Genomic DNA, 144,179 nt, shown 5'->3' on the forward strand with positions numbered 1-144,179 from the left:
GGCCTGCATTAAATCCGGAACCGCGTCGTTCGCCGTACATCCATCGCTTCCGTGCATTGATCTGCATCATACATGAATAGTGAAATGACCACCGTACATGAACACATGCAATATTTTTGTATCAATTACAGATGAAAAGGATAAGGTTGCTAAGTTCGGTCGAGGATACCATTTTGTGTCAACTTAAGTGTGTCTCAAGCATTAGTCCCGGTCCGTAATGTACTCTGAAGTGTGTTGGTCACCGTACATCCATTGGTGGTTCATCTGTATTATGAAATTAAGTATATCAAAAAACCTTTGCAGAACATCATGAATAGAGAAATGACCAAATTAATACAAGTTCATCATCACATTAAAACCAAAGTAAAGACGTGATGAAATGTTATTATTGCAAAAAATAAATACATAAATTTCTCTCATAAAACAACATACAACTATGTAAAACATTTAAATGCAACAACATATGCGATCAAAATCGCAACTAAGGTAACAATTGACCCAACATCATAATGATACCAAGCCTCTTTATCAATCGCATATTTTCTAATATTCCTAATCTTCAAGCGCATTGCATCCATCTTCAAGCGCATCGCATCCTTCTTCAACCGCATTACATCCATCTTCATCTTGTGATCATCGACGACATCGGCAACATGCAACCCTAGTTCCATATTCTTCTCCTCAATCATTTTCATTTTTTTATTCAAGTAATTGTTTTTTGTTTCAACCAAATTTAACTTCTCCACAAGAATTCCTATGTCAATTGGAATTTCAGGTTCACATACCTCCTAGATAAAAAAATCCATTTCACGTTGGTCGACATAATTGTCATAAACACTAAATAAAACAAATAGTTATAAAAGATAATATATACCACATCCGAATCATAGACAGGACGAGGGCAGACGGAGGCGGATACCAAAACCATCACACTATATAATAACAAAAAGTAATAAAAGTAAGTAATTTATACAAGTATCTATCTAAATCATACAAGTAAGAATTTTTTTCTTTTAAAAATAAGATAAGAACAAGAGGCTCACCACGGTGGTGCTCGCGACGAGATCGGCGCGGGCGATCAACAACGGTGAGGACGGGCACGGGACGACACCCTACACATGTGCAAACTCTAAGAAGTTAATTAGAGCTCAAATTTTGCATCTAAATCAAAAGAACTCCCACATACACTCCTACACTAAAACCCACAAACCAGTCTACTTCTAGAGCATTTTAAATGAGCTAAACTAGTAGTGAGAGATGAAAGGAGGAAGTAGCTAAGCTTTAGAACACTTGTATAGTTGGTGCACGTCAAACCTAGACAAATCTTAAGGAAAAAGGATCTTGGATATGTCGAGCTTGGAGAGGAGAAAGCTTAACTGTGGTTCGGGCATTTCATCGAGCACTTCAGGTGCAAGCATAGAAGGGTGGCAAGAGCATGTCATGCACCTCACACAACCAAAAAACAGTGGAGACGGTGGGCAGGGGCGATGGTATATATAGGCATCTCTTTGGTCCTGGTTTTAGAGAAAAACCGGGTCTAGTAGCCTACCATTAGTCCCAGTTCCACCCCCAACCGAGACTAATGCTCCGCGGCACGCCAGGTGTCGGTCGTTGGATCTTTAGTCCCGGTTTTTTGCACGAACTGGGACTATTGCCCCACGAGGCTGTGGCAGCTCGAACCGGGACCAGTGCCTGGCATTGGTATCGGTTTTAATTTGACCCGGGGCTAATACGATTTTCTGCTCCGGCCGAAAGCCTCATTTTCTACTAGTGGATATGTTACTTGCGTGAGATTTGATCGTCGGTATCTCGATACCTAGTTCAATCTTGTTAACAACAAGTCTCTTTACACGTTCCGTAATACAAGGTCCCATGTATAACTCTGCAGTTAAATTTCCCTCAAGCATTTTGTGATGTTTTTTTATCGAGTGGGCCGAGAGATACCTCTCCATCATACGAAGGCACAAATCCGAGTCTCGATCCATGCCAACTCAAAATACACCCTCAGAGATACCTATAGTGCTTCTTTATAATCACCCAGTTATGTTGTGACATTTGATACACACACGACATTCCTCTGGTGTGAGGGACTTTCATGATCTCATGGTCTTAGGAACAAATACATTGACATTTAGAAAGGAATAGCAATAAATTCAGTGATACGATCAAATGTTATGCTTACATTTGGGTCTAGTCCATCACATCAATCTCCTAATGACGTGATCCCATTATAAAATGACAACTCATGTCTATGGCTAGCAAACGTTGACCATCTTTGATCAATGATCTAGTGTAGTAGAGGCTTACTAGGGACATTGTGTTGTATATGTATCCACACATGTATATGAGTTTCTAATCAATATAACTATAGCATGGATAATAAACGATTATCAATAACAAGGAAATATAATAATAACCACTTTATTATTGCCTCTAGGGCATATTTCCAAAAGTCTCCCACTTGCACTAGAGTCAATAATCTAGTATTACATGGTAATGAATATAGCATCCATAGAGTCCTGGTGCTTATCATGTTTTGCGCGTGGAAGAGGTTTAGTAAACGGATCTGCAACATTCAAATTTGTATATACTTTGCAAATGATTATGTACCAGCTTACAATTCCCCCATTCAAAATAAATACATATCCGGATCTATGTCAAAGCTAGCATCAACGTAACCCTTTACAACGATCTCCTGATCAACTCCATAAATGAGAACATCTGCTTAGTCCTTTTCAGGTACTTGAGGATATTCTTGACCGTTGTCCAGTGTTTCAATCCTGAACCACTTTGAAACCTTCCGGCCATACTTATGGCAAGGCTGACATCTTGTCTTGTGCACAACATCGCATACATGATATAGCTTATGGCTGAGGCATAGGGGGTGACACTCATCTTCTCTCTATCCTTTGTAGTCGCTACGCATTGAGTCGTACTCAACTTCACACCTTGCAGGACAGGCAAGAACCCCTTCTTGGACTGATCCATTTTGAACTTTTTCAAAACCTTATCAAGGTATCTGCTTTGTGGAAGTCCTATTAAGCGTGTCCAACTATCTCTACAGATCTTGATGCCTAATATGTAAGCAGCTTCTCCGAGGTCTTCCATTGAAAAACTCTCGTTCAAATATATATTCACGCTTTCCCAAAGTTCTATATTGTTTCCAGTGAGAAATATGTCATCCACATGTAATATTAAAAAAGATTTAGAGCTCCCAATCACTTTATTGTAAATGCAAGCTTCTCCATAAACTTGTATAAACCCAAACTCCGAGATGTTTGCACTAGTCCATAAATGGATCGACGTAGTTTGCACACTTTGTGAGCATTTACTGGATCGACAAAACCTTCTGGTTGCATCATATACAACTCTTCCTTGAGGAAACCACTAAGGAACGTTGTTTTGACATCCATGTGCAAAATTTCATATTTGAAAAATGTAGCTATTGCTAACATGATTCTGACGGACATAAGCATCGCTACAGGTGAGAAAGTATCATCATAGTCAACTCCTTGAACTTGTGAAAACCCCTTTGCAACAAGTCGAGCTTCATAGCCGGTGACATTAATGTTAATGTTCTTCTTCCTCTTAAAGATCCATTTGTTCTTAATACCCTTTCGACCATTAGGTAATAATTCCAAAGTCCACACTTTGTTTTCATACATGGATCCTATCTCGGATTTCATGGCTTCCGATCATTTGTTGGAATCCGGGCCCACCATCACTTTTCCATAGCTCGTAGGTCCATTGTTATCTTAAATCATGACCTCTAAGATAGGATTACCATACCACTCAGTAGAAGTACATGTCCTTGTCGACCTGCGAGGTTCGGTAGTAACTTGATGTGAAGCTTCAAGATCATCATCATTAGCTTCCTATTCAACTAGTGTAGGTGTTATAGAAACATGTTCTTGTGATGTGCTACTCTCCCGTTGAAGTGATGGTTCAATAACCTCATCACGTTCTACCTTCCTCCCACTATTTAATTTCAAGAGAAACTCTTTCTCTACAAAGGAACCCATTTTAGCAACAAACACTTTGCCTTCGGATGTGAGATAGAAGGTATAACCAACTATTTCCTTTGGGTATCCTATGAAGACACACTTATCCGCCCTCGGTTCAAGCTTATCAGGGTGAATCCTTTTGAAATAAGCGTTTGTCGGATCCGGGGCTCCGCAAAACCATAAGGATTCGAACACTGGGGCGTGTACAAAGATCTCCCCTGCTTCGCCTCAGCAAACATACTACTCGATGGAAACGATGAAAGACTCACTCGATGGCGAGGGGAATACACAACACAATAGTTTACCCAGTTTCGGGCCGCTGCGAAGCATAAAACCCTACTCCTTCTATTGGTGGATTGCCTCTCATGGAGGTGGTGGATGAGTTAGTATAGTGTCCTTTGGCCACCGGAAGCTGAGCGACTAAGTGTCTTGTTCTATCATCTGAATGAACTCCCCTCTCTCAAGTACCCTACCTTATCTATTTATAGCCGAGGCCTGGGTCCTCTTCCTCATAGCCTTGGCGGGAAGGGATCCCAAGCGGCCAATTTTGAAGGGGAACACTCGAACATGCTCCCCTGTCCAAAGGTTGTCTTCACCTGCAAAGCAGCTGTCCGTGCCGTAGTGACGGGTCGTGGATGACGTTTGACCTACTGGTGGGGGGTTGCGGCTTTGTTGCACCAGAAGGGAAACCTTTGGAATATGCCTTTGGAAAACCTGTACGCTCCCACCTCCTTTGCACCAAAGGGAACTGTCGCGTTTTGCCATCTGCTGCTCGCATGTCCTTCCCTTGCATCACCCTTGACTCATGAGGTCCCGCCCTGCCTCGGAATATCCGCCGCTCCGGAGGGGGCCTGAGGAGGCCCCCGCGGGAATGGACGCTATTCCTTCTCGTGAGGCTTGGCCCCTCACGAGGGCCTTTCCTTGAGATGTGATGGGCCCGTTGGTTGTCTCTGGTGAGGCGGGTCCGCCACGGGCCACATGCAGTCAGGTCTGAGTACCCCCAATCCTAGAACACCAATAGTAGCCCCCGGGCTCGCGGTGTGCTCGGGTTGATTTCAGGGTGGAACCTTGGAGGGTAGCATGAGATGCCTGTGGGGTAGGCTGGCGCGCATCACGCTGCTGGTGTCTGGTTCTCCTTGTCCTCTATCTGTGCCCCCTTTATTAGGTGCCCTCCTTGTAGCTTCAGTGCCTTATTGCTTTCCTCCTTCTACAGTCGCCTTCCTCCTTAAGTCTCCACCTCGAACCTACGCCTCCCAGATCTAGCGCCACATAGTTACTTGCCAGTATAGTAATGGCGCTCGCCGGCAAGCAGAAACCAGAGGGCATGGTCAGACCCCGGCTTCCCCATTCCTGGACTGCGCCCTCTCCAAGGACCCGGATCTCATCCCAGTGCTCACATGGACTACGGCCGAGTCCAGTGAGAATGGGCGAACCCTGATTTCGCCCGGCACCGTAGAGGAGAGGCCCGCACCTAGGGCGGTATAACCCTTCTTCCTTCACAGCGTTTATGCTCGGCCAGTGCCGCCTTTCTCTCGATTCTTCTCCGCTATGTTGGACCACTATGGTATCCAAGCCCTTCATCTCCAGCCCAACTCCATCTTGCTTCTGTCCATCTTCGCCTTCTACTTTGAGGCTCTCGTTGGCGTGCAGCATTCAGTTACCCTTCTCCGCCACTTCTTTAGCGTGCGCCTGCATGACGGTGCTCACTTGTCGTTGTGCGTTTCCTTCGTGGCGGCCCAGAGCGGTAACATGCTCCTGAAGGCTGGGGAGAAAGTGGAGAACTTTAGGCACCGTTGGGTCCTCATGTGTCTCAAGGATGCCAACCCCCGGCTGGAAGAGCCGAAGGGGTTGCCAGAGAAGACCTTCACATGGAGCTCGGCGAAGCTCTTCGACCCTCATGTTGTGCCCGTGCTGGAGCGCTTTTCCCGTGACATCAGCGCCAAGAAGCTGACCGGGGAAATGATAGTGAAGGAGTTCCTGGAGCAGTGCTTGGCGCCTCTCTAGGCACATTCCACGCCCTTGTGGGACTACCGTGCTGGCGGCAACAAACTCCGGCTTCGGTCCCGGGACCTTCCCGTGGAGGATCTGAGCAGGGTCTTGGCGATTTTGCTGGGTGGTGACCCAGGAGACCTTACTGACGCCCTCGGTCCGCTATATTGTCGCGACGACAAGCCCGAACTGGTCGCCGCGATGCCCATCTTCAACGAGCAGGGGCTCCTTCCGGCTGAAGGCTCTGGCCCGGTAGAGGTGTCATCCGGTGACACTTCGGGGGAGGGGGGCTCGGAAAAGACCGTCGAGGACCTCGTGGTGACCGTGCGCTTCCCATCACAGTTCGTCCTCCTTCGCGAGCTCGAGGATAATGGCGCCACTGGTGACACCTCCGTCGTGACCCCCTGGCGCCGGGCCAGGGCCTCCAGAGGACCTGTGCCGACTCCGCGCGATACACGGTCTGCATGCGTGCATGCTTCCCAGAAGCTAAGGCTCGGGCCGTCCCCGACGCACCCCGCCTCCCTCGGCGGGGGGTCCAAGGTGCCGAGCTCGCCTCCGTCTGCGGGGGGCCTGCTTCCGTAGTTGGCGTTGGGGTAGAGAGGAGGAAGAGTTGGCGCGACGTCGAAGAGTAAGTCACCTTCTTCGGCGCACTTTGAGCATTTACGTCCGAGCTTGGCTGATTTACCCCCTTTGCTTGACGTCGAGGGATGTCGTCTCGCCGGGGCCAAAGGAGTAGAAGAAGAAGACGGTTGCCAAGCCGAAGTTGTTTCTCGATGCCCCGCCTGCCCTTGTCGACATGTCGCCATCTACGAATGAGGAGGAGGAGGAGGAGGCTCAAGGGGCGGCCTCCCTGGCCTTGGTCATCAAGCCCCCCGATCCCCCGAAGCATCCTGGGGCGAGCGTGTGTGTGCCGCTACATGGGGAATAGGCCTCCAAGGATCTCCACGCTCCGGAGGTGCTAACTTTTGAGCAACCTTCGGGGTCTATTGTTCTTCGTGGCGCTACTCTTTCAGTAGCGCCGCCTGCGCCAGTGTTGGAGGCTCCTCAGCAGGGGCACAAAAGGCCTCGGGGCTCCCCCGGGGCATAATGCACGCGGCCTTCACCTCCCAGAATGGTGTCACAGTCGAGATGAGGAAGGTCGAGGAAGAGGCCATGGCCGCCCGGGCCACGTGTGAGAGGGGGCGCTAAAGGAGGCCAAGGCGGCCGTCGAGCGGTGCGAAGAGGTGGAATCCCACCTGAGTGCCCTCCAACGGGAACATGCCAAGCTTGTCGAGAAACACCGCTCGCGGGAGGAGGAACTCAAGTCCCGTGAGGCCAAGATCGTGCCCGGGAGGCGGAGCTGTCCCTGGAGGCGAACTGCCTGGGCGCAAAACATGAGCGCTTGGTTGAGCGAGAGAAGGATGCCACCACGAAGGAGGCTCTCCTTGAGGCCCCGGAAAAATCTCTCGCCGCGGCTAAGGAAAAGAAGGCCTCCAAGCTGCCTTGATTCCCTGACATCGAGCTTGGGCTTCACAAGGCGCTCCGCTACCTCTGTCGGGACGGGTTTGACGACCCTCGGGCCACCCCGGAGGAAGGCTTCGCCGTGCTTGCGAATGGGCTCGTTGGGGCGCTAGAGGCTGCCGTCACCCAGATGGACAAAATCTTGGACAACAAGTGCCGCGACCTCTTCTTCGCGGCCGCGACTCGTGTATTCATTCACCTTCATCTTTGCGACCTCGGGATCGATCTGAGCTCCGTGATCGTGTCGGTCCCTGTCGGGGCCCGCGACCGCGCCACGGAGGCGGTAAAGGGTCCTGTGGAGGCGCTGGTGAGGAGGCTTGCCCGCGTCGCACATCCCTTGTCTCCAAGTACCACTGGAGACGATGACGGGGAAGACAATGCCTCCGATGTCAACGACCAGGCCCCTACGGAGGAGGTGACCAGCGGTGGCTCCTCCTGATCTATTGCACCTGTTATCTTCCTGCAATGCACGTCGTGCCTCGTGGAGGCGTTAAACTCATTTGCGTTTTTATGAACTGGGTCACTGATGTTAACTATTGTTTCCCTTTGCAACGGCACCAGAAGAATGCTGTTAGCACTCTCCGGCAATCGAAACTAGAAGAATGTTGTTGATGCCCACCAGCGCGTGGGATCGTAGCAGTTTTCGAGGGTAGAGTATTCGACCCAAATTTGTTGATTCGCACGACGGGAGGTGAGAGAATACTGAATTTATTGATTCGCACGACGGGAGAGTAGAGTATTAGCAGCTGAATTTATCAAGTTCAAACACACCTGAAAGATTAGTATCTGCAAGCAAAGTAGTAACAACAAAGTAGCGAGTAACGGCAGTGGCAAGGAACAGCGGTAGTAACATCAGTAGCAAGAGTAGTAGCAGCAACATAGCAAGACAAGAAACGGCAGTAGCAACTGTAGTAGCAGTTATAACACGGAGAGATATGTGGCTATCTCCCGTTCGTCAATGTGATGTAGGCATGCATTCCATCTGTCGTCATACGTGCCTAGGGAAAAGAACTTGCATGACATCTATTGTCCATCCCTCCCGTGGCAGCGGGGTCCAAAAGGAAACTACGGGATATTAAGGTTCTCCTTTTAATAAAGAACTGGACCAACGCATTAGGACTTGGTGAACACATGAACTCCTCAAACTATGGTCATCACCGGGAGTTGTTCCGGTTATTGTCACTCCGGGGTTGCCGGATCATAACACATAGTAGGTAACTACAACTTGCAAGATCGGATCTAAAACACAGATATATTGGTGACAACATAATAATTTCAGATCTGAAATCATGGCACTCGGGCCCTAGTGACAAGCATTAAGCATGGCAAAATAGTAGCAACATCAATCTCAGAACATAGTGGATACTAGGGATCAATCCCCATCAAAACTAACTCGATTACATGATAGATCTCATCCTAGTCATCACCGCCCAGCGAGCATACGAATAGATTACTCACGAACGACGAAGAGCTTTATGGAATTGGAGAGGGAAGAAAGTTGATGATGACGATGGTGAGGATTTCCCCTCTCCGGAGCCGAAGACGGACTCCAGATCTGCCCTCCAGATGAAGAACAGGTGGTGGCGGCAGCTCCGTATCGCAAACGCGACGAAAACTTCTCTTTTTATTTTTTCTGGGACGAAAGTGAACTTATAGACCCGATGTTGGGGGCGGTAGAGCCGTGTGGGCCCCACAAGCCTGCCCACCGCCACCAGGGGGTGGTGGCGGAGCCAGGGCTTGTGGCCGACTGGCCCACCCCCTCAGGTGGAACTTGGCGTAGATATTTTTTATATTTTCCAAAACTGCTCCCCGTAGATTTTCAGGACGTTTGGAGAACTTTGATTTCTGCACAAAAATAACACCAAGGCAATTCTGCTGAAAACAGCGTCAGTCCAGGTTAGTTCCATTCAAATCATGCAAATTAGAGTCCAAAACAAGGGCAAAAGAGTTTGGAAAAGTAGATACGACGGAGACGTATCAACTCCCCCAAGCTTAAAACCTTGCTTGTCCTCAAGCAACTCAGTTGACGAACTGAGAGAGAAAGAAAAACTTTGACAAACTCTGTTTGATCTTGTTGTTGCAACTATGTCTAACTCATAACCAAAATTTCAGCAAGATCACAAGTTAACCACATAAGCAAATGACACAAAGGTCTCACGGTTAACTAATAACAATGGCATAATCAGCTAACGAGCAAATAATAATGAGTTTCAAATACCAACACTTCAATCAAAACAAGCATGAAGCAATATGAATAGGTGGTATCTCGCTAGCTCTTTCTGAGACCGCAAAACATAAATGCAGAGCACTTTCAAAGATCAAGGGCTGACTAAACATTGTAATTCATAGCAACGAAGATCCAGTCATAGTCATACTCAATATCAATCAAAAGCAAACATAAAAATAACAGAGGTGCTCTCTAATTGGTGCTTATATAAGAGTAGGTTGACTCAACAGGAAAATAAATAGACAGGCCCTTTGCAGAGGGAGGCATTGATTTGCAGAGGTGCTAGAGCTCAAGCTTTGAAAACAGAGATAATAATTTTGGGTGGCATGCTTTCGTTGTCAACGCAATGACCAGGAGTTCTCAATATCTTCCATGCTACTCATGTTATAGGCGGTTCCCAAACAGAAAAGTAAAGTTGTAACTCCCCCACCACCAATCAATCACACTCCACGGCTAGCCGAATCCTCGGGTACCGTCCATACTAACATCAATCCGGGGGGAGTCTTGTTTTACAGTTATGTTTTCGATTTAAGCATGGAACTGGGCATTCCAATTACCGGCCCCTTCCTCGTGGATGACTGTGAATAAACACATGTCGAGGATAACACTCCTAGCATGGAAGATACCAATAGCCCCCTGTCACCACATGAGCGGTTCGGGCATGCAAAACAGATTATTTCTTTAAGGTTTAGAGAATGGCACATGCAAATATACTTGGAACGGCAGGTAGATACCGCAAATAGGTATGTATGGTGGACTCTCATGGAAAAAAAATTGGGTTTATGAAAGTGAATGCACAAGCAGTATTCCGCTTAGTACAAGTGAAGGCTAGCAAAAGACTGGGAAGCGACCAACTAGAGAGCGACAACAATCATCAAGATGGAATGAGTTTGACTAACATTAAATGCAAGCAAGAACAAGATATAAATCACCATGAACACAAACATCATAGAGGCTAAGTTGATTTTGTTTCAACTACATGCATGAACATGCGGCAAGTCAAGCCACTTGAAACATTCAAAGGAGAATACCATCCTATCATACAACATCTTAGTCATCTCAAAATCTATGTTGGCATTCAAGACAAACCATTATAAGCTCTCAGCAAATAAGCAAGGCATCAGAAACTAGGTTCTCTAAGTTGTCATTGCAAACATGGTTCTCTCACAACAAAGCTAAATCTGGGTCGACAAGCTAGTCATATTTACAAAAACAAAATAGATGGAGTTCATACCAGCTTTTCAGTCTCAGTCACGTCATCATATATCATCATTGTTGCCTTTCATTTGCACGATCGAACGATGTGAACAATAATAAGCGCATTGGACTAAGCTGAATCCGCAAGCAAACAAAAAGGAGAAGACAAAGTAATATGGCTCTTTGAAAGCTAAATAGGTAAGCATGTAAGAACCAATAAACATTGTAACCAATGTCTTCTACCTTGACCCAAAGAAAAAGAAAACTATTTAAACGGGAAAGCTCCCAACAAGAAAAAGAAGAAAGAAAAATCTTTTTGGGTTTTCTCAAAAGGACACAGAACAAGAAAACAAGAAAACGAAAATAAATTAGCATGGATAATACAGTGGCAAAGTGTAAACAGCGGCTGATAAAGTGAAAGCATAAGCATGAATGTAAAGTCGGTGAGAACACGTACTCCCCCAAGTTTAGGCTTTTGGCCTAGCTTGGTCTACTCCCAAGGTGGGAAATAACCAGCTCCAGGATACTCCGGAGCAGACTGCGGATGCCACTGCTATGTGAGCTCCTCTGGCTCCCACTGATAAACTGGCGTCTGGTACTCGACTGGCAGCTCGGGCACGGGCGCCTGTGGTTGGGCCAAGCACCAATATGCGTAGATGTCCGAGGGCATAATAGTGTACCTGCCTGTATGAAGATCGAACAAAGAAGGAGCAGGCAAAGTAATAGTCTCTGGAGTACCCTGACTAAATACCAGGTTATAAATCATCCGTCTACTAGCATCTCTATCCAGAAAATCATGGCGAACCATGCTGTCATAATCCAGATATTTCTCAGGGAGAAGCATCTCTCCTTCCTCTCCCAGTCTAATGGGTATCTCAAAGTGTCTGGCAAGACGGGTAGCATAGATACCTCCATAGACAACACCTTTAGAACGGTTCAGGTTCAACCTTGAGCTACTATAGTGCCCAAGCTATAAGTCTTATCGTTATAAAGGCCTTCGTGCAAAACCGCAAGGTCTCGAGAACTAAGTGATCCAGCCTCCCCACGGCCAATCAAACATTTTCCCACAAATAGTGAGAAGTACCGAAGCACAGGAAAATGTATGCTAGCAATTCTAGAGCGAGACACTCCTCTCTCCTCTCCAACAACAATATAACCAATGAAATCCTCCAAGTCCCGTGGACGAGGGTCACGGATATCCCCAGCATAAGGTAACTTGCATACATTGCAATCCTACAGCGTCATGCATTGGGGGACATCGTATATCATGAACTCAACCTTGGGAGGATTTTTCCTCTGATAAAAGTTGAAGCTTTGAACGAAAATATTGGTGAGGAGGAGGTATTGTGAGCACTTATCTTCAACGAACGCAGTAAGACCTGCGTTCTCCACCAAGTAATAAAAGTCTTCATAAAGTCCGGCGGCGCGCAAAAATTTATCACTTGGCCACTTGCACGCTCGAACTTCTGTGACTCGAGGGACTACGTACTTGGGGTGGTTCTTCTCATCCTCCTTGGGGTTACGGCTTGAAGAGCCTCTCAAGAACCTCCTCATCTTTTCCTTTTTCTAGCTGTGAAAAATTCTGAAATTTTTAGAGACTTTGAAAGAAAAGTGAATAAAGATTAACCCAACTTGTAGCAACTACTCATGCTAGTGCCTAGAGACCGTATCCCGCGGTAAAACTACTTGGGACCAGCTAAAATCAACCTTTCTAGCTCAAGAACAGGGTCACCAAGGTAGCAAGAATTCGCGAAGTATAAAGCACTAGAGCAAAAACTAATTGGACCAATGGAGGAGTCACTTACCAAGGAGTATTTTCCCCAAAACAGTTCGGAGAATGTTGCTTTGAGCAAGGAGATCGAAAATCACAGCCAAATGAGCAGGAACACGGGTTTGAGCTGCGAAACAATTTTTTCTGGAGGTGGAAGAAGGGGCTGGGAGCTAGAATGAGTGGAGGGGGTGCTTGTGGGCCCCACAAGCTTGCACCCGCCACCAGGGGGTAGGTGGCGGTGGCAAGGCTTGTGGCCCAATGGTATGGCCCCCAGGCCAGCTCTCAGGCCCAGAATTTTTCGAAAATTCCAGAAAAAATCATACTAAATGATCAGCACCATCGGAGAACTTTTATTTTCGAGGTATTTTTCTCCGGGACGGTAAAACAGAAAATAGGAAAAGCTAAAATAATTCCATCATTTTTCTTCTAAGCAACAGAAAATGAAAGATTAAAATAGAGGTATGTGTCTCCTTGATTCATCCGTTTCATGGTCATCGAAAGAAATCCGTCAATGGGGTTGATCAAATCCTTATAACAAAAAATTTCTCGAATCGCAAGAGAGAACGGAGAATTTTCGAATAGCCACTAAGTCACCTCAATGGGGATATGTATCTCCCCATCAAGCAAATCATACTTCATCTTAACACGAGGAATAGGGCATTCAAAGCTCCCAATAAGAATCGATGAAGTCTTTTCGATAGCATTGATGCAATGTACTTGATATCGTTTCTTCGGAAAGTGCATTGTGTGCTCATTACCTATGACATGGAAAGTGACATTGCCTTTGTTGCAATCTATAACAGCCCCTACAGTGTTTAAAAAGGGTCTTCCGAGGATGATAGCCATGGCACCGTCCTGGGGAATATCCAAGATAACAAAGTCTGTTAAGATAGTTGTATTAGCAACCACAACAGGCACATCCTCGCAAATGCCGATAGGGAAAGCAGTTGATTTGTCGGCCATTTGTAGAGAAATTTCAGTGGGTGTCAACTTATCCAATTCAAGTCTACGATAAAGAGAGAGCGACATAACACTAACACCGGCTCCAAGGTCACATAAGGCAGTTCTTACGTAGTTTCCTTTAATGGAGCAGGGCATAATCACCAAGTTTCTTAGGAGTTCCACCTTTGAAAGTGTAATTGGGAAGCATGGTGGAGATCTCAAGATACGGTATCTTCCATTTATTAGTCACGATATCTTTCAAGTATTTGGCATACGGAGACATCTTGAGCATATCAGTTAACCGCATCTGCAGAAAGATGGGTCTTATCATCTCAACGTAGCGCTCAAAATCCTCATCATCCTTTTTCTTGGATGGCTTAGGAGGGAAGGACATAGGTCTGTGAACCCATGGCTCCCTTTCTTTACCATGCTTCCTAGCAGTGAAGTCATTCTTATCGTATTTCTTAGGTTGTGGGTTATGAGGATTAACCGTAGGTTGAATCTCCACATCCTCATCATTGCTAGGTTGAGCATTATTATGGACATCACTGTCCATATTGTCACCAGGTTCATGTTCATCACCAGATTGTGTTTCTGCATCAGACGCAGAAATATCATTAGGTTCTTCAGGTGTGACCGTATTTGGTGAACTGGCGTGTAGGTTTCTTTCATCCTTCTTCTTCTCCTTAGGATGACTGGGTGTATTAGCATTGATTCCTTGAGAATCTTGATCAATTCTCTTAGGATGACCTTCAGGATACAAAGGTTCCTGAGTCATTTTGCCTCCTCTAGTAATGACTCTGACAGAGTTGTCATTTAATTCATTGAGCAGGTCATTCTGAGCCTTAAGTACTTGTTCTAACTAAGTAGTAATCATAGAGGCATGTTTACTCAGGAGCTTTAGAACGTTGACATTTCTGTCTACAAAAGCACTTAAATGGCTAAGCATACGAGTACTTTGTTCCAAATGTCTGCTAACATAATCATTGAAACTCTGTTGTTTGGCAACAAAGTTGTCAAATTCATCAAAGCATAGGCTAGCAGGTTTATCAAAAGGAATATCAATCTCATCAAACCTACACATAGAATTCACTTCTACTACCTGTATCGGGTTATCGAGACCATGGATCTCTTCGATAGGTGGTAGATTTTTGACATCTTCAGATCTAATGCCTTTCTCTTGCATAGATTTCTTGGCTTCTTGCATATCTTCGGGACTGAGGAACAGAATACCTGTTTTCTTAGGAGTTGGCTTCGGAGGTGGTTCGAGAATAGTCCAAGCATTATCGTTGATCAAGATGTTATTCAGTAGAGTCTCAACTTGTTCTACAGTTCGTTCCCTAAAAACACAACCGTCACAACTATCTAGGTGGTCTCTAGAGGCATCGATAAGTCCGTTATAGAGGATATCAAGTATCTCGTTCTTCTTAAGAGGGTGATCAGGCAAAGCATTTTGTATCTGGACGAGCCTCCCCCAAGCTTGTGGAAGACTGTCTTCTTGGAGTTGAGGAAAGTTGTATATTTCCTGCAAGGCAGCTTGCTTCTTATGGGCAGGGAAATATTTCTCATAGAAGTAATAGACCATCTCCTGGGACTACTCACATATCCAGGAGCAAGAGAGGTGAACCAGGCTTTAGCGTCATCCTTTAGAGAGAAAGGAAACAACTTAAGGATATAGTAGTGACATATCTTCTCCTCATTAGTGAAAAGGGTGGCTATATCATGTAGTTTGGCAAGATGGGCTACGACCGTCTCAGACTCATAACCGTGAAAAGGATCAGATTCGACTAGAGAGATTATCTCAGGATCGACAGAGAATTCATAATCCTTATCGGTGATAAAGATAGGTGAAGTGGCAAACTTCGGGTCATATTTCATCTTAGCTTCCCGAGATTTTTCCTTCCACTTGAGAAGTAATTTCTCAGCGTCATAGGCATCCTTACACGCAATAAAATCCTCACCTATCTCTCCCTCCATAACGTAACCCTCAGGTATATTAGGCAATTCATATCTAGGAGAGCTAGATCTAGCAGGAGCAAAAGCAGGTTCTATCTCAATAGTATCGGCAGTATTAGAAGCATCACGAGCATTGACAGTAACTCTAGCAATATGAGCATCAAGGAATACCCCTAGTGGAACATTAGGCAAGGTAGTATCTCTAGCAGTATCAAGCATAGCATCATCAGGCAATATAGCATCTCTAGCATCATCAGGAAAAGCAGTATCAAGCATAGCATCCTTAGCAGTATCAGGCATAGTATCAAGCATAGTATCATCAGGCATAATATCAGCAGGCATAGTATCAAGCATAGAATCTCTAGCAGTAGCATCATAAGCATCATCAAGCATAGGCGACATATCAAGATTTCTAGCATGAGGTGATGTCGCAAACTTACTCATAACTCAAGGTCAATCAAGTGCAGAGCTAGATGGCAATTCCTTACCTCCCCTCGTAGTTGAGGGCAAGACTTTGGTCTTCGGATCCTTCAGATTCTTCATAGTGATCAGCAGATCTAAATCCCAAGTGACTCAGAGAATATAGCAATACCTCCCCGGCAACGGCGCCAGAAAAATGCTTGATGTCAACTGTTCTTCCCCTTTGCAACGGCACCAGAAGAATGCTGTTAGCACTCTCCGACAATCGAAACTAGAAGAATGTTGTTGACGTCCACCAGCGCGTGGGATCGTAACAATTTTCGAGGGTAGAGTATTCGACTCAAATTTGTTGATTCGCACGACGGGAGGTGAGAGAATACTCTCAAGTATTAGCAGCTGAATTTATCAGGTTCAACCACACGTGAAAGATTAGTATCTGCAAACAAAGTAGTAACAGCAAATTAGCGAGTAACGGCAGTGGCAAGGAACAGCGGTAGTAACAGCAGGAGCAAGAGTAGTAGTAGCAGCAGAGCAAGACAAGTAATAGCAGTAGCAACAGTAGTAGAAGCAGCAGAGCAAGACAAGTAACAGCAGTAGCAACAGTAGTAGCAGCAGCAGAGCAAGACAAGTAACAACAGTAGGACAAACTCGTAGGCAATGGGTCGGTGATTTGTTTGGATGATATTCATCATGCAACAGTTATAACACGGAGAGATATGTGGCTAGCTCCCGTTCGTCAACGTGATGTAGGCATGCATTCCGTCTGTCGTCATACGTGCTTAGGGAAAAGAACTTGCATGACATCTATTGTCCATCCCTCCCGTGACAGCGGGGTCCAAACGGAAACTACGGGATATTAAGGTTGTCCTTTTAATAAAGAACTAGACCAACGCATTAGGACTTGGTGAACACATGAACTCCTCAAACTATGGTCATCACCGGGAGTTATTCCGGTTATTGTCACTCCGGGGTTGCCGGATCATAACACATAGTAGGTAACTACGACTTGCAAGATCGGATCTAAAATACAGATATATTGGTGACAACATAATAATTTCAGACCTGAAATCATGGCACTCGGGCCCTAGTGACAAGCATTAAGCATGGCAAAATAGTAGCAACATCAATCTCAGAACATAGTGGATACTAGGGATCAATCCCCATCAAAACTAACTCGATTACATGATAGATCTCATCCTACTCATCACCGCCCAGCGAGCATACGAATAGATTATTAACGAACGACGAAGAGCTTCATGGAATTGGAGAGGGAAGAAGGTTGATGATGACAATGGCGACGATTTCCCCTCTCCGGAGCCGAAGACGGACTCCAGATCTGCACTCCAGATGAAGAACAGGTGGTGGCAGCGGCTCCGTATCGCAAACGCGATGAAAACTTCTCTTTTTATTTTTTCTGGGACGAAAGTGAACTTATAGACCTGAGGTTGGGGGCGGCAGAGCCTTGTGGGCCCCACAAGCCTGCCCACCGCCATCAGGGGGGTGGTGACGGAGCCAGGGCTTGTGGCCCACTGGCCCACCCCTCTGGTGGAACTTGGCGCAGATATTTTTTATATTTTCCAAAACTGCTCCCCGTAGATGTTCAGGACGTTTGGAGAACTTTGATTTCTGCACAAAAATAACACCAAGGCAATTCTGCTGAAAACAACGTCAGTCCAGGTTAGCTCCATTCAAATCATGCAAATTAGAGTCCAAAACAAGGGGAAAAGAGTTTGGAAAAGTAGATACGATGGAGACGTATCAGTCACGGTCTCTAATAATTGAATGCTCGAGTGTTTTCCTTACTTTTATCCCTGTCATGTTTGCGGTGTTACTCTACGTTGGTAGGGCCCGCGCCGCACGTACCTTCCCGTGATTATATTGACCCGAAGGGGGAAGGGCGACGAGCGCAGTTAGGCTCGTGAGTCACGATGCTGAGGAGTCCCTCTTGACGCGCGAGCTGCCCTCATGATGTGAACGTGGCGAAGATTCCGAAACTTAGAACACCTTCAGCACTTCGCGTCGGCAGGGCCCGACCCGCGTGTACCTCCCCGCGATTGAACCGACCGGAAACCAAGGACGGCCCAAAGGGGGAGGGGTTACGAGCGCAGTTAGACCCCTGAGTCGCGATGCTCAGGGGTCCCCCTTGACGTGCGAGCGACTCCGATGCTCCTCCTAAGAAACCGATGGTGTACGACTCTCGAACTCCTTCAACACTCTGCGTCTGCAGGGCCCGCCCCGCGCGTACCTCCCTTCGGTTGATCCGACCAAAAAGGGCTGGCTCAAAAGGGAAAGGGGCTACGGGCGCAGTTCAGGCTCCTGAGTCGTGATGCTCATGAGTCCCCCTTGACATACGAGTGACTCCGACATTCTTCCTAAAGGATCCAAAGAGATTTATCGAGAGATCTGGGCTCTGCGTCGGCAGGGCCAGCCCCACGCGTACCTCCCCACGATTGAACCGTCCAAGGACGGCTCAAAGGGTGAAAGGGCTACGGGCACAGTTAGGCCCTGGAGTCACGATGCTCAGGGGTCCCCCTTGACGTACGAGCGGCTCCGTACCTTCAGCTGTTTGCCCCACGCACTGGGCATGGGTGAAGTTGTGGGTGGACGACGTTGATCTCCTTGCCGGTCGAAGGTGTAGCCATTGATGGGCTGTGTTGGTGCCTGCTGGGGGAGTAGTCATTGGCAGACTATATTGGTTGCCCATGTGTGTACCCAGCGCGGAGCATCAGTCTTCAACTAGGCGTAGGATGGACCCCTCCGCATCCTCGGGGGTCCTTGAGCGTATAGAGACCTAGCTCGTTATTACGTGAGAGTGTCACGGTGGGGGTGTATATGGGAGGTCGCGAGGACGCAATGGCCTCGCGAGTGTCCCTACCCCCGAGGCATTGGGGCCAGATCTTCTCCCCAGCGTGGAGCGTAGGGATGCCACTAGGCGTGGGATGGACCCCTCCGCGTCCTCGGGGGGCCCTGGGCGTATACAACCTCGGCTCGTTATTACGTGAGAGTGTCACGGTGGGGGTGTATATGGGAGGTCGCGGGGACGCTATGGCCTCGCGAGTGTCCCTACCGCCGAGTCATTGGTGTACTGAAGTGACTTGGTTTGGGTCATTGGCAAACCATGCTGACTTCTTCTTCTTTGGGAGCGAGGATGCACATCTGCATGGACAAACTTTGACCGGAGCCCCTGAGCGGGGGGTCGACTGCCCGACAATATAACCAAGGCAGAAAGTTAGGATGCCAAACATGTGAAATTGAACAACCAAACAATGCATAAACGAAAGTAGTAGCCGGGGAAGGTCCGGAGCTAGGGGAGGCCGCATGCCCCAGGGTTGCCCACGGATGGGGTGAACCGAAAAGTTACCTGTAGTGGCCAGCAAAAAGTTACCTGGCGGCCGAGCTGCTGAAGCACTTGAGGCTCCGTTGTCGATTGATTTCTTGCCTCCGCGATCGCGACCCTCACGGGCCCGCCGCCTCCCAAGGCTCGGAACCTTCGCTTGGCGCGAGCATCTCCTCCTTCTCCTCACGGTGCCCCAGCAGGCGGGGTACGAGCATGCCCTGCTCGAGCCTCTGGTAAGTAGTAGCTGCGTTCCTTAGCCCAAAGGGCATCAAGGCGTAGGCGCCCGGGTACTCCTACCGGTAGCCAGTCTGCGTAGGCCAGAATGGGCCATGCGCCGCGGCTGTGTTGGTTGCACACGCGTTAATGCAGATGCAGGGTCGGTCAACCGTGTCGTACTGCGATAGGTGGTGCAGGGTAGTCATAGCGTCGCACGGTCTGGGCCTCGCGAAGTTCATAGATTGCTCTGATGACGGACTCGCGAGAGCAGGTCGGACGTGCCCTAGAATGCGCCCTCGGGATGTGCTCGGACGCTGTCTCGACCTCACCGATGAGGCTAGGGGCCTCCTCGGTGGGAGCCCCCAGTCCTGACCCAAATGGGCACCGAGCGCGCATCCCTATGTGATGAGGGGCAGGGCTCTGTCCCCGGGCACGGAGCTCAAAGCCCCGGGGAACTCCGTGGGGAGGAGCTCCTTCTTCTTCTTGAGCGGGTCCTCATGAGGCAGCTCGTCATCTTCATCGTGTGAGCGTTCTGTCACCGCAGCATGGTAGGCTCGCTCCAATGCACAGACGGCATCCTTCTCGTGACAGGGGATGGTGATGATCCCGCCGCTCCCCGGCATCTTCAGGACATTGTATCCATGGTGGACCACTGACATGAACTTGGCAAGTGTTGGGTACCCAAGGATAGCGTTGTATGGGAGGTGGATGTGCGCGACGTCGAAGATGATGACCTCAGTATGGTAGTTCTGGTGCTTGCCAAAGGTGATGGGCAGATGCACTTGCCCAATGGGTACGGTGGGTCCCTGTGTTTCCCCTGAGAAGGGCTTGGTCGACATGAGGTGCTCATACGGAAGTTGGAGATTCTCAATGGTCTCGACTGAGAGGACGTTGAGCCAGCTCCATTGTCAATGAGGGTCTTGGTGACGAGGACGTTGCTAATAGTTAGGGTGCACATCGTTGGGAGCTTGTCTACCATGAACGAGCACCTGAGCTGGTCGCTTGGGTCGAAAGCAATGGTGGTCTGGGACCAGTTGAGGGGACGCATCGCTTCAGGCCTCGGGAGGGCGGCATTCACCTCCCGGGCAAACTGCTTGAAGGCGCGCTTGGAGGCTTGGGTCCGGGCACCGCCCAGGATGGAAGCCACAGTCCTGGCCTCCTCGAAGCCCCTAACCCCGTCATCTTTCCTGTCTTCATCCCTCCTCCTGGGATGCGGAGGCAGCGGGGGCAGCCCGACCTCCCAAGGGCGGGCCTCACGAGGTTGGCCGCGTCGCTACCCCTCATGAGGAATATCACGCCAGCGGTCCTACTGAGGCTGTCCATGCCAGGAGTGTTCCTGAGGCTGGTCGCGCCACCCCTGACGCGGCTCCCGATCATCCCAGCAGCCCCCATTGCAGCCTCCTCCATGCGCAGGGATTCTGTCGAACCGTCTGGGGCGCCTGTTGAAGTGTTCGGTACGAACCGAACATAGTTCTTGACATTCAGAGGTGTCATGGCCACTAGTGCCATGGAAGATGCATGTCGGCCCTCCTTCGGATGGGCGCTCCCCCCACTCGGGTATGCTTCACCTCAGGATCAACGGGAAGCACCGTCGGGGCCTTCGCTTCACCTCCTTCGCTTTGGCTTTCTTCTCTTCTCGGTCCGCCGCCTAGGGCCCGAGGAGCGACATGCGTCCTTCTTCCGGCTTGGCGCACTTGCTTGCCAAGTTGAACATCTCTAGTGCGGTGCTCATTTCATCGTTCATGGCGAGCACTTCCTTCATCTTGAGGTCGGTGACTCCGTCGAAGAAAGCCGAGATGATGGTCTCGTCCGACGCCTTGGGGATCTTGAGGCGCATGACAGTGAAACGTTGTATGAACTTGTGCATGGTCTCTCTATCCTGCTGCTTGGCATGCCGCATGTCGTTCACGGTGGAGGCACGATCATGGGTGCCCTGGATCTTGGCGATGAAGCGCTCACGCAGGCCATCCAAGGAGGTGATGGACGCCTTCGAGAGGTCGAGGTGCCATGAGAGTGCGTCGCCCTTGAGCGCCACCGGGAACCAGCACGCCATGATCTTGTCACCTCCTCGTGTCGCCTTGATGCTCAGCGTGTAGAGTTGCAGGAACTCAGCCGGGTCTCGGGTGCCATCGTAACGTGGGGGCAGGTCAGGCTTTAACTTGCAGGGCCACGCAACGGGCTAGAGCTCAGGGGCGATGGCGAAGCACCCCACCGGTCCAATGGGCACGGTACGTGCGGGGGCTACCGGGTCTTGTTGCTCCACAGGGTCTGGCTTGAGCGGGGCGCTCTCCGGACGAGAGATCTACAACGCCGAGGCCACGAACGAGTTGGCGCGGGGCGAGGGGATCATCTGGCAGGTTGCTTCATCCCCGGGCTCCGCCCTCGGATCACGAGATCGAGTGCGGGATCATGCTTCCTGCCCGGGCTGGCGGTCCGCGACACGCCACGGAGACGGGGGCAGCGCGTCTGGTTCCTCGTTTTTCATCAGGGATGGTTGGGGCTAGAGCGAGCACGAGAGCGCCGCTGAGTCACCGGCGACAGGGATGAGCTCCTCGATGCGATGGAGCCAGTCGTCGTGGCGGTCGAGAACGGGCCGGTAACAAAGCACCTCGGTGTCCATGGCAAGCGCGCGATGGTCGTGGGGCATCTATGGCTGAGCACGTGATACCGACCAATAAGTCCTGGCAAGAGACGGCGTGGCGGTGCGGCCGTCGACCTGATCGGTCGGCGGCTGGGAGGAGCCATGTTGTTCTTGAGCTTCGGGGCCGGTGGCAGCGTTCACCATGGGTGACGGCGACCGGCGCGCCGGATGCATCGACGGGCGCGGTCTGGGGGATGCGGGTGGTGCGGCGTTCATCACGTACCCAGCGTGCGTCAGCCATCGGAGCCGTGGAAGTTGGTGAGGACGGAGCTTGGAGGAAATCTCAACATGCCCCTACCTGGCGCTCTACAAAACCCTAAGGATTCGAACACTTGGGCGTGTACGAAGATCTCCCCGGCTTCTCCTCGCCAAACTCACTACTCGATGGAAACGATAAAAGACTCACTCGATGGCGAGGGGAACACACAACACAACAGTTTATGCAGGTTCGGGCCACTACGAAGCGTAAAACCCTACTCCTGCTTTTTATTGGATTGCCTCTCACGGAGGCCTGGATCCTCTTCCCTCATAGCCTCGACAAGAAGGGATACCACAGCGGCCAATTTTTAAGGGGAACAGGGGAACATGCTCCCCCGCCCAAAGGTGGTCTTCGCCTGCAAAGCAACTGTCTGCGCCGCAGAGACGGGCCCGTGGATGACGTTCGCCCTACTAGTGGGGGGCTGCGGCTTTGTTTCACCAGAAGGGAAACATTTGGACAATTCCTTTGGAAAACCTGTACGCTCCCACCTCCTTGGCACCAAAGGGGGAATTGTCCGTTCTGCCATCTGCTGCTCGCTTGTCCTTCGCTGGCGTCACCCTTGACTCCTGAAGTCCTACCCTGCCTCGGAACATCTGCCGCTCCGGAGGGGACCTGAGGAGGCCCCCTTGCGGGTCTTGATGTTGTCCCTTCTCGTGAGGCTTGGCCCCTCACGAGGGCCTGTACTTGAGATGTCCTGGGCCCGTTGGTTGGCTCTGGTGAGGCGGGTCCGCCCTGGGCCACAGGCAGGCAGGTCTCGGTACCCCCAATCATAGAATAGCGACACTGTCCCAGCCCCAAGCTTTAAGAAACAACAACTTAGGTTTCTTGCCAAACCATAGTTCATACGATGTTTCCTCAATGGATTTAGATGGTGCTGTATTTAAAGTGAATGCATTTGTCTCTAATGCATAACCCCAAAACAATAGTGGCAAATCGGTAAGAGACATCATAGAACGCACCATATACAATAAGGTACGATTACGATGTTCGAACACACCATTACGCTATGGTGTTCCAATTGGCATGAGTTGTAAAACAATTCCACACTGTCGTAAGTGCATGCCAACCTCATAACTTAGATATTCTCCTCCGTGATCAGATCACAAAAACTTTATCTTCTTGTTACAATGATTCTCAACTTTACTATGAAGATGCTTGAACTTTTCAAACATTTCAGACTTGTGCTTCATCAAGTAAACATCTCCATATCTACTCAAATCCTCAGTGAAGGTGAGAAAATAGCGATATCTACTACGCGCCTAAACACTCATTGCACCACACACATCGGTATGTATAATCTCCAACAAGTCACTTGCCCGTTCCATTGTACCAGAAAAAGGGGTTTTTGTCATCTTGCCCATGAGGGATGGTTCACATATAATAAGCGATTCAAAATTGAGTGATTCCAAATGTCCATCACCATGGAGCTTCTTCAAGCGTTTTACACCAATATTTGCTAAGTTGCAGTGCCACAAGAAAGTGGTACTATCATTGTTATCTCTACATTGTTTGGCATTAATGTTATAATTATGTGTATCATCACTATCGAGATTCAACAAGAATAAACCATTCACATTGGGTCCATGACCATAAAATATAATACTCATATAAATAGAACAAGATCCAAATATAATGTTAATGCTCAACGCACGCACCGAATAACAATTATTTAGGTTGATAACTAATCCCGATGGTAGTCGAAGAGCGAGCGCACCGACGGCGATCACATCAACCTTGGAACCATTTCACACGTGCAACATCACTTCGTCCTGTGCCAGCCTGTGTTTATTCCGTAGTTCATGCTTCGAGTTACAAGTATGAGCAACCGAACCGGTATCAAATACCCAAGATCTACTATGAGAGCTAGTAAGGTACACATCAATAACATGTATATCAAATATACCTTTGTTGACATTGCCAACCTTCTTACCGGCCAGATACTTGGGGCTTCGAGTGCCCAGTTCCCTTGCAATGGAAGCACCCAGTCTCAGGCTTGTGTCAAACCTTTGGTTTCTTCATGGGAGCGACAATTGGTTTCCGTTCTTTTCGAAGTTACCCTTCTTTCCCTTGCCTTTCTTGAAACTAGTGGTTTTATTCACCATCGACATTTGATGATCCTTCTTGTTTCTACTTCCTCGGCTTTCAACATCGTGAACACCCCGGAGATGGATGTTCATCCCTTGTACATTATAGTTCAGCACGAACCTTTTGTTGTTGGTGGTAGTGACTTGAGAACTCTATGAGTGACCGTCTTGGACAGAAGCTCAACTCCCAACTAAGTCAAACGGTTGTAGTACGCAGACATTCTGAGTATGTGCTCACAAATAGAACTGTTCTCCTCCATGTTGCACGCAAAGAATTTATCGGAGGTCTCATACCTATTGATCCATGAATTTGCTTGAAACCAAAATTCAACTCCTAGAACATATCATATGATTCATGGCGTTCAAAATACCTTTTAAGTGCCGATTCTAAGCCGTACAACTTGGCGCAATAAACTATCGAGTAGTCATCACCACCGATCTCTCAAACGTGCATAACATCCACACACGACACTCGAGGGGGTGGCGCACCAAGCGGAGCATCAAGGACATAAGCCTTTTTTGAAGCCATGATGATTATCCTCAGATTACGGAACCAATCCGCAAAGTTTCTTCCATCATCTTTTAGCTTAGCTTTCTCAAGGAACACAACATAATTTACAAAGACTGTCAGAATCGGGGCTCCGCGTATGCATAAAAAGGTTCGAACTCTGTGGTGCACTTGTTCTCCAGCCCTGTTGTACCTCTCAACTTCACTGAGACTCTCCGGCAGATCGGTCTAAGGAAAATGAAAGGGAACGTGCTAGTAGTTTACCTAGGTTCGGTCCACCTTGCGATGTAAGACCCTTGTCCTGCTTGTGTGGATTGCTTGAGGTGCAAGACGAGTACAAGGGTGGGTTCTTGCCCAATCGGAAAATGATGAGCCTCTCCTCATATAGAGTTCGGGCCTCTCTTTTATACTAGCCCTGGTCCTATTCCCTCGAAAACACTTGGCAAGAAGGGTTTCCACAACGGCCATTTTGAAAGGGGGGCATGAGTATAGTCCACCGTGACGAAAGCGGTCTTCACGTGCCAATGCTCTTCCCCATGACGCATTGGTGGGATCAGGGGTGACCTCCGTCCCGCCGAGCCCCCACCTGAGACTTCTTAGAACAATCAGGAGACCTTTGGGGGTTGCTTTGGGGGGCCGCCAGCTGGCCTCGCGTCCTTAGGACGAAAGTGCAACGCTCTCCTGCCCATGCCCGCTGGCACCGCTCCTCTAATGCATGCGGAACTTGAATCACCCACGCAGGGCACATGCCCATGGGCCCTACCAGGATGCTCTTGGCGAGCCTGCCTTGCACGGGCCTCGGGGGTAGCTTTAGGGCACGCCCTCGCAGCGAGCGCATTCTCGCGGTCCTCAACGATGATCCTCAGACGCTCCCCTCGCGAGGGTGTTCCTTGTTTGCCTCTCCGATGGGCTATTCCAGGCTTGAACGGCCATGCCGCGCCTGGGGACGCATGCCGACGGGCCTGGGCAACCCCAGTAACAGGAGCCCGACAGTAGCCATCGGGCCCACATTGTGGATGACTCCTCCCGACGAGAGGGTCAAAGCGACGCGGGTCCCAACCACCTAAGGGCCAGGCGCGACGCGTGGGGCCCAACCACTTGTGGGATGCCCTTGCTTCTCGCCATGATGCCTCGTTAACTACTTTGAGCCAGCATAAAGTGTGCACGCGCCGTTGGCCCATCATTACCGTGACGCCCCGGGAGTTAGGCTACAGTAATCACACACTAATGGTGCCATGTCATCAAGATTAACTAAGCCAAATTGCCCATTGATAAAGAAACTAAATTGAAATTTAAAATAGAGTCAAATAAATTATTTCTTCAAACTATAAAATAAAAATCATGATTGGGCTAAAATTATTCCCTAAGTAATTGTCAATGTGAAACCAATATTTTATCAAGTATTGTAATGCCCTAAATTATTGAAAACACACGCCAAAACTATTATTTAAATGCCTTTTTCTTTATGAAAATTTCAAACATTTTCTAATGGTCCTCAAACTTTTTGTGGCAGTGGCTAATATTGCATTTGTAATATTGTGTCAAACTCCATAATTTACAAAAAAAATCTTTTGTTGATGAAAGTAGAATAAAACAGTAAAAAAGAAAAGAAAAGAAAATAAATAAAATGAAATCCCTTCCCCCCACTGGGCCTTGGCCAAGCGGGCCAACCGGCTAGTCGAGCATGGCGAGCCGCCACAACCGGCCCATCTCCCCCTCCCCCGGGCCTATATAAGGCCACCCACCCCTCTAAACCTAAAGCTTTGCCTCCCTTATCTCCATTTCCCCCAACCTCGGCGACGGCTCCAATGTGTGCCCGCGTGCCCGAGCGCTCTCGCGCCCGTCGTCGGACCTCGCCGTCGGGTCCTCCTCACCCTCTCCACCACCGGCGCCTCCCCGGCCTCCTCCTCGTCGCCTCCCCCGCAACTCTAGCGCCCCTGCGCCCCCCACCTCCTGCGCCTCTTCGTCCCGGCAGCCTTCTGACTATCCCCACCGGCACTGGCCGGTGCCGCCCCATCAGCGCCCCCTCACCGGCGCCTCCTCATGGATCCTCCTCGCCACCGAGCTCGCAACCCCTTCCCTCGATCGATGTGAGGCCGCCCCCGAGCTCGCAACCCCTCCCCTACATCAATGTGAGGCTGCCCCTCTCTTTCCCTTGGTTCGGCGACCGCCTTCTCCTCCCCTCACTCTAGCCACGAGCCCCCCACACTCTGACGAGTTGCACTGGCATGTTGTGCCCCTCCCCGCAGCTGCTGCTGCCGTTAGCCAACCCGCGCGGTTGCCTTGCCACCAAAGTCGCTCCCGCCTTGCAAGCCTACCACGCCCCACACACCCCTCGCTCATCGCTACGCCCCTCCACCACGGCCGTCGCCGCTCCGCATCATCCGTGCGGGGCCTCAGAACCCCCCCCCCCCCACACACACACACCAGCGACCCTCACCCCGCTGGCCGCCGAGGCCCAGGAAAGCCCCTCGGGCAGTTTTGGTCAGTGGCGATTGAACCCCCAGTAACCCCACTCACACAGGGGCCCACGCCCCCTAAATGCATAAAAATAATTAGATAAAATAAAATAAAATAAGTAGGAATAAGATAATTATTATTAGTTAATTAATTATAGCAATTAGATGAATTTAACACTTTGTTAAGTTAAGCTAAGTATGTCGTGTGGGTGCAGCCAAATTTAGAACTAATCAAATCTGTTAAACAAATCTGATAATTATTTTAGAATAGATAGACGATGACATGTGGGTCCCACCCCCTCTAATTAAATTAAATTGAACTGATTTAAACCTGGGTCAAGGACATGTAGGACCCACTGGTGAGATTGACTAGTTAATCCCCCACTTATGATTGCTGATGTAAGCATGACATCATGCTGACGTCCTAAATGCTATTTTGAATTAAATTAAAAATATTTAATTTCTTAATATAACTAAAACTTTAAAAATTAATATAAAATAATCCGCAATCCAGATGAAAATAATTTATGCATGCAAGTTGATCACAAAAACGAGACGAACCCAGATACGCTATCCGTTCATTTGTCACGCGTCTCTATCATAGAGAACACGAAACTTTTTCATATGTTTCTCCTGTACGATAATAGCAATAAACCCGGGAAATATCGTCTGATATTTTCCCGATTCGTCCATGACGGGTGATACTGCGTTAGCTCATGCCTAGCCCTGCATATTGCCATGTCATGCATCGTGTTGCATCTGTTCTATTATATTTATTGTTTCTTCCCCCTCTTCTTACTAGTAGAACCCAAGACTAACGCTGCTGTCGTGTATGATTACCCACCTAACGACCAACTCTTTGCCGCAGAGCAACAAGGCAAGCAAACCCCCTTGATCATTCCTATATCGCCTATTTCTTTCTCCCTTGTGCTTGCATTAGATTTTGCTACTACTGTAGTTAGCTCATATATCTACTGCATAGCCTGTTTTTGATGAACTGCTACTTTATTGTACCACCTTTTAAACTGCTTAGAATAGGTGGAGCAGTGGTACCCTTTTGACCCATTAGCCCATCTGCCCCCTCTTTATCGTCAAGTCTCGATCATTTGAACGACGAGCGACTATCGAGTACCGAGGGTGACTCCTCAATATGTACTCTTGATGTTAGCTCTGTCGTGTAGTTGACCGGCGGTGGTTCTCGAAGGGTGATTCCTCTTTCACCACCTCCGATAAGGACTCTGTCGTATAACCCATCAAGCATGGTCCATGGAGGGTGATTCCTTGTTGGCCACCTTGACGGTTACATCGCTCGGAATCCATCAAGGGTGATACCTCGGATTCCTCTGATGTTATAGTCGCACAGTTACTTGACTTTTTTACTGGGAACTTGATGAATGGTGTGTTCCGGATGGATTCCTCCATGGATGTGATGATGTATTAATTAAAATGCTAATGGATTTGGGTGTTTTATTTGGGTTGGTTGTGTACCTTTTCGCACTCACCATCCACGTGGGAGAAGTTATGGGTAATCGATGTCACAGTATCAGCTAGAGATCTTTAGACGTAAGGAATGGAGTGGCGTGCGCCCGAGTGGTCTGGATAAGCATCGTTCTTGTATAAGAGGTACCAGGACTGACATCGGCAACCCTCGCAACATGTACGAGCGCAATGGGTGATGGGCCCATGAACCCTGCAGGCTTGGGAGTTAGACCAGTGGGCTGGCTTCTCTATTGGGCTTAGGTAGGGCTGCGACGTGTTGATGTTCCGAGGCCGAGCATGACCCCGGAAAGTGTGTGCGGCCAGAGTTTATCAAGCATGACTGGTAAGATGGTGCACCCCTGCAGGGATGAAATTAAAGGACGATTTGTAGTTGTGCCCCGATCTTATACAACTAGAACTGTTACTTAACTGGAATGTTGCTTCGGGATTTCTTTCTCGCAAGGAGTCGAGGAAGAATTTCTCGGGGTCACCTTATTTAATATGAATGCAACAATATGATTTTATATTTGTGTTACTTTCTCTACTCTCGTCCATTGCTGCAAGACCGTTGAAGATGCTAGTCTTCGATAGTACTAGTCCCCTCTCACTATTCTCGCATTGCTGCAGTCAGTCCACATAGAACCCCATTCCTTTGATATTGATGCATACTTAGCATAGTTCTGATGTCGGTCTTGCGAGTACTTTGGATGAGTACTCACTGTTGATTCTCTCCCCCCTTTTCCCCTTGATTCGATTACTTCGACGAGATTATGGAGCCCACGAGATGGCGTATCCTGCCGATGACGACTGCTACCCCGATGGTGCCTACTGCTACGTGGATGGCGTTGACGACTGCTACCCCTTGAGCTTGCGTTGGTTTTTCCCTTGAACAGGAAAGGGTGATGCAACACAGTAGCAGTAAGTATTTCCCTTAGTTTGAGAAGCAAGATATCAATCCAGTAGGAGAATCAAGCCAAGTGTCCAGAGTACCTGCACAAACACAAACGAGCTTGCACCCAACGCTATAAAGGGGTTGTCAATCCTTCAAGATTGATTGCAAAGTGAGATCTGAAGGCGGAAAGTGCAACGAAGTAAAAGTGTAAGGCTAAAAATATGATGTGAAGTAGACCCGAGGGCTATAGTGTTCACTAGAGGCTTCTCTCAAGATAGCAAATATTACGGTGGGTGAACAAATTACTGTCGAGCAATTGATAGAACCGCGCAAAGTCATGATGATATCTAAGGCAATGATCATACATATAGGAATCACGTCCGAGACAAGTAGACCGATACTTTCTACATCTACTACTATTACTCCACACATCGACCGCTATCCAGCATGCATCTAGTGTATTGAGTTCATGACAAACACAGTAACGCCTTAAGCAAGATGACATGATGTAGAGGGATAAACTCAAACCAATGATGTAAACCTCATCTTTTTACCCTTGATGGCAACAACACGATACGTGCCTCGCTACCCCTTCTGTCACTGGGTGAGGTCACCACACGGTATTGTCGGGACCCCGATCCTAAGCCATAGGAATCCAGCCTGTAACACATCGCATCCCTTTGTGGTCTCACGCACGGTTAACTCCACGGCTGCAGCCTTATCTTAGCCGGGACCGTTTGCGTCTTTTGACTCACGTATGCGATAGTGTCGCTAGCAATCCAATGTCAAAGAACCCGGATCGACATGTCTAGTCATAAACCAAAGTGGCAGTACCGCACAGGGACAGGCATAAATGACCCAACAAAGCAGGTGTCGGTCATCAGCGAATGTAGACGAGTCGTAGCAAGCTACAAGGAGTCCATTACATCGCGTGACATTTCCCCAAAGAGGACAGACACAGCAGCTAAGAAGGACACATGCCGGTCAACCAATGTGTCCGGAGCAGTAGCGAACTACCAAGGCTCGTTGGTTCACAAAGGGGCATTTCCTTGTAAGGAATGCTACTAAAGCTCACGACTAGGTAATCGAACCCCATACATATCAAGTATGACACACGTACGCATGGCATACCGATATGTATAGATACATCGATGGCATCACAACATAACCATAAACATACAACCTTTATTTAAGAGGCTCGGAAGAGCCACACACATAATATTACACATCAAGGGTCTCACGACCCATAATAGCAGTCATTCAGTTACAAGCCAGCGGAAGAGTTTAAACTGTCTGAGTACAGACAGGACAACTAGAAGGCACATGGCCTGACTATACTACAGACCAACGTAGGGCCAGATCGTAGCTGGGACACCAGCTACTCGTCGTCGTCGATGTCTACGAAGAACCCTCCATTAGGGTCATTAGCAACCTCTGCAACATTTATTAAGCAAACATGAGTACGAAGGTACTCAGCAAGACTTTAGGACAACTAACTACTCATGCAAGGTATCAAAAGGTATTGTGGGGTTTCATGCGGAAAGCCAGCATTTGACTCGTGGCTAGACAACTTGCATTTAAAATAATTTTTACAACTTGATTTCTCGTACACGAGTCCACTAACACCACAACAATACACTATCGTGGAATCATTCCGTCTCCCTACGGAAATGCCGTCCACGACACTCACGCTTATCTTGGCAATTTTATGAGTAGCCATTGAAGTTATCTATGAACAACATATGTCTCCAAGTAGTCCATATCCGCGGACGCGGCTATTCGAATAGATCATAACCCTGCAGGGGTGTACTTCGTCACACACGCTCTCGCCACTTATCGCCATGTGCACGTCATGCACCTCGGCAACCTTCAAGCGGAAGCCCAGCAAGGGAGTCGGCCACGACCGTTAACCACACTAGTACCTAGTCCAGGTTTATCGCCTATCTGAGAGTAACCCGTACGGAAGTCCGGCCGAGGTTTCCACCACGGCCTCAAACGATGTGCGCAGGGTTCCCAAGCCCACCATCCGGGTGCCACTTGGTACACCGTGCCACTGCCTACCGCATCACGGCCCACCTCTCAGGTCAGCACCATGCACGGCCTCCAGCATTACTATAAACACCAGAAACTACTTGCAACTCCTAGACCGAGTAATACGCGATTAATAGGCCGAGCAGGGTCATATTTCAGGGCCCAGCATGTGGTAGTATCTAGTCTTGGATTACATACACGGAACACAGTTCCTATGGACGGTTCCAATGAAACAACACGCCATGTACTCCTACACAGCCTTTCACCGGTACCTTTACCAAATCAAGTTCAACACACAACCTTTGCTCACCGAACACATTCTCACAATTCTGTTCATCTCCCAGATGACAGACCATACACAACTCTAAGCATAGCATGCATAGCAGGATAAGGCACATCATAGCTCAAGCAACTACCAGGTATGCTAGGTTGCAAGGTTCGACTATTTACTGTGACAAGGTTAGGTTATGCAAAGGAAGTGGGTTCAACTAACGTGGCAAAAGCAGTTGTAGTATTTGATCCTAATGCAATAAATAAGTGCAGGAGCAAGAACATGGGAATTATCGGGATGATCAAAAGGGTTGCTTGCCTTGTTGCTCAGAGGAGGGACGATATCCGTCAGACGGATATTCGGTGGAATCCGAGGGTGCGGAGCCTACCGAAATGAAGGGCAACAATCAATAACAATCATATGCAAACAAAATGATGCATGAGTAAGGCAAATGCAAAGTGAAAAACTAATATAATCATCATGTATTGGGTTTGAGATTGATTTGAATCATATTCGGATATCAATTCAAATGGGGTATTCACGGTTACCGGTTTAATTGATTCGACCTGATGCTTAGATCAACTTGATGTTAGCTTGCATGAGATGTCATGTTATGGTACTGATTTGTAACTAAGACAGTGTGTGATCATTGCATTCATAATGAAATTTTAATAATTTTCCAAATTCCATTTAAAAAGTAATTATAAGAATTGAATTATTCCTTATTCCACATTTTAGGGTTCTGTAACTTTTTCAAACATGGTTGAAAATAGCATAATCAGAATCCTTGAATTTTTCTGATACTTTTTCATATATAAATTATTTTCATTGGAGTTACAGATTAATTTCTATGATTTTTACAAGTTTTAGCAATTTACTGGAATTATTTCTATACTGGAAATTCTATTTATTGCATCAGACTGACGTCGGCAGGTCAGCCGACCTGTTCAGGTCAAACCTGACAGGGGGGACCCACTGGTCAGTGACCCAGGGGCTAACCCCGCGCTGACCAGCCCCTAATTGGGATTTGACCAGGCGTGGGGCCCTCTGGCAGTGACTGAGGGGAGGGCAATTATGCCCTAATGGTCGGCCACGTCGACGCCCACCGGAGGGTGGTCGCCGGCGACCAAGCCCGCGGCGGAGGGCTCGCCGGAGACGACCTAAACGGTGCTGCAGAGCACCAATTCGAACGCGGTTTGCAGCTACTGGACGCTGGCGAAGTAGCCGATCTAGCAGGGGCATCAGGGGTGGCTAGGGTCGCCGGAAGAGGCGCCGGCGACGAGCCGAAGCGGCGGCCGAAGCTCGGCCTTCTACGAGCGATGGCTCTAGGGCACGGGGAGGGCAGCCGAGGGGCTCATCACGCTCCTGGAGGCTCCAGGAGCTCGATCCCTAGCTCGAGCGCGTGGATCAGACACCACAGCGACGGCGACGACATGACCGGCGGCGAGAAGCTCTCGGCCTTGGTGGGGAACGGGGCTACGATGCACGGAAGAGCGTGGGGCGAGAGGGGAAAGGACGACGAGCTCACGGCGGTTCCGATGGTGTTGATGAAGGGCTCGGGGGTGCGCCGGAGGGAGCGAATCGACGGGAGAGGTCCGGCGGCCGGAGGTGGAAGACGATGGCGTTGGGGGCGATGCAGAGCTCGGGGAGACTTCAGCTTCTGCAGGGAGGACCGGCTCGACGAGGCGGAGCTAACGGCGTGCTCAGCAAGAGGATGCTAAGGCTAGGGGCACGGGCCACTCGAGCTTGAGCTCGGCTCCAATGGCGGCAGGAGCGGGAGGAGAGATCCGAGAGGAGGGGAAGGAACCGACGCTGGGAATGGATAGCGGTGGCCTCGGGGAGCTTATCCCCGGCCTTGCCAGCGCGAGGCGGCGGCCAGGCAGGCGCACAGGTGCGTGGCCGCGCGGGAGAAGGCGGCGGCCACCTCCTGCTCCTACTGGCGCGAGGGAGGGGACGACTCAGGGAGATGGGCCGGGCCAGGCTAGGTGACAGGTAAGAGTTTCCCATTTGTTTTTCCTATTTTTGTTTCTGCTTTAGCTAACTAATGTTTTGCTATTTATTTCAGCTCCAAAAAGGTTGTAAAAACTATTTTAAACACACCTGAATATTTGTTATAATATTCCCAACCATTTCCAAAGTTTTCAACAATTTTGAAAATTTATAGTTTCTGATTTCAAATTTAAAATTTGAAATCAGTGGCTTTTTGCATTAATTTAAAATGCTTCAAGTGTCAAGAAAATAGTTTTCTCCAATGCTTATTTACTTTCATGATTTATCAGAAAGTTTGAACATTTCTTGAGGCCATTTTGGGTTCATTGATTTTAACTAGTTTGAGATTTTCTTTATTTAAAGTAGTGGCTAGGGTTTTGAGTTTTTCCTTTGCCACTTTCTTGTTCTTGTTGAAATTTATTAGATGCAAATGCAAAGAAGACATGAGCACAAGACTAACTTTCTTAAGGTGTCAGGGATGTGACAGGTATGAACCCAAAACCAAGCACTTCTCCCATTGAAGATAATTACAAGGATATGAAATCATGCACATAAGAGATCAGAAAAAACTCAAAGAAGATTCATAGATAATCTGATCATAAATCTACAATTCATCGGATCTCTACAAACACACCACAAAAGAAGATTACATCGGATAGATCTCCATGAAGATCATGGAGAACTTTGTATTGAAGATCCAAGAGAGAGAAGAAGCAATCTAACTACTAGCTATGGACCCGAAGGTCTATGGTGAACTACTCACGCATCATCGGAGAGGTAATGGTATTGATGAAGAAGCCTCCCGTATCCGAATCCCCCCTCCGGCAGGGCACTAGAACGTGCCCGAGATGGGATCTTGCGGAGACACAAGCTTGCGGCAGCGGAAAAGTATTTTCGTGGATCTCTCTCGTGGTTTTGGATTTTTCGGGGATTTATCGGCGAAAGAAGTAGGGCAGACGAGCCACAGGGGGCCCACAAGCCTACTAGGCGCGCCCCCTGGCCGCGCCTAGGGGGCTTGTGGCCTCCCCTGGTGGCCTCTGCCTTGGTTCTCATGCCCCCTGCATATCTTCTGTTCCAAAAAAAACTTTTCGGAAGTTTTATTCCGTTTGGACTCCGTTTAATATTCTCCTGTGAAAAGGGTCAAAAACACGGAAAAACTAGGACTGGCACTTGTCACTTACTTAATAAGTTAGTCCCAAAAAAGATATAAAAGGCATACAAAACATCCAATGTTTGACAAGATAATAGCATGGAACCATAAAAAATTATAGATACGTTGGAGACGTATAAACGACCAGGAGTAGTTTAGGAGGTTCCCAGGCAGGAGGCCTTGCGTCTTTCGAACATTGTCTCTTTTGTTATAGCCTTCTGTAAGGCATTATCCTTGTTTTATCTGTGCGCTCAGATATTTGTTGCTTCCGCTGACTCGTGTGTTTATCGATCTTCTGTATTCTAGCCCTTGAGGCCCCGGGCTTGTAATATGAAGCTTGTATGTTTTCATTTGTGTTTAGAGTTGTGTTGCGATTTCTTCATGTGAGTCCTTGAGTTTGGTCGTATGCATTTTTATGTATTATTAGCGTACGATCAAATCAAGGGTGTCACAATTTCTCACCCTTGCCTTCTGCCGCCTCCCTATGTCTTCCTTCTTGCATAAGATTGTTCCCATCTTCCAGCAAACCGTCACCCCTTCTCTCACAACACCGTTATAGCTCCCCCAAGTAGGAAAGTCAAGGGAATGGCGGCGGAGGAAGGGCGCAAGGCACCGAGACCCGCCCTGGGTACATCCACAATGCTGAATTGTGAAGAGCTCGATAAAATTCTCCCCATGGTCGCGTCCGGCATCAGCCCCCCTCGCCGAGCTGTCCATAACCTCCATTTCCCTTCATCTCCTGGCGCTCTTCTCTGGCTTGCTTCCCCCTTCCTCGGAGTTCTTCATTGTCGTGTTCATGCATTACCAAATCCATGCGCTTCATCTTGATCCAAGATCCGTTCTCCGCCTCTCGTCTTTCGCCTTCCTCTAGAGGCCTTTCTTGGCGTTCCTCCCACGCTGACGTTGTTCCAGCAATTCTTCTCTCTCCAACTGCAACACCCGACTAGCGCTCCAGGTGCGTGTCCTTCCAGGACATGGACGTGAAGGTGGGCGACTCCATCGATATGGATATAAATAACTTTGCCGAAGTGTTTCAGGTGACAGTGGGTGTTCGTGGATGAAGGGCAGTACAACCCCTGCTGCTGACCCCATCCTCACCAACGGCATGGAGCCCTAGGTGGGACCACGGGCGGCTCGATAACTCAAGGGTGTCACTAGTACGGGGGATATTGGAGCCCTTGAGGGAAGTGGGGGAGATCACCGCGTTGGTCGTGAGGAAGTTCCTCAGGCGGCAGATTCCCCCTTCAACGTCACTCTCTCCCGATGTGGACCTTCACTGGGCCGAATGATCCCATGTGGCTCCATTCGAAGCGCATGTCGGTCAACACACTCAATGAGGTGCTCCGGGTCATGCTTGGCAAAACCGTCGGCAACCTTTCCCATGGGGGGCGCCCCTTGTACAAGTACAAGAATGGGTGAGACCTTGCCCGGACAATGCTCCGCTTCGATTAGTGGGGGCTGCCTCCTCCAAATCCTCGACGAGCATCCTGGCCCCACGCGTCCTAACCATGATGTCGTCAACGTAGGGCTCTGTGTTCCTTCCTAGCTGGGGCCCCAACGCGATCTGCATTAGCCACTGGAAGGTGGCACTAGCGCTCTTAAGGCCGAAGGGCATGCTTACATATCAGAACACCCCGCAAGGGGCGACAAAGGCTGTTTTTTTCACATCTTCCGCTGCCATCTTTATCTGATGGTACCCCGAGAAGGCATCCAAGAAGCACAATAGATCGCAGCACGCGGTAGATTCCATGATCTGGTCGATGCGTTGGAGGAAGAAGGGGTCCAGCGGAGAGGCCTAGTTGAGGTTGGTGAAGTGGACTCACATCCACTCCTTGCCGCCTTTCTTGGGGACGATGATGGGGTTAGCGAGCCACTCCGGGTGGTGCACCTCGCGGATGACCCCGGCCTCTTGCAGCTTCTGCACTTCCTGCATGATGAAGAGTTTTTTTTCTGGTGCTTGGTACCACACCTTCTGCTTGACGAGACGTCCGTTGGGGCACGGCACCACGTGATGCTTGATGTATACTACACAACCTTCTTCTTGTAGACTCGTATTGGGCCTCCAAACATAGAGTTTTGTAGGACAGTAGCAAATTTCCCTCAAGTGGATGACCTAAGGTTTCTCAATCCATGGGAGGCATAGGATGAAGATGGTATCTCCCAAGTAACCCTGCAATCAAATAATAAAGAGTCTCTTGTGTCCCCAACACACCCAATACATTGGTAAATTGTATAGGTGCACTAGTTCAGCAAAGAGATGGTGATAGAAGTGTAATATGGATGGTAGATATAGGTTTTTGTAATTTGAAAATATAAAAACAGCAATGTAACAAATAGTAAACAACAAGCAAAACGTTGTATAAATGCTTGGAAACAAGGCCAAGGGTCCATACTTTCACTAGTGCAAGTTCTCTCAATAGTACTAACATAGTTGAATCATATATATATATCCCTCACGCGCGACAAAGAGTTCACTCCAAAGTCACAAATAGTGGAGAACAAATGAATAAATTATTGTAGGGTACGAAACCACTTCAAATTTATCTTTTCTGATCAGTCTTTTGAGCTATCCCTGTAAGTGTCACGAACAGCCCTAGAGTTCATACAAAAATGACACCTTAAGATACACATCAACCAAAACCCTAATGTCACCTAGATACTCCAATGTCACCACAAGTACCCATAGGCATGATTATACGATATGCATCACATAATTTCAGATTCATCATATTCAATCAAACACAAAGAACTTCAAAGTGTGCCCCAAAATTTCTACCGAAAAGTCAAGACAAAAAAATGTGTCAACCCCTATGCTTAGTTTCCCAAGGTAAGGGAACCCACAAGTTGATCACCAAAACATACGTCAAGTGGATCAGTAGAACATCCCCTTGACACCATAGATATCCCATCACAAGACATACATCAAGTGTTCTCAAATCCTTAAACACTCAATCCGATAAGAAATCTTCAAAGGAAAAAACTCAATTCATCACAAGAAGATAGAGAGGGAAAACTCCATATGATTCATCTATATTAATAAAGCTCGCGATACATTGAGATCGTGCCATCTCAATAACACGAGAGAGAGAGATTGAACACATAGCTACCAGTACATACCCTCAGCCCCGAGGAGGATTACTCACACATTATCATGGTGAGAAAGAGAGATTTGTTGATGGAGGGGTGCAACCCCAAAGAGATGGAGGCGATGGTGGCCACGACACCCGCGACGGGTGGCGGTGGCGACGGGCGGCGGCCCCTTGCCCCTCCTTCTTTCTTGGTCTTAGTGCTGCAATGGAGGAGCCTCTACCCTTCTTGGCAGCTGCCAAGGGAGAGGCAAATTCGTGGCTCTTGGTCGCTCTACCAAAATTAGGATTTTTCTCTCCTTATATGTGCCTCTGTGGTGCTCTATCGCCCTCCGATGGATGGACCCTTGATCCAATGGCTCTTGGGCACCTCTAGAACCTTCCTAGGGGCTCCTCACAACCCTCATGAGTCTCAAAAGTCGTGGCTTGGCCGAATATATCAGATATGTTAAGACTTGGACTGAATCACGTCAACAATTCTCGTGATCCCGTAGTCATATATTTTCCTTTAGTAAAATGGGTCTCCAGATCGCATACAAACTCCATTTTGGATGAATTTGTACTCGAGACTCATTGCAATAAAATTCCCCACACTTCCGTAATTTTATTTGTTTCCATTTGATGGCCTCTTCGGGGGTCAAACAGATGATCTCTAAAAACTGTTTGAGGATAGATTTCAAGAGAGTTAGAGTCCTCCTCCAACAAGGCTCCTTTTGCATTTGTTTCGTCAATTTCTAATTAATTCCGACAAATCAAAGTGTGAAACAAAAACTTGTAAAATTTTGCAACCATTATTAGGATAGTCCAAAAAATAATATAAAGTTCTAGCAAAATGATTGTAAAACATCCAAGAATGATTATATAACAACATGGAACAAGCAAAAATTATAGATATGTTGGAGACGTATCAATGCTCTATCCCGTGCCTCGGCACCCCAATTAGGTCGGTCGACTTTCACGCGATCACGTCTGCGTTCACCCTGAGGAAAGCGATGAGCGTGCTCTCTTGCTCTGGAGTGAGGAAAGGACCAATGGTGAAGGTGGGGCCCGAGCCGCTACCATTTAGCACCACTTTCTTTGTCTTGGTCTGATCTTGCACGAACTGTAGTTTCTTTCTCGCCGGGAACACCTCGAGTAGGCTCTTGGGAGGCACCGCCTCGCCCCCCAGGCTGCACACACAATCCACGGGGCTTTGCATCCTTGACTGAGGTAGCTTGCCGTGCCCCTCTTGTCGGATCTGATGCTCATGACACCGCTGCTACCAGGTGTCTTGACGATGTTGTACCCTGGATGTGTCGCTGCCATGAATCTGGCGAGCGCGGGGTACCCTAGGATGGCGTTATATGGGAGGCTGATGCACGCCACATCAAAGTCGATGAGCTCGATGCAGTAGTTGGAGCGGGTACTGAAGGTGACTACGGGAGGGATCTGGACGAGAGGGGCAGTCTCGCTCACCACCCAGAGAAGGGCGTGGTAGGCTTCAACGAGCCGTAAGGCTCCTAAAGCACCTCGAAAACTATGATAGAGATGATGTTGAGCCCGGCGCCCCCGTCGATGAGGATCTTGGTTAAAGAGACCCCAACGATGGTGGGCGTGCACACCATGGGGAGAGCGCCCGAGGCCACCAAACACCCGAGGTGGTCTCCCGCGCCGAAGGTGATGCGGCGCAGTGCCCCAGCAGGCTCGGGAACGGTCCCCGGGAGCCCCATGTTCACTCGCTCCTTCCAACCTGCAAAAGTAAGGCTTGGAGTGCCGGCCATCGCTCGGTGCCTCAGCCCCGCCCAGGATGCCCGCGACCTCACCGCGGTGCCCTGATCAGCCACTGGCATGTTGCATCGACGGGAGCCCGGATAATGCCTCCGGAGCTGCGCTTAATACCTCCTATGTGAAGCAATGTGGAGGAAGGTAGTGGGGGAGGCGCCCTGGCCCCTCCAGGAATGGCGGCAAGCCAAGCGCGCCAGCCTTGCCCGGTGATGGGCCCCGTGCCCACTAGTTGAGGATGAAGGGGCCCACGTACCCCGCACAACGCGGCACACAACTTTGCCTGTCCGCGGACGTAGCGATGGAGGTAGGACACGGTTTGGCCGTCATGCAGCCCCTCGGGAAAACGAAGGAACCCGATGTTGGGGAACGTAGCATGGGAAACAAAAAAATTATCGGATCCACATACCCTTGTAGATCGCTAATCGGAAGCGTTAATAAATGTGGTTGATGTAGTGGTACGTCTTCACGATTAGTCCCACGAACCGTCTCATGATCCGTCCTGATCAAGTGACGAACGGACGGCACCTCGGCGTTCCGCACACGTACAGCTCGATAACGATCACCGCCTTCTTGATCCAGCAAGAGGTGGCGGAGCGGTAGATGAGTTCTCTATCATGGCGGCGTGGTGGTGGTGGTGGTGGTCTATACCAGCAGGGCTTCGCCTAAGCACCGCTGAAACTAGACGAGAAACACATCTAGAGAGAGAGGGCAGCACGTGGTTGTTTTCTGTTGTGTCTAAAACCCTCAAAACCCTTAGCATATATAGGAGGAGAGGGGGGAGAGGGCTGCGCCCTAGCGCATCATTTTTCTTCCCTTGCACAAGGGAGAGGATGAGGAGTCCTACTCCAATCCTATTTGGAGAAGGATTCCTCCTTTCCACTTGGAAACTCTTTCCACCTTGTTTTTTCCTTCTCAAACCTTATGGGCCTTAGTGGGAACTTATTCCAGCCCACTAGGGGCTGGTTTATCTCTTCCCACAGCCCATGAGAACCCTTGTGGCGTGACACCCCTCCCGATGGTCCCCGGCACCTCTCCCGGCACTCCCGGTACACTACCGATGAGCCCGTAACTTTTCCGGTGACCAAAACAGGACTGCCTATATATCAATCTTCATTTCCGGACCATTCCAGAAACCCTCGTGACGTCCGGAATCTCATCCTGGACTCCTAACAACCTTCGGTCACCAACACATATAACTCAACTTTACAGAAACGTCACCGAACCTTAAGTGTGGAGACCCTGCGGGTTCGAGAACTATGCAAACATGACCTGAGACACTCTCCAGTCAATAACCAATCAGCGGGATTTGTATGTCCCTATTGGCTCCTACATATTCTACGAAGATCTCTATCGGTTGAACCCCTATGTCAAGGATTCATATAATCCCGTATACTATTCCCTTTGTCCTTCGGTATGTTACTTGCCCAAGATTCGATCGTCGGTATCTCCGTACCTAGTTCAATCTTGTTACCGGCAAGTCTCTTTACTCGTTCCATAATACAAGATCCCGTGACTAACTCCTTAGTCACATTTCTTGCAAGGCTTGTTGTGATGTGGTATTACTGAGTGGGCCCCGAGATACCTCTGCGTCACACGGAGTGACAAATCCCAGTCTTGATCCATGCCAACCCAACAGACACCTTTGGAGATACCTGTAGAGCACCTTTATAGTCACCCAGTTAGGTTGCGATGTTTGATAACCCACAAGCTATTTATCCGGTGTCCGGGAGTTGCATGATCTCATGGTCATAGGAACAGATACATTGACATGCAGAAAACAGTAGCAATAAACTGACACGGTCTTACGCTACATTTATAGTTTGGGTCTTGTCCATCACATCATTCTCCTAATGATGTGATCCCGTTATCAAGTGACAACACTTGTCTATGGTTAGGAAATCTTAAGCATCTTTGTTCAACGAGCTAGTCAACTAGAGGCTTACTAGGGACAATGTTTTGTCTATGTATCCACACATGTATTTGTGTTTCCAATCAATACAATTATAGCATTGATATAAACGATTATCATGAACAAAGAAATATAATAATAACTAATTTATTATTGCCTCTAGGGAATATTTCCAACAGTCTCCCACTTGCACTAGAGTCAATAATCTAGTTCACATCACTATGTGATATTAACGAATCCAACACTCATACAGTTCTGGGATTTGATCATGTCTTGCTTGTGAGAGAGGTTCTAGTCAACGAGTCTGAACCTTTCAGATATGTGTGTTCTTTACAAATCTCTATGTTATCCTATACATGCTGCTACTATGTGCCATTTGGAACTATTCCAAATCACTGCTCCACTATACGAATCCGCTTTACTCCTTAGAGTTATTCGGATTAGTGTCAAAGCTTGCATCAACATAACCCTTTACGACAAACTCTTTAATCACCTCCATAATCGAGAAAAATTCCTTAGTCCATTAGTTACTAAGGATAACTTTGACCGTTGTGCAGTGATTCAATTCTGGATCACTCTTTGTACCCCTTGACAGATTCATGGCAAGGCACACATCAGGTGCGGTACACAGTATAGCATATTATAGAGCCTATGGCTAATGCATAGGGGACAACCTTCGTCCTTTCTATTTCTTCTGCCATGGTTGGACTTTGAGTCTTACTCAAATTCACACCTTACAACACAGCCAAGAACTCCTTCTTTGCCAATCTATTTTGAACTCCTTCAAAAACTTGTCAAGGCATGCATTTCATTGAAAGTTCTGTTTAGCATTTTGATCTATCTCTATAGACCTTGATGCTCAATGGTCAAGTAGCTCTATCCAGGTTTTCCTTTGAAAAACTCCTTTCAAACAACCCTTCATGCTTTCCAGAAATTCTACATTACTTCCGATCAACAATATGTCAACCACATATACTTATCAGAAATTCTATAGTGCTCCCACTCACTTCTTTGGAAATACAAGTTTCTCATAAACTTTGTATAAACCCAAAAGCTTTGATCATCTCATCAAAGAGTATATTCCAACTCCGAGATGCTTGCACCGGTCCATAGTAGGATCGCTGGAATTGCATACTTGTTAGCATCCTTAGGATCGACAAAACCTTCTCGTTGTATCACATACAACCTTTCCTCAAGTAAACCGTCGAGGAAACAATGTTTTGACACCGTATGTGCAATATTTCATAAATAATGCAACAACTGCTAACATAATTCCAACAGACTATTAGCATCGCTACGAGTGAGAAAGTCTCATCATAGTCAACTCTTTGAACTTGTCGGAAACATCTTTGCGATAAGTCGAGCTTTTCTTAATGGCGACTTTTCACCATCATCGTCTGTCTTCCTTTTAAAGATCCATATGTACTTAATAGTCTTACGACCATCAAGTAGTTCTTCCAATGTCTATACTTTGTTTTTATACACGGATCCTCTCTCGGATTTCATGGCCTCCAGCAATTTGCCAGAATCCGGGCCCACCATCGCTTCTCCATAGCTCGTATGTTCATTGTTGTTCAACAACATGACCTCCAAGACAGGGTTACCGTACTACTCTGTAGGAGTACACGACCTTGTCGACCTACGAGGTTTGTAGTAACTTGATCCGGAGCTTAATGGTCACTATCATCAGTTTCCACTTCAATTGGCGTAGGCGCCACAGGAACAACTTCCTGCGCCCTGCTATACACTGGTTGAAGGGACAGTTCAATAACCTCATCAAGTTCCACCACCCTCCCACTCAATTCTTTCGAGAGAAACCTTTCCTCGACAAAGGACCCGTTTCTAGAAACAAACACTTTGCCTGCTATACACTGGTTGAAGGGACAGTTCAATAACCTCATCAAGTTCCACCACCCTCCCACTCAATTCTTTCGAGAGAAACCTTTCCTCGACAAAGGACTCGTTTCTAGAAACAAACACTTTGCTTCCAGATCTGAGATAGGCGGTGTACTCAACTGTTTTGGATATGCTATGAAGATGCATTTATCCGCTTTGGGTTAGAGCTTATCAGACTGAAACTTTTTCACATAAGCGTCGTAGCCCCAAACTTTCAAGAAACAACAACTTAGGTTTCTCTAAACCATAGTTCATACGGTGTCATCTCAATGGAATTATGTGGTGCCCTATTTAAACTAAATGTGGTTGTCTCTGATGCCTAACCAAAACGATAGTGGTATTTAGATAAGAGACATCATAGTATGTGCTATATCCAATAGGGCTATGGTGTTCGGACACACCCTCACACTATGGTGTTCTAGGTGGCATGAATTGCGAAACAATTTCCACATTGTCTTAACTGTGTACCAAAACTCGCAACTCAGATATTCATCTCTATGATCATATCATAGACAGTTTATCCTTTTGTCACGATGATATTCACTCTGAAATAGCTTTGAACTTTTCAATATTTCAGACTTATGATTCATCAAGTAAATACTCTTGTATCTACTCAAATTTCCAGTGAAGTAAGAACATAATGATATCCACTACGTGCCTCGGCACTCATTGGACTGCACACATCAAAAATGTATTACTTCCAACAAGTTACTTTCTTGTTCCATCTCACTGGAAAACGAGGTCTTCAGTCATCTTTCCCATGTGGTATGATTTGCATGTCTCAAGTGATTCCAAACGATCCATCTTTATGGAGTTCCTTCATGCGTTTATACCAATAGGCTTGGTCTGCAAGTCTCAAACGTTTCAAAAATGAGTGAGTACAAAGATCCATTAGCATGGAGCTTCTTCATGCATTTTATACCAACATGACTCAAGCGGCAGTGCCACAAGTAAGTGGTACTATCATTACTACTTTGTATCTTTTTGCATCGATATTATGAACATGTGTAGCACTACGATCGAGATTCAATAAACCATTGAAGGTATTTATTCAAGCAACTGGAATAACCAATATTCTCTTTAAATCAATAATCGTATTGCAAAAAACATGATCCAATCACGTTCATGATCAACGCAAACACCAAATAACAATTTTTTAATTTTAACACCAACCCCGATGGTAGAGGGAGCGTGTGATGTTTGGTCACATCAACCTTGGAAACACTTCCAACACATATCGTCACCTCGCCTTTAGCTAGTCTCCGTTTATTACGTAGCTTCTATTTCGAGTTACTAACACTGAGCAACTGAACCGGTATCTAATACCCTCGTGCTACTAGGAGTACTAGTAAAGTACACATCAATATCATGTATATCAAATATACTTATGTCGACTTCGCCAGCCTTCTCATCTACCAAGTATCTAGGGTAGCTCCTCTTCAGTGACTGTTCCCGTCATTATAGAAGCACTTAGTCTCGGGCTTGTGTCCAACCTTGGGTCTCTTCACTAGAGCAACAACTGGTTTGCCGTTCCATGAAGTATCCCTTCTTGCCCTTGCCCTTCTTGAAACTAGTGGTTTTACTAACCATCAACAATTGATGCTCCTATTTGATTTCTACTTTCGCGATGTCAAACATCGTGAATAGCTTAGGGATCATCATATGTATCCTTGATATGTTATAGTTCATCACAAAGCTCTAGTAGCTTGGTGGCAATGACTTTGGAGAACCATCACTATCTCATTTGGTAGATCAACTCCCACTCGAGTCAAGCGATTGTAGCACTCAGACAATCTGAGCACATGCTCAACGATTGAGCTTTGCTCCCTTACTTTGTAGACAAAGAATCTTGTCGGGGGTCGCATACCTCATAACAAGGGCACGAGCATGAAATCCCAATTTCATCTCTTGGAACATCTCATATGTTCCGTGACGTTTCAAAACGTCTTCGGCGCCCCAATTATAAGTTGTTCAAGCATTACGCACTGAAATATCACATAGTCATCAAAAGCGTGTATGTCAGATGTTCGCAACATCCACAGACGACGCTCGAGGTTCATCACATCGAGCGGTGCATTAAGGACATAAGCCTTCTGCGCAACAATGAGGACAATCCTCAGTTTACAGACTCAGTCCGCAAAATTGCTACTATCATCTTTCAACTAAATTTTCTCTAGGAACATATAAAAACAGTAGAGCTACAACGCAAGCTACAACATAATTTGCAAAGACCTTATGACTATGTTCATGATAATTGAGTTTAGCTAATCATATTACTAATAAATCCCACTCAAAATATACATCCCTCTAGTCATTTGAGTGGCGCATGATCCAAATCCACTAACTCAAGTCCGATCATCACGTGAGTTCAGTATGATCATATCAACTATATGATTCATGCTCGACCTTTCGATCTCTTGTGTTCCGAGGCCATGTATGTACATGCTGGGCTCATTAAGTTCAACCTGAGTGTTCTGCGTGTGCAACTGTTTTGCACCCGCTGTATGTGAACATTGAGTCTATCACGCCGATCATCACATGGTGTCTCGAAACGACGAACTGTCGCAATGGTGTACAGTCGGGGAGAACATAATTTTATCTTGAAATTTTAGTGAGGGATCACCTTATAATGCTATCATCGTTCTAATGAAAATAAGGTGCATAAAAAGGATTAACATCACATGCCATTCATAAGTGACATGATATGGCCATGATCTTGTGCTTCTTGATCTTGATCACCAAAGCACCGACATTATCTTCATCGTCACCGGTGCCACACCATGATCTCCATCATCATGATCTCCATCATCGTGCCGCCATTGAGGTTGTCATGCTATCTATGCTATTACTACTAAAGCTACAACCTAGCAATACGGTAAACGCATCTGCAAGCACAAACGATATTTTAAAGACAACCCTATGGCTCCTGCCGGTTGTCGTAGCATCAACGTGCAAGTCGATATTTAACTATTACAACATGATCATATCATACATCCAATATATCACATCTTGTCTTTGGCCAGATCACATCACATGCATACCCTGCAAAAACAAGTTAGACGTCCTCTAATTTGTTGTTGCATGTTTTACGTGGCTGCTATGGGTACCAAGTATGATCGCATCTTACTTACGCAAAACCACAACGGTGATGTGCAAATTGCTATTTAACTTCTCTCCAAGGACCGCCTCGGTCAAATCTGATTCAACTAAAGTTGAAGAAACAGACAACCGACAGTCATCCTTATGCAACAAGTTGCATGTTAGTCGATGAAACCGGTCTCTCGTAAGCGTACGAGTAAGGTTGGTCCGGGCAGCTTCAATCCAACAATACCACCGAATCGAAAAAAGAATAAGGAGGGCAGCAAATCGAACATCAACGCCCACAAATTTTTTTGTGTTCTACTCGAGATTACATCTACGCATGAACCTAGCTCATGATGCCACTGTTGGGGAACGTAGCATGGGAAACAAAAAATTTCCTACGCACACGAAGACCTATCATGGTGATGATCATCTACGAGAGGGAGATCGGATCCACATACCCTTGTAGAGCACTAAGCGGAAGCTTTAATAAACGGGGTTGATGTAGTGGTACGTCTTCACGATCCGTCCCACGAACCGTCTCACGATCCGTCCCGATCGAGTGTCGAACGGACGGCACCTCTGCGTTCCGCACACGTACAGCTCGAAGACGATCACCACCTTCTTGATCCAACAAGAGGGTGTGGAGAGGTATTTGAGTTCTCCAGCACGGTGGAGTGGTGGTGGTGTTGGTGGTGCTATTCCAACGGGGCTTCGCCTAAGCAGCAATGAAACTAGAGGAGAAACATATCTAGAGAGAGGGCAACACGTGGCTGTGTTTTGTTGTGTCTAAAACCCTCAAAACCCTTAGTATATACAGGAGGAGAGGAGGGAGAGGGCTGCGCCCTAGGGCAGCCTTTCTCTTCCCTTGCGCAAGGGAGAGGAGGAGTCCTACTCCAGTCCTATTTGGAGTAGGATTGCTCCTTCCCACTTGGAAACTCTTTCCACCTTGTTTTTTTCCTTCTCAAACCTTATGGGCCTTAGTGGGAACTTATTCCATCCCACTAGGGGATGGTATATATCTTCCCATTAACCATGAGACCCCTTGGGGCATGACACCCCTCCCGATGGTCCCCGACACCTCTCCCGGCACTCGCGGTACACTACCCATGAGCCCAAAACTTTTCCGGTGGCCACAATAGGACTTCCTATATATCAATCTTCGTTTCCGGACCATTCCAGAAACCCTCGTGACGTCCGGGATCTCATCCGGGACTCCGAACAACCTTAGGTCACCAACACATATAACTCAACTATACTGAAACGTCACCGAACCTTAAGTGTGCAGACCCTGCGGGTTCGAGAACTATGAAGACATGACCTGAGGCACTCTCCGGTCAATAACCAATCAGCAGGACCTGGATGTCCATATTGGCTCCTACATATTAAACAAAAATCTCTATCGGTTTAACCTCTATGTCAAGGATTCATATAAGCTCGTATACTATTCCCTTTGTCCTTCGGTATGTTACTTGCCCGAGATTCGATCGTCGGTATCTCCATACCTAGTTCAATCTCGTTACCGACAAGTCTCTTTACTCATTCTGTAATACAAGATCCCATGACTAACTCCTTAGTCACATTGCTTGCAAGGCTTGTTGCAATGTTGTATTATCGAGTGGGCCCCGAGATACCTCTCCGCCACACGGAGTGAAAAATCCCAGTCTTGATCCATGCCAACCCAACACACACCTTTGGAGATACCTGTAGAGCACTGCTACTGCGGCAACAGACCTTCCCTGGCAACGGCGCCAGGAATCCTTGTGTCACGGGCTACGCCTATAGGGACTTCCTTGGCAAATATGCAAAGGATTTCCCCGCGGCCTTGGAGCCTTGCGTTGGTGTTCCCTTGAAGAGGAAAGGGTGATGTAGCTCAGCGGCGGTAACTATTTCCCTCAGTTTGAGAACCAAGGTATCGATCCAGTGGGAGGATCGCGTCAAGTCACAAGTACGTGCACAAACACAAAGAGCTTGCACCGAACGCTATGAAGGGGTTGTCAATCCCTTATAGATTGTTTGCAAAGTGAGAACTGAAAGCAAAAAGTAAAACAAAGAAAAGTAAAAGTGAAAGTGGAGACGATAGTTGTGAATAGACCCGGGGGTCGTAGTGTTCACTAGTTGCTTCTGTCATGAAAGCAACTAGACGGTGGGTGAACGAATTACTTTCGAGCAATTGATAGAACTGCGCAAAGTCGTGACGTTATCTAAGGCAATGATTATATCTATAGGCATCATGTCCAAAACAAGTAGACCGATACTTTCTGCATCTACTACTATTACTCCACACGTCGACCGCTATCCAGCATGCATCTAGTGTATTAAGTTCATAAGAACAGAGTAACGCCTTAAGCAAGATGACATGATGTAGATGGACAATCTCATATCTATGATAAAAGCCCATCTTGTTACCCTTGATGGCAACAGCATGATGTGTGCCTTGCTGCCCCTTCTATCACTGCGAAAGGTCACCACACGGTATGAACCCAAAACCAAGCACTTCTCCCATTGCAAGAATCATAGATCTAGTTGGCCAAACAAAACCCAAGACTCAGAGAAACTTACAAGGATATCAAATCAAGCATATAAGAAATCAGCAAAGACTCAAATATAATTCAAAGATAATTTGATCACAAATCCACAATTCATCGAATCTCGACAAACACACCGCCAAAGAGGATTAGATCGGATAGATCTCCATGAAGAACATGGAGAACTTTGTAGAAGATCCAAGAGAGAGAAGAAGCCATCTAGCTACTAACTACGGACCCATAGGTCTGAAGTGGACAACTGACGAGTCATTGGAGAGGCGATGATGTTGATGTAGAAGCCCTCCAACTCCAAAGTCCCCTCCGGCAGGGCACCGGGAAGGGTCTCCAGATGAGATCTCGCGGAAAGGGAAGCTTGCGGCGGCGGAAAAGTGTTTTCGTGGATGCATTGATTTTTTCTGGGATTTTAGGGAATATATAGGCAAAAGAGCTAGGGCAGGGGAGCTCCAGGGGGGCCACAAGCCTGGTAGCCGCCGCCCCCTTGGTGGCGGCTACAGGGCTTGTGGGCCCCCTGTGGCTTTCCTGCCTTGGCCCTCAAGTCCCCCGATCTTCTTCTATTCTGGAAAAATTTATTTCGAGGATTTTATTCCATTTGGACTCCATTCCAAAATCAGATCTAAAAAGAGTCAAAAACACAGAAAAAACATGAACTGGCACTGAATTAATAAGTTAGTCCCAAAAAAGATATAAAAGGTATATAAAACATCCAAAGTTGACAAGATAACATCATGAAACCATCAAAAATTATCGATACGTTTGAGACGTATCAAGCATCCCCAAGCTTAACTCCTGTTCGTCCTCGAGTAGGGAAGTGATAAAGAAAGAATTTTTAAATGCTTTCATGCTACCTATCATAGATGTCCTTTGTAACTCCTCTTATGTGACGTGAATGTTCAGATCCATTAGATTCAAAACAATAGTTTGCTATTGATGTGGAGACAATAATACTTCAAGCAAACTAGCAAGGCAATCATGAACTTTCAAAATAACAAGGCCAAAAGAAAGTTATCCCTACAAAATCATATAGTCTGGCTATGCTCTATCATCCTTGCACAACGAATTTAAATCATGCACAACCTCGGTATTGGCCAAGTAATTGTTTTCACACCTTTGCTTTCTCAAACTTTTTCAACTCTCACGCAATACATGAGCGTGAGCCATGGTTTTAGCACTATAAGGAGTGTGAGCCATGCAGTGTGGTTTTAGCAATAAGGAGCGTGAGACATGGAGTGTGGTGGAGGTTGCAAGACAAACAAGGAGAAGATGGTCACATTAACTAGGCATATCAATGAGAAATGGAGATGCTCATCAATAGATATCAATGTGAATGAGTAGGGATTTCCATACAAATGACGCACTAGAGCTAAGAGTATGTGAAAGCTCTTAAAGAAAACTAGTGGGTGTGCATCCAACTTGCTTGCTCACGAAGGCCTAAGGCAATTTTGAGGAAGCCTATCATTGGAATATACAAGCCAAGTTATATAATGAAAATTTCCCACTAGATATATGGTGGTGACAAAACGAGCGACTCTCAATCATGAAGATCATGGTGCTTAACAAGCACAAGTGTGGAAAGATAGTAGCATTGTCCCTTCTCTCCTTTTCTCTCATTATTTGGTGGGCTCTTTGGCCTCTTATTTTTGGTGGGCATCTTTGGCCTCTTTTTGTAAATGGGCTTCGCTGGCCTCTTTTATTTCCTAACTTGGGACAATGATCCATCAATGATGATCATCACACTTACAACTCAAAACTTAGAGGAATGATGACTCTATATGGAATGCCTTCGGTAGTGTACCGTGACAATGATCTGGCATGGCATAGACATCAATGGAAACATCATGCTAGCTATCTTACGATCATGCAATGGCAATGTAGAAGTGGTGGCACATGTCATGGTGGTAGTTGCATGGCAATATATCTCGGAATAGCTTTGAAAAGCCATAGTAGGTATGGTGGCTGTTTTGAGGGAGGCTATATGGTGGGTTTTGTGCACCGGCGAAAGTTGCACGGCCCTAAAGAAGATAGTGATGGTGGAAGGTGAAAGTGCATCTAAACCATGGACTCAACATTAGTCATGAAGAACTCATATACTTGGTGCAAAAGTTTTAGTAGTAATCGAAACAAAGCATTCAACGCATACTCCTAGGGGAAGGGTTGGTAGGTATAAACCATCGCGCGATCCCGACCGCTACACAAAGGATGACAATCAATAAACTAATCATGCTCAAACTTCATCACATCGCGGTTCACCATACATGCATGCTACGGGAATCACTAACTTTAACACAAGTATTTCTAGATCCACAACACCATACTAACATAACTTAAATATTACCACAACCACATCTCAAAACTAATTGAGAGGAATCAAACTTCTCTAACTATTCAATGCACATGGAGATGGAAGTTTTCATATACCTTTGGATAACTACCCCTTTTGAGACTACTTTCATAGCATAGATCAACTACCAAGCCACGCGCCGCTGTGCTCTAAAAGATATAAGCGAAGCACACAGAGAAAAATCAACTGGCTCAAAAGGTATAAGTGAAGCACATGTGAGATGAATTGTCTAACCAAAGGATATAAGTGAAGCTCGACAAAATCACGGTGAGTGCATGTCTCTCTCTCTAGGTGTGCAGCAAGGAAGATTGCGACAAAAAATAAATAAAAGACTCCTACGATACAAGACGGTCCAACTAAAACACATAACATGTGGTGAATAAAAATATAGCCCCAAGTAACGTTACCGATGGATTGAAGACGAAAGAGCGGATGCCTTCCCGGGGAATCCACAAGCTTAGGCTTTTACAACATCCTTGAATCAACTTGGGGTGCCTTTGGCATCCCCAAGCTTGAGCTCTTGCCACTCTTTATCTCTTTGTCCATAAGAACTTCACCCAAAACTTGAAAACTTCACAACACGAAACTTAAACAGAAACTCGTGATACCATTAGTATAAAAAAGCAAACCAGCACTTCCTTAGGTACTGTAGGAAACTTAAATTCTACTTTTGTTGATGTTGGGTTACTGTATTTTCAATCTTCCATGGCTAATACCCCCCAATACTATAAATAGTTTCATCAAAATAAGCAACCAACTCAACAAAAACAGAATCTGTTAACAGCAGACCAATCTGTAGAAATCTGTATACTTCGCATACTTATGGCACTTCAAAAATTCTGAGAAATCACGACAGTCTGAAGAAGTTGCATAGAAATCAGCAGCAGAAAGAATCAACTCAAAATCTCTTACAGAAAAAAATGAAAATTCTTTTCGTGAGCAGAAAGTTTATGTCTTTTCCAGTGTGACCAAACGATCATCCCTAAGACTAATCATAACGGTTTTGCTTGGCACAAACGCAAAAAGAAACACAAAAAACATAATCATAACAGAATTATGAAAGTGTGGAAAACACAAAACAAAAGGAAAAATGATAGATTCGTTGGGTTGCCTCCCAACAAGCGCTATTGTTTAACGCCCTTAGCTAGGCATAATGTGATGGAATCACGTATAGTCATCTTTGGTGCTCAAACCATAAGTAGCCCTCATCATAGATTCATAAGGCAATCTTATTTTATTTCTAGGAAAATGCTCCATGCCCTTCTTTAGAGGAAATTGAAATCTAATATTCCCTTCCTTCATGTCGATGATAGCACCAATAGTCCTTAGGAAAGGTCTACCAAGAATAATGGGACATGAAGGATTGCAATCTATGTCAAGTACAATGAAATCCACAGGTACATAGTTCTTATTTGCAACAATAAGAACATCATTGATCCTTACCATGGGTTTCTTGACAATATAATCCGCAAGATGCAAATTAAAAGAACACTCTTCAATCTCATGAAAACCAAGAATATCACATAAAGACTTTGGAATCGCGGAAACACTAGCACCCAAATCACAGAAAGCATTGCATTCCTAGTTTTTTATTTTGATTTTGATAGTAGGTTCCCACTCATCATGAAGTTTTCTAGGTATAGAGACTTCTAATTCGAGTTTCTCTTCAAGAGATTTCATCATAGCATCTACGATATGTGCGGTAAAGGCTTTGCTTTGGATATAAGCATGTGGAGAGTTTGCAATGAATTGCATCAAAGAAATTCATTCAAACAAGGAGCAACTATCATAATTGAATTCCTTGAAATCCAAAGTGGGAGTTTCATTACTACCCAATATTTTGATTTCTTCTACTCCACTCTCCACACCTTTATCATCAAGATAGGTGGACTCCGAATCATTGGGGCGTTTTTCAACCAAAGTGGATTCATATCCAGCCCCTTCATCAATAAGTTTGACATGCGAAAACAAAGATTCAGGAGAAGTCACACCAAGCACTTTAAGATCTTCGTGATTTGCATCACTAGACCGAACCCTTTTAAACCATTCATGCCTAGCGCAAATTTGGGCGGTTCTTTCTTTGCTCTCATTCATGGAGACACGCATAGCTTTTAAAGTTTCATCCAAGTTGACCTTGGGAGGAGCACATCTAACTTTCAAAGCCTCAATATCACAAGACACCCTATCAACGCTCTTAGCCAAATCGTCTATTTTCAGTAGTTTTTCCTCTATGGACGCATTGAAAATCTTTTGAGAGTTGATGAACTCTTTGATATTACTCTCTAAATCATAGGGTAATTTGTTTTGATTTCCATAAGTGTTGTTGTAGGAATTTCCATAATTGTTAGAGGAGTTACCAGGAAAAGGCCTAGGAACATAGTTTCCTCTAAAAGCATTGTTGTTGCCAAAATTGTTCCTACCAACAAAATTAACGTCCGAACTAGCGTTGCTACTCTCAATCAAGGAACATAGTGGCATGTCATTAGGATCTAAAGGAGAATTTATACTAGCAACCAAATTCCTTAAGTCGTCCATCTTAGCACTAAGCGAGTTAATTTCTTCTATAGCGTGTACCTTTTTGCTAGCAGGTGACCTTTCAGTGTGCCACTGAGAGTAGTTGGTCATGATATTGTCTAGGAGTTTTGTAGCGTCTCCTAACGTGATTTCCATGAATGTTCCACCTGAGGTGGAGTCCAAGATATTGCGAGAAGCAAAATTCAAACCAGCATAAAAGATTTGTATAATCATCCACAAACTCAAGCCATGAGCGGGACAATTTCTAATCATTAATTTCATCCTCTCCCAAGATTGTGCAACGTGTTCATGATCAAGTTGCTTGAAATTCATGATATCGTTACGTAGAGAGATAATCTTAGCCGGCGGAAAATACTTGGATATGTAAGCATCTTTGCACTTATCCCAAGAATCGATACTATTTTTAGGCAAAGAAGAAAACCAAGTTTTCGCACGATCTTGCAACGAGAAAGGAAAAAGCTTCAATTTAATCACGTCATTATCCACATCTCTTTTCTTTTGCATATCGGAAAGCTCAATGAAGGTATTTAGATGGGATGCGGCATCTTCACTAGGAAGGCCAGAGAATTGCTCTTTCATAACAAGATTCAGCAAGGCAGCGTTGATTTCATAAGATTCCGCACTAGTGGCGGGAGCAATCAGAGTACTAATAAAATCATTATTATTAGTACACGAGAAGTCGCAAAGTTTGGTGTTTTCAGCCATGATGACTTCAACAAACCAACAAGAACACAAGAAAGCAAGAAAACTGGTAAAAGGCAAAAGAAAATGGCAAAGGAGAAAGGCAAAAAGGAAAATGAAAACGGCAAGGGAGAAAGGCAAATGAAAATGGCAAATGTGAAGTGGGGGAGAGGAAAACGAGAGGCAACTGGCAAAAAAGGTAAATGCAAGAGATGAGTTTGTGACACCTACTTGGATAGATCTTGACTTGATCTCTCTTCCCCGGCAACGACGCCAGAAATAGGCGTGTTGACGCGAGATTATTCTTGTCTTGATCTTCCTCGGCAAGCGATCCTCCTCCCCAGCAACGGCGCCAGAAATCCTTCAGCTACTGCGACAACAGACCTTCCCTGGCAACGCCGCCAGGAATCCTTCTATCACGGGCTACGCCTATAGGGACTTCCTAGGAAAATATGCAAAGGATTTCCCCGCAGCCATGGAGCCTTACGTTGGTGTTCCCTTGAAGAGGAAAGGGTGATGTAGCACAGCGGCGGTATGTATTTCCCTCAGTTTGAGAACAAAGGTATCGATCCAGTGGGAGGATCGCGTCAAGTCACAAGTACCTGCACAAACACAAAGAGCTTGCACCCAACGCTATGAAGGGGTTCTCAATCCCTTATAGATTGTTTGCAAAGTGAGAACTGAAAGCAAAAAGTAAAACAAAGCAAAGTCAAAGTGAAAGTGGAGACGATAGTTGTGAATAGACCCGGGGGCCATAGTGTTCACTAGTGGCTTCTCTCATGAAAGCAAGTAGACGGTGGGTGAACGAATTAATGTCGAGTAATTGATAGAACCGTGCAAAGTCGTGACGTTATCTAAGGCAATGATTATATTTATAGGCATCACGTCCAAAACAATTAGACCGATACTTTCTGCATCTACTACTATTACTCCACATGTCGACCGCTATCCAGCATGCATCTAGTGTATTAAATTCATAAGAACAGAGTAACGCCTTAAGCAAGATGACATGATGTAGATGGACAATCTCATATCTATGATAAAAGCCCATCTTGTTACCCTTGATGGCAACAACATGATGTGTGCCTTGCTGCCCCTTCTGTCACTGGGAAAGGTCACCACACGGTATGAACCCAAAACCAAGCACTTCTCCCATTGCAAGAATCATAGATCTAGTTGGCCAAATAAAACCCAAGACTCAGAGAGACTTACGAGGATATCAAATCAAGCATATAAGAAATCAACAAAGACTCAAATATAATTCATAGATAATCTGATCAAAAATCCACAATTCATCGGATCTCGACAAACACACCGCCAAAGAGGATTACATCGGGTAGATCTCCATGAAGATCATGGAGAACTTTGTATTGAAGATCCAAGAGAGAGAGGAAGCCATCTAGCTACTAACTATGGACCCGTAGGTCTGAAGTGGACTTCTCACGGGTCATTGGAGAGGCGATGATTTTGATGTAGAAGCCCTCCAACTCCAAAGGCCCCTCCGGCAGGGCACCGGGAAGGATCTCCACATGAGATCTCGTGGAAAGGGAAGCTTGCGGCGGCGGAAAAGTGTTTTCGTGGATCCCGTGATTTTTTCTGGGATTTTAGGGAATATATAGGCGAAAGAGCTAGGGCAGGGGAGCTCCAAGGGGGCACAAGCCTGGTAGTCGCCGCCCCCTGGTGCCGGCTAGACGGCTTGTGGGCCCCGTGTGGGTTTCCTGCCTTGGCCCTCAAGTCCCCCGATCTTCTTTTGTTCTGGAAAAATTTATTTTGGGGATTTTATTCCGTTCGGACTCCGTTCCAAAATCAGATCTGAAAAGAGTCAAAAACACAGAAAAATAGGAACTGGCACTTGGCACTGAATTAATAAATTAGTCCCAAAAAAGATATAAAAGGTATATAAAACATCCAAAGTTGACAAGATAATAACATGAAACCATCCAAAAATTATAGATACGTTTGAGACGTATCAAGCACCTTTATAATTACCCAGTTACGTTGCGACGTTTGATAACCCACAAGGTATTCCTCCGGTGTCCATGAGTTACATAAGAGGAGTTACAAAGGACATCTATGCTAGGTAGCATGAAAGCATCAAAAATTCATTCTTTATCACTTCCCTACTCGAGGACGAGCAGGAGTTAAGCTTGGGGATGCTTGATACGTCTCAAACGTATTTATAATTTTTGATGGTTTCATGCTGTTATCTTGTCATCTTTGGATGTTTTATGTACCTTTTATATCTTTTTTGGGACTAACTTATTAATTCAATGCCAAGTGCTAGTTCCTGTTTTTCTGTGTTTTTGGCTCTTTTCAGATCTGATTTTGGAACGGACTCCAAACGGAATAAAATCCCCGAAATAAAATTTTCCCGAACGGAAGAAGATCAGGGGGATTGTGGGCCAAGCCAGGAGAGCTACAGGGAGCCCACAAGCCCTGTAGCCGCCACTAGGAGGGGCGGTGGCTAGCAGGTTTGTGGCCTCCGTGGCGCCCCCTGACCTAGCTCCTCGCCTATATATTCCCTAAAATACAGAAAAAATCAGGGACTCCACGAAAACACTTTTCCGCTGCCGCAAGCTTCCGTTTCCGCAAGATCTCACCTGGAGACCCTTCCCGGTGCCCTGCCGGAGGGGACTTTGGAGTTGGAGGGCTTCTACATCAACATCATCGCCCCTCCAATGACTCGTGAGTAGTTCACTTCAGACCTACGTGTCCGTAGTTAGTAGCTAGATGGCTTCTTCTCTCTCTTGGATCTTCGATACAAAGTTCTCCATGATCTCCATGGAGATATATCCGACGTAATCTTCTTTGGCGGTATGTTTGTCGAGATCCGATGAATTATGGATTTGTGATCAGATTATTTATGATATATATTTGAGTCTTTGCTGATTTCTTATATGCATGATTTGATATCCTTGTAAGTCTCTCCGAGTCTTGGGTTTTGCTTGGCCAACTAGATCTATGATTCTTGCAATGGGAGAAGTGCTTGGTTTTGGGTTCTTACCGCGTGGTGACCTTTCCCAGTGACAGTAGGGGCAGCAAGGCACACATCGTGTAGTTGCCATCAAGGGTAACAAGGTGGGCTTTGTCGTGGATATGAGATTGTCCATCTACATCATGTCATCTTGGTTAAGGCATTACTTTGTTCTTTTGGACTTAATACACTAGATGCATGCTGGATAGTGGTCGACGTGTGGAGTAATAGTAGTAGATGCAGAAAGTATCGGTCTACTTGTTTTGGACGTGATGCCTATAGATATAACGATTGCCATAGATGACGTCACGACTTTGCGTGGTTCTATCAATTGCTCGACAGTAATTTGTTCACCCACCGTCTACTTGCTTTCAGGAGAGAAGCCAGTAGTAAACACTACGGCCCCCGGGTCTATTCACACCTATCTTTTCCACTTTCGCTTTCACTTTGCTTTGTTACTTTGTTGCTTTTAGTTCTTACTTGGCGAACAATCTATAAGGGATTGACAACCCCTTCATAGCATTGGGAGCAAGCTTTTTGTGTTTGTGCAGGCACTTGAGATACTCCTTCACTGGATCGATACCTTGGTTCTCAAACTAAGGGAAATACTTACCACCGCTGTGCTACATCACCCTTTCCGCTTCGAGGGAACACCAACGCAAGGCTCCAAGGCCATGGGGGAAATCCTTTGCATATTTGCCTAGGAAGTCCCTTAAGGCGTAGTCGTAGCAGAAGGATTCCTGGTGCCGTTGATGAGCAGTATCAAGACAAGAACAGTCTCCCGTCAGCATGTTTCTGGCGTCGTTGGAAGGTCTTTTGTTGCAGTAGCGGAAGTATTTCTGGCGCCGTTTCCGGGGAAGGAGAGATCTATCCAAGTAGGTCTCACAAACTCATCTCTTGCATTTACCTTTTTTTCCAGTTGGCTCTCGTTTTCCTCTCCCCCACTTCACATTTGCCGTTTTCATTTGCCTTTCTCCTTTGCCTTTTTCGTTTACCTTTTTCGTCCGCCCTTTTCTCTCGCTTTTCCTTCCTTTGCTTGTGTGCTATGTGCCTTCAATGTGCTTGCATCCTCGCCTGCTGAAAATCTAGTGATATGGATCCTCATCCACTTGCTAATCTCTTTAAGAGATCCACTTGTGTGGAACCAATTACTAGTAAGCTGAGTGCACTTGACTTTCTCTATGGAGTTTTGCTTGAGATGTGTGAATCTAAAAATTGTGAGGAAGAAATTTATGAAGTGATTCGCGAGGGCTACTTGGATGAAAAGCATGATTACAATGGTTTCACAATAAATTCCATTAGTGACAATCATGCTCAAAATATGCAAAACCCTAAGCTTGGGGATGCTAGTTTTGCTATGACCACTACTTATTGCAATAACCATGATTGGGGTGATGTTCTTTCTTATGATCTTGAATTTATTTAAACCTCATGATGAATATGATATTTGCAATAATATTGAAAGTGGGTTTGGAGAAGTCATGACTTTAGTTGATGATAATCCCACTATTTTTGAAGAGCGTCAACTTTGCATGCATGTGGATCATGAAAAGAATATCCTATGTGATAGTTACATTGTTGAATTCGAATATGATCCAACATGTAATAAGAGAGGAAAATATTTTGGTAGAAACTTTCATGTTACCAAATTACCTCTCGTTATGTTGAGATTGCTACTGTCTCTTTCTTCTTCCTTGCATTTGGTAACTATTGGTTGTCTTGCCAATTTGTTTTCCTATAAAATCCCTATGCATAGGAGGTATGTTAAACTTAGATGTGATTTTCACATGCTTTATGATGCTCTCGTTGTGCTTCAATTCTTTTCTTTTGTGTGAGCATCATTGATTTATCAATGCCTAGCTAAGGGCGTTAAACAATAGCGCTTGTTGGGAGGCAACCCAATTGATTTATCTTTTCTTTCTGGTTTGTTGCGTCCACACTTTCATAATTCTGTTGTGATTGTGTTTTTTGTGTTTCTTTTTGTGTTTGAGCCAAGCAAAGCCTTTATGATCAATCTTGGTAATGGTTGTTTGCTCATGCTGGAAAAAGACAGAAACTTTCTGCTCACGAAAATAATTTTTTTTGTGTAAGAGCTTTTGAGTTGATTCTTTTTTCTGCTGATTGCTACACAAAGTCTTCAGACTGTCGTAATGTTTCAGAATTGTTGAAGTAACAGAAGTATACGAAGTATACAGATTGCTATAGACTGGTCTGCCGTTAACAGATTCTGTTTTTGTTGTGTTGGTTGCTTATTTTGATGAAACTATGGATAGTATCGGGGGGTATTAGCCCTGGGAGATTCAAAATACAGTAACCCAACATCAGCACAAGTAGAATTTAAGTTTGCTACAGTACCTAAGGAAGTGGTGGTTTGCTTTCTTATATTAATGTTATCACGAGTTTCTGTTTAAGTTTCGTGCTGTGAAGTTTTCATGTTTTGGGTGAAGTTCTTATGGACAAAAAGATAAAGAGTGGCAAGAGTTCATGCTTGGGGATGTCCAAGGCACCCCAAGAGATTCAAGAATGCCGTAAAAGCCTAAGCTTGGGGATGCCCCAGGAAGGCATTCCCTCTCTCGTCTTCAATCCATGGGTAACGTTACTTGGGGCCATATTTTTATTCACTACATGTTATGTGTTTTTGCTTGGAGCGTCTTGTATCATAGGAGTCTTTTATTTTTGTTGTGTCACAATGATCCTTTCTGCACACCTAGAGAGAGAGAGACATGCACTCACCGTGATTTTGTCGAGCTTCACTTATATCCTTTGGTAGACAATTCAGCTCACATATGCTTCACTTATATCTTTTGAGCTACATACTTTTGCTCTGTGTGCTTCACTTATATCTTTTAGAGCACAACGGTGCGTGGCTTGGTAGTTGATCTATGCTTTGAAAGTAGTCTCAAAAGGGGTAGTTATCCAAAGGGATACGAAAACTTCCACCTTCATGTGCATTGAATAGTTAGAGAAGTTTGATTCATCTCAGTTAGTTTTGAGTTGTGGTTTTGGTAATATTGAAGTTATGCTAGTAACATGTTGTGAATCTAGAAATACTTGTGTTGAAGTTAGTGATTCCTGTAGCATGCACGTATGGTGAACCGCTATGTGATGAAATCTGAGCATGATTAGTCTATTGATTGTCATCCTTTGCGTGGCGGTCGGGATCGCGCGATGGTTTATACCTACCAACCCCTCCCCCAGGAGTATGCGTTGAATGCTGTGTTTCCATTACTAATAAAACTTTTGCAACAAGTATATGAGTTCTTCATGACTAATGTTGAGTCCATGCTTTAGATGCACTTTCACCTTCCACCATCACTATCTTCTTAGTGTCGTGCAACTTTCGCCGGTGCACAAAACCCACCATTAGCCTCCCTCAAAACAGCCACCATACCTACCTACTATGGCTTTTTCAAAGTCATTCAGAGATATATTGCCATGCAACTACCACCATGACATGTGGCACCTCTTCTACATTGCCACTTCATGATCGTAAGATAGCTAGCATGATGTTTCCATTAATGTCTACGCTATGCTAGATCATTGTCACGGTACACTACCGAAGGCAGTCCACATAGAGTCATCGTGTGAGGTACATAGAGTCCTATTTTTCTAAGTTTTGAGTTGAAAGTGTGATGATCATCATTGATGGAGTATTGTCCCATGTGAGGAAATAAAAGAGGCCAAAGATACCCACCAAAAAAAGAGGCCAAAGAGCCCACACAAAAAAATGATGAGAGAAAAAGTGAGAAGGGACAATGCTACCACCTTTCCACACTTGTGCATATTAAGCACCATGATCTTCATGATTGAGAGTCTCTGGTTTTGTCACCACCATATAGATAGTGGGAAATTTTTATTATATAACTTGGCTTGTATATTACAATGATAGGCTTCCTCAAAATTGCCTTAGGTCTTCGTGAGCAAGCAAGTTAGATGCACACCCACTAGTTTTCTTTAAGAGCTTTCACATACTTTTAGCTCTAGTGCATCATTTGTATGGCAATCCCTACTCATTCACATTGATATCTATTGATGAGGATCTCCACAGCTCATTGATATGCCTAGTTAATGTGACCATCTTCTCCTTTTTGTCTTGCAACCTCCACCACACTCCACAGCACTTATAGTGCTAAAACCGTGGCTCATGCACGTGTATTGCGTGAGAGTTGAAAATGTTTGAGAAAGTAAAGGTGTGGAAACAATTACTTGGGAAATACCGAGGTTGTGCATGATTTAATATCGTTGAGCAATGATTATAGAGCATAACCAGAATATATGCTTTTGTAGGGATAACTTTCTGTTGGCCTTGTTATTCTGAAAGTTCATGATTACCTTGCTAGTTTGCTTGAATTATTATTGTTTCCACGTCAATAGCAAACTATTGTTTTGAATCTAATGAATCTGAACATTCACGTCACATAAGAGGAGTAACAAACGACATCTATGCTAGGTAGCATGAAAGCATCAAAAATTCATTCTTTATCACTTCCCTACTCGAGGGCGAGCAGGAGTTAAGCTTGGGGATGCTTGATACGTCTCAAACGTATCTATAATTTTTGATGGTATCATGTTGATATCTTGTCATCTTTGGATGTTTTATGTACCTTTTATATCTTTTTTGGGACTAACTTATTAATTCAGTGCCAAGTGCCAGTTCCTGTTTTTTCTGTGTTTTTGGCTATTTTCATATCTGATTTTGGAACGAAGTCCAAACGGAATAAAATCCCCGAAATAAAATTTTCCCGAACGGAAGAAGATCAGGCGGCTTGTGGGCCAAGCCAGGAGAGCTACAGGGAGCCCACAAGCCATTTAGCCGCCACCAGGGGGCGGCGGCTAGCAGGCTTGTGGCCACCCTAGCGCTCCCCTGACCTAGCTCCTTCGCCTATATATTCCCTAAAATACAGAAAAAATTAGGGAATCCACGAAAACACTTTTCCGCCACCGCAAGCTTCCGTTTCCGCGAGATCTCATCTGGAGACCCTTCCCGGTGCCCTGCCGGAGGGGACTCTGGAGTTGGAGGGCTTCTACATCAACATAAACGCCCCTCCAATGACTCGTGAGTAGTTCACTTCAGACCTACGGGTCCGTAGTTAGTAGCTAGATGGCTTCTTCTCTCTCTTGGATCTTCGATACAAAGTTCTCCATGATCTCCATGGAGATCTATCCGATGTAATCCTCTTTGGCGGTGTGTTTGTCGTGATCCGATTAATTGTGGATTTGTGATCAGATTATCTATGATATATATTTGAGTCTTTGTTGATTTCTTATATGCATGATTTGATATCCTTGTAAGTCTCTCCGAGTCATGGGTTTTGTTTGGCCAACTAGATCTATGATTCTTGCAATGGCAGAAGTGCTTGGTTTTGGGTTCTTACCGTGTGGTGACCTTTCCCAGTGACAGTAGGGGCAGCAAGGCACACATCGTGTAGTTGCCATCAAGGGTAACAAGGTGGGCTTTGTCGTAGATATGAGATTGTCCATCTACAGCATGTCATCTTGCTTAAGGCATTAATCTGTTCTTTTGGACATAATACACTAGATGCATGCTGGATAGCGGTCGACGTGTGGAGTAATAGTAGTAGATGCAGAAAGTATCGGTCTACTTGTTTTGGACGTGATGCCTATAGATATAATCATTGCCATAGATGACGTCACGACTTTGCGTAGTTCTATCAATTGCTCGACGGTAATTTGTTCACCCACCGTCTACTTGCTGGCATGAGAGAAGCCACTAGTAAACACTACGCCCCTGGGTCTATTCACACCTATTGTATCCACTTTCGCTTTTACTTTGCTTTGTTACTTTGTTGCTTTCAGTTCTCACTTGGCGAACAATCTATAAGGGATTGACAACCCCTTCATAGCGTTGGGAGCAAGCTTTTTGTGTTTGTGCAGGCACTTGAGATACTCCTTCACTGGATCGATACCATGGTTCTCAAACTGAGGGAAATACTTACCACCGCTACGCTACATCACCCTTTCCGCTTCGAGGGAACACCAACGCAAAGCTCCAAGGCCACAGGGGAAATCCTTTGCATATTTTCCTAGGAAGTCCCTTAAGGCGTAGCTGTAGCAAAAGGATTCCTGGTGCCGTTGCTGAGGAGTATAAAGACAAGAACAGTCTCCCGTCAGCACGTTTCTCGTGCCGTTGGAAGGTCTTTTGTTGCAGTGGAAAGCACCTTCTCACGGTCCTCGATGATGATCCTCAGACACTCCCCTCGCGAGGGTCTTCCTTGTCTTCCCCGCCAATGTGTCGGACGAGGCTTGAACGGCCGTGCCGCGCTTGGGGCCGTAGGCCGACGGTCCTCGTCTCCCCTGGTCCAAAGGGTCCGACAAAGACAACTTAGACTATGTTCATGATAATGAGTTCAATTAATCATATTACCAAAGAACTCCCACTCAAATCAAGACCTATCAGGTTATCTGAGTGTAACATTATCCAAATCCACCAACCCAAGTCTGATCATCATGTGGGATGAAGTGGTTTCAAGGGTGAACATCTCCATGTTGAGCATATCTACTATATGAGTCATGTTCAACCTCTCAATCTCTTGTGTTCCGAGGCCTTGTATGTACCTCCTAGGTACGTTAAGTTTAACCCAAGTGTTCTGCATGTGCAAAACTGGCTTACACCCATTGTATGCAAACGTAGAGTCTATCACACCCGATCATTACGACGTGCTTCGAAATGACGAACCTTCGCAATGGTGCACACTTGGGGAGACCACAATTTTATCTTGAAATTTTAGCCAGGGATTATCTTATAAAGATACTGTCTTCCTAAGCAAATTAATATGCATAAAAGGATTAACATGAGATGCAAATCATATAAGTGACATGATATGTCCATCATCATCTTGTGCTTTTGATCTCCATCTCCAAAGCACCGGCATGATCTCCAACGTCACCAGCATGGCACCATGATCTACATCATCATGATCTCGATCATCGTGTTGTCATGTGGTTGTCGCACCAACTATTGCTTCTACAACTATTTCTAACTCGTAGCGATAAAGCAAAGCAAAAGGCACAAATAAATTAAAGACAACCCTATGTCTCCTACCAGTTGCCCTACACATAGACATGCAAGTCGTGCTAATCTATACAAAACATGATCATCTCATACATCACATATATCACATCATGTCTTTGGCCATATCACATCATAACATGCCCTACAAAAAGAAGTTAGACGTCATCTAATTTATTGTTGCAAGTTTTACGTGGATTCTATGGGCAACTAGCAAGAACCGTTCTTTCCTATGCAAAGCCACAACAGTGATATTGAAGTTGTTATTTAACCTTCCACTGGGACCGCCTCTGTTGAATCCGATAAAACTAAAGTGGGAGAGACACACTCCCGCCAACCATCTGTGTGCAACCAAGTTACATGTTAGTCGATATAACCTGTCTCTCAAATGTGGATGAGTAAGGTTGGTCCATGAAGCTTCATCCGACAATACATCTGAATCAAGATAGGGCTAAGGAAGTAAGAAATTTGAACATCAACACCCAGAAATACTTTGAGTTCTACACGTGCATGTTATCTGCGCATAGACCTAGCTCATGATTTCACTATTGCGGAACGTTGGGTGGGAAGCAAAAAAATTCCTACGAACACTGAATATCTATCTATGGAGATAAATAGCTATGAGATAGGTAGTGCATCTACATACCCTTATAGATTGCTAAGCGAAAGCATTAAGAATTGCGGTTCATGTAGCCTAACGACTTCGTGATCTTATCATGATCCGTCCCGCGATCCAATCACAATCCGCCCCGATCTAGCTCTGAACGGATGACACCTCCATGTTCAGCACACGTAGAGTTTGATCTTTCGTTTAGCACCTCGATCTAGCAAGCGTAGATGAAGTAGTAGCTGGGTTCTCCGGCAGCATGACAGCATGGTGGTGGCGGTGGTGGATCTATCCCGGTAGGGCTTCTCCAAGTGCTACCATGACACAGACAAGGGAGGAATACTAAGAGAGAGAGAAAGAGACAGGAGGGTTGCATCATGGCTTGTGGTGCAACCGCCCTCCCTCTCCTCTCATATATATTAGGTGATGGGAGCATAGGGTTGTGATACGTCTCCAATGTATCTATAATTTTTTATTGTTCCATGCTATTATGTTATCATTTTAGAACAATTTTTATGAACTTATCTACCAATTTATATTATTTTTGAGAACTAATGTATTGACCCAGTGGCGAGTGGCAGTTGTTGTTTTCTGCATGTTTTTCCACTTTAAAGGTTCCACTACCAAGCGAACCCCAATTGACCTTTTTTTGTCAATTTGTTCTGGACCAAAATAAGACCGTGTAGCATCGGAAGAAGGACGGGAGGCACATGAGGCCCCCACAAGTCATCAGGCTGCAACCTGATGGCTTGTGGTCGCCTCGTAGCTCTCCAAACCCCGTTATTTTGCTTATAAATTCCTATTTACCCTAAAACCTTCAGAGGAGGTCTTGGAACACAATTTACACCGCCGCAAGTCTCCGTTCCGACGGGGCAACATCTAGAGTTTGTTTCGGCACTCTACCGGAGGGGGGATCGATCATCGAGGGCTTGTTCATGAACCTTGCTGCACCACGATGATGTGTGAGTAGTTCACCATAGATATACGGGTCCATAGAATTACCTAGATGGCATATCCCTCTCTCTTTGATATTGAATACAATGATCATCACATCTTCGCTTCGATCCACATGATGTAACTCTTTTGTACGGTGCGTTTGTTGGGATCCGATGAATTGTGGGTCTATGTTCAGATTATTCATGATAAACATTTGCGTCTGCTCTGATATATAATATGATTCTTATGTGCATGATTATGATAGCTTCATAATTCTCTCCGAGCTATTGAAATAGTTTGGCCAAGTAGATCGATATTTTTTTGGTGAGTGAGCTGCGTTGTAGTAGGTTCAACCTGGCTATTTTCTATATCCCAGTGACAGAAGGGGACAAGTTACATCTTTGTGTTGCTTCTACTAAGGTTTAGACGATGGGGTTTATTCATATTGGTTGAGTTTACTTTGTGTACATCATGTCATCTTACTCCAAGCATTACGTCCTTTGTCATGTACTTAATACGTAGAGAGGCAAGCATAAAAGAGCTCTTGAAGTGAAGTAATAGTAATAGGCGCAGGAAAGAGTCGTCCTGTTTGTTTATGAACATGATGCCTATATTTACATGATCATTTCCGTGGAAATCGCATAACTATTCGCTCTTCTATCAATTGCCCAACAATAATTTGTTTACCCATCGTCTGCTATTTTCATCATAGATGTCATTAGGGAAAGCTATGGCCCCAGGGTCTATTCACAACATATTGCTAAAACCTCCAACACCTTGCTGGCATTTATTTACTTTTATTTTATTTTGCATTTTATAATTATCTACACACATCATTCGCTTGCAAATAATGAGACCAAGGGGATTGACAACCGTCTTGCCCACGTTGGGTGCAAGTTGTTTGTTCTTTTGTGTGCAGTCGCTGAAGATAGTTGTGATTTATATTCCTATTGGTTCTATAAACCTTGGTTTCATAATTGAGGGAAGTACTTACCCAGTTTGTGATGAGATAATCCGTTACTTGTCATGGAAAACCCAACGCAGATCATATGTATCAGGAAGGGATTTTGGCGCCGTTGCCAGGGAATATCATCACCAATTATCAAGTAACTACACACAAAACTTCATTCACTTTTTCCCCTTTTTTTGCTGGTTTATTTATTTTGTGTCGTGGGTATAAGCCTGACAATAGATGTGTAGGGTACGAAAGGGATGGGCAGAGCCTTAGCTACAGCGAGGTTGTATGAGTTCAGGACCCTCTACGGTGGAGGTAATAGCCCTACGTCTCAGTGCTCAGGGAGCTTGTTGTCGAGTGGAATATAGAATACAGTGAATTGCTAACCCTTGCACCAGTGGGGGAGGGTGGCTTATATAGAGTGCGCTGCCCTCCACAACGGTTCGGTGCACAGGGGTGGAGTAGTGACGAATAAATGCCTACATTACAGGTAACGTACGTCTTAAATGCTAATAAAGGCACATGGAAACGTATGACCGTTTCCCTCCAGGGGGGTACGATGCACAGAGTGGAATCCAGTCGGTTAGTTTGATATACTCCGAATGCTAGTCTCCGACTGGATGGTCGAGGACCTCTTACCGACTGGACGATGGGAACTCCTTAGTTCAGTCGGAACTGACTAAGGGCCTTGTCCCTTATGAGGGGTAGTCCTTGGGTAGGACCTATAGGGCAGGCCTATGACCCTACCCTAGGACTATAACCCCATCATTAGTACCCGAATGGATTGGGGTTGGAACGACGAAGCGACGCTTGAAGTTTGGATCCGACTGATACGAATGTAACTTTGGCGTTGCTTGCCTCGATCCATTTTATCTTTTCTGACCAATGATCCAAGTGGAAGTAGTTGCGAAACAAACTGTCGGAAACTGAGTGCTTCTGTGGCATCTTCTGACGTGACCAGTCAACTGACAGCGGCGGATTTTCTGGGATCCTCAAATTTCGGTTACCGCGCGCTCAGCGGGGATGACGACATCGCACTCGAGTAGCGCCTGACGCCTCGATTCCCGCGCCTTCATCTTCTCCACTGATATCGCCGCGGTTGGTCGGGGGATAAGGTTTCGGGGCCACTTGCCAGTGGCCCAATCGGAAGCTTACTTAAATCCCAACGGCGAGGGTTTTTCGTTACGCTCGCCAGACATCTCGCCTTTGCTCCGCTTTCTTCGCCGTCCTCTGCGCACCCCAAGCTTCTTCCTTCTCCTTCTCCCTCGCGCATCCGCAGCTTCCGCCATGACCATGGGGCATACTAGCAAGCTAGAGGCGCGGAAGAAGAGGGGGAAGGCGGCGGCTCCTGCGCGGAGGCAGCGAGCGCTACCGGCGGGGTGGATCCAGTGGGACTTCCTCCCCTCCACGGTGACGGAGGAGAGCTTGCTGGAGCTGGTGGAGCACGGGATGATCGCGCACAAGTCATGGAGGCTGCCGGAGGAGGGTGAGACCGAGCCGGCTCCCCGGGAGGGGGAGCGCGTCCTGCTGCTTAGCCACGTGCATCGAGGTTTCTCCCTGCCCCCGCACCCTTTCTTCAAAGGCATAATGAACCACTTTGGGGCGCAGCTGCACCACTTTCCCCCGAATGCCATCGCCCATCTCTCTGCTTTCGTAGTCTTGTGCGAGTGCTTCATCGGTTGTCCTCCCCATTGGGGGATTTTCAAACATATCTTCTCCGCTAGGTCCCAAACCATCAAACGACTTAATCAGTCAAATGATAAGACTCACCTTCTTCATCTCTGTGGGGGTTTAGGCTTCCAAAAGAAGAGCAAAAGTAATTATCCCGCTGTTCAGCTGAGTGAATCGGTTAGAAACCGGCAGTCGACATGGTTCTACTGCCAGGACGTCGCTTTCCCGAATGCCACGACGGGGTTGCCTCCTTTTAGCTTTGATCGACCAGTCCCGCCTAAGCAGCTCACGCTCACGAAGGCGGAGAAGATCCGTATCCAGCCCCTGGTCGACGCACTCGTAGACGTCGTCAGAAAGGGAGTCACCGGCATAGATTTGCTGGAGGTTTTCCTCGGTCGACACATCCAAACACTGCAGGCTCGCGACCACGCCATGTGGCATTACACGGGACCCGAAGACTCCACTCGGACCAACCCCGAGTGCGAGACCGGGGAGACGGTGGCGTCGTGGGTGCTCCAGATCACAGGCGCCTGCGAGAACCCCAGAGGGTCCCGGCGAGTGAAGGCTTTCCGCGCGGACAACCCTCGTCCAAACGAGGTGAGTACAACTTGCCGAGTGCACATAACTGTCTTAGATTTATCGCTGTCTTGAATCGCCGTCTGATGTTTGATGTCACCGACTGTATTTTATGCTGAAGTGGACCAACTGGTTCTCCCCTGTCTCGAACGGGAACCCGGCCGAGGAGGAGGAAGAGGGCAGCCAGGAGGGCAGCGTGGAGAGCGTCGAGTACGTCTCCGACAGTGGGGAGACGGAGGAGGAGTCTGGGGAAGAAGAGGAGGAAGACGAAGAGCAGGACTCGCCACCCCCGCCGCCAGAGCACCGAACCAAGCGCCGACATGAACCTGCAGCTCCCTCGGCCCTTCCAGCATCCTCGAGTGCTTCGCCAACTGCTCCCGTGGTCCCGAGTGTTCGGAGCGCCAAGAGGACCAGGGACGCTGCTGCCGAACCTGCGGGCCAGCCTTCCAAGGTGGCCAAACCGAGCGGATCTAAACCTCCGAAGGCTTTGCCGCGGATGAGGGTCATCGTTCCCGTCACCTCAACGTAAGTGCATTATTCTTCTAACTTCTTCTGATATTCGATTAAACTCCTGTTTGATGGTCGAATTAATTTCACTCGACAGGGTTGCCACCTCTGCCACCTCTGCGGCGCGCCAGGGAGATGATCCCATGGACACGGATAATGTTGTCTCGTCCCAGCCAGGTGCATCATAGCGATTCCGAGAGTTTATATTATGGCATCGCGAATTCTGTCTTCGGTCTTGCCCTTTTTCTGTGATCTCACGCCGTTTGGTCGGGTTTCTCTCAGGGGCGGTTTATGCGGATGAGGGTGACCAGGGAAGGTCTGAGCAAGCTGCGGTGCCTGACCTTGAGTCTGCTCCACCAGTTACTGCTCTCGCCGCGGACGTGCCGCCGACTGAGGCGATGCCGTCGACTGAATCGGCGCTGGTTGCTGCTGAATCGACTGGAGCGGGCCTTGGGATGCTGAAGGAGCCTTCAACGATGCCAGGCCCGTCGAACGTCGATTACAACGTGCGGCACCTCTCGGAAGACCAAGTGGGAGCAGCCAAGGGGGCCATGGTGCAGGCGGAGCTAATGGCGGGAGAAGCCAAGAAGGCGTACGACTCCATCGCGTCCCTATACCAGCGAAGCTTGGAACTGCGGGACAATATCCGAGTAAGTGGGCTAGTAAGTATTTACTTTTCTTTTGTAACCCAGTGGGTGTGTTCGAATATCGTATGATTTTTGCAATGGGTTCACTCTTAGTGAACCCAGTGGGTGTAGTCCCCGAGACTTCTGTCGAGTGCTTGCACCGGCAGTTGTCTTTATACGCATTGTCTTTGACTTGATCAGATCACAAATTAATCTGTTCGAATGCTGACAGTTGGGATACTCGGAGTGTACCTACTGGATGAGTCCCCGAGAGTAATTTTACTCAGGTCGGGTAGTAGTAGGCTCACAGGCTTAGGTGTTGTTATGTAGCTCAATAGTGCGGACCTGTTTGAGTTTCATGCCAGTGGGGTCACTCTCAGTGAACCCACTGGGTGTAGTCCCCGAGACCGCTGTCGACTGCTTGCGTCGGCAGGGGTCTGAAGAACTTAGACTTTTTGTTGTTGGATTTGGCTGATCGTCTCTTGGCGCTGTCTGGCAGAAAACTTGCGAGATGGGGACGGCGTACGAGACTCTTAGGGCTGAAAAGGTTCAGTTTGCTGGTGCGCTGGATGCGGCACTGGTTGCAATGGCTGGCATGAAGGATGTTCTGGTGGAACGAGAGAAGTCATTGGAGCAGGCCCGTGAAGCGAACAAGGCACTGACTGCTGAAGTTGAGAAGATGAAGGCGCAAAGGTCTGATCTCATGGGGCAAATGAATGTGCTGAACAAGCGGTGTATAGCGCAAGAAAAATACGTCAGCGACTGGGCCCGACAGATGATATCGCGTCTGGGTGGTAAGTCCTGTTTTTCCGAGTTCTTGTGGTATGTGCGTTACACTCGGTGCTTATTGTTTGCTTGTCCTGTGTTTGCAGATTTTTGCATGGACGCGGAGGCTGAAGCAGCTGACGTGGAGTGGTCGATTCGCGAGAACATTCCACTCGGTGAGGATGCCAATCGAGATCTGCTCCGAGCGCACATTCGCCTGGGCAAAGTTGGGCCTTTCAACGGTCGACTGAGAGACGTCGTCGGCCGAATCGACAATGAGCTTTGGCCTGAAGACGAGTCTCAACATGAGATGGAAGGCTTGATGACTCGGCTGGAGGAGGTCCCAAACCGAGTGCAGTCATGGAAGAAGTCTGCGGCTCGCTGTGGTGCAGACGTTTGCGCTGTCCCTGGTCCGAGTGCATTGCAAGGAGGTGCGCGAGGAGAAGCTGAAAGCGTTGAAGGTCGCCAACACGAAGAAACTTCGATTCGAAGACTTCATGGAAACCTTCCTTGAGAGTGCCACCCGCATCGCCGACGGGATCGACCTCGGTATGCCGAGTGTTGGTTGTAAGAAACCTTGGCCACTTTTGTTGGCCGTCACATTCTTGGTTCGGTGCGGGTAAGCTTGTTCCGCACCGAGTCAACTATCCTTAGGTGAACTTCGAATTTAAATAAAATCTTTTTCTCTTCTGTTGCCAAAGAGTTGTTGACACCATTTTGGCTCGAGTTTTTGTTTGTCTTTTCTTGTTGAAGCCAATGGCAAACATGCGGAGCATGTAATTGGCAGTTTCCTTGACATCTGTGTGAACCTCTCTGAGGGTCTGCCAAGTCACCGAGTGGATCTGTAGGATACACTCGAGGGTAATAGAGTACTTAGGCAATTCATGACCGCGGCTAAGTCAACGAGAGCGACGGATATGCCGCACTCGGAGCGAGTTGTTACTCATGTAATTGTCAGTTGTTTTGACATCCACATGAGTCTCAATGAAGGTCTGCTGAGTCGCCGAGTGGATCTGTAGGACACACTCGGAGGTAATAGAGTACTTAGGCGATTCATGATCGTGGCTAAGTCTTCGAGTGCGACGATCATGCCGCACTCGAAGCGAGTTGTTACTCATGTAATTGTCAGTTGTCTTGACATCCACATGAGCCTCAATGAGGGTCTGCTACTCATGTAATTGTCAGTGGTCCTGACATCCACATGAGCCTCATGTGGCCTTTGTTTGGGCTATAGATAGTGATTCCTGGATTCTAGCACAGTCAAAATCGGATTTGCAAACAAAGAGTCAGATTCTACCTTAGGTGTGTAGAATCAGATTCTACAAAATGCACTAGACATGCCCAGAAGCTGGAATCAGCGAATTTGCTGATTCCCGAGCTGCCACTTACCCCCTCTCAACTTTGGGCCAATTTCTTCCCGTTATTACGAGGAAAATGCCACCGCACCCCCAGCCCAACTCCTCCATGGGCAAGTCTGGTTCGCTCGATCCCCACCCTGCCCATCGCAGATCCGTCGCGCTGCCGTCCCCTTGTGCTCCAGCGCCGCCGTCACCTTGTGCTCCAGCGCCGCCGTCCCCTTCTGCTCCAGCACCGGCGGCCCACAATTTTTTGGGAATATATAAAAAATATTGGGCGAAAGAAGTGCCACAGGGGAGCTGCCAGGGGCCCACAAGCCTGGTGGCCGCGGCCATGCCCCCTGGCCGCGGCTACAGGGCTTGTGGGCACCCTGGTGGCCCACTGCCCCCCACTTCTTCTGCTATATGAACAGTTTCGTCCGGAAAAAAATCTGGGCGGAGCTTTTTCGTGGATTCTCCGCCGCCACGAGGCGGAACTTGAGCACAACCAATCTAGAGCTCCAGCTGGACGATCCTGCCGGGGAAACATCCCTCCCGGAGGGGGAAATCATCGCCATCGTCATCAGCAACACTCCTCTCATCAGAGGGGACTCGTCTCCATCAACATCTTCATCAGCACCATCTCATCTCCAAACCCTAGTTCATCACTTGTAACCAATCTCCGTCTCGCGACTCCGATTGGTACTTGTAAGGTTGCTAGTAGTGTTGATTACTCTTTGTAGTTGATGCTAGTTGGATTACTTGGTGGAAGAGTTTATGTTCAGATCCTTGATGCTACTCATGACACCTCTGATCATGATAATGATTATGCTTTGTGAGTAGTCACTTTTGTTCCTGAGGACATGGGATAAGTCATGCTAATAATTGTCATATGAATTTGGTATTCGTTCGGTATTTTGATGTGTTGTATGTTGTTTTTCCTCTAGTGGTGTTATGTGAACGTCGACTACATAACACTTCACCATATTTGGTCCTAGAGGAAGGCATTGGGGGGTAGTAAGTAGATGATGGGTTGCTAGAGTGATAGAAGCTTAAACCCCAGTCTATGCGTTGCTTCGGAAGGGGCTGATTTGGACCCACTAGTTTAATGCTACGGGTAGATCTTGTCTTAATTCTTCTTTCCTAGTTGCGGATGCTTGCGAGAGGGGTTAATCATAAGTGGTATGCTTGTCCAAGTAAGGGCAGTACGCAAGCGTCGGTCCACCCACATATCAAACTATCAAAGTAACGAACGCAAATCATATGAACATGATGAAACTAGCATGACAAAAATTCCCGTGTGCCCTCGGGAGCGTTTTTCCTCTTATAAGACTTTGTTCAGGCTTGTCCCTTGCTACAAAAGGGATCACTACAAGGAATATGCTAATACACGACGCTATATTTTCGTCGCTACATCGTCACGGTTTTTAATTTACGACGATCTCACGACGAAAAACCAAGCGTCGAAAACGGAACGTCACAAATGAATAGCAGCGACGTTTTGATCAAAATCGTCGTAACTTTTACGATGATTCCTGGATTGTCGTAATGGTTACGACGATCCTAAATCGTTGTTGGCAATCTAACCCAGTCCTACGTGGCAGTCCTACACGGCAAAACTACGACAAAATCAAAACGTCATGGTTGAAATCAGCCCAACCCATTTCAATTGATCACATGGGCTGGTTTTATTTTTTGGGCTTTTTCTTATTGGGCTTCTTTTGGGGCCTTAGCCTATTTACAACCACTTTTAGTTTTTCTTTTTTGAATTTTTTTTGGGCCCTTACCTTTTAGGGCCCAAATACATTTGGTCCAGTTTCAGTTTTGGCCTTTTTTCATTTTTGAATTCAGCAACTTTTTTTTCGAGAACTTGGTTTCATTTCTATTTATTGGGCCTTTTCAACCAATTATTTTTCCAATATTAAATGCAGCACTATTTCATATTCAAATCAAGAAAACTCCAAGTCGAATTAAAATCATCCATCATATAACATCACATAATACATCTCCCAGGTTTACATAACACAATAACTCATCTCATGGATACATTTTCTTACACAGGAATATAGAAAAAATGGACAGAATATAGCAAATAAATTTCCTCCAGCTTGCCATTCACCCATGTCGCACGAGCGTACTTCTCCTGAAAACAAATCCATAGAAATGGCCTTCAGCATGATCAACAATGTGGAGGAAACAATTCAACCAGGAAGGTAAAATTTGATTATTCAAATTCAACTTGGCAAACATTTCTTGCAACATAAAGATAAGCATGATAATTAATAATCCATTTCTTCCAAGTAGGAGAATCCATTAGTATTAGTATCACATTATGCAAGTTCAACCACTGAGGTAAACCAATTTCCAGGTCTATACAGAGATATATTTATTTAAATTCTGCAAATATTGCCAAAGATAACTCGGGTTAAATGCTGTTTTATCAGCAGGCATATGTTTAACAGTCTGGAAAGATGTCATAATACAGGGGACAAACCATTTAAATTCTGTAAAAGGCTACACCACTGAACAATGGAGTAACAACCTATTTATTTAAGCAAAAGGAGGCATCAATTGAGGACATAGTAAATAAGTCCAGTTATCCAAATTCTAAATGTACTGTGACTGTGAGGCCTCAGTTCTGTGTTGCCAGAGTAAGGTCTTTGTTTCGTGTGTTAGATATGATGAAACCATATATAAATGCATGACAAATAGTGCAAACTACAGTAGTCACCATAAATTTATATGGCAATATATCTCATTGTGGGTTCTTGCAGCTCTGCCTGATATTCTTCTCCTAACAATGTCTGGGTTTGAATTGAACAAGAGTGTTCTTGTGCTCGTCCTCAGGACGTACTAGCTAGAGGACGTACTAGCTAGATGACTGAACCATGAGATATGCATTTAGAAATATACTCCAAAATGCATACTCACAAAATAGTACATGCATTTCGACACGGAGACAAACAACAAAAGAGAAGACTTTACAAACCGATTCCAGCCAAACAAGGAAATGCGTAACATTCAGTCAAAGATTCAGTTGAAGCATTAATTAAGTTCTTAGAGCAAGGAAACTATCGTGGGGGGACTGCATCTACCCAAGCTCCGAATCATCAAATAAGTGAAGAGTATAAATAGTTAAATACATAATGCATGATATGTCAGATTTCAACATTTTGGTTTATCATATTACATTATTATAGACTAAGTATCCTTGATATGTGAGTTTCAGTTTACACTTCATGGTACAGGATTGATAGACCTATTTACACGATCTTCCAGTGCCATATTGTAAGAATGCTAACAGCCAATTAACATAACTAGGTGATGAGATGATATATGTGCCGCAAAAGGAAAATGAACAATACGTAAATTGTGTCACGGGCAAGGGCTTGAGCTTACATCTGCTATCCGGAAGAAAGGTGCTCCAGCGGTGGATAGGGTTGGTTGATATTGTTGTCAGTTGCAGCTGAGAATCCTCGCACACAAAAGAAGCAAAACTGGCAGGATATGAAGGCGTCCTCTTCGAGTCCTCTTGCAAGGAAAATCTGTGGTCACCAACGGAAAGGGAATGAAGATCACAATTGGGCAGCAGATAAACAGTGTGCACATTATATAACTTTTTCTTAAAAAGGGATCCAACTTCTGTAATTAGCAAATATAACTAAAAAACATAGTTGTTCCCACTCAAACATTTATTAGGATAAGAACTGTAGGTTTGGGCATTCCCTCTACATTGACGAATATGAATAAATCGTAACTGCATACATACTGACTATGCATAGAATGTCGTCAATTCTGACAAATCATACATATCTAAATCACCATTTCAAACAGTCTAGCAGAAAAGGATCGCATGTATGTCGTTCCGCTAACACATTAGATAATGCAGTAGCTGAATGCTCACGGTCGCATTAAGCAGTTACATGCATGGACATAAGTCATAGGATCTGGCAGAATTCGAACGGATCTAAAGAATACAGTACAGACTAGATCAAACACACAAGTGTGACCAAGATTGGTGATGTTTGCAACTAATAATTTGTCTACACATGTGAGCATGGAATATGTTGTTCTCCATTAAGCGACTAAATCTAACAAGTAGCAGATTGATACACGGGATGTCCTACTGCAATATACAACCAACCAATTGACCATTTACAAAGTTTTATCAGAGCCTGAAGAGTGAGCACACCGTTCTTCTGAAGATTTTTCACCAAGTTCTGACGAAAGACCCTTTTGATCCAACAGATGGGGGACTCAACAGTTTCAAAAATTATCTAGTTACCTAAATCCCTCCGGCAGATCTGACCTCCGTGCTGCGAGACAAAGTAATTGATATATAAGAATGAGCCTACTCTTACACATAGATTTATGATAGAAAATTTAGAACGTTCAGCAAACTCACGCACGCAAAATGGGATGAAGTAGACCACGGACATGACCAAGCATCTCCGACGAGCCGACTAGGTCTTGCTTTCTCTCCGTGTCGTTGACGGCCGTCGGGCAGCCTCTGTCAGAGATCCTCCTATACAGCCGCTCGTACGCGATGTCAAGGCCATCGTCAGAAATGTTCTTCAGAAGCTAGTAGAAGTAGTAATAGATTCCCTGCAAATGAAAAAACACAAATATGATACATAAGTCAATCAGAGTAGATGGAATTATCCAAGTGTTATGTACTGTGAAAGAACACCGTAGATCCATGATTGTTCGAGAATAATGTTGCACAGACAGAAAAGCAGATCAAAAATTACAAAACTATTGTGGTTTACCTGCGAGGAAGCAGTGCCAATAAGTGAGGGTTTGAGGCCGCTGTACGACCCACCCCAGCCTTCCGTTTGGACCAGCTGCAGTCACTTGAATCCACAATTAACCACTAGGACATTGCCATTGGCAACTGTAAATAAACAATATAGTTCCTCTGAGGAATCACCTGGAGCATCTGGTAGAGGGTGGAAGCGTCGGAGCCACCACTACCGGCCTTCTTCTTCATCGCTGACCTCTTTGTCTGCTGCCGGGTGTTCACCTGCTCCAGACATCACCAGGAAATGAGGGGAGTGAGCTGATTGGAGGCGAGTATTGGAACTATTTTTGGCGGGATGGGAGAGAAGTCGGTACGGTCTGGAGTGGGTATGTGATGATCTGGGCGATGATACCGCCGCCGGCACCGGCCAACCCGTTCACCACCGCGCTCGACATGGCCCGACCTAACAATCGGGCGCAGTCAGCAGGCAGTGTAGCAAATTGCTCAGAGCTACTCGAGAGAGTGCTTCATACCTTGCTACTAGTATGCTACTTCTTGTGCGGTGGAGAGAGACAGCCGGCGGAGTCGGCCACCGTTGCACCGAGTTGCCGCGGATGCGAAACACGGCGGCGAGGTGGACCGCCGGGGCGCGTCATGCGGAGCCCAGAGACGGACTGGGGAGCGAGATTAGGGAAAGGGGAGACTGAATTGGTTGCCAGTTGCCACTGGCGGATGACGGGGACGACTGGACGAGGGTGTGCTCCGTGATTTTTCACATTTCGTGATGTGGTACGCGATGTCGTCTAGCAGCTTCATATGGCGATCTTGAGGGAAGGGAGGGACGAGTACGGCGGTAGTGGGTGAGGAGGACGACGAGGTCGGCGATGGGTGGGAGCGGCAGGGACATGACTGGATCGGGAGGGGGCGGGAACGGAGAGGAGGTGGCGGCGGCGAGCAGATGGGGACGAGGGTGCGATGGGGGGAGGGGTCTGAGCTAGGGTTTGGGTTGCGGGTGGGGTTATTTTTTTCTGTAGATACATCGATGGATGGATGTGAGATGGTAAGGTAGATGGATGGATGGATGGGCGCCATGTCATCGATCCGTGGAAAGAGTTCTGATTGGTTCGAAAAAACAATGATTTAAAATAGTTTTCAGGTACTAAAAATAAAGGAATTTTGTGGAGCATCTATCAATTTTTTTTTCCAAAAGGGCATTGGTTGATGTAATTTTGTGCTTATCTTTTGCTCAAATTTTAAATAAGATGGGTCATTGCCCTTCTTCCAGCTTACGTGCATGCATGAATGCCAAGGTAGCTCACGTACACTTTAGTTCTTTTGTAGCTAGCTTTTGTTTGATTTGGCAGGGTTCTTTGAATGCATGTTAGGATTATGTGGGTACGTATACTTTTTGAAAGGCCAGGACTCCATCACCACATGGATCTCGTCGAGATACCGCCCACTTGGTCATGGAGGTCGACGACAGCAAGGGCTCCATCACCACCGCGCTCCTCTACTTCGACACGATGGCTTCGTGAAGGACGACGACATGGAGCACGCCACAACGCCGCCCATCATTGATGTCGTCAGGCCAGCGCCGCGGAGCTCAGTGCCGCCCACTTCCTCAAGCCGGCGCAAGGGGCGACTACGTGGAGGCCGCCGAGATGCTGCCTGCTTCATCACGGTGGCGACATGGAGCTGGCCACGACGTTTCCCATCGTCGATGCCTTCAGGCCGGCACCTCGGAGTACGATGTCGTGGAGCTCGCCAAAGTGCCGCCCACTTTGTCAAGCCGTCGCCAAGGGACGACGACATGGAGCACGCCACGACGCCACCCACCGTCGACTTCGTCAAGACGGAACCGTGGAAGACAACGACATGTGGCACGCCACGACGCGACCCACCATCAAGGTCGTCAAGCCGGAGCCGTGGAAGACGACGGCATGGAGCACGCCACGACTCCGCCCACCGTTGATGTCGTCGAGCTGGCGCCGGGAAGGACGACACAGAACTCACCACCACATTACTGGCTTTCACTCCGTTACACCGGTGGTTGCAGCAGAGATCACCATCGCGAAGCCCAACTCCGCTAACTCCCGCATGTTCTCGCTCTTCGTTGTCGGTGGCTCCTCGAGATGGTCGAGTTGAAGGGGAGTCCCTCGTCGCCAAATCCATTACATGACATGACGGTGCCCTCGTGTATCGTCGCCGTTGTGGACGTACGTGTCTCACATGTGCCTATGCATGGACCATGCACGTACATCCTTCGCTGTCGTGCACTCGGCGTCCGGTCAGGACAAGGCATCGGCCACACCGACCATGCTGATATGAGAAACGGGATGGTCTTGCACCAGCGCCGATCTCCATCAACAATTACTCCTGCGAGGCCTAGCTCCTCGCATGCCCCGACGAGGCTTCCGATCATCAGGCAGTCCAAGCCGAGTGCTCTCCATGCTACTCCACGATCGACGCTTCCGCCAAGACCGACGAGGCACGAAGGCGAGGGCGGGCGTGGCCACCATAAAGGCCACACCACTTGCGGCGCGTCTACCAACGAGACACAGGCTCTGTCACTGCCCCGCCACACACACCATCGACCTCATCATGCATCCATGGAGAACACGAAGCGAATAGACGATGACGAACACACAGCTCAATCGAAGGTATCCCGTGGAGCAACCCGCGGGAGTAATTAACCGGGAGCCTTTCGAGGCCCCAGGAACCAGGAGATCACACAATCGCCATAGTCAGCTTGGCCGTGCCAGTAGGCCACGGAGCGCCCCTTTCTATATGGGAACTTGTAATTTTGTATCTCCGATGAGATTAATGAAATACTCGTTTTCGTACACCTTTTCGTGTACTACGGTACACTGGCACGCCCGCACATTTACTTTGTATTTACCCGACACAAGAGAGAAATACGCTCCCCTTTTCCTTCTCCCGGAGTCTCACACGATATTTTTCTCATGTTAAAATGCATCACACAAATTTTCACTAGAGTTAGACCACATTTTATGGATGAGGACCAATTTGTATGCATTTCTCATCTTTCTAACTATTTCTAACCATTTTCCGAGTGGCAAAAAAGGGGTTTTCATGAAGAACCTACCAAATATTTGGTGCATAATTGGACTCCATCAATTTTACAAAATACTAGTACATATTTAATATATAATTGACCAAATGGTTGGATGTCAAAAGGTGGTCGAAAGGTGGTCCACGAACCCAACTCCAGAGCGCGTAAACTTGCATGCCAGCCACGTGGTCACCGCCTGACCGTTGTGTTGCCACATGCTCGGGGTGGAATAGGCATGTCTGTTAGGTTGGAAAATCCCTCGGTAGGTGTTAGGAAGAAGAATACAATAGAAGAATCTCATGAGGAGACCAAACTGAGCTCAAACATGAATTAGCAGCCAAGTGTTTGATTAACGGTGCGGGAAATGCACATAGACAATGGGCCTAAATTTTGGATGAGGATGATCATCTACTAAGGACACTCTCTTGGCAATTTTTTAGCTCAAATGGATGAACCTAGGTGACACTTGCTTTGCAAAGTACCACACCGTGCAAAAATATGGATGTTGAAGCTGGGATGAAATGAATGAATGTATTGAGCTGAAATTTGGTGTATGATGCTAATTTAGGCATATGAAGGTACTGTAAAAATTTTATACCATGTGGACATGCCAAAGTGATATTTCCTTCACAATGCGTTAATCCAAACAGAAAATGGTAATTGAAACTAGGCTCACATACATGATTGGATTGAGATGAAATTTGGAGGAGGATGATAACTTGCGCACATTAAGGCACTGTAATAATTTCATAAATTTTGGATAAACAAAAATTGTACTTCCTTCACAATGCTCTCTACTGAACAGAATATTAGGAAAAATATTGATGGAAACTAGCCGAATTAAATGAGCTAAAATTTGGTGGAGTTATGTTATATGGTAATTTTTATTCCGTGGTAAATTTTCATCAACTATAAAGCAATATAAAATATAGTTGCTTCTGAAACTGAAAATATTACTAGAAACAAAGATTGGATGCTGAGCTCACATGGATTCTTACATGTGGCTGAAATTTTGTGGAGAGCTATGGTTTTGACATATAGAAGATGTGGAAAAAAATCAAATCATCATGATATTCCTAGCTAGTACTTTCTTCACAAAGCTATCAGCTGAACACAAACTTTGGAAATTTGCTGAGAAATATTTACTAGCAAATGATTACGAAAGTTTTCATGACGCAATGATTTGGATAGGAAAGAGTGCCTAACAATTTTGAGGGCAATCAAAAAAATCGAAATAGCACTTCCTTCACAAAGTGCTATTCTGAACAGAATAGGAAAATGAATATTGCTGAATTATTTTTGAACTATGGAAGGAAGAGTTTTCACATATTTGAGGAATATATGATCCAAAGTATTTATGAGAATTTTTCGAGAATTTTTGGAATGACAGAATAGTAGGTTGCTTCACAAACTAGGCGGGTTTGGCGCGTGACATAGAATGAACCCACGAGTGACATGTCAACATAGTTAGAAAATGATACGACATTTTTATAATCGTCGTAAAAGTTATGACGATCTCATCTTATGCGGTTACGACGTTTTGGAGTCACATCGTCGTAATTTATATGTAGATTTGATCCCCTCAAACGGTTTACAACAATCTTGGATGAAATCGTCATAGATTTATGACGAATTCATCAACGACGTCTCAAAAAACGTCATGTATGAGCATATTTCTTGTAGTGGATTGGGCCACTTTGCTGCATCGTTGCTACTACTTGTTACTTGTTACTTTTCACCTGCTACGTTTCACCTCACTACACCATCACTTGTTACCGCTACTTTCAATACTTGCAGTTATTACCTTGCTGAAAACCGTTTATGAGAGCCTTGTGCTCCTGGTTGGGTTCGACACTCTTACTTATCGAAAGGACTACGATTGATCCCCTATACTTGTGGGTCATCACTACCACCTATGAAAGTTTTTGAGGGGTGTCCAAGATGAGCTATCTATACAAAAGCATAGACGGGCCATGTAATCCCCAAGGTCGAGGCTTGGCAAGTGGGGTGAACCACCTTTGACAGGGGTTTCACCATGATCGAGTCAGGTCTCATGTTCTTGATTGGACCAAAAACGGGCCCTTTAGTTTCCTTGGATGTCTAAAGGCTTCATCGTGCTTAAACATTGGTTCTTCTTGAGATAGTCTAGCTGATATAACTGGCATATGAGTAGTAGTTGGACTTTCTACTACCTCTTCTTTATAGCCGTGGTTTCCTAATCGTAGTGGTTCTTCATCTCGGTTGTGTAGGATCGTCTTCTACTGCTTGGAGGTTGCTTTGAGGAGTCCACTACTTCAAGGTAAAACCTTACACTTGTTAAGAATGTCAATTGGTGTTTCTGGCTTATCCAAATAGGACTAGGGTATTCCTTCTACTATTGGGTAAATAAGTATGTCATCCATGAGGACAACAACATACTTCTCCAAGTATCTCATAAGCACATTGCACATGGGATATGTGAGAGGAGCGGCATTTGTTCCGGATGGTCACTAGTCCAGGGGTTTGTAGTTCAACATAATCTGGTTCTTCATGTCGACCTTCCTCATTGACATGATTGGGGGTGGTCAAGGTGAATTATTAGCCATGGTCGAATGACTTAGAGCCAAGATCTATGGTCATAATCCGACCTTATTTTGGCTCGGTAAAGCTTTTCGGTTTCAAGGAGCTTAGGATTTTGGTGAACGTCTATCATCTTATCCTTGAGCAAAGGTCTTAGATGCGAATAGTTCTACCTATTTCTCGGAATAGAATCATACAATATCATCAAAAGTACCATCTCGTATAAGTCAATTCCATCCTCACTTTTGCCATTCAACTTGAAGGTTTGGGAGAAGGACTAAACCGAAATCTCATACACATACTATAGTTAACTCATTTATATCCCTTTGTAAAAATCATCGGGAAGTATACAAGCCGCTAAGCTTGAGTAAGATACTAGAAATTGAACTGCTTGCTACACTATCCAGGATCTAACGTACTACACATCTTTGCTAAGGAATCACGTAACATACCGATCCAAGATCTTGTTTCCTTCCTACAAATCAAATGAAGTGGTCCTTAGATGCCATTGATCATTACATGATCCACTACTCCTACAAATCAAATATCATTGGAGTTCCACATAGTTTACTAGAGTTCCCATAATCCACAAATCATTGCAAGGACTATTATCATAGTATATCCATGAACTTCCAATCCCATGATGAAGTAAACTTCAAGGTCCAGTTTATATAGATCCTTAAATCAATTCTAACAACTCCAATTTTTCTATCTTATCGTCCACCGAGAAACATGGTATCATGATCAAGATCATCACACTAAATCCAAATTACTCTGAACCATGTAGACTTACTTAAAAACAACGCTATATTGGAATTACCTATTTAAATCCAAACCTCATTCCTAATGAGAATTCCAACTCGTTACTCTAAGTCATTATTGCAATGTCAACAAACCACAACTAGTAATTGTCGAAGTCAATTATCATACCACCAAGAATTTTCAACTCGTGATCAGTATTTCCTACTAAATCCAATTTACTCCAGGGATATGTAGTTTATGCTACTTTATTAACTAGTTCAACCAAATCACCTATTTCCATGGAAATTCCCGTAATCCACCATATGGGGTTAGCTACACCCTCAAGACACCTATCACAGTCACCTCAAATAATTTTCTATTGGTCGTATATCCTTATGACGATCCTTCCTATGGTATCAAGGTTCTGGTGCTCATTCAAGAATGAAGGATACTTGTTCACTATGATCACTCATCCCAAAATGAACCTAGTGCTAAGCAGGGGTAATTGAAGCTCAAGAGGTGCTCTGAAAAATCCGCGTATTAAACATGTAATCAGAGGTTTGAGCTGAGGTAGCTTGTGAGGTCTAGGTTGGTCTAGGGAGGGGTTTCCAATCTTGAGGGAAGAGAATAACTCTAAATGGTCGTGCCTGGTTGAGTATGTTGTAGTGAAAGGCTTCAGCGTTGGTTGTCTGTCGAGGTGTATCCTTGGTGCATCTCGACTTGCTGGTCCTCCGTTAACGAGATGTGGGAGAATGAAAGTAGCATAGAGGTGTGTGCCTAAGGGGGGTGGTATAGTGCAAGTGTAATGAAACAAGTGCCGAAAAGGCCAAACAGAAACATCAAGACGAGGTAGGTGATGTAGGTGCATATTATAGTCTTGGGTGAAAGTGTGACTTTTATCAAGCACAAACAACAGAAATAAGCAACACGAAACATGGTTCCATTTGAGCCATCCCACAGACTCGACTTCATGTAAGGCATACATGACTTATCCTACCCTAGGGGATCTTAGACTTAATAGTCGTGCTTGCTTAGTGTCTTGGAGAGAAAACTCTCAATCTTCTCGGTCTTCCTCGCGTGTCACTACGTCTCTCGTTGATGTTTGTAGAAATGATCCTGGTTGCCTGAAGAGTCTCTGACAACTTCTTATTTGGTGAGTTGCCGGTGAAGGTGGTTACTCATGGTGTCATTGAGAGGCTCTTCTGTTGTCTTCATATTCTTTTCAACGTCTTCTCATCTTCCAAGGTGTCGAGAGTTCCAAATGGACAATCGTTATGCAATGTCATTGACAAGGCATGCTAGAGTTCGTACATTACGGTTATGTTGATGAAAATATTGACACCAAGAGAGGGGGATGAAGGGAACCGTTTTCCTACTTGCTATGGTGAAGCGGACCAAATGGCGAGGTTCTCATTGACCGACGGTTGTCGACACAACAACTATAAAGACAGGGTCGCTCTAATAGAGATGCATACCATGATCTTGCATATCTTATGTCGTGATAGTCGTCGGCCAAGGCTGCATCACTCTAGGACATAGTCGAGGGTGCCACCATCTTTTTAGTCTTGATGTCCTCATTCCTCAAGAAGGTAGCTTCTGTTGGCGTTGTCTTGTCTTAGAATTGCCAACCTTGTCTCCCGAATATGTGGTTATTGTTTTGGAAGGTTGCTTCCTTCCATGTTAGTCATGAGGATTTCAAGGAATCCAGTGGTAAGGGACGTAAGGGTACTAGCGATCATTGCATGATTTTGATAAAGTAGAGGAGGAGAGCCAAGAGAAATATGATGGAAGTGCTAAGGCAAAAGCCTTTGCTTCCTTTGAAAATTTAGAAGATGTGAGAAATAAATTGGTTTTGTAGCTGGTCTGAAAGGTGTGGAAAAACAGTTTGTCCTAACTAACATCCATGCTAACTAAAGCTTCCTATAGTTAGGATGGCTCTGATACCAACTCCATGGGAACACCAAATCGTAAGTCGTGATCACCGAATGAACATGCACAGTGATCCTAGAGATAAATGCTCATTAAACCTTTATAAATGAACAACAAGAGTCTTACATCCAATAAGTACCATTTTTCTCGAGTATAGCCTTTATGGCCAAGTCTTCATATATTTGCAGCTCAAATCTTCAGAGAAAGCATGTAACCATGCCATCTTCCATAACCCTACATGCATTTTGACCGGGAAGCGTCCTAGCTCGCTCGTATGTTGCCAAGGTATTCTTTATCATATCATGTTCTTTCATGTCTGGCAAATAAAATAACCAGTGGCAAGCCAATGAGTACTTTGAATGTACTCGCAAGCAACCCACATTTGGAACAGGGCAATAGTAATGCATGATATAGCACTAATCAGGTAAGTTGCGGGAAGATAATTGAGTGCAATGACATGTTTAAATCAACTTGTAAAGCATGCTTCAACATATTGTAGATATTCATACGAACAAGTTATAGATATCATCGTAAGCAGGGGTTGAACATCTCATGTTTATTCATCATGTCAAGTCTGTGACTTAGCTAAAGTATCATCTTTCTCACATACACGCACATGAAGTTTGTGAAAATATCTAGACATAGCCTAAGTAGGACCTCCACCCGTCCTTGACCGTGGACACATCTATTAAAATAGTTTTACATTCTGCAGAGGTTGCATGTTGTACCCACAAGACTGAGGGAACTTCTGTCTCATCCATGACTTGCGGTATATTACATACCCAAAGTAAGCTCCCAAACATTGCCTTTCCCCTCGCGATACTAAACAAAGATTCCACTCGTTGGCCCACGTACTCATGATGTACATCAAACGAGACTCGCTCAAGATCGTACCATCCCTGAGGGACAAAACCGCGTGCTTAGTGTGTGTAAAAATAGCCCATGGTTGCCCTACCTGGCATGACCCCGTATCGAGAGAGTGACTCGCCTCTCCAACCATTAGTAATGCAGGCTCTTTGCTAGCATCGACAGAGGTAATCGACAAAGCCCCATCCCCTAAAGGGGTATCATGGTCGGACATGTAAGGTTGGGACGGTTAGGAAATCTTAAATCTAATCTATTTTCAAAAACACACACACCTCTTATTTTGGTAGACAATTTCTTTATCAAGTGCTTTCCTAACTCAACTCCATTTCCCTCAGGCATTAGTGGCACCCCACGAGGTTTTCAGAAAGTCTTTGAAATCATATCTTTTTCGTCACCATGCATATTCCCATCCCATTTGCATAGCAACTAGATAGCATCCTAACTATTTCCCACCCGCACACCCCTCATAGGAAGGTAGGGTCATGCTCAGTGAAAGTATCGATGAGGAGTTATCAGAGACAACCCACCAAGGTGGTCACTGATTCAACATGATTCAATGCAACAAAGTAAAGTGCTATATTCCGTGCATGAAAATGGTTTTGTAGTCATGGTCAAAGGGCTGCTTGCATGGTCCAGCAAAGTCTTCGAGGTCTTCACAAGCTTCTCATCCAACTCTAAGCACTCAGTCTACTTCGTCAACTACCGTCGGAACCATAATAATCCACATAGCAAGACAAGAACCAAAAGTGTTCAAAAAGAGAAACTTTATTTTCCTAGGATGACTATGGTCATAAGAAAAATACATAAAGTTTCTCCAATTGATTTGGATCGCCAAAGATTTTTGAATCGTGGAAATGGAGGCATTATTGATCCCACAAGAAGTCTATAGAAAATATTGTCCTAAAAGTTAGTGGAGGAACTCATTAAATAGGTAAGGATTTTAGAAGTATCTAGGAATTTGTTTCTCTTTATTTGGAGTTGCGAGGAATTTCATATGAATTTTCTAACATGTCTCAAATGGGAAAATGATCTATTTGTTTAGTCCCACCAAACTATAGCATTTGAAATTTTTTGAACCTCGCTAGAAAAATAAAGGAAGAATTTTAGAGTCTCTAGATATTTGAATCACTCCATTTGGAGTTTATTTGAGCTCTCTAAGAATTCTGCAAAGTGGCCCCTAGTGATTCACATTTGAATTTACATTTGGACAAGGCAAAATATTGTGGTGAACATTTTTGGAAGCTATGTTAAATGATAGCTAGGATTTTTACAAGTATGATGGAATTTGAATCATTGAATTTGGAGTTTATTTGAATTAATTCTGAATTGTATAAGATCACTACAAAAGGAAAAGTTAAAATGATTTTACCCAAATAGGCCTAAGCTACGCTTTGTGTATAAGTTAGTAACGCAATGCACTAGGCCGGTGCAGCTGATCGGCAATGCGCGTGAAACTCGCAATGCTGACAGCATACTCTTCGGAGTACGCCCCCTTTGGAGGAAGGCGGGAGACGACGAGGGCGTCTCCACATAAACGACGGGGCCCGGCTGCTTGGGTCTCTTATTCAAGAGGCAATACTAAGCATGCGCTAGCGCTGCTCCGGCGTCATAGGCCTCCTGCGGCGATGGCCCATCCATCAGAGTGCTCATGGAATGCTCTGCATCCCCCAGGTGGCGCCATTTTTGCGTGGGAGTGCCAGAGCGAGTGGTTCTTTGGCCGCAGCAGAACTCGGCGGTGCGAGGCCGTTGACGTGGTGCTCTGGCCACCTAGAAGAGCGGAGGAGGTGTGGCGAAGAAGTCAAGCGACACCAGAGATGTTCTGGTAGGCTTAGAGGAGAGGGGGCTTCGTGGCTTCACAAATTTGACCGATGCCAAGGCGGTGACACGGTGGCCGTGGTAGAGGAATCGGAGCTCCAAGCTTGAGTGGATCGTCCACGAAGGTCTCTAGGAGGTAGAGAGAGAGAGAGAGAGAGGAGTGCGAAAGGGAGCCTGTAGCTAACTAAAACGGCTGGGGCGCGAGATCACCGTGGACAACATCCACGGCCGCGACACAGGCGAGGCTAGGAGGCACGAAAGAGCTCCAGGGTATGTCAACGGAATTCATGGGTGTGGCCTATGTCCAGGGAGAGTAAGAGGGGGAGCGGGGGATCACCAGAGGCTCGCACGTGCGACGTCACCCATTGGCGGTCTCGGGCAGCGACGCGCGTGCCAGGGAGGCCAGCACGAGGATCAGAGACAATGGGCACTAGGTCTTGGCGTCCTGCGTACGTCAGGGGCCTCGATTGGAACAAGAAGGGATCCCGAGGTGGCCCAGGAACGTGGTGCCAGCGCTTGAATGCTCCACAGCGCGCTCCAGAGCATGGTTTTGGCCTGCATGGGTGTGTGTGCACGCGCTCTGGCACTTCCACTTACGTCCACGAGCTGCTGGAGGGAGTAAACAATGTGGGGATGCCCTTAAATATGATGGAATTCCTTAGGAGAGAAGGGAAGTGGGGAGAGTGAGGTGGAGCCTGGCTGTCGAGAAGGTAAAAGTTGGGTTTTAATGCACCAATAATTGGGCCATGGCCATGCAAAGCCTATTGGAGGTAAAAGGCATCAACTTGGAGTTGTGGCAAGATTTTGGGAGGAAGGAAATAGTGGAAGAGATAAAATGTGGTTTTTACCGAATCACGAGAAGGTGTTCGATGTTTTTTTAGGTAAGGTAAAATATTCTACTAGCCTTGAGACTTAAGAGGATCAAAGGGTATATGGAAATGAGGGTGATCACGAACTTTGGAATTAAATTATGAAAGTTGCCAACGTAAACTTTTTAAACCCTCAAATTACGTAGAAACTGATTTTCCTAGATGTAGTTATGGAAATCATTTCCTCCTAATGCACCACTTAGTGTGGTGGCATTATTTTAGGATTAGAGCATACCAAAAAAGTTCGGAACCAATTGAGGAAACATGACAATGCAAAACGTTTCAATTCTAGAAATTAGCAGAAGTGGGTTTGGGGCGATTTGGACTAGTTTACCAGTTCTCCTTGATCCACCACTTCGTGTGGATGCATATTTAGGGTATTAAAACATGTTCACAAAATTTGATATCAAAAGGACAACATGTTCACAATGTAAAGTTGCTCAAATTTGGATCTAGACAAAGTGTGTTTTGGAGTATTTTGGTGGGTCAAAACAATTGAAATTGAGATAAAACTTGGCAAGATCGTCAAATATACCATGCGTGACTTGCTAGAATTTTCCTCATAAGAGACCATTTCTAGCGTAAAAAAAGATGTCTAAATAAAATAGGAAAATAACTTTTAAAATATTATTTTTGTGGTTTTTGGGAAGCCTTTTTGATAATATGGTCCAAATAAAATATGTGGGCCAAAACATTTCTCCTAATTTGAGGACTTGTAGTACAAACCTCAACTGAGGGGTTATTGAAAAGCTTAAATCAAATAAATGGTTTCTGGTCAAAAATAATATTTTCTAAAAATAGTTTTAGGTCCCATACACATGGTATGGTCATTGGGAAAGGATTTGGAGGAAGGAGATGAATTCTTGAGACAAGCAGAATTTTTGTGATTTATAACACAATCAAACAAGCAAGCAAATAGCAATTAGTTCAAGCATCACATCACACACACAAAAGTTGTTGTTGGCCCTAATTTTTGAGCTATGTTAGCTTAGTGAGGAGAGGTAAAACACATGGTGTGACATAACTATTTTAATGCATGTTGACACATAAGATAAATCATTATCGACTCCTAGCTATTTAAGCATGGCATCAAAAACTATAATCTCTAATTCTCATCATAAACATGTTCACTCATGATATATTAAATCAAGATCGAACAAGCTAAACATATTTACAAAAAAAGGAAAATAAGAAGATTTCATATGAGTATCCGTTGTCACGATAACTTCATGAAATATTGGACTTATTACCTTTCACTTGCATGACCGAACAATGGGATAATAATAAAAGTGCACGAGTGGCATGGGCTAATCTCGAATCTGCAAGGCATTTCTGCACAAGAAAAGACATGGTAATATAGGCTCTTGGTTAGATAAACATTAATTCATATGAGAGCCACTCAACATTTTCATCGTGATCTTCTCCTTTCAAGGAATAAAAGAAAATAAAAGAAATTGAAAGAAACACTGTGAAATATTTTTTGAGTTTTTGATTTTATCCAAGAAAGCAAACAAGCAAAGGAAAAACAAAAAACTAGAAAAAATATTTACACGAAAGCTCAACAAGTAAAGGAAATATTTTTGGGTTTTCTTTGAATACAACAACTAATTAAACGGGAAAGAAAAACCGAAAAGCAGCGAGAAATAATTTTCGGTTTTCTAAAGTTTTTCAAACACATATGAAGAAAGTGGAAAAATAAGACTAACATGGATATGCAATGAAAAAATATGAACATCGATAGTTCATATGAAGTGTGTGAACATGAATGTAATGATGGTGAGAAATATGTACTCCCCAAGCTTAGGCTTTTTCCTAGCTTGGTGATTACCATGGCTGGTAGGAATAATAGTTGAAGTGATAGCTCGTCGAGGTGTTTTGCGCCGCCTCCTCAGCCAAGCGAATAGTCTCCGTTGCATCTTTGTACTCTTGCACCTCGTTCTCGAGAACATAGTATATTTGCTTGTTCTGCAAACCAAAGAGAGTAGGCGCGAGAAACATAACAGGTATATGTCACATCCCTGACCCCTTAAGCAATTTAGTCTTGTGCTCATGTCTTCTTTGCATTTGCATCTAAGAAGTTTCAACAAAAACAAGAGAGTGGCAAAGGAAAAACTCAAAACCCTAGCTCCTACTTTAATTAAAGGAAATCTCAAAGTAGTCAAAATCAATGAACCCAAAATGGCCTCAAGAAATGTTCAAACTTTCTGATAAATCATGAAAGTAAATAAGCATTGGAGCAAACTATTTTCTTGACACTTTAAGCATTTTAAATAAATGCAAAAAGCTACTGGTTTCATGTTTTAAATTTGAAATCAGAAACTATAAATTTTCAAAAATGTTGAAAACTTTGGAAATGGTTGGGAATATTATAACAAATATTCAGGTGTGTTTAAAATAGTTTTACAACCTTTTTTGGAGCTGAAATGAATAGCAAATCAATGTCAGAAATTAAAACAGAAACAAAAACTGAAAAAAAGGGAAAAGAGTTACCTGTCGCCTATAGCCTGGCCCAGCCCATCTAAGCCATGTCGGCTTCCTCCCGCCAGTAGGCAGCAGGAGGTGGCCACCGCGTTCCCCGGCGCGGCCACGCACCTGTGCGCCTGCCTGGTCGCCGCCTCGCGCTGGCAAGACCGGGGATAAGCTCCCCGAGGCCTCCTCTATCCATTCCCAGCGTCGGCTCTTTCCCTCCTCCCGGATCTCTTCCTCCTTCCAGCTGCCGCCATTGGAGCCGAGCAAAGCTCGAGCTGCCCGTGCCCCAAGCCTTAGCCTCCTCTTGCTGAGCACGCCGTTAGCTCCGCCTCGTCGCGTCGGTCCTCTCTGCAGAAGCCGAAGCTTCCCCGAGCTCTGCATCGCCCCCAACGCCATCGTCTTCCACCTCCGGCCGCCGGAACTCTCCCGTCGATTCGCTCCCTCCGGCGCACCCCCGAGCCCCTCAACAACACCATCGGAACCGCCGTGAGCTCGTCGTCGTTTCCCCTCTCGCCCCACGCTCTCCCGTGCATCGTAGTCCCGTTCCCCACCAAGGCCGAGAGCTCCTCGCCGCCGGTCATGTTGTCGTCGTCGCTGTGGTGTCTGATCCACGCGCTCGAGCTAGGGTTCGACCTCCTGGAGCCTCCAGGAGTATGATGAGCCCCCCAGCTGCCCTCCCCGTGCCCTAGAGCCGTCTCTCATAGAAGGCCGAGCTTCGGCCGCCGCTTCGGCTCGTCGCCGGCGCCCCTCCCGGCGACCCTAGCTTCCCCTGATGCCCCCGCTAGATGCGGTGTTGCACCAGCTACCCGTAGTTGCTTTCTGCGCCCAAAACCGACGGCCGATGCGCAGTCTAGCTTTCTCCGGCGAGCCCTCCGCCGCGCCCGTGGGCGCCGCCGGCCATGCTCCGGTGGGGGTCGACGTGGCAAAGCTAATCCAGCAGATTAGGAGCTTAATCTCTCGCTGACAGTGGGCCCAAGGCCAAGTCAACTCAGTTTAGGGGCTGGTCAGCGCGGGATTAGTCCCAGAGAGGCTGACCAGTGGGGCCCCCCTGTCAGGTTTGACCTGAACAGGTCGGCTGACCTGCTGACGTCAGTCTGATGCAATAAAGAGAATTATCAGTATAAAAATAATTCCAGGTAATTGCTAAAACTTGTAAAAATCATAGAAATTAATCTGTAACTCCAATGAAAATAATTTATATATGAAAAAGTATCAGAAAAATTCAAGCATTCTGATTATGCTATTTTCAACCATGTTTGAAAAAGTTACGGAACCCTAACATGTATAATAAGGAATAATTCAATTCTTATAATCACTTTATAAATTGAATTTGGAAAATATTCAAATTTCAATATGGTTGCCATGATCACACACTGTCCTAGTTACAAATCAGTACATTAACATGACATTTCATGCATGCTAACATCAAGTTGATCTGAGCATCAGGTCGAATCAATTAAACCGGTATCCGAGAATACCCCGTTTGAATTGCTATTCGAATGTGATTCAAATCAACTCTAAACCTAATACATGTTGAAAATAATAACTTATCACTTTGCATTCTCATGCCATGCTCATGCATCATTTTGATTGCATATGATTGTTATTGAATATTACCATTCTTTTCGGTAGGCTCCGCACCCCCAGATTCCACAGAATATCCGTCTGACGGATATCGTTCCTCCTCTGAGCAACAAGGCAAGCAACCCTTTTGATCATCCCGATAATTCCCATGTTCTTTCTCCTGCACTTATTTATTGCGTTAGGATCAAATGCTTCAACTGCTTTTGCCACGTTAGTTGAACCTACTTCCTTTGCATGACCTAACCTTGTCACAGTAAATAGCCGAACCTTGTGACCTAGCATACCTGATAGTTGCTTGAGCTATGATGTGCCTTATCCTGCTATGCATGCTATGCTTCGAGTTGTGTATGGTCTGTCATCTGGGAGATGAATAGAATTGTGAGAATGTGTTCGGTGAGGAAAGGTTGTGTGTTGAACTTGATTTGGTAAAGGTACCGGTGAAAGGCTGTGTAGGAGTACATGGCGGATTGTTTCATTGGAACCGTCCTTAGGAACTGAGTTCCGTGTATGTAATCCAAGACTAGATACTACCACATGCTGGGCCCTGAAATATGACCCCGCTCGGCCTATTAATCGCGTAGTACTCGGTCGAGGAGTTGCAAGTAGTTTCTGGTGTTTATAGAAATGCCGGAGGCCGTGCATGGTGCTGACCTGAGAGGTGGGCCGTGATGCGGTAGGCAGTGGCACGGTGTACCAAGTGGCACCCGGATGGTGGGCTTGGGAACCCTGCGCACATCATTTGAGGCCGTGGCGGAAACCCCGGCCGGACTTCCGTACGGGTTACTCTCAGATAGGCGATAAACCTGGACTAGGTACTAGTGTGGTTAACGGTCGTGGCCGACTACCTCGCTGGGCTTCCGCTTGAAGGTTGCCGAGATGCATGACGTGCACATGGCGATAAGTGGCGAGAGCGTGTGTGACGAAGTACACCCCTGCAGGGTTATGATCTATTCGAATAGCCGCGTCCGCGGATATGGACTACTTAGATACATATGTTGTTCATAGATAACTTCAACGGCTACTCATAAAATTGCCAAGATAAACGTGAGTGTCGTGGACGGCATTTCCGTACGGAGACGGAATGATTCCACGATAGTGTATTGTTGTGGTGTTAGTGGACTCGCGTGCGAGAAATCAAGTTGTCAAAATTATTTAAAAAAAATGCAAGTTGTCTAGGCACGTGTCAAATGCTGGCTTTCCGCATGAAACCCCACAATACCTTTTGATACCTTGCATGAGTAGTTAGTTGTCCTAAAGTCTTGCTGAGTACCTTCGTACTCATGTTTTCTTAATACATGTTGCAGAGGTTGCTAATGACCCTAATGGAGGGTTCTTCGTAGACATCGACGACGACGAGTAGCTGGTGTCCCAGCTACGATCTGGCCCTACGTTGGATCTGTAGTATAGTCAGGCCATGTGCCTTCTAGTTGTCCTGTCTGTACTCAGACAGTTTATAACTCTTCCGCTGGCTTGTAACTGAATGACTGCTATTATGGGTCGTGAGACCTTTAATGTGTAATATTATGTGTGTGGCTCTTCCGAGCCTCTTAAATAAAGGTTGTATGTTCATGGTTATGTTGTGATGCCATCGATGTATCTATAAATATCGGTATGCCATGCGTACGTGTGTCGTACTTGATATGTATGGGGTTCGATTACCTAGTCGTGAACTTTAGTAGCACTCCTTACAAGGAAATGCCCCTTTGTGATCCAACGGGCCTTGGTAGTTCGCTACTGCTCCGGACACATTGGTTGACCGGCATGTGTCCTTCTTAGCTCCTGTGTCTGTCCCCTTTGGGGAAATGTCACGCGATGTAATGGAGTCCTTGTAGCTTGCTACGACTCGTCTACATTCCCTGATGACCGACACCTGCTTTGTTGGGTCATGTATGCCTGTCCTTGTGCGGTACTGCCACTTTGGTTTATGACTAGACATGTCGATCCGGGTTCTTTGACATTGGAATGCTAGCGACACTATTGCATACGTGAGTCAAAAGACGCAAACGGTCCCGGCTAAGGTAAGGCTGCAGCCGTGGAGTTAACCGTGCGTGAGACCGCAAAGGGATGCGATGTGTTACCGGTTGGATTCCTATGGCTTAGGATCGGGGTCCCGACAGTATAGGTCTATATTTGTCAAATATTAGGTTGTACTCATAACTCTAGCACTAGTGAAAAGTAAGTCATGAAAACGCATGGATTCAAAATCTAAATATCTGTCAGGCAACATGGGGTCTTTAGGTTCATGCGTGAGTCCTCATTTTGCGGCTACACGGGATGCATAAATTCCTCCATAAAAATCACCGCTACCTGAATTAGAGTTCAGGCTTCGGGCAACAATTGTCCCAAGGTTATAATGTCTTTCATCAGTTAACGCAGTGTGAATAAGACTTAGACCAGGAGCACACAGCGCACTGCAATCTTGTTTAATACTATGCATTTTCCATTGAACAATGCAAAGTAGCGAACAGAGGGAAAATGAGTAGTTTTATTCTAGACTCTGTCACCCATCTATCTTCTCCTAAGAAAAGACTCTTGAGGAACATATTATAATTCGTTTTTGAACATTTTTCATGTGAACCGCAAAATGGGAGTTTGCATGCGTCACAAAATTCTTCTAGAAATAAACTATAAGACTTATCACAAACATTAAACATCTGTCTAGAGGTATGAGGATGATATCAGAATCCACGCGTGAATGCACGAGTAAGGTCATGCCATTGGACACACTTATCTGCCACGAAGTCGACAAGGCCACTATTGTATATGTACTAACCGAACTCCTCATTAATGCCTGCCCCTCTCATGAACTCATCACATGCCAAACGGCACGACTTAGCGTTAGCGATGGCTATCAAGCTTGTTTGGGGTTAGCCATAAGCTTGGTGCACCGACCCCTCCCTCGATGATTTTCTCAAAGAACACCTTCATGAATAGTTCATCCTAAAGAAAATCATCTTCCCATGAACAAATTTATGATATTTTGGACCACATAATTATGCGAGTAGAACTTTGCAAGATTGATAGAAACTACTCATATGATGCCTAGAGGACATATCGCGCATTCCCACCACATGGAACTCAAAGAATTAGGCATGCAAACTCATTTTCAGTAGCACCAAGTACAACAAAATATGCAAAATATAAACCAATATAGCGAAAACTAATTGGAGGAATGGGGGAGTCACATACCAAAGACATATTCCTCAAAATTGTTTCAGAAATGGAGTTCCGAGGAAAGAGATCGAAAATTTAAGTTTTAGGAGAACGAACACGAGAGAGAGAGAGAGAGAGAGAGAGAGAGAGCTAGGAAATTTTTTCTAGAGGTAATGGAAGACATGAGCTGAAGAGATAAGGCAGAGGCCTGTGGCCCCCACCACACAACAGGGCGCGACCTAGGGGGTGGTCGCACCCTGTTGCCTCGTGGCCCACATGTGCCCCTTCTTCGGATGTTTTCAGCACCAAAAAATTCTTAAATAGTCCAGAAAAATTCATGCTAAAATTTTGTGGCATTCTGAGACTTCCTATTTTTGGGCCTTTTTTATTGCACAGAAAACTCAGAAAATGGGATAATAATGGAATTATATTTTATTCAACAAAAAATAAAAGAGAGAAAACTAACAATACACAGAGTTGTGCCTACTAAATTCATCGATCACATGTCTTTCAAAAAGGATACACTAATAAAGTTGATCAAGTCTTATTAATAACTGTTTCCGTTTGACATGGAATCAATTTTTTTCGTCTCGCACTAAGTTACCTCAATGGGGGTTTGCATATCCTCAATAATAAGAGTATAATATTTCTTCTTGGTAGTAGGAAGCGGAATTTTGAAACCTCTAATGGTGACTGTAACAATTGGCTCAATGGCATTAATATTATTAACCAAAGTGTGCTTCTTCGGAAAGTGCATTGTATGTTGTTTGCCATTGACATGAAAATTGACCTTGCTTTTGTTGCAATCAATAACAGCCCCTACAGGTTTTAAAAAGGGTATACCAAGGATGATTGACATGTAGTCCTCAGGCATATCAAGAATAAGAAAGATTGTCAAGATAGTAACATTCGCAACCAAAACACGAACATCCTCGCAAATTCCAATAGGTGAAGTCGTGGATTTATCAGCCATTTGTAAAGATATCTCAGTAGGTGTAAGTTTATTCAAATAAAGTCTCTTATAAAGAGAGAAAGAGATAACACTAACACCAACTCCTAAATAACATAAAGAAGTTTTAAAATAATTTATTTTAATGCATCAAGGTATTGTGGGTTTACCCCGATCTCCCAACTTCTTAGGCACTCCACCATAAAAAGAATAATTAGCAGGGATAGTAGGAATTTGAATTTCAGGTATATTTCTTTTCTAGTTAATTATATCTTTCATATACTTAGCATACGAAGTCATTTTCAAAATAACAATCAACCGAGTGCACAAAAGGACATGCCTAATCATTCTAGCAAATCGCTCAAAGTCTTCCTCATCCTTACTCTTAGAAGGCACACGAGGGAATGACATGGGTTTTAAACCCATGGCTCTCTTTGTTTCGCGTGCTTTCTCGCAACAAAATATTTCTTGTAACATTTACTTTTAGGAGGTGGGTTATCAAGTTCTTCAGCAGGTTCTATTTCCACATCATTATCATGTTGTTTATTACTATGTGGTGCAGCATGTACATGAACGTTATTATTCTAATTATCACTATGTGAATGTTGATTACCACATTGTATCTCAGCATCAGAAATAGAAACATCATTATGATTCTCAACAGGTTTTTCTATAACAGGTTCACTAGAAGCATTCAAAGTCCTGTCATTTTCCTTTTCTTTTCTTCTTAGGAGGACTAGGTGTATCATCATTAATTCTTTGAGAATCCTGTTATATTCTTTTAGGATGACCTTCAGGATAAATAGGTTCCTTAGTCTTGCGACCTCCTCTAGTCATTACTATAGCAACATTGTCATTCATATTATCATTTATCTCATCAAGCAATTCATTTTGTGACTAAGCAACTTGGTCTAGTTGGGTGTGAACTATAGAAGTATATTTACCTAGACCCTTAACATCATTAGCAATCCTAAATATCAAGTCACTCAAACGATCTATCATCATAGCATTACGTCTGAATTGATCTTTGACATAATTATTAAAATGTTCTTTCTTAACTATATAATTATCAAATTCATCCATGCATTGACTTGGAGTCTTAGTGTAAGGTATATCACTTTCATTGAAGGTACGGCGAGAATTTACCTCTACTACCTGTGTCGGGGTGTCAAGTACATGCATTTCTTAGATAGGTGGTAATTTCTTGACATCTTTAGTTTTAATATCCTTTCTTTAATAGATGTTTTGGCTTCTTGCATATCTTCAGGACTGAGGAATAGAACACCTCTCTTATTTTAAATAGGCTCCGATGGTAGTTCATGAAGTGTCCAATCATCGGCATTTTGCAATACGTTATTTAATAGTTCTTCACCTTGTCCAACATTTCATTCGGTGAAAACACAACTAGCACAACTATCTAGGAAATCCCCAGAAGCATCAACTAGTCCATTACAAAAGATATCAAGTGGGTGATCAGGCAAAGCTCTATGTAACTGGAGAAACCTCCCCCAAGCTTGAGGGGGATTCTCTCCTGCAATTTGCACAATGTTAAATATCTCCTCTAAGGCTGCTTATTTCTTATGAGCACGAAAATATTTTTTAATGAAGTAATAAAGAATATCCTGGAGACTACGCACACAACCACAAGCAACAGAAAAGAACCATTATTTAGCCTCACGTTTCAGGGAGAAAGGAAAAAAAGCTTAAGGATATAATAGTAATGTCTCTTAACCTCATTAGTAAACAAAGCGACAATATCATTCAATTTAGCAAGATATCCAACAACATTTCTAGTTTCGTAAGCATGGAAATGATTAGATTCTACTATAGGAATCAACTCAGGGTATATAGAGAATTCATAATCCTTATCAGTATAAAAAAATATGAGAAGTAGCAAATTTAGGATCACGTTTCATTTTCTCCATCATAGATATTTCTTTCAATTTGCATAGTAGTTTCTTTATGTCATCTCTATTTTCACAAGCAATAAAGTACCTAGCTACTTCTCCATCCATAACATTATCTTCAAGTACATAAGGCAATTTATATTTATTGGAAGAGAGAGGTGTAGTAGGTGATTCAAAATCTTCATTAGTTTCAGCATTTTCAAGTTCTTTAGCTTTAGCAATACGGGCATCGAGTAATTTATTTAGTGGCACAATTTTAGTTTCATCAAATATAGTAATAGTATCATTATTAATTTCAGAAGTAGCATCATTAAGTTCAAGCAGTATATCAGAAAGAGAAACAATCGGTTGTGTAGTAAGCTGATCCAAAATAGTAGGTGAATCGAAAGCAGAGCCAGATGGCACTTCCTTACCTCCTCTCGAATTAGCGGGGACGATCTTAGTTCGATTATCTTTCAAATTCTTCATAGTAGCAATTTGATATACTCACTTTAACACAATAAATATAGCTATGCTGCCTGGCAATGGCGCGAGAGAAAAAGTCTAGATAACCCACTAGTATAGGGATCGTGATAGTCTTCATGGGGTAGTATTTCACCCTAATTTATTCGTTTGACACAAGGGGAGCCAAATAATATTTATCGGCCTTGAAAAAAATGTTTATAAGCACATCAAATAAAAGTAGTACGAGTAAAAATGATAGCAGCAACTTTGTAATAGTAGTGATAGTGATAGCGGCAACAGTAACTTAGCAAGATTCAGTATATGTAAAGTGTAGGCAATGGTGCAGTGATGGAAAGATATTGATGACATAAATCATGTAACAGTTACACACTATAGATACACACAACTAGCTCCAATTCATCAATATAATGTAGGCATGTATCACTACAGGAATCTGAAAATTTGCCGTCTGCCATGGCTGACGGCAAAGGGGCGAACCCCGGACGGCAAAGGCTTTGTCGTCCGTCAGCTGACGGAAAACTAGATGGCAAAAAAATCCGGTGAAGAGGTTATTGGCCGTCTGCTTTTGTAAGGCGGACGGCAAAGAATCTTTGCCATAATGGGGCAAACGACAAATAAAATGGGACGACAGATCCAGAGACGCTCCCGACAAGTGCTAACGGCAGGCTTCTCCTCTTTGCCGTCTGCCCTACCCTCTTTGCTGTCAGCCATACTTAGAGCCGACGGCAAAGGGGGCACCCATCCCCTCTCTCACTCCCACCTTTGCCGTCAGCCCTCATTCCCTTTGCCATCCGTCAGCCTTTGCCGTCTGCCCTCATCCCCTTTGCCGTCTGCCATACTTGAGGCCGACGGCACAGGGGGCACCCAGGCCCTCTCCCGCTCCACTTTTGCGCCCAGCCCCTCCCACCTTTACCGTCAGCGCTCCCCCCTTTGATGTCCTCCCTATGGCCTTTGCCGTCGGTGGGCGGACGACAAAGGCTCAAAACAGCCCCTGTTTATTTTATTTTCTATTATATCCACCAATTTTCACAATAATCTGGATATATATATATTTGACAGATATGAATTTGTATCCGTACTCATAACCATATTAAAATTAACTTTCATCCATAGTACATACATATTATGGAAGTTGGATCCCTACCAAACCATATATTACACAAGTTTCATCCATGCAGATACAAAGTTTCATATATGTCCATATACTACAATAGTTTCAATACAAGCTTCCGTGAAGCCATGGTACAAGAAACCATATTCAAGCATTCCATCAATATAATTCAAGCTTCCCGTGAAGTGAATGTAATCTGCAAAATGACAAATAAAAAAGTTAGAAGAAGAATACTAGATGAAGAAGAGAAGTATAGGTTATTTCGTAAAGAAATTAGCTAAGTATAGGCCACTTAATAGCTAAGTTAGGTGGAATAGGTTATCTTGGAGCTACATAGCATTATTATGTCATTTAGGAGAGAACTTAGCTAAGTATACGTCATTCTAGAGCTAACTTGGATAAAACATGTCATTTTGTAGCCAACTATGATTATTAATCCATTTTGACCTTATTATATCATTATGTAGCTAAATTAGTCATTTTAATGAGATAACCAAGGTTCTTATGATGATTTTACCTAACTAAGCTAATTATGTCATTTTGGAGGATAATTAGCTAAGTATGTCTTTGTTGGGGAAAATAAGCTACGTAGAAGAAGAAAGAGAAGAAGCAAGAAGAAAAAGAAGAAGAAGAAGGAGGAGGAGGAGGAGGAGGAGAAGGAGAAGGAAGTGGAGAATAAGAAGAAAAGAAGTAGGGCAAGAAGAAGGAGAAGAAGGAGGAGAAGAAGGAGAAGGAGCTTCTCTCCTCCTTCTCCTTCTTCTTCCTCCTTCTCCTTCTTCTTACTCCTTCTCCTTCTTCTTATCTTCTTCTTCTTCTTCCTTCTTTTCATTTTCCTCTTTCTTCTCCTCTTGTCCTCTTCTTCGGGCTAAATTAGCTAATTATGCCTTTTTGGAGCTAATTATGTCATTTTGGAGGATAGTTAGCTAAGTATAGGTCATTTTTATTAAATAGGCCAATTTGGAGCTCACTAAGCTAATTATGTCATTTAGGTGGAAGCCAAGCTAAGTATAGGCCATTCTAGAGCTAACTTGGGTAAAATATGTCATTTTGGAGCCAATTATGATTGTTAAGGCGTTTTGGAGCTAAATTGGCTAATTATGTCATTTAGGTGGAAGCCAAGCTAAGTATATAATATTCATGATCTAACCAAGGTTCTTATGCCATTTTGAGCTTATTATTTCATTTTGGAGATGAATTAGTCATTTTAATGAGCTAACCAAGGTTCTTATGATGTTTTCACCTAACTAAGCTAAGTATGTCATTTTGTAGGATAATTAGCCAATTTAGTCTTTGTTGGATGTGTCTAAGCTACGTAGAATAAGAGAAAGAGAAGAAGCAAGAAGAGAAGAAGAAGGAGAAGTAAAAGAAGAAGCAGGAGGAGGAGAAGGAGAAGGGAGAGGAGAAGAAGAAGAAAAGAAGAAGGAGAAGAAGAAGGAAAAGAAGGAGGAGAGAAGAAGGAGGGCTAGCTCCTTCTCCTTCCCGTTCTCCTTCTTCTCCTTCTTCTTCTCTTCTTTTTCTCTTCTTCTTCTTCCTTCTTTTCATTTTTCCTATTTCTTCTCCTCTTGTCCTCTTCTTCGAGCTAAATTAGCTAATTATGCCTTTTCGGAGCTAATTATGTCATTTTGGAGGATAATTAGGTAAGTATATGTCATTTTTTATTAAATAGGCCATTATGAGCTTATTATGTCATTTTGGAGCTAAATTAGTCATTTTAATGAGCTAACCAAGGTTCTTATGATGTTTTTACCTAACTAAGCTAATTATGTCATTTTGGACGACAATTAGGTAAGTATGTCTATGTTTATGTTGGGGAAATAAGCTACGTAGAAGAAGAAAGAGAAGAAGCAAGAAGAGAAGAAGAAGGAGAAGAAAAAGAAGAAGGAGGAGGAGAAGGAGAAGGAGAAGGAAGAGGAGAAGAAGAAGAAAAGACGAAGGAAAATAAGGAGGGGGCTAGATCCTTCTCCTTGTTCTCCTTCTCCTTCTTCTTCTCTTCTTCTTCTTCATTCTTTTCATTTTTCCTCTTTCTTCTCCTCTTGTCCTCTTCTTCGAGCTAAATTCGCTAATTATGCCTTTTTGGAGCTAATTATGTCATTTTGGAGGATAATTACGTAAGTATAGGTCATTTTTTTATCAAATAGTCCACTATGAGTTTATTATGTCATTTTGGAGCTAAATTAGTCATTTTAATGAGCTAACCAAGGTCATTATGATGTTTTTACCTAACTAAGCTAGTTATGTCATTTTGGAGGACAATTAGCTAAGTATGTCTATGTCTATGTTGGGGAAAATAAGCTACGTAGAAGAAAAAAGAGAAGAAGCAAGAAGAGAAGAAGGAGCAGGAGGAGGAGGAGAAGGAGAAGGAGAAGGAGAAGGAGAAGGAAGAGGAGAATAATAAGAAAAGAACAAGGAGAAGAAGAAGGAAAAGAAGGAGGAGAGAAGAAGAAGGAGGATAACATACCATTATCCTCATCACGTCGGTGAAGCATAGTGGCTCTGGCTTGTTTCACCTGGAGAAGGCTGCCCTGGAGAAGGCTCCACTGCACAAGGGTCGTGTGATGCGTTTCGGGAGATATTCTGCACCAAACATCATTTGCAATGTGTCGTTAGCATGAGGACACTCTTAAGATCACAGCATTGAAATGAAACTCACCGTCCCCGCCATGTTAATGACTGGCATCGCCGGAGGGACTTGGCCGGTCTGCTCGCACATAGACTGTACATTTGGTTTCGACTAGTCAAACTTTTTAGTTATTAATGAAACGGACATTAAAATTCAAGATTTGAAATAATATGAAGAAGAAAATTACCACGAAGAGCTCGTATATGGCCCTGCTAGACGCATCATTCCGTGCCCTCTCCCCCTCCACCAATGCAGTCGTCGTCTCCTCCAGCTCCTTCATCTCCTTATCCTTCTCCGCCAAAACCTCCTGCATTGCCTCACTCTTTCAGAATAGCAGCCTGCAACACAACTCATTGTTACACTATAATCATATTGGTTCCAACGCACAACATAATGCGGAAAGATAGCTGAGTCCATTAAACTAAGCTCAATGGCGATCTCGACTGGTCGTGGACGAGGTGTTATCTCAGGACACGAGCTCGTTTGGCGTGCCTTTATCTGCCGGCGAGTGCTAGGACAACGTATAAGGTCGTCTCCAATGGCGATCGAGCCATGGGTCCTCCCGTTGTCAGCTATCATCACTAGCTCTGGATCAATAGGCCCCTCGCTCGGGTTAAAGTCCTCCTCTTTCCTCGCCTTCCCGTGATCTGTGTACTTCATGAGCTTGTGGTGGGAGGAGATGTTGGTGAAGTTTTCTGGATGCTCGAGGTCAGACTCACAGAATGCCTTGACCTTCTTGTACGAGGCAGTATGGGCCATCGTGTACAGGTCATACATCTGTGGCACCTCCGTCTTATTGTGACGCGCCTAAGAGAGAGAGAGAGAGGAAAATTGTATTAGTAAAGGGCTCAAGATAGCATTAAGAATGAATTGCATGAGGCATGAAGCAAACCACATACCCAGTTCTCGCCAAATTGGATTAAGTTGACGCTCCCAGGATGTTGTGGCACACCAACCATTTTTCCACGCCTCTCCTTGTTGTGGATGGCCTCCCACGTTTCGGAGCAGAACTGTCGGATCACCATGTCGGCCCTCGTGTGGCACAAAACACCGTCAATCTCCACCTCCGTGGGGCCGAGGCACCCAAGTAGTGCTCCCAAGTCATTCCTACCTCTTGCCCCCGAACGGGCAATGTAACAAACCCTGGGAAGTTTTGACGGCAAAGCACACCAAGGACACTGTTCGGCTTGCGGAAACCGTTGGCAACAATCCAACCCCTGCAGTATGACAAATTAAAGCCAAAACATTAGATATTTTAGAAAACGTGAAGGTAAAAGGTTAAATAAGAGTAAATTAACTTACTTGTCACCATTTGGCTTGATCGACCACCTCTGGTCACGGGTCGCCGGCACGAGCGGGAGCCCCGAACTACCACGCTGGTAGATGGTAGCCCCCTCACCCAGCTCCTCGTCGCTATCAGCATGGCCATTTGGCTCAGCCCAGGTATCCCACTGGGTCTCTGGGGACGTACCCTCATCCCTGCTTTGCTCCGGAGTCGCCTGGAACGAAGCCTTTGGGACACGAGTCTCGTGGGTCAAAGGCTCGTCGACCTCAGGCTCGTCGACCTCAGGCTCGACGACCTCAGGCTCGTGAACCGAAGAGCATGTAGCCTCCACCTCAGACGAATCCACCCTACAAGTCATGTGCTCAGGTGAATCAGCTTGGGGTGGCGGCGAGGAAGGCATGGCAGACACCGCCCTACCTCTCCCGCGGCCACGTGTACCTTTAGTACAACATAAATACCAACATGAGGAATAAAATGTATATAAATACCAACATGCCTACAACATAAATACCAACATGAGTACAACATAAATACCAACATGAGTAATACCTTTAGTACCTCTCGGCTTCGTGGGGGGTCGACCTCCTCTCACGGGGGCCGCGAGAGTCGAAGAAGTGGCCACTCCATGCAGAGTAGAGAGCAACGCTCCCCGAAGAGGCGAGGCAGGAATGGAAGTACCCATCCCACCACCCGCCGACGAAGAAGGAGCCGTGGAGTACTTTCGACCCTTTCCCACCATCTTTCAACACCTGTCATGACAAAGAGTAAATGAAATCAGTACAACATAAATACCAACATGAGTAATAAAATGTATATAATTTAAGTGTATCATCGTCATAAATACCAACATGACTAATAAAAATTGAATACCTAACATGAACTCAAAATTTATATATAGTAATAGTTGAATACCTGACATGAACTAATAACAATCTGCTCGTCTATATATGCTTCGGGGTCAATAAATGCATCGTGATCATCACTATCATCAATAAATGCATCATCATCATCACTATCGGGAAGAACATGTGGAAGGCCACCATTATGTAATCGGTCAATAAGTGACAGGTCATCCGCAGCAGTAACCTCTTCTTCTTCCAGCTCTTCCTGTTCGGGCTCAGGGGTTAAGACGAATTCACTGTCGCTGTCTACTTCTATGTTCTGGGGTGAATTAGAGCGGTTCTTGAAATGTTTCTTGGACACACATGTTTCTTGGAAGAATTCTCCTTCATATATGTATGGGTTAATGTGAGGTTCGTAATCCTCTTCATTGAGGGTAGGTGGTCTAAAATGTGGTGGCACTTCATAAACGGCATCCCAACCTTTGAGATTTGGATCAGTTTGGCAGGCCCACGGTTGATAGAAAACTTGTGTCGCCTGTTGAGCCGTAATATAGACATCGAGAACATCTATGTGGGTGTTTTGGTTGATTTCGACTAGTCCTATATGTTCATGAGTCCTTCTAGTCTCCCTCGGCTCAAACCAATAACATTTGAAGACTACGACGGTCGGTGGGTTTTCACCATAGAATAGAAGTTCATAAATTGCTTAAACTCTTCCATAATACTTGGTGCCTCCTTCACCGATAGCAGGGACAAAACAATTTGTAGTCTTTAGGTCGGGCATAGATAGCTCTTTGCCAAAGGTATGAAAGTGATACCCGTTGATGTTGTATTTGTCAAATGAACGAACCTTATAGTCAAAACCATTAGCGACTTGTCTCAACTCGGCGTCCATAGCCTCTGCATCAGCCTACAAGTTTAATACGAAAGAATGCTTGCATTAGCCGCAAATTAGACCAAGAAATCAAATGGGCCATTAATGGTAATTAATTACCCTTTGTTAGAACCAAGATATGAAACCGGGATAGTCGCCTCAATGCTTTGCGAGAAGCTCCTACTCTTCGACGGAATCCTTTTCGATGGCTGCTCCATCCGATAATTCGGCGACGTATCGACTGTATAAAATATCCGGGAATAAGAGTAGCTGAAAGGAATTAGAAGTTGTGGAACAATAATTTACCAAGAACTTACTCGATGTACGGCCGCACTTCTATTATGTTCGTGAAGATATACAATGAAATGGTCCACCATTCTTCGACATCCAACGATTTCCCTTTCGAAGCACGGGATGGTGCGAGCTTCCCTTTGAATAGGCTGAGGTTGGATCAAACTTTTTTTGAATCGCCATCATTGTACCAAGGCTCCGGGTTATGCAAATGATGAGTTTTGGCTTCGTAGTGTGCTGTCACGAAGTTTGCCGCCTCCTCAGTAATGAATGCCTCGGCCATCGATGCTTCAATTCTATGTTTTTATTTACACTTAGCTAGAAGCATCTTCTACATCCTCTCAGTTGAATAGAACCATCGATTTTGAACGTGCCCCCCCGTTTTCGCATCGGTCGGGAGATGCAAAATCAAATGCTGCATTGGATTAAAGTAGCCCGGTGAAAAGATCTTTTCTAATTTGCAGATCAACTCCGCCGCCAACTCTTCCATTTCATCTAGCATGCCAGAAGATAGTTCTTTCGCTCAAAGAGAACGGAAGAAATAGCTCAGCTCTGCCAGTACTAGCCATTCATCCTCAGGGATAAAGCCACGCAACATCACCGGCATTACCCGCTCAATCCATATGTGCCAATCATGACTCTTGAGACCAAATATTTTCAATTTCTCAAGACTCGCTCCCCTCTTTAGATCCGCAGCATACCCATCGGGGAAAATCAGTCGCATTTTCACCCATAATAGCATTTCCCTCATAGCTGGCCTTTCAAGATTGAACTATGCCTTTGGCTTCGCTATGCTTTGCTTTCCTTTCCGTTGTCGCAAGTTTTGTAACGGTCTATCACATAGAGCCTCTAGGTCGATTCTAGCCTTAGGATTATCTTTGAAGTAAGGCAGATCCCATAAGCATGACTTGTTAGTCCAGGCGTGTTCTGTATTATACCCTTTGAAGAATCCTCGACGCAAAGGATCAGGCTCGAGAGCGTTTAATTGATCAAGGGTCTGTTCGCATGTCAACGCAGCTGGTGCAGTGTTTTTGACAACTCTACCTTTGATGAAATTCTTCTTGTCTTTTCTGAACTTATGGTCAAGATCCAGGAATTGTCTATGCATGCGGAAGGAAGAAAACTTGCGACCAACCTGCAGCCAATGGAACTGAAGAGCTGCCTTGCATGTGGTGCACGGAACCTTCCATGCATACACCAGCCAGCGAATAGCGCAAACACCTGATAATCATGCGTCGAGTACATGTACCTGACATGCATTTTAAAATTTGTTTTGGTAGCGGCAACGTAGGTCTTGATCCCATTATCCCAGGCTTCTTGCAACTCATCCTTAAGCGGCTGCATGTACACATTCATATTCTTCCCCGAATAGTTGGGCCCTGGAATTATGAACGTGAGGAAAATGTTCTTTCTTTTCATAATCTCTCCGGGTGTGAAATTGAGTGGAATGACAAATACACGCCAACAACTGTATTGTGTTGCCGTCATACCATACACATTGAACCTATCCGTGCTGATGGCAACTCTAGGATGCCTTGGATCTTTCGATTTATTCTTATGTAATGCATCGAAGTGCCTCCACGCAAAAGCATCTGAAGTGTGTACAAGCATCTTGTTCCCATCTGCATCTAGTTCGGTTCTTTTGCCCAATTTGTGCCATGTCATCTGTCTGGCCGTCTCTTCGACAATGAAAAGACGTTGAAGTCTTGGTACGATTGGCAGATACCGAAGAACACTAACATGGATTTTGGTCTGATTCTTCTCACCCATACCATTGTCTACCACAATATACCTGGAAAATTGCAAATGGGGCAATAGTTCAAGGCCGCATACTCAAGCCTAAATAAGGCACATCCATTCTCACAGGCATGTATCTTCTCATAGGGCATCTTAAGTACACGGAGGATTTTCTCTGACTGGTACATGTTTGCACGCAGTACATGGCCTTTGGGTAGAAAGCGTCCAAATATCATCATCATCGCGTCGTAGCATTCTCTGCCTAGGTTGAATTGAGCCTTCAGAGCCATTACTTGCGCGATGGCATCCAGTTGACAAAGCTTAGTCTGCTCGTGGAGAGGACGTTTTGAAGACTCCAACATTTCATAGAAGGCCTTTGCAGATTCCTCCATCTCATCGTACGAATCCCGAGCATCATCAAAGTCTTACACCATGTCTTCGATCCAGGTACCATGCTCGTCGGTGCGACGACGAATCACCTCAGCTCTCGCACGTTGGTCACACTCACCATGACAAGTCCATACCGTGTAATTAGGCGTAAAACCCAACTTCTGCAGGTGTTTACCCATTTCAAACTCTGTCTACTTTTTCCACTTGTCGCAGTTGGGACAGGGGCACCATGTTTTTTGCTGGCCATTTGCAAATGCGGCTCTCACAAACCCCCTGGTTTTTGTTAACCATTCATTGGTCATGTCTTTCTGACTAGGGTGACCAGTGTACATCCAAGCACGATCACTCATGTTGCCTAGCTACCTATGGGCGCATAAAAAATGAATATTTAATTCATCATCTATATTCATCCACTAATCAAGTTTGTCAGTTTTATTACGTCCATGCAACCTACACGCTAATAGGTAAAGATAGGTCGTAATCCCACCCGAGTATGTGTAGATTGGGTTCGTTTTCCCATGCTCTGCTCCAGATGCGACGCAGAATTTCGGCAGCACCTCCCCGCTGTTCTCCTGATACACGTCTTGGCAATAAGCACAGAGGATGTGTACCCGGAGAACAACAGGGAGGCACTGACGAAATTCCGCATCGGATCCGGAGCACAGCATACGGGAAAACGAACCCAATCTACACATACTCAGGCTGTCCATGGATAACGTTGGACAATTCAAAAGGATGGCGGTTATAAATATGCAAAGACATGCATATTTATATATGTCGCCCTTTCGAACTGGAGACGCATAGTGGTCATGCATACTCCTGATTGAAGAAACCTATAGCTAGCAAGTTTCATCGGCACGAAGACCAGAACAGAGCAAATTAAGGGGGTAGGAGGAGAAGTCATTTGTGCTCACCAACAGACACAGGGGCAGAGCTCGTCCAACGCACGTGGAGGTCGTCGAACAACTGCACATTGAAATTCACACGATCAACACAAATATGATGTTTTTATAATTAACATAATCGAAAAATATGTGGCCCAACTCATAATTTACAATACTATGACCCCCGTCGGCCTCTAGAAGGCCGAAAAGCACCTTCTCGTTCAACAGTAGGCAAAAGAGGTGTCGGGGGTCGGGGCTTAGTGGCGTCGAGGGTCGGTGGTGTCGGGTGTTGATGGCGTCGGGGGTCAGGGGTTAGTTGCGTCGGTGGTCGGGGGTCAGTGTCGTCGGGGGTCGAGGGTCACTAGCATCGGGGGTTGGGGTCTTTTCGGTCAACAAGAGGCCGAACAGGTGTCGGGGGTTGGGGGTCGAGGGTCAGTGTCGTCGGGCGTCGGGGGTCGAGGGTCGGGGCTCGATGGTCAGTGGCATCGGGGGTCGAGGGTCAGTGTTGTCGGGCATCAGGGGTCGGGGGTCGAGGGTCACTGTCGGGGTGCCGGGGTTCCTTTTTCCTCTTCTTTGTTCTTCTCCTCTCTCTTATTTTTCTTCTTCTTCTTCTTCTTCTTCTTCTTATTGATCATCTTATTATTATTATTATTATTATTATTATTCTTTTTTCTCCTCCTCCTCCTCCTCTTCTTTTTCTTCTTTCTTTTCTCTTTCTCCCCCTCTCATCTTTCTACTTCTTCTTCTTCTTCTTCTTCTTCTTCTTTCTTCTAGTTTTTTTCTTCTATTATTTTCTTCTAAGTTTTTTCTTTTCTATATATTTTTTTCCTATCTACTTTATTCTACCTAATAAACTAACTATCTAATTTAATAGAAAAAAAGAAAAAAATATAACTATCTAATTAAAAAAACAGAAAATATGGGTACCGGAGGCACTCACCGGAGTTGGGGACGGCCGGTGAGGGGAGGGGCGTCGCCAGAAGCCGGTGAGGGGAGGGGGCGTCGACAGGATCCATGAGGGGAGGGACCTACGCAGGGAGCTGGTGAGGGGAGGGGGCAGTGACGGGATCCGGTGAGGGGAGGGGGCGGCGCCCGAAGCCAGTGAGAGGAGGGGCGGCGCAGGGAACCGGTGAAGCGAGGGGCGGCGCCGGAGGCGGGTGAGGGGAGGGGTGGCGCAGGGGGCGGCGTCCGCAGCCAGTGAGAGGAGCGGTGACACCGGGGGCCGGTGAGGGAAGGGGCGGCGCCGGGGGCGGGTGAGGGGAGGGGGCGGAATCGGGGGCAGTGGAGGGTTGGCCGGCCGCCGGTGGTGCTGGAGCGAGGCGGGACTTGGTGGAGAGAGAGACAGTGGGAGTGGGGGTTGCTACTTCTCAAACAACAGCGCCAGAAATTGACACGTTGACGGACACTTGCTTGCGTTGGTTTTTCCCTTGAAGAGGAAAGGGTGATGCAGCATAGGAGCAGTATGTATTTCCCTCAGTTTGAGAACCAAGGTATCAATCTAGTAGGAGAATCTTGTCAAGTCCAGAGTACCTGCGCAAACACAAAAGAGCTTGCACCCAACGCTTTTAAAGGGGTTCTCAATCCCTTCAAGATTGTTTGCAAAGTGAGATCTGAAGGCGGAAAGTGCAACGAAGTAAAAAGTGTAAGGATGAAAATATGGTGTGGAGTAGACCCGGGGGCCATAGTGTTCACTAGAGGCTTCTCTCAAATTGCAAGTATTACGGTGGGTGAACAAATTACTGACGAGCAATTGATAGAACCGCGCAAATTCATGACGATATCTAAGGCAATGATCATACATATAGGCATCACGTCCGAGACAAGTAGACCGATACTTTCTGCATCTATTACCATTACTCCACACATCGACCGCTATCCAGCATGCATCTAGTGTATTGAGTTCATGACGAACAGAGTAACGCCCTAAGCAAGATGACATGATGTAGAGGGATAATCTCAAACCAATGATGAAAACCCCATCTTTTTACCCTTGATGGCAACAACATGATGGGTGCCTCGCTACCCCTTCTGTCACTCGGTGAGGTCACCGCGCTGTTTGAACCCAAAACCAAGCACTTCTCCCATTGCAAGAATCATAGATCTAGTTGGCCAGACAAAACCCACAACTCGAAGAGAATTACAAGGATATGAAATCATGCATAACAGAGATCAGAAGAAACTCAAATAAGATTCATAGTTAATCTGATCATAAATCCACAATTCATCGGATCTCGACAAACACACCGCAAAAGAAGATTACATCGGATAGATCTCCATGAAGATCATGGAGAACTTTGTATTGAAGATCCAAGAGAGAGAAGAAGCCATCTAGTTACTAGCTATGGACCCGTAGGTCTGTGATGAAATACTCACACATCATCGGAGAGGTCATGGTGTTGATGAAGAAGCCCTCCGTATCCGAATCCCCCCTCTGGCAGGGCACCAGAACGTGCCCCAGATGGGATCTTGCAGAGAAAGAAGCTTGCGGCGGCGGAAAATTACTTTCGATGATCTCCTGATTTTTTTGGGATTTTTAGGGAATATATAGGCGCAAAACCTAGGGCAAAGGGGCCTTAGGGAGCCCACAAGCCTGGTGGCCGCGGGCTCCCCCCTGGCCGCGCCGTGAGGGCTTGTAGGGTCCCTAGTGGTCCCCTGCCCCGATTCTCCGGCTCTCCGATATTTTTCTGTTTCGGAATTTTTTTTTTGGCAGTTTCATTCCGTTTGGACTCCGTTCATAATCCTTCTCTGAAAGGGGTCAAAAACATGGAAAAAACTAGAACTGGCACTTGGCACTGAGTTAATAAGTTAGTCCCAAAAAATATATAAAAGTCATACAAAACATCCAAAGTTTGACAAGATAATAGCATGAAACCATCAAAAATTATAGATACGTTGGAGACGTATCAAGCATCCCCAAGCTTAACTCCTGCTCGTCCTCGAGTAGGGAAGTGATAAAGATTGAATTTTTGATGAGGAATGCTACCTAGCATAGTTGTCCTTTGCAACTTCTTTCACGCGACATGAATGTTCAGATCCGTAAGATTCAAAACAATAGTTTGGTATTGACATGAAAACAATAATACTTCAAGCAAACTAGCAAGGTAATCATGAACTTTCAATATAACAAGGCCAAAGAAAGTTATCCCTACGAAATCATATAGTCTCGCTATGCTCCATCATCCTCACACAACTAATGTGAATCATGCACAACCCCGGTATTGGCCAAGTAATTGTTTTCGCACTCTTACTTTCTCAAACTTTTTATAACTATCACGCTATACATGAGCGCGAGCCATGGATAAAGCACTATAGGTGGAATAGAGTGTGGTGGTGGGTGTGAGACGAAAAGGAGGAGATGGTCACATTGACTCGGTGTATCAAAAGGCTATGGAGATGCCCATTAATAGATATCAATGTGAATGAGTAGGGATTTCCATACAAGAGACGCACTAGAGCTATAAGTATGTGAAAGCTCAAAAGTAGAACTAGTGGGTGTGCATCCAACTTGCTTGCTCACGAAGACCTAGGGCAATTTTGAGGAATTCCATCATTGGAATATACAAGCCAAGTTATATAATGAAGATTCCCACTAGCATATGGTAGTGACAAAGTAAGAAGCTCTCAATCATGAAGAACATGGTGCTATTATGAAGCACAAGTGTGGAAAAAGATAGTAGCATTGTCCCTTCTCTCTTTTTCTCTCTTTTTTTCCTTTTTTTATTTGGGCTCTTAGGCCTCCTTTTTTTATTTTATTTTTTTCCTCTTTTTTTATTTTTGGGAACTTTGGCCTCTTTTTTATTTATTTCCTCACATGGGACAATGCTCTAATAATGATGATCATCACACTTTTATTTACTCACAGCTCAAAGCTTAGAAATAACTATAAGAAATGCCTCCGACAGTGTACTGGGATGTGCAACGATCTAGCTTGGCATATGACGTTGAAACATATCGCTAGCTATCTTACGATCATGCAATGGAAATATGAGAGTGACGGCACAAGTCATGAGACGGAACAGTGGGAGTTGCATGGCAATATATCTCGGAATGGCTATGTAAATGCCATAGTAGGTACGTATGGTGGCTGTTTTGAGGAAGGCATATGATGGGTTTGTGTACCGGCGAAAGTTGCGCGGCACTAGAGAGGCTAGCATTGGTGGAATGTGAAAATGAATCTACACCATGGACTCACATTAATCATGAAGAACTCACATACTTGTTGCGAATGTTTTTATTAGTAATCGAAACAAAGTGCTAAACGCATACTCTTAGGGGAAGGGTTGGTAGGTGTTTACCATCGCGCGATCCCGACCTCAACACAAAGGATGACAATCAATAGATCAATTATGCTCTGACTTCCTATCGTAGAGGTTCACCATACGTGCATTCTATGGGAAGCACTAACTTCAACACAAGTATTTCTAGATTCACAACACCCTACTAACATAACTCTTGATATTACCGAATCCACGTCTCAAAACTAATTGAGAGGAATCAAGACTTCTCTTTCTACTCAATGCACATGAAGATGAAGGTTTTTGTATCCTCTTTGGGTACCTATCACCTTTGGGACTACTTTCATTGCATAAGCCAACTACCAAGTCACACACCGCCGTGCTCTAAAAGATATAAGTGAAGCACATAGAGCAAAATTATCTAGCTCAAAAGATATAAGTGAAGCACTATGAGCATTCTAGCAAAATCACGATGAGTGCATGTCTATTTCTCTCAAAAAGGTGTGCAGCAAGGATGATTGTGACACAACAAAAAGAAAAGACTCCTACGATACAAGACGCTCCAAGAAAAACACATATCATGTGGTGAATAAAAATATCGCTACAAGTAATGTTACCGATGGATTGAAGACGAAAGAGGGGATGCCTTCCCGGGGCATCACCAAGCTTAGTCTTTTTGGTGTCCTTAAATTTGGCTTGGGATGCCTTGGGTATCCCCAAGCTTGATCTCTTTCCACGCCTTATCTCTTTGTCCAAGAGAACATCACCCAAAACTTGAAAACTTGACAACACAAAATTAAACAGAAACTCGTGACAACATTAGCACAAGAAAACAAACTACCACCTCTTTTGGTACTGTAGCAATCTTGAATTATATCTATATTGGTGTTGGGCTACTGTATTAGCACTTTTCCATGGCTACCATCCCCCGATACTAACCATACTTTCATCAAAACAAGCAACCAACTCAACAAAAACAGAATCTGTCAAAAACAGACCATTCTGTAGCAATCTGTATACTTTGTATACTTCTGTTACCTCACAAATTCTGAATAATTACGACTGCCTGGTAAAAAGGCATATCAACCAGCAGCAAAAAGAATCAACTCAAAATCTCTTTCTGAATAAAAATGAAAAATCATCTCGCGAGTGAAAAGTTTTTGTCTTTTTCCAGCAGGATCAAACAACCATCACCAAGACTAGTCATAAAGGTTTTGCTTGGCTCAAACACAAAAAAGAAACACAAAAAACACAATCACAACAGAACTATGAAAGTGTGGAGGCAACAGATCGGAAATAAAAAGATAAATTCATTGGGTTGCCTCCCAACAAGCGCTATTGTTTAACGCCCTTAGCTAGGCATTGATAATTCAATGATGCTCACTGAAAAGACAAGAATTGAAGCACAACGAGAGCATCATAAAGCATGTGAAAATCACATCTAAGTCTAACATACTTCCTATGCATAGGAATTTTATAGGAAAACAAATTGGCAAGGAAACCAATAGTTACCAAATGCAAGGAAGAAGAAAGAGACAATAGCAATCTCAACATAACGAGAGGTAATTTGGTAACATGAAAGTTTCTACCACAAAATTTTCCTCTCTCATAGCAATTACATGTGGGATCATATTCGAATTCAACAATGTAACTATCACATAGGATATATTTTCATGATCCACATGCATGCAAAGTTGACGCTCTTCAAAAATAGTGGGATTATCATCAACTAAAGTCATGACTTCTCCAAACCCACTTTCAATAATATTGCAAATATCATATTCATCATGAGGCTTAAACAAATTTTCACGATCATAAGAAAAATCATCGCCCCACTCATGATCGTTGCAACATGTAGTGGACATAGCAAAACTAGCATCCCCAAGCTTAGGGTTTTGCATATTTTTAGCATGATTTTCACTAATAGAATTTATAGTGAAACCATTGCAATCAAGCTTTTCATCCAAGGATCCCTCGTGAATCACTTCATAGATTTCTTCCTCACAATTTTAAGATTCACGCATCTCAATCAAAACTCCATAAAGATAGTCAAGTGCACTCAACTCACTAACAATTGGATCAACATAATTGGATCTCTTAAAGATATTAGCAAGTGGATGAGGATCCATATCACTAGATTTTCAGCATGCAAAGATGCAAGCATATTGAAGGCACATGGCACACAAGCGAACAGAAAGAAATCGAGAGAAAAGGGCGAACGAAAAGGGAAATGGTGAAGTGGGGCAGAGGAAAACGAGAGGCAACTAGCAAACAAAGTAAATGCAAGGGATGAGTTTGCGACACATACTTGGATGAGTTCTTGAATTGATCCTCCCCGGCAACGGCGCCAGAAATCCTTCTGCTACTTCTCAAACAACGGCGCCAGAAATTGACACGTTGACGGAGACTTGCTTGCGTTGGTTTTTCCCTTGAAGAGGAAAGTGTGATGCAGCAAAGGAGCGGTAAGTATTTCCCTCAGTTTGAGAGCCAAGGTATCAGTCCAGTACGAGAATCTCGTCAAGTCCAGAGTACCTACGCAAACACAAAAGAGCTTGCACACAACACTTTTAAAGGGGTTGTCAATCCCTTCAGGATTGTTTGCAAAGTGAGATCTGAAGGACGAAAGTGCAACGAAGTAAAAAGTGTAAGGCTGAAAATATGGTGTGGAGTAGACCCAGGGGCCATAGTGTTCACTAGAGGCTTCTCTCAAAATAGCAAGTATTACGGTGGGTGAACAAATTACTGTCGAGCAATTGATAGAACCGCACAAAGTCATGATGATATCTATGGCAATGATCATACATATAGGCATCACGTCCGAGACAAGTAGACCAATACTTTATGCATCTATTACTATTACTCCACATATCGACCGCTATCCAGCATGCATCTAGTGTATTGAGTTCATGACAAACAGAGTAACTCCTTAAGCAAGATGACATGATGTAGAGGGATAATGTCAAACCAATGACGAAAACCCCATCTTTTTACCATTGATGGAAACAACACGATGCGTGCCTCGCTACCCCTTCTGTCACTGGGTGAGGTCACCATACGGTATGAACCCAAAGCAAGCACTTCTCCCATTGCAAGAATCATAGATCTAGTTGGCCAGACAAAACCCACATCTCGAAGAGAGTTACAAGGATATGAAATCATACATAAGAGAGATCATAAGAAACTCAAATAAGATTCAAAGATAATATGATCGTAAATACATAATTCATCGGCTCTCGACAAACACACCGCAAAAGAAAATTACATACGATAGATCTCCATGAAGATCATGGAGAACTTTGTATTGAAGATCAAAGAGAGAGAAGAAGCCATCTAGTTACTAGCTATGGACCCGTAGGTCCATGGTGAACTACTCAAGCATCATCGGAGAGGTCATGGTGTTGATGAAGAAGCCCTCCGTATCCGAATCCCCCTCCGGTAGGGCACCAGAACGTGCCCCAGATGGGATCTTGCGGAGACACAAGCTTGCGGCGGTAGAAAAGTACTTTCGATGATCTCCTGGTTTTTTTGGGAAATTTAGGGAATATATAGGCGCAAAACCTAGGGCAAAGGGGCCTCAGGGAGCCCACAAGCCTTGTGGCCGTGGGCTCCCCCTGGCCGCGCCGTGAGGGCTTGTGGGGTCCCGGGTGGTCCTGTGCCCTGATTCTCCGGCTCTCCGATATTTTTTTGTTCCGGAAAAAATCTTTTTGGCAATTTCATTCCGTTTGGACTCCGTTCAAAATCCTCCTCTAAAAGGGGTCAAAAACATGGAAAAAACAGGAATTGGCACTTGGCACTGAGTTAATAAGTTAGTCCCAAAAAATATATAAAAGGCATACAAAACATCCAAAGTTTGACAACATAATCGCATGAAACCATCAAAAACTATAGATACGTTGGAGACGTATCAGGGGTTAGTGGAGGAGGGGAGGGGGTGACGGCCTTTATAGGCTCGTCCCCTTTGTCGTCCGCCCCAGCACGGCAAAGGGCCCCATGGAGGACGGCAAAGAGCCCCTTCCGCCGGACACGGCAGGCATAATGCCTGCTGGGACCCATCTGTCCTCTTTGCCGTCTGCCCTAGGTCTCTTTGTCGTCCGCTGGTAGACGGCAAAGGGCTGACCAATGGCAAATAGTCTGTTTGCCATCAGTCACCCCTTTACCTTCTGCTTGATGTCAGCTCACGGCAAAGAGGTTCTTGGCCATCAGCCAGCATACGACAAAGAACTGGCTGATGGCAAATTACTGGATTCCAGTAGTGTATTTCGTATATAGTCACACGAGCTTGGGATAAGAACTTCCATGAGATCTTTTGTCGTACCCTCAAGTGCCATTGGGGTTCTATTGGAAACTAAGGGATATTAAGGCCTCATTTTACTAGAGAACCAGAACAAAGCATTAACACATGAACTCCTCAAACAACCGCAATCGCCAGAAAGAATCCCAATAGTTTTCACCTTGGGGTGTGCGAATCAAGACACATAATAGGTGAATACAACTTGCAAGATAGGATCCAAATCAGTCTTATATTGATAAAAAATAATAGGTTCAGATCTGAATCATGGTACTCGGGCCCTAGTTACAAGCATTAAGCATAGCAAAGTCATAGCAACATCAATCTCTGAACATAGTGGATACGAGGGATCAAACACTATCAAATTAACTCGATAACATGATCAATTCCATCCACACCCATCACCTACCAATAAGCCTACAATGGAATTACTAAATCCCGGCGGTGAGCATCATGGAATAGTTGATGGAGAACGGTTGGTGATGATACGATGAAAAAAATCCCCTCCGGAGCCCCAACCAAACTCTTGATCACCCCTCCCAATTAAGAACAGGAGGTGGCGGCGGCTCTGTCTCGTAGATCGCGATGAAAACTTCTCTCTTATTTTTTCTCTGAATATGTGAATTTGTGGGACTAGATATAGGGTCGGGGGAGCCTCGTGGGCCTCACCATACAACAAGCGTGACCTAGGTGGGTGGATGCACCCTGTTGCCTCGTGGGCCACAGGTACCCCATGCATGTGGTGGGTCTTTGCTGCCTAAATCATTATAACTCCAAAAAAATTGCAAAAAGTTTCGTCCAATTGGAAGAACTTTTATTTCTGCACACAAAAATAACACCAAGGTAGTTCTTCTCGAAACATCATCAGTCCGGGTTAATTTCATGCAAATCATGCAAATTACAGGCCAAAAGAAGAGCACATGTTTTTGGAAATTTATATACGTTGGAGACATATCACCATGTGCTCATCCTTCGGCTTGTCCTTTTTGTTGGAGAAGTTGACGAGGAGCTGGAAGTACCCCTTGATGACGATGTGCCTCACTCCAAGCACGATGACGGCCTTGAGCCCAAAGATGAGTCCCTCGTACTTGGTGATGATATTGGAGATCTTGTTGGTACGGCTAAAGAAGATTTGTACTGCATAGTGGAGTTGGTCGCTTGCGGGCATAGTGAGGACCACACCAGCCTCGGTGCCCTGCCGTGAAAATATCACCTCAACATGCTCCATATCTCGGAGGTGGCCTCGTCACGCAAGAGAGACTCCTCATGAGACTATCCCTGGTGAGGGTCCGTCCAATCTGCCGCAAATCTTCCAATGTTGTGCCCTTGATGGTTCTGGTGGTGAGCAACTCCATCTCAAAGGGTAGCGATTCAATGTTCCATTTAGCGACGCATCCGGTGGCTTTCGGGCTCCATGGGACCAGCTCCAGCAGATTGGAAGAGATCACTTTGACTAGGTGACAATATAAGTAGTGGCACAACCTCTTGGAGGCTAAGAGGAGCACCATGAGGAGCTTCTGCTAAATGGGGTATCGCTCACGTGCGTCTCACAGCACCGTGCTGACAAAGTAGACAAGGTCATAAACGATGCGCATGACTGTGGTGTACAAGTCATGCTCACCTGGGAGCTTAGGAAACGGTGCTACGGGGAGCTACGGAGGCAGGATTCGAGAGGCCTCCTCAGGGGTTCTTGAGGCCTCGCTAGGAGGGCCCTCGCCAAGTGCCGACTGGCCTTGACAGGCTCAATCGATGCCTACCAAGGGATGCCATCTGTAGGCACAGCCTCAACAAGCTTCTTTTTTGCGCAATATCGCTCCTCCTGCTCCATCAAAAGGGCTGTGTTGGCCGTTTGGGGAGTGGCCGCCAGGTATAGTGATAACCCACAAGAATATGGGATCGCAAAAAATTCGACAGTTCTTTGGCTCCCCTTGAATTTATAATGGTGAAAACAAAATCGGTTCAGATCAGAAATCATGGCACTCGAGCCCTAGTGACAAGAATTAAGCATGGCAAAGTCATAGCAACATCAATCTCCGAACATAGTGGATACTAGGGATCAAGCACTAACAAAAGTAACTCGATTACATGATGAATCTCATCCAACTCCTCACCGACCAGCAAGCCTATGAGGGAATTACTCACTCCCGGTGGGGAGCATCAAGGAATTGGTGATGAAGGAGGGTTGGTGATGATGAAGACCGAAGATTCCCCTTTATGGAGCCTCAAACGGACTCCAGATCTGGCCTACCAATGAAGAACGGGAGGTGGAGGCTGCTCCATATCATGAAATGCGTTGAAACTTCCTAACCTACTTTTTTCTCCAAAAATAGAATTTTATAGTGTTGGATTTAGGGTCAGTCAAGCCCCGAGGGCCCCACTACCCACCTGACCACGTCGGGAGGGGGTGGCGTTCCCTAGTGCCTAGTGGGAACCTGGGGCCTCCCCTCCAGTGGGTCTTGGTTCCAATATTTTTCTTTTATTCAATAAAATATCTCCAGAAAGTTTCGTCCACTTCCGAGAACATTTATTTCTGCACAAAAACAACACCATGGTAGTTATGTTGAAAACAATGTCAGTCCAGGTTAGTTTCATTCAAATCATGCAAATTAAAGTAAAAAAAACAAAGCAAAAGCATTAGGAAAATTATATATGATGGAGACGTATCATATAGCAGCACGCGCTCGCAAGGGCGTGCGTCGCATCCCTCTCATCATAATGGATGGTGAGTGTACTCGTGCATCCGAGCATCTTGGTGTGGCCATAGGCATGGTGGGTTGCATCCATCAACTTGGAGAACATCGGGTAGCCCGAGATGGCATTGTAGGGAAGGTCGATGTGAGCCACAACGAACACGATGAACTCTGTATGGTAGTGGAGGCGCACTTTCCCCACTGCTAGGGTAGAGCCACGGGTGATACCCAAGAAGGGCCTGGTGGGCGCGATGCACTCATAGGCCACCTTGAACATCTCGAAAGCCTCCACCTAGAGCATGTTGAAGCATGAGTCACTGATAGTGGGAGTACACAACATATGTACAACACCCAGAACCCTAGTGGACTTGGGGTTATTGTTGGCATCGAAGGTGACAGTGGACTCAGACCACTTGAGGCGGCCGGCGGACTCGGGCGCCGAGAGGGCCGGATTCGGCTAGCGTGACAAGCACTTGAGGTGGTGTCTGGATGGAGGGGTGATACGTCCATTTTGCATCATGTTTTTTTACTATTATTTATTGTGGTTCTATACCTTTTGCCACTTGTTGGAGTAATTCTAATGCCTTTTCTCTCATAATATGCAACGTTTAAATCAAGTGGCAGAATGTCGGCAGATGGAATTCTAGTCCTGAAAAATTTACATCAGAGATACCTATTCTGCACATCTCCAATTGGGATGAAACTTTACAGAGATTTATTTTATAATAAATAAAAATACGGGAGCAAAGAAGTATCGGAGGGGGGCTACAAGGCGCCCACTAGACATGAGGGCGTGCCAGCCCCCCTTGGCGCAGCGCAATGCCTAGTGGCCCCCTGGCCAACCTATGGTGATCATCTTCTGGTATAAATTCCCTTCTACCCTAAAAATGCTAGGAGGACTTTCAGGACGAAGCGCCACCGTCACGAGGCGGAACCTGGGTAGGAGCACTTTTGCCCTCCGGTGGAGCAATTCCACCGGAGGAATTTCCCTTCGGGGGGGGGGGGGTAATTGAAGCCATCGTCATCACCAACAACCCTCTCATATTGGGGAGGTCAATTTTCATCAACATATTCATTAACACCATCTCCTCTCAAAACCCTAGTTCATCTCTTTTAATCAATCTTGTACCGGAACCTTGGATTGGTACCTGGGTGTGACTAGTAGTCTTGATAACATCTTGTAGTTGATGCTTTATGGTTTATATGGTGGAAGATCATATGTTCATATTCATTATGCTATTTAATACCTCTCTGATCATGAACATATTTATGACTTGTGAGTAGTTACTTGTGTTCTTGATGCCACGGGATAAATCATGTGTTGCAAGTAGTCATGTGAAGTCGATATTCATTCGATATTTTGATTATATGAATGTTGTGATTCCATTAGTGGTGTTATGTGAATGTCAACTACATAACTTCAAAACACTTCACCATCTTTGGGCCTAAGGGAATGCATTGTGGAGTAGTAATTAGAGGGTACGTTGCGAGAGTGACAGAAACATAAACCCCGGTCTATGCACTACTCCGCAAGGGGCTGATTTGGATCCCTATGTATAATGCTATGGGTAGAATTTATTCTTAATAATTTTATTGTAGTTGGGGATTCTTGCGGGAGGGTTAATCATAAGTGGGAGCTTTTTTCAAGTAATAATAGCACCCAAGCACCGGTCCAATACCGAACGTGAATTAACACAACATGACGAAAGTGACTAGATGAAATTCCCGTGTGCCCTCAAGAAAACTTTGCCTATTATAAGAAATTGTTCCCGCCTGTCCTTTGCCACAAAAGGATTGGGATACCTTGCTACACCTATTGTTACTATTGCTACTTGTCACTTGTTAATCTTATCTTGCTATCAAACAACTTGTTATCGCTATTTTAGTGCTTGCAGAAATTACCATGCTGAAAACCGCTTGTCATTTCCTTCTGCTCCTCGTTGGATTCAACAATATTACTAATCGAAAGGACTAGAGTGACCCCTATACTTGTGGGTCATCAAGACTGTTTTTTGCTGTTGTTGTCGGGGAGTGAAGCACCTTTGCCAAGCGGAATTTGGTAAGGGAAAATTTATATTATGTGCTGAAATTTACTATTACTTGTTATTGTGGAAAGTAATCCTTTGAGGGGTTTGTTCTGGGTATCTTCACCTTGACCGGAAACAACAAGAGTTGTCCCTTCCGGTATGAAAGAGAACCAGCTAGCTGATCCTTATGGAGGAGATGGAACAAAACATCCCGATATGCACCTAATCTATGTGGATCAAGTTTGTTGATTATTTCAGCTTGTAGGTTTATCCGGAGATGAAATCAAGAATAAGGTTTTCCCTTTATCTTTGGGGGGGAAATCATTGACATTGTATAGGCTACGTGCTGATACATGATCTTGGAACTGGAATCGATTGCAGTTGGAGTATTACCCAAAGTTCTATCATATGCATCTTGTTCATCGGGATTGGTATTTCATCTATAACTTTTGGCCTCGTGAAAGAGAAAGTATCGGTCTAGCTTGGGAGACTTTGAAGTCAATGTTATATTCATGCCAAAAATCATGAACTGTCAATAGAAATTATTATTCTGAATTTTTATGCTCGGCTTTCCCGTAATGATCAAACCATGCTCGATACTTCTTGCTCTGGTTCTTTTATGAAGAATACTATCGAATTAAGGTGGGATCTTCTGGTAAGAATTAAACACAGCTCTCAAGATAGGGAGCTCAACAAAGTTAAAGAATTAGGTATAAAACTTATGTTTGATTGTGTTAAATCTTTTATGTGTACCGATGCTTTCAATGATTTTAGCACTAAGTATGGACTTGACTCTGAGATAGTAGCCTCATTTTGTGAAACATTTGTTGCTCGTGTTGATCTCCCTAAAGAGAAATGGTTTAAATATAATCCACCAATTAAATAAAAAATTGAAGAACCAAGTAAAGTTGAGGCTGAAACTATCATTTACAATGTTGACCTAGTTGTGCCTACTTATTATATTGAGAAACCACCTTTCCCTCTTGGGATAATGGAACATGCTAAAGCTTAAATTATGGTTAACAAAAGTTATGTTTGAACAACCAAATCCTTTGAGAAAATCAAGGTAGAACCTTGTACTGCTATGGTTAAGGATCTCCTTGTACACAATATTGAAGGGCATGTTATTTATTTCTATAATGAAGATGCTAGAATTGGCAAACCTGATACTAAAGATAAGAATAGATTTATTGTCTGCATGCCTGTCGTTTCACTCAAAATAGGAGATCATTGCTATCATGGTTTATGTGATATGGGTGGTAGTGTTAGTGCTATTCCTTTTACCTTATATCAATAAATTATGCATGAGATATCACCCGCTAAAATAGAAGACATAAATATCACTATCAAACTTGCTGATAGAGACACTAACACACCACTTGGGATTGTTAGAGATGTTGAAGTCTTGTGTGTAAAAGTAAAATACCCTACTCATTTTCTGGTACTTATCTCATTACAAGATAGTTTTTGTCCCATAATATTAGGTAGACCCTTCTTGAACACTCTCAATGCTCAGATAGATTCGAAAAAGGAAACTGTGAGTGTTAATTTTGGTGGTATGTCTCATGAGTTTGATTTCTCCAAGTTTGGTAAGAAACCCAAAGACAAATAATTTCCTAGTAAAGATGAAGTAATTGGTCTTGCTTCTATTTTCATTCCTCCTACTGATCCATTAGAACAATATTTTCTAGACCATGAAAATAGTATGCATATGTGCGAAAGAAATGAACTAGATAATGTGTTCTTTGAGAAAAAACCTAATCTCAAACACAACTTGCTTGTTGAAACTCTAGGAAGTCCTCCTTCACCCAAGGGTGATGTTGTGGTTGAACTAAAGCAATTACCCGCCACTCTGAAATATGCTTATCTTGATGAAAATAAGATATATCATTTTATTATCAGTGCTAACCTTACGGAGCATGAAGAAGAAAGATTGTTAAAAACTTTAAGGAAGTATCGAGCTTCTATTAAGTATTCTCTTGATGATCTGAAGGGCATTATTCCCACTCCGTGTCAGCACAAGATTAATATGGAACCTGATGCTAAAACTGTTGTTGGTCACCAACAAAGACGAATCCCAAAATGAAAGAAGTGGTAAGAAATGAAATATTAAAGCTTCTAGAAGCACGTATAATTTATCCCATAGCTCATAGTAGATGGGTAAGTCCCGTTTATTGTGTTCCTAAGAATGGAGGTATTATTGTCGTTCCTAATGATAAAAATGAACTCATTCCACAATGAATTGTGACTTGCTATAGAATGATGATTCATTTTAGAAAATTAAACAAATCTACTAGAAAAAATCATTATCCGTTACCTTTCATAGACCAAATGCTAGAAGGATTATCGAAGCAAACACATTTTTTGCTTTCTACATGGTTATTCTAGTTTCTCTCAAATACCTGAGTCACCACCTCATCAAGAGAAAACCACATTTACTTGTCCTTTTGGAACCTATGCTAATAGACGTATGCCTTTTGGATTATTGATACGTCCATTTTCCATCATGCTTTTATGTTGATATTTTTCGCTTTATGGGTTGTTATCACACTTCACGGTACAATACTTATGCCTTTTCTCTCTTACTTTACAAGGTTTATATGAAGAGGGGGAATGCCGGCAGCTGGAATTTTGGTCCGAAAAAGAAGCAAGTTTGAGATAACTATTATGCGCAACTCCACAAGCCGTGAATATCAATGACGAATTATTTTGGATTTCATAAAAAATACTGGGCGGAAGAAGTACCACAGGGGAGCCACCAGGAGGCCACAACCCTGCCAGGCGCGGCCTACCCCCCTGGCCGCGCCTAGGAGGCTTGTGGGCCCCCTGTTGCACCTCTAGCTCCCATCTTTTGCTATAAGGAGGGTTTCGTTCTAGAAAAAAATCAGGAGGAGGCTTTCGGGAGGAATCACCACCGCCACGAGGCGGAACTTGAGCAGAACCAATCTAGAGCTCCCGCAGGGCCGTCCTGCCGGGGAAACTTCCCTCCCGCAGGTGGAAATCATCGCCATCGTCATCACCAACACTCCTCTCATCGTAGGGGACTCATCACCATCAACATCTTCATCAGCACCATCTCATCTCCAAACCCTAGTTCATCTCTTGTAACCAATCTCCATCCCGCGACTCCGATTGGTACTTGTAAGGTTGCTAGTAGTGTTAAGTACTCTTTGTAGTTGATGCTAGTTGGATTACTCGGTGGACGATTATATGTTCAGATCCTTGATGCTATTCAATACCTCTCTGGTCATGAACATAATTATGATTTGTGAGTAGTCACTTTTGTTCCTGAGGACATGGGATAAGTCTTGCTATAAGTAGTCATGTGAATTGGGCATTTGTTAGATATTTTGATGTGATGTATGTTGTCTTTCCTCTAGTGGTGTTATGTGAACGTCGACTACATGACACTTCACCATTATTTGGGCCTAGAGGAAGGCATTGGGAAGTAGTAAGTAGATGATGGGTTGCTAGAGTGACAGAAGCTTAAACCCTAGTTCATGTGTTGCTTCGTAAGGGGCTGATTTGGATGCACTAGTTTAATGCTATGGTTAGAATTTGTCTTAATTCTTCTTTCGTAGTTGCGAATGCTTACGAGAGGGGTTAATCATAAGTGGGATGTTTGTCCAAGTAAGGGCAGCACCCAAGCACTGGTCCACTCACATATCAAACTATCAAAGTAGCGAACGCGAATCATATGAACATGATGAAAACTAGCTAGATAGAAATTCCCATGTGTCCTCAGGAGCGCTTTACCTCCTATAAGAGTTTGTCGAGGCTTGTCCCTTGCTACAAAAGGGATTGGGCCATCTTGTTGCACCTTTGTTACTATTGCTACTTGCTACTTGCTACAAATCATCTTATCACACCGCTATCTCTTACCGATAATTTCAGGGCCTGCAGAGAATACCTTGCTGGAAACCACTTGTCAGTTCCTTCTACTCCTCGTTGGGTTTGACACTCTTACTTATCGAAAGGACTACGATAGATCCCCTAGACTTGTGGGTCATCAAGACTCTTTTCTGGCGCAGTTGCCAAGGAGTGAAGTGCCTTTGGTAAGTGGGATTTGGTAAGGAAACATTTATATAGTGTGCTGAAATTTATTGTCACTTGTCACTATGGAAACTAATCCTTTGAGGAGCTTGTTTGGGAGATCTTCACCTCGAACGGAAGCACAAGGAGTTGATCCTCAACCTGCTGCACCTACTGAAAACACTTGTTATGAAATTCCTTCGGGTATGCTAGAGAAATTGTTGGCTAATCCTTTTACAGGAGATGGAACATCACATCCCGAGTTGCATCTAATATATGTAGATGAAGTTTGTGGTTTATTTAAGCTTGCAGGTTTGCCCGAGGATGAGGTCAAGAAGAAGGTCTTTCCCTTATCTTTGAGGGATAAAGCATTGAAATGGTATAGGCTATGTGATGATACTGGATCATGGAACTACAACCGATTGAAATTGGAATTTCATCAAAAGTTTTATCCTATGCATTTGGTACATCGTGATCGGAATTATATTTATAGTTTTTGGCCTCCTGATAGAGAAAGTATCGCTCAAGCTTGGGGGAGGCTTAAGTCAATGTTATATTCATGCCCCAACCATGAGCTCTTGAGAGAAATTATTATTCAGAACTTCTATGCTCGGCTTTCTCAAGATAACCGCACCATGCTTGACACTTCTTGTACCGGTTCTTTTATGAAGAGAGATATTGACTTCAAATGGAATTTATTGGAAAGAATTAAACACAACTCTGAAGATTGGGAGCTTGATGAAGGTAAGGAGTCAGGTATGAATCTCAAGTTTGATTGCGTTAAATCCTTTGTCAAAACAAATACGTTTTGTAATTTTAGCGCTAAACATGGACTTGACTCTGAGATAGTAGCTTCATCATGTGAATCATTTGCTGCTCATATTAATCTCCCTAAAGAGAACTGGTTTAAATATCATCCTCCCTTAGAAGTCAATGTAGTTAAACCGAATCCAGTTGAAGAGAAAGTCATTGCTTATAATGATCCTATTGTTCCTAGTGCTTACATTGAGAAACCACCTTTCCGTGTTGGAATAAAGGGTCATTCTAAAGCTTCAACTGTGATACGTAGGGGCTACATTAGAACACCTACACCCCCTGAGCAAATTAGAGTTGATCCTAGCATTGCTATTATCAAAGATCTCCTATCCGACAATGTTGATGGCCATGATATTCACTTCCGTGAAGATGCTGCTAGAATTGCTAAACCCCATGCTAGAGACAAACATAGGCATGTTGTTGGCACGCCTGTTGTTTCTGTTAAGATAGGAGATCATTGTTATCCTGGTTTATGTGACCTGGGTGCTAGTGTTAGTGCAATACCTCAATCTTTATATGATCAAATTAAAGATGAGATTGCAGATGTCGGGATGGAACCTATTGATGTCACTATTCAGCTTGCCAATAGAGATACTATCTACCTTTTGGGAATTGTTAGGGATGTTGAAGTTTTGTGTGGTAAAACTAAGTATGCTGCTGATTTTCTTGTTCTTGCTACCACACAAGATAGCTTTTGTCCCATCATATTTGGCAATCCTTTCCTCAATACTGTCAATGCTCATGTTGACTGTGAGAAGCAAACTGTCACTGTTGGCTTTGAAGGAGTGTCACATGAGTTCAATTTCTCCAAGTTTGATAGACAACCTCATGAAAAAGAATTGTCTAGTAAGGATGAAAATTATATGCATATGGATAAAAGGAATGATATAGATAGAGTTATCTTTGAACAACATCCTATCCTTAAGAATAATTTGCCTGTTGAACTGCTTGGAGATCCACCCCCACCAATGGGTGATCCTGTGTTTGAGCTTAAGCAGTTACCTGATACTCTTAAGTATGCTTATCTCGATGAAAAAGAGATATATCCTGTTATAGTTAGTGCTAGCCTTTCAGAGCATGAAGAAAAGAAGTTATTAAAAACTCTGAGGAAGCACCGTGCTGCTATTGGATATACTCTCGACGATCTTAAGGGCATTAGTCCCACTCTATGCCAGCACAAAATTAAAACCGATCCTGATTCCAAACCAGTTGCTGATCATCAACGGCGATTAAATCCTAAGATGAAAGAGGTAGTGAGAAAAGAAATACTAAAGCTCCTGGAAGCAGGTATTATATATCCTGTTGCTCATAGTGATTGGGTAAGTCCAGTGCATTGCCTCCCTAAGAAGGGAGGTATTACCATTGTCCCTAACGATAAAGATGAATTGATCCCACAGAGGATTATTACAAGCTATAGGATGGTGATTGATTTTCGGAAATTGAATAAAGCCACTAGGAAAGATCATTACCCCTTGCCTTTTATCGACCAAATGCTATAAAGATTTTCTAAACACACACACTTCTGCTTTCTAGATGGTTATTCTGGTTTCTCCCAAATACCTGTTGCACAATCTGATCAGGAGAAAACCACTTTTACCTGCCCTTTCGGTACCTTTGCTTACAGACGTACGCCTTTTGGCTTATGTAATGCACCTGCTAACTTTCAAAGATGTATGATGGCTATATTCTCTGATTTTTGTTAAAAGATTGTTGAGGTTTTCATGGATGACTTCTTCGTTTACGGGTCTTCTTCTGATGATTGCCTCAGCAACATTGATCGAGTTTTGCAGAGATGTAAAGATACCAACCTTGTCTTGAATTGGGAGAAGTGCCACTTTATGGTTAATGAAGGCATCGTCTTAGGACATCAAATTTCTAAAAGAGGTATTGAAGTCGATAAGGCTAAAGTTGATGCGATCGAGAAAATGCCATGCCCGACAGACATTAAAGGTATAAGAAGTTTCCTTGGTCATGTTGGTTTCTATAGAAGGTTCATTAAGGACTTTCCTAAGATTTCTAGGCCTCTTACCAATCTCTTGCAAAAGGATATTCCTTTTTTTTACAATGATTGTGAGGAAGCATTTGAAATACTTAAGAAGGCCTTGATAACTGCATCTATTGTTCAACCACCTGATTGGAATTTACCATTTGAAATCATCTGTGATGCTAGTGATTAAGCTGTTGGTGTTGTTCTAGGACAAAGAGTTGATAAGAAGTTGAATGTTCTTCATTATGCTAGTAAAACTCTAGACAGTGCCCAAAGAAACTATGCTACTACTGAAAAGGAATTTTTAGCACTCGTGTTTGCATGTGAAAAGTTCAGATCTTACATTGTTGATTCCAAGGTTACTATTCACATTGATCATGCTGCTATTAAGTATCTCATGCAAATGAAAGATGCTAAACCTAGACTTATCAGATGGGTTCTCTTGCTAAAAGAATTTGATTTGCATGTTGTTGATAGGAAGGGTGCTGAGAACCCCGTAGCAGATAATTTGTCTAGGTTGGAGAATGTTCTTGATGACCCACAACCTATTGATGACAGCTTTCCTGATGAGCAGTTGAATGTCATCAATGCTTTACGTAGTGCACCGTGGTATGCTGATTATGCGAATTATATTGTTGCCAAATATATACCACCTAGTTTCACATACCAGCAAAAGAAGAAATTCTTCTTTGATTTGAGACATTACTTCTCGGATGATCCTCATCTTTATAAGGAAGGAGTAGATGGTGTTACTAGATGTTGTGTACCTGAGCATGAACACGGACATATCCTACAGAAGTGTCACTCCGAGGCTTACGGAGGACACCATGCGGGAGATAGAACTGGACACAAGGTATTGCAATCCGGTTTCTATTGGCCTACCCTCTTCAAGGATGCCCGTAAGTTTGCCTTGTCTTGTGATGAATGTCAAAGAATAGGTAATATCAGTAAATGTCAGGAAATGCCTATGAATTATTCACTTGTCATTGAACCATTTGATGTTTGGGGTTTTCATTATATGTGACCTTTTCCAAAGTCCAACAGGTATACTCATATCCTAGTTGTTGTTGATTACGTTACTGAGTGGGTAGAAGCTATCCCAACTAGTAGTGCTGATCACAACACCTCTATTAGGATGCTAAAGAAGTTATTTTCCCTAGATTTGGAGTCCCTAGATATCTAATGACTGATGGTGGTTCACATTTTATTCATGGTGTTTTCCGTAAAACGCTTGCTAAGTATGATGTCAACCATAGAATTGCATCTCCTTATCATCCTCAGTCCAGTGGTCAAGTAGAGCTAAGTAATAGAGAGATTAAACTAATTCTGCAAAAGACCGTTAATAGGTCTAGAAAGAATTGGTCTAAGAAGCTTGATGATGCACTGTGGGCTTATAGAACTGCTTATAAGAATCCCATGGGCATGTCTCCGTACAAAATGGTTTACGGTAAAGCATGTCATTTACCTCTTGAGATAGAGCATAAGGCTTATTGGGCAGTCAAAGAGCTCAACTTTGATTTCAAACTTGCTGGTGAGAAGAGGTTATTTGATATTAGCTCACTTGATGAATGGAGAAATCAGGCATATGAAATGCCAAGTTGTTTAAAGAAAAAATTAAGAGGTGGCATGATAAAATGATACAAAAATGTGAGTTCAATGTAGGTGATTATGTCTTGCTATATAATTCTCGTTTAAGATTTTTTGCAGGCAAGCTTCTCTCTAAATGGGAAGGTCCTTACATTGTTGAGGAAGTATATCGTTCCGGTGCCATTAAGATCAATAACACGGAAGGTAGTTTTCCGAGAGTGGTAAATGGGCAAAGAATCAAGCATTATATCTCAGGTACTCCCATAAATGTTGAAAGCAATATTATTAATACCATAACTCCGGAGGAGTACATAAGGGATATTTATCAGCCTGTTTCAGACTCCAAAATTGAAGAGGTATTTGATTCGGTAAGTAAACCGACTCCAAAACTTTTCCAGTAGGAATTTCTTCGTTCTAGAATTTTTAGAAAAATAAAAAAAATTAAAGTAGTCCGGAAAGCGCACGAGGAGGCGACAAGCCTGCCAGGCGCGGCCTACCCCCTGGCCGTGCCTGGGGGGCTTGTGAGCACCTCGTGTGCCTCCCGGACTTTGTTTTCTTGCAGAGTAATCCTTCTGGTCGGGAAAAATTCATTATATATTCCCCCGAAAGGTGTGACCCTCGTATCACGCAAATATCCACTGTTTTCGTTTCAAGCTGTTGTGCACACAGATCTAGATCGCTATGGATTCCCCAAAAGTCACAAAGGACAAGTTCTTCGAGAAGGTCATCAATCCCTACCTCGCGGGAGTGCTGCAACACCCTCAATCTATCGAGATGCGTGAGGGGGTGCTGCACATCCGTGATGTTGAGGGGCCCAAGAAGACCGGAAGCATGGAGGCGAGGCTCGAAGCAATGGAGCAGCAAGTCTTCAAGTGCCAAGGGATGGTGGAACACGGACTCAACGCCAACCACATGATGATCACGAAGTTCACCAACAAGCAAAAGATCGATGCCAATGACATCGGGAAGCACCTTTCCAGGGTCTATGACAAAATTGATCACCTCCAAGCCCAGATCTATGACCTGCAGAACCAAACTGTGAGTATGAGTATAGATTTAAATCAATCAGTTGGCTGCAGATTTGAGGATTCGGGAGACTCGATCATCTTTCCATGATGGATCACTGATACGTCTCCAACGTATCTATAATTTTTGATGGTTTCATGCTATTATCTTGTCAAACTTGGCATGTTTTGCATGCCTTCTATATATTTTTTGGGACTTACTTATTAACTCAGTGCCAAGTGCCAGTTCCTGTTTTTTCCATGTTTTTGAGCCCTTTCAGAGGAGGATTTTAAACGGAGTACAAACGGAACGAAACTGCCAAAAAGATTTTTTCCGAAACAGAAGAAGATCGGGAAGCCTGAGAATCAGGGTAGGGGGCCTGCAGGGATCCCACAAGCCCCCTAGCCGCAGCCAGGGGGGCCGCGCCTCCCAGGCTTGTGGGCTCCCTGGGAGACCTCTTCCCTAGGACATTTGCCTATAAATTCCTAAAATCCCAGAAAAAATCAGGAGATCATCGAAAGTACTTTTCCGCCGCCGTAAGCTTCTGTCTCCGCAAGATCCCATCTGGGGCACGTTCTGGTGCCCTGCCGGAGGGGGGATTCGGACACGGAGGGCTTCTTCATCAACACCATGACCTCTCCGATGATGCGTGAGTAGTTCACCATAGACCTACGGGTCCATAGCTAGTAGCTAGATGGCTTCTTCTCTCTCTTGGATCTTCAATACAAAGTTCTCCATCATCTTCATGGAGATCTATCCGATGTAATCTTCTTTTGCGGTGTGTTTGTCGATATCCGATGAATTGTGGATTTATGATCAGATTATCAAAGAATCTTATTTGAGTTTCTTCTGATCTCGCTTATGCATGATTTCATATCCTTGTAATTCTCTTCGAGTTGTGGGTTTTGTTCTGGCCAACTAGATCTATGATTCTTGCAATGGGAGAAATGCTTTGTTTTGGGTTCATACCGTGCGGTGACCTCACCCAGTGACAGAAGGGGTAGCGAGGCACGCATGATGTTGTTCCCATCAAGGGTAAAAAGATAGGGTTTTCATCATTGGTTTGAGATTACCCCTCTACATCATGTCATCTTGCTTAAGGCATTACTCTGTTCGTCATGAACTCAATACTCTGGATGCATGCTGGATAGCGGTCGATGTGTGGAGTAATAGTAGTAGATGCAGAAAGTATCGGTCTACTTGTCTCGGACGTGATGCCTATATGTATGATCATTTCCTTAGATATCATCATGACTTTGCGCGGTTCTATTAATTTCTCGACAGTAATTTGTTCACCCACCGTAATATTTGCTATTTTGAGAGAAGCCTCTAGTGAACACTATGGCCCGCGGGTCTACTCCACACCATATTTTCAGCCTTACACTTTTTCTTTGTTGCACTTTCCGCCTTCAGATCTCACTTTGCAATCAATCTTGAAGGGATTGACAAACCCTTTATAGCGTTGGGTGCAAGCTCTTTGTGTTTGTGCAGGTACTCTGGACTTGACGAGATTCTCCTACTGGATTGATACCTTGGTTCTCAAACTAAGGGAAATACTTACTGGTCCTGTGCTGCATCACCCTTTCCTCTTCAAGGGAAAAACTGACGCAAGCAAGTCTCCGTCAACGTGACAATTCTTGGCGCTGTTGTTTGAGAAGTAGCAAGCATCTATGCCTTGGAAGACGGGGGATCAAACCCAGGTTGCAACAACTCCACAACCATCACCTTCGAAGGAAGACAATTAAGCACAGGTATGGGAAAACCCCTTGGCTTGTGCCAAGCTTGGGGGAGTTGCCCCGGTATGGTATCACCATCACATCTTTTGCCTTTGCCTTTTTCTTAGTTCGATCCTTTTTGGTTTTATCTTTCTCTAGTAGAATAAAGTTCTTACTAATCTAGGCTTGAGTTTTGCTTTGTGTCACCCCCGATGTATTCTAGTTCGTGAGTCATATAATAAAGAGTTATTTAGTTAAGGGACTTGCCTCATGCCATGATCTAAATAAAAGAATGATAAAAGAACAAAAGCATGAAAGATCATGTAATGATCTTATGGGAAGTGATGGCTTCACATATAAAAATAATGTTGATTGAAACTTGTTGTGGGTGAACAAACATAGACCTTGATCATTGTTGCCATTAATAGGAAGTAATAGATAAAGAGAGGTTCACCTATGAATATATCATCTTGGACACCATCTATGATTGTGAACACTCATTAAACTATTACATTCTTAGAAGTAGATGTTGGACAAGGAAGACAACATAATGAATTATGTTTCTTGGTTGCGAGCAATGTTATATGACTAGAGATCCCTTAGCATGTGACACTTGCTTCCACCTCATATCAGCCAAAACTTCCGCACTAAGTAGAGATACTACTTGTGCATCCATAAACCTTCAACCCAGTTTTGCCATGAGAGTCCACCATACCTACCTATGGATTAAATAAGATCCCTCAAGTAAGTTGTCATTGGTGCAAGCAATAAAAATTTCTCCCTAAATATGTATGATCTATTAGTGTGTGGAAAATAAATAAGCTTTGTACGAACCAGTGATGAGGAAGACATAAAAGCGACAGACTGCATAATAAAGTTCTTTATCACAGGAGGCAATATAAAGTGACGTTCCTTCACACTAAGAGGTCACACATCCAAACCTCAAAAGCGCATGACAACCTCTGCTTCCCTCTGCGAAGGGCCTATCTTGTACCTTTACTTTTTGTCCTTAAAAGAGTCATGGTGATCTACACCAATTCCTTATTTCGCCATTATCTTGGCTAACGTCATGTGCTAGGGAAATATCTATATTCATATGTCATCTTGGAAGTAAGTATCCATGAATTATTATTGTTGACATTACCCTTGAGGTAAGTAGTTGGGAGGCGAAACTATAAGCCCCTATCTTTCTCTGTGTCCAATTGAAACTTTGACCTCATGAGTACCACGTGAGTTTTACCAATTGTAGGAGACAGAAGGATGGTTGAGTATGTGGATTTGCTTTACAAACTCTTATTTGACTATTTCCGATGTTATGATAAATTGCAATTGCTTCAATGACTAAAGGATATTGGTTGTTAATTCTCAATAAGGTTATTGACCCATACTTTACTTTGTGATGGAATTATCACTTTAGCATAAGAGATTATATGATGTTATTTCTACTCTAATTATGATCATGATGCCTGCATGTCCGTATTTTGTTTTACCAACACCTCTATCTCTAAACATGTGGGCATATTTATTGATCTCGGCTTCCGCTTGAGGACAAGCGAGGTCTAAGCTTGGGGGAGTTGATACGTCCATTTTGGATCATGCTTTTATGTTGATATTTATCGCTTTATGGGCTGTTATTACACTTCACGGTACAATACTTATGCCTTTTCTCTCTTATTTTACAAGTTTTACATGAAGAGGGAGAATGCCAGCAGCTGGAATTCTGGTCTGAAAAAGGAGCAAGTTTGAGATACCTATTCTACGCAATTCCAAAAGCCGTGAAAATCAATGAGGAATTATTTTGGGTTTTTTAAAAATACACGGCGGAAGAAGTACCACAGAGGAGCCACCAGGAGGCCACAAGCGTGCCAGGCGCGGCCTACCCCCTGGCCGCGCCTAGGAGACTTGTGGGCCCCCTGTTGCCCCTCTGGCTCCCATCTTTTGCTATAAGGAGGGTTTTGTTCCCGAGAAAAATCAGGAGGAGGCTTTCGGGAGGAATCGCTGCCGCCACGAGGCGGAACTTGAGCAAAACCAATCTAGAGCTCTGGCAGGGCCGTCGTGCCGGGGAAACTTCCCTCCCGGAGGGGAAATCGTCGCCATCGTCATCACCAACACTCCTCTCATCGGAGGGGACTTATCACCATCAACATCTTCATCAGCACCATCTCATCTCCAAACCCTAGTTCATCTCTTGTAACCAATCTCCGTCCCACGACTCCGATTGGTACTTCTAAGGTTGCTAGTAGTGTTAATTACTCTTTGTAGTTGATGCTAGTTAGATTACTCGGTGGAAGATTATATGTTCAGATCCTTGATGCTATTCAATACCTCCTGGTCATGAACATAATTATGATTTGTGAGTAGTCACTTTTGTTCCTGAGGACATGGGATAATTCTTGCTATAAGTAGTCATGTGAATTTGGCATTCGTTCGATATTTTGATGTGATGTATGTTGTCTTTCCTCTAGTGGTGTTATGTGAACGTCGACTACATGACACTTCAGCAATATTTGGGCCTAGAGGAAGGCATTAGGAAGTAGTAAGTAGATGATGGGTTGCTAAAGTGACACAAGCTTAAACCCTAGTTTATGTGTTGCTTCGTAAGGGGCTGATTTGGATCCACTAGTTTAAAGCTATAGTTAGACTTTGTCTTAATTCTTCTTTCGTAGTTGCGGATGCTTGCGAGAGGGGTTAATCATAAGTGGGATGTTTGTCCAAGTAAGGTCAGCACCCAAGCACCGGTCCACCCACATATCAAACTATGAAAGTAGCGAACGTGAATCATATGAACATGATGAAAACTAGCTTGACAGAAATTCCCATGTGTCCTCGGGAGCGCTTTACCTCTAATAAGAGTTTGTCTAGGCTTGTCCCTTGCTACAAAACGGATTGGGCCATCTTGCTGCACCTTTGTTACTATTTCTACTTGCTAGTTGCTATGAATCATCCTATCACACAACTATCTGTTACCGATAATTTCAGTGCTTCCATAGAATACCTTGTTGGAAACCACTTGTCAGTTCCTTCTGCTCCTCGTTGGGTTCGATACTCTTACTTATCGAAAGGAGTACGATAGATCCCCTACACTTGTGGGTCATCAATTATGCAATGCACCTACTACCTTTCAAAGATGTATGACTACTATACTCTCTGATTTTTTTGAACATATTGTTGAGGTCTTCGTGGATGATTTTCGCATTTACGGAACTTCTTTTGATGATTGCTTAAGCTACCTTGATCGAGTTTTGCAGAGATGTGAGTAAACTAGCCTTGTCTTCAATTGGGAGAAGTGCCACTTTATGGTAAATGAAGGTATTGTCTTGGGTTATAAAATTTCCAAACAAGGTATTGAGGTGGATAAGGGTAAAGTTGATGTAATTGAGAAGATGTCATGTACTAAAGATATTAAATGTTTCCATAGTTTCCTATGTAATGTTGGTTTCTATAGGAGGTTTATTAAATACTTCTCTCAAATTTCAAGGCCTCTTACTAATTTATTACAAAAGGATGTTCCTTTCATTTTTGACGATGATTGTGTAGAAGCCATTGAAACACTTAGAAAGCCTTAACTTCTACACCTATTGTTCAACCACTAGATTGGATCTTGCCTTTTGAAATTATGTGTGATGCTAGTGATTATGATGTTGGTGTTGTTCTAGGACAAAGTGTTTATAAGAAATAAAATGTTATATAGTATGCTAGCAAAACTCTAGACACTGCCCAGAGAAATTATGCTACCACTAAAAAAGAATTATTAGTAGTTGTATTTGCTCGTGTTAAATTCAGATCTTACACTGTTTACTCTCAAGTAATTGTTCACACTGATCATGCTGCTATTAAATATCTTATGGAAAATAAAGATGCTAAGCTTAGACTTATTAGGTGGGTTCTTTTTCTACAAGAATTTGATTTGTATATCATCTAGAGGAAAGGAGTTGAGAACCTCGTAGCTGATAACTTGTGTAGGTTAGAAAATGTTCTTTTTGACATAGTGCCTATTGATGATAGCTTTACTCATGAACAACTAATTTTGGTCAATGTTTCTGATAACATGCCATAGTTTACTGATTATGCTAATTACATTGTTGCTAAATACATACCACCTAGTTTCACCTATCAACAAAACAAAAAAAATCTTCTTTGATTTAAGACATTACTTTTGGGATGACCCACATCTTTATAAAGAGGGAGTAGATGATATTATTAGACGTTGTATACCTAAGCATGAACTGGAACAAATCCTTCGGAAGTGTCACTCCGAGGCTTATGGAGGACACCATGCGGGAGATAGAACTGCACACAAGGTATTACGGTTTGGATTTTATTAGTTTACTCATTTCAAAGATGCTCGGAAGTTTGTTCTCTATTGTGATGAATGTCAAATAATTGGTAATATAAGTAGGCGTCAGGAAATGCCTATGAATTATTCAGTTTTTATTGAACCACTTGATGTTTGGGGGTTTGATTATATGGGACCTTTTCCTTCCTCTAATGGGTATACACATATTTTTGCTTGTTGTTGATTGTGTCACTAAATGGGTAGAAGCTATTCCAACCAATAGTGCTGGTCATAACACCTCTATTAAAATGCTTAAGGAAGTTAATTTCCCATGTTTTGGAGTCCCTAGATACATAATGACTGATCGTGGTTCACACTTCATTCGTGGTGTTTTCCATAAGTTGCTTGCTAGATATGATGTTAACCATAGAATTGCATCTCCCTATCATCTTTAGTCTAGTGGTCAAATAGAATTAACCAAGAGTGAAATAAAATTAATATTGCAAACGAGTGTCAATAGGTCCCAAGATAATTGGTCTAAGAAATTAGCTGATGCATTGTGGGCCTACAGAACAGTTTATAAAAATCCTATGGGTATGTCTCCTTATAAAATGGTTTACGGGAAAGCATGTCATTTACCTCTTGAGTTAGAACATAAATCTTATTGGGCAATTAAAGAACACAGCTATGATTTGAAACTTGTTGGTGAAAATAGGTTATTTGATTTTACGTCATTAGATAAATGGAGAACCCAAGCCAATGAAAATGCCAAACTATTCAAAGAAAAAGTTAAAAGATGGCATGAAAAAAGAATCCAAATTCAAAAATTAAAAGTTGGTGAATATGTTCTATTGTACAATTCTCGTCTTAGATATTTTGCACGAAAACTTCTCTCCAAATGGGTAGTACCATATACCATCGAAGAAGTTTATCGGCCTCGAGCTATTAAGATCAATAACCCCGAAGTCACTAATCCAAAGGTGGTCAATAGATAAAGAATAAAACACTACATTATCCAAACCATGACGACGAAGGAGAACAGTAGGGAGACCTTCGAGAACACTCCAGAACCCTTAAAAGGAAGAGGTATGTGATACGGTAAGTAAACGGACTCAGAAAGATCCACAAAAATATTTTTTCCGTCAGTTTTGGAATATTAGAAAAAATAGGAAACTAAGAAACACATGGTAAGGAAACCAAGGTGCCTGCGAGACACTAGGGCGCGACAGGCCCGCCTGGCGCGACCTGATGTCTAGTGGGCCCCTTGGGCACATTCTTGGCTCCGTTTTCTTGTCGAATACGTATTTCCTTGTACAAAAATTCTCTCAACATACCTCCCGATGATTTGACCCCAGTACCACTAATAAATCCTCTATTCTTATTTCGTGCTATTTTTTAGACAGATCTAGAATAGCATGGCCTCATCAAGCTCTTGCAAGGACAAGTTCTTCAAGAGGGTCACCAACCCCTACTTGCCGGAGGTGATGAAGTACCCTCAAACCATTAAGATGCGTGATGGGGTGCTTCACATCCGGGATGTTCAAGGGCCCAAGAAGACGGGGACCTTGGAAGCTAGGCTTGAGAGAGTGGAGCAGGAGATATCCAGGTGCCAAGGCATGGTGGAGCGTGGACTCAGTGCCAACCACTCCTTGATCACATAATTCACCCGTGATCTATAGGTGGATGGCAGGCCCTTGGAGAATATCATCTTCACCCAAATCTTGGTTCTTCAAAACTAAATCTTTGAGTATGATGCAAGGTTTAAAGGTATGAGTTTAGCTTCCAGTTGCAGAACTCTAGAGACTCGTGCCTCTTCTTATAATGGTGATCCACTTCCATGGAAGTCGGAGGACAAGTTTAACTTTACCTCATCATCTACACCACCACCTCCAACTTTGCCACCAAAGAAGGAGAATTGAGTACATGGGTATGGGCACTCCCCTTGGCTTGTCACAAGCTTGGGGGAGGCGCCCCGATATCATATCGCCATCACTATTATTTATCTTTATCCATCTTAGTTTATCTTTAGCTAAATTTAGTCAAATAATATTTTAGTTCGACCCTTTTATTTGAGTGCTAGTTTCGTGATCTACCTATCTATCTATTTAATCGAGTGAGAGTTATAATAAATTTTAGTTTTGATTGCTAGTTTTGATTCTTTACTTTCTTACTGCAATCAAAATAAAGGAAAATAATGAAAAAGATCATATGCCAATCTTATAGTAAGTAGTAACGTCACATAAGGAAAAGTATAAGTGGTAAAATTTGTTGATGGTTGACAAACATAACATTGGTCAGTGATGCAACACATGAATGAATGAATATGGGAAGCGAATATTTATATGCAAATACACTAGCCTTGACATACTTTATGATTGTGAGCCCCAATTAATTATAATATGCCAAAACTGTTGACATTGGACAAGGCAGACAATGTAATGATTTATGCTTGTTCACATTCACATAGAAGTTATATTGTAATAGATCCTCTAACACGAGGTGCTTGCCCAATACCTTTGCTATCGAAAACTTCGCACTAAGTAGAGATACTACATGTGCATCCAAAACCTTAAACCAAAATCCATGTTTCAAGAGTCCACCATACTTATCCATGGATTAAGTAAGATCCTTGAAGTAGTCGTTCTGCGGCGGGTTGTTCACCAAGACTTGAGCCAGTTGCTGGATAGAGGCATTACTGTCTTGACGCTCCTCTCGGAGAGCTTGAAGGAACTAAGCCATAGTCAAGCTTTCTGGAGGAGGCGATGGCGGTGGAAAATTGCATTCCTGCTGCTCGTGGTGATCTCCATCTTGAGCGTCCCCTCCGGTTCCCTACTGCTATCCTGAAGAGGCAGAGTCGGGGTTGCCGAAGGTGCTGGTGCGAGTTAAAATCACCATCCTGTTAGCAAAGTAGACAGGTCAATATGCCGAATTGGCTGGAATCATAAGGGATGATGCTCTATTAAAGGGGGTTTGGTATCGTGCTAAGCCGTAATCCGTAATCCTAAGCGGCGGACTGCTCGGTCTTGTAGGAGGGTTCTGCAGGGTCTTCGTCTTCATCTTCATCGGTGCATTCTTCCTTCAGAGGTGTAGGAGAAGGAAGGGGTCCATCACGGCGTCTCTTAGTTGGCGAAGCAGTGAGGAGCTCAGTGTACTCTTCCGCGGTCAGGTGGCGACTCTGAATAGGAGTGGCCTGAAGCGGTGGTACTCCTCCTCGGAAAGCAATGGCTGATCGCCCTCCGGGTGCTCCGTCCTTCTTGACCTTGTGGGCCTTCATCTTCTCCAAGAGAAGTAGATCCTTGACTTGGTGCAGTTCTTGGCGAATCTTTGTCGACTCTTTGATCAAAATGTGAGTCAAAGTGTCGGAGGAGAGGCTCAAGTAGGTCTGAAACCTTAGTGGCATCCCGTCCTCTGCAGATGGGTGAGTGTCCAACTCCTGTCAATACCGTCCTTAATAAAAGGTAGGTGACGAGTAGCTGGCTCGTTAGCCATCTCGGGAAGGATGTCGCGGAGACGCAGGAGTGCCTCTCGTGCGGTTGTCTCCACTGCCAACATCAGATCCTCCATCTGTGGTCCTTCAAAGAACCAACTAGTTGGGGAGTCATTAGCCTTCACTATCACGTCCACGTGATATTCCTTGGTGTCGGCGTTGACCCAGTGCTCGTGGTAGAGGAAGATGTGCGTGCGGCGTACTTGACACTTCTCGAGGCTATCTGCCAAAAGTAGGGGAAAGCCCGTTTCCAGAAGCATCTCAGGTACGGTGGCCATCTACAAAGATGTAGGAGAGAGGGTTAGAAAGTTTTGGTGGGTGCAGAAAATCTCAGGGGTAAAGGCTAGGTGCACTAATCATCTCGTCTATCGTCCTTGCTACCTAAGGCTTCCAATAGTCAGGATGGATCTGATACCAACTCTGTTGGGACCCCGACTTACGAGTCGAGGTCGCCGAATGACCGTGCTCAGTGATCCCAGAGATGAATGCTCACCGAACACACAGATACTGAATATTAAGAGTCTTACATCCAAGTACTGAATTATTACATCATGTGACCGAATGGTCAAGTTCACGAGGTAGGACCTATAAGGTCAAATCACATGGATACAACTAGTGGCGGAAATCTTAGGGCTAAGCGGGTGCCCATGCCATCAGCCTACATCAGTAGGCATTCTGACTAGGAAGCGTCCTAGTTCGCAGGGCCATCTCTGAAGACGTACTCTTCTCCAAACTCTGGTCCTTCCATGTCTGGTCAATAATATAATCAATGGTAAGCCAATGAGTACTTTTGAATGTACTCGCAAACAACCCATGATATGAACAATGCAATTCAAAGGATAACAAGTAATATGCATCTATGGTGGGTAACATCTTGGTTGTAAATAAACATGATTATGGATGTGCAACATAAGCTAAATGCTGATTTGAAGAATAGATTACAGATATCAACATATCTATCAAGGGCTGAACACTTCGGGTTCACCCTATATGCCAAGTCACCAAACTTGGTCATATCAACCATTTTAAATTAACACCATTTACCACATACTCACACACTCTTGGTTTATGCAGAAACGTCTGGACGTAGTTTAACCAGCACCACCAAACTGTCCTTGACCGTGGACACGGCTACTCGAATAGTTTTACACTCTGTAGAGGTAGTATGCTAGACCCACGAGATCCACGAAACTACCGTGTCATCCACGACTCACGGTATATAACCTGCCCGAGGTAAGTACCCGATCAATGCCATTAACTTGACGATACTAGACAAAGAGGTCCACTCGATTGGTACCCATCCCACATGTTGTACGTCTTACGAGCACCGACTCTGGACAGTATCAACCAAGAGGGGACCAGCGGTGTGCCTGGAACACGTAAAAACGGCATAGTCGGCCTACTTGGCACAACCCCATCACGAGAGTGACCACACATCACTACCGTGAGTAGTAATGTGGCTCTTTACTAGCACCGACAAAAGTAATCAACAAAGCCCCAGCCATAAGGGGGTAACATGGTCGCACATGTAAGGTCGGGACGGACGACACATATAAATCTAATCCCATTTCCGAAACCACTCACAGCAAAATACCCGGCGCACCACTTCACCAAAAGTGGCCACCTAACTCATCGTCACCCTCGGGCATTAGTGGCACCCGACGGGGTTTTCAGAAACCTTTGATTTTATACCATCATCATGCTCATGCTACTATGCTTAGCTCTACTTGTCAACAT

The sequence above is a fragment of the Hordeum vulgare genome, chromosome 3H, assembly GCF_904849725.1.
Source record: "Hordeum vulgare subsp. vulgare chromosome 3H, MorexV3_pseudomolecules_assembly, whole genome shotgun sequence".
Classification (NCBI taxonomy): domain Eukaryota; kingdom Viridiplantae; phylum Streptophyta; class Magnoliopsida; order Poales; family Poaceae; genus Hordeum; species Hordeum vulgare.